At 45.9% G+C, this 138,849-nt stretch overlaps 7 protein-coding genes and 1 non-coding gene across 24 annotated transcripts; 5 read left to right on the top strand and 3 right to left on the bottom strand.

The window, feature by feature from the left end:
* Positions 1-21,621: 21,621 nt before the first annotated feature.
* LOC121438037 (acidic leucine-rich nuclear phosphoprotein 32 family member E) lies at positions 21,622-37,316 on the bottom strand. Of its 3 annotated transcripts, none has more exons than XM_041638226.1 (7): positions 36,960-37,313; positions 33,222-33,371; positions 32,702-32,824; positions 31,301-31,466; positions 30,466-30,632; positions 22,673-22,727; positions 21,622-21,998 (listed from the first exon to the last, which is right to left on the bottom strand). In XM_041638226.1, the coding sequence occupies exons 1-7, from the start codon at positions 37,011-37,013 to the stop codon at positions 21,928-21,930; spliced, it is 786 nt and encodes a 261-aa protein (XP_041494160.1). In that variant the 5' UTR covers positions 37,014-37,313; the 3' UTR covers positions 21,622-21,927. The 3 variants fall into 3 exon arrangements, with proteins under 3 accessions (XP_041494160.1, XP_041494159.1, XP_041494161.1); XM_041638225.1 differs by lacking the exon at positions 21,622-21,998 and adding an exon at positions 22,203-22,309 and having other exon boundaries at positions 36,960-37,315; XM_041638227.1 differs by lacking the exons at positions 21,622-21,998; positions 22,673-22,727; positions 31,301-31,466 and having other exon boundaries at positions 30,483-30,632; positions 36,960-37,316.
* Positions 37,317-58,483: 21,167 nt separating this feature from the next.
* On the top strand, positions 58,484-65,922 carry LOC121437922 (carbonic anhydrase 14-like). Of its 3 annotated transcripts, XM_041638052.1 has the most exons (12): positions 58,484-58,691; positions 58,838-59,005; positions 61,421-61,441; positions 62,379-62,558; positions 63,056-63,198; positions 63,395-63,490; positions 63,609-63,675; positions 64,098-64,255; positions 64,337-64,457; positions 64,680-64,700; positions 64,786-64,870; positions 65,516-65,922. In XM_041638052.1, the coding sequence occupies exons 2-12, from the start codon at positions 58,951-58,953 to the stop codon at positions 65,580-65,582; spliced, it is 1,014 nt and encodes a 337-aa protein (XP_041493986.1). In that variant the 5' UTR covers positions 58,484-58,691; positions 58,838-58,950; the 3' UTR covers positions 65,583-65,922. The 3 variants fall into 3 exon arrangements, with proteins under 3 accessions (XP_041493986.1, XP_041493987.1, XP_041493988.1); XM_041638053.1 differs by lacking the exons at positions 58,484-58,691; positions 61,421-61,441 and having other exon boundaries at positions 58,699-59,005; XM_041638054.1 differs by lacking the exons at positions 58,484-58,691; positions 63,395-63,490 and having other exon boundaries at positions 58,699-59,005; positions 63,537-63,675.
* Positions 65,923-66,315: 393 nt separating this feature from the next.
* On the bottom strand, positions 66,316-69,739 carry LOC121437923 (gamma-secretase subunit APH-1A-like). Its single transcript, XM_041638055.1, has 7 exons — positions 69,382-69,739; positions 68,672-68,842; positions 68,436-68,509; positions 68,095-68,217; positions 67,823-67,950; positions 67,332-67,455; positions 66,316-67,001 (listed from the first exon to the last, which is right to left on the bottom strand). Exons 1-7 carry the CDS (start codon positions 69,492-69,494, stop codon positions 66,937-66,939), a joined length of 798 nt encoding a protein of 265 aa, XP_041493989.1. The 5' UTR covers positions 69,495-69,739; the 3' UTR covers positions 66,316-66,936.
* A 3,769-nt stretch (positions 69,740-73,508) lies between these two features.
* Positions 73,509-82,292, top strand: LOC121438086 (uncharacterized protein C1orf54 homolog). 6 transcript variants are annotated; one of them, XR_005973036.1, is made up of 6 exons: positions 73,509-73,645; positions 75,273-75,359; positions 76,578-76,636; positions 77,191-77,324; positions 80,419-80,517; positions 81,861-82,292. XR_005973036.1 is itself a non-coding variant. In XM_041638315.1 (6 exons), exons 1-5 carry the CDS (start codon positions 73,525-73,527, stop codon positions 80,512-80,514), a joined length of 492 nt encoding a protein of 163 aa, XP_041494249.1. In that variant the 5' UTR covers positions 73,509-73,524; the 3' UTR covers positions 80,515-80,517; positions 81,861-82,292. The 6 variants fall into 6 exon arrangements, 5 of the variants coding, with proteins under 5 accessions (XP_041494249.1, XP_041494247.1, XP_041494246.1 ...); XM_041638315.1 differs by having other exon boundaries at positions 77,196-77,324; XM_041638313.1 differs by having other exon boundaries at positions 77,196-77,324; positions 80,416-80,517.
* A 495-nt stretch (positions 82,293-82,787) lies between these two features.
* LOC121438085 (circadian-associated transcriptional repressor-like) lies at positions 82,788-86,730 on the top strand. 4 transcript variants are annotated; one of them, XM_041638307.1, is made up of 6 exons: positions 82,788-83,144; positions 83,805-84,237; positions 84,372-84,447; positions 84,747-84,825; positions 84,935-85,046; positions 86,080-86,730. In XM_041638307.1, the coding sequence occupies exons 1-6, from the start codon at positions 83,080-83,082 to the stop codon at positions 86,587-86,589; spliced, it is 1,275 nt and encodes a 424-aa protein (XP_041494241.1). In that variant the 5' UTR covers positions 82,788-83,079; the 3' UTR covers positions 86,590-86,730. The 4 variants fall into 4 exon arrangements, with proteins under 4 accessions (XP_041494241.1, XP_041494244.1, XP_041494243.1 ...); XM_041638310.1 differs by lacking the exon at positions 82,788-83,144 and adding an exon at positions 83,203-83,307 and having other exon boundaries at positions 83,827-84,237; XM_041638309.1 differs by lacking the exon at positions 82,788-83,144 and adding an exon at positions 83,203-83,307.
* Positions 86,731-92,245: 5,515 nt separating this feature from the next.
* On the top strand, positions 92,246-100,992 carry LOC121438045 (28S ribosomal protein S21, mitochondrial). 2 transcript variants are annotated; one of them, XM_041638243.1, is made up of 3 exons: positions 92,246-92,396; positions 93,360-93,481; positions 100,637-100,992. In XM_041638243.1, the coding sequence occupies exons 2-3, from the start codon at positions 93,399-93,401 to the stop codon at positions 100,815-100,817; spliced, it is 264 nt and encodes an 87-aa protein (XP_041494177.1). In that variant the 5' UTR covers positions 92,246-92,396; positions 93,360-93,398; the 3' UTR covers positions 100,818-100,992. The 2 variants fall into 2 exon arrangements, with proteins under 2 accessions (XP_041494177.1, XP_041494178.1); XM_041638244.1 differs by lacking the exon at positions 92,246-92,396 and adding an exon at positions 92,411-92,501.
* On the bottom strand, positions 100,061-100,166 carry LOC121438123. Its single transcript, XR_005973065.1, has one exon. It is a non-coding gene; the product is annotated as a U6 spliceosomal RNA (small nuclear RNA).
* Positions 100,993-108,305: 7,313 nt separating the features above from the next.
* On the top strand, positions 108,306-136,896 carry LOC121437914 (U4/U6 small nuclear ribonucleoprotein Prp3). 4 transcript variants are annotated; one of them, XM_041638036.1, is made up of 16 exons: positions 108,306-108,422; positions 110,833-111,006; positions 113,435-113,565; positions 116,014-116,160; positions 117,359-117,442; positions 117,596-117,816; positions 119,408-119,714; positions 120,265-120,431; positions 122,958-123,037; positions 127,254-127,397; positions 129,669-129,768; positions 129,933-130,046; positions 131,630-131,748; positions 132,011-132,094; positions 133,807-133,868; positions 136,587-136,896. In XM_041638036.1, exons 2-16 carry the CDS (start codon positions 110,862-110,864, stop codon positions 136,731-136,733), a joined length of 2,052 nt encoding a protein of 683 aa, XP_041493970.1. In that variant the 5' UTR covers positions 108,306-108,422; positions 110,833-110,861; the 3' UTR covers positions 136,734-136,896. The 4 variants fall into 4 exon arrangements, with proteins under 4 accessions (XP_041493970.1, XP_041493969.1, XP_041493972.1 ...); XM_041638035.1 differs by having other exon boundaries at positions 132,011-132,103; XM_041638037.1 differs by lacking the exons at positions 108,306-108,422; positions 110,833-111,006 and adding an exon at positions 115,290-115,385 and having other exon boundaries at positions 113,465-113,565; positions 132,011-132,103.
* The last annotated feature ends 1,953 nt before the right edge of the window (positions 136,897-138,849 follow it).

Raw genomic sequence — 138,849 nt, 5'->3', positions numbered from 1 at the left:
GGGCACAAGGATCCGATCATCCTCAACTACCCAGGAAGTTCAAGGCCAGCCTAAGCTATATGACACCCTGTCTTTAAAACCAAATCTACTATTTGTGGCCAGCTTGGTCTACACAGTGAGTCCACAGAGAGCCAGGCATACATCGTGAGTCCCTTTGTAAAAGTAAATAAAATCTATTTCACCCCCTTCCCCAATCATGACATTCCTCTTCTTGTCATGAACAGCAGATATTTTCCCCTGTGGTCAAAGGTACCTAATGGGTTTGGTGTGGTGGCTCACACCTTCAATCCCACCATTTGGGAAGCATAGGCAGGTGGCTCTCTGTGAGTTCAAGTCCTTCCTGGTCACCATAGAAAGGTCTACAGAGAGACCCTATCTCAAAACACCCCCCCCACCAAATTAAAAAGGTATCTAAATGCAGGTTGTGTTAAATTTATGAATATGAAATGCCCTGCACACTTTTAAATCCTTGGCTCTCAGCGGTTGGCACCTTTCTGGAAAGAGTATGGGACTTTGGGGACTATGGCTTAGCTAGCTAGCAGGTCTCCAGGGTAGGCCTTGAAGTTGACCCCACTCCTAGTTCCAGCTCAAGCACTTGACTGCCTGATGTGAACAAGCAGAGTCACGTATAAGCCCCTCCCCCCTCTCAGCCACCTGCCTTCCCACCCATGATGGCCTGGAGCCCCTGAAACATGAGGTCACAGGGATGTCAAAGTAACTAATGCAGTATATGTCTGTGCGTAGAGAAGAGAATCAGGGTTGGGGACGTGGCTCAGCAGTTAAGAGATCAGAGGGAACTGTGTCCCCTGGAACTGAGTTATGGTGGCAGGTGGCTGTGAGCCTCCGTGTGCGTGGTGGGGACCAAACTCAGGTCCTCTAGCAGAGCAGAGCGGTGTCTTAATTAAGACAATTAAGACAGACAAGCACAAGAGCCCTTTGCTGCTGGTGCTTGGTTGAAAGAGAATGGCACCCGTAGGGTCTCCAGTTGGTAGACCAGCAGGAAGGATGAGGGGGTGTGGCCTTCTCGGAGCAAGTGTGTCACAGAGGGGGTCAGACTTTGAGGGTTTCTAAAGCCCATACCACTGCCAATTAGCATTCTCTCTCTCTCTCTCTCTCTCTCTCTCTCTCTCTGTGTGTGTGTGTGTGTGTGTGTGTGTGTGTGTGTGCGCACGCGCGCGCGCACACGCTTCATGCTCATAAGGTCTCGGCTACAACTGCAGCCCCACACCCGCCTGCCTGCTGCCATGCTCCCCACCATGATGGTCATGAACCCTCACCCTCTGGAACTGTGAGCGCCCAAATTAAATTCTTTCTATCATACACTGCCTTGGTCATAATGCCTCTTCACCGTTTCTGAAAATTAGTTAAGATGTCGCTCTGCTAGAGGACCTGAGTTTGGTCCCCACCACCCACATGGTGGCTCACAGGCCATCTGCCATCCATAACTCAGTTCCAGGGGACACAGTTCCTCCCTCTGAGCACCAGGGAGATGTATATATTAATCCACATCTCTTCACTTCAGCCTCAGGCAGACTTTTTGGGCAAGGACAAAAAGCAGCCACGTTCTTCACCAAATAGCTCAAGAATGGCCTCTTGGCCACACACTAATATACTTGTCCTCTCGGACCCTGAGCCAGGCTCCCCACAGCTCATCAGCGCACGCTCAGCACCACTGTCTTCTGTGCTCAAGTGTGAGCTCCTACGATGGCCCTTTAAGCAGCACTTAAAGCATCCAATTGCTTTTCTACCCCACAGTCCCAGGGGCTGTGTTCTTTCAAATGAAAGCAAGGTCAGGTCTGTTGGCAATTCCCCGTCCCCAATCCAACTTCTGTCTTAGTTAAAGTTTCTATTGCTATGAAAAGACACCATGATCATAGCAATCCTTTTCTTTTTTTTTTTTTTTTCTTCTTTTGTTTTTCTGAGACAGGATTTCTCTGTGTAACAGCCCTAACTGTCCTGGAACTAGCTCTGCAGACCAGGCTGGCCTCGAACTCACAGAGATCCGCCTGCCTCTGCCTCCCGAGTGCTGGGATTAAAGGGGTGGGCCACCACTGCCAGCTCAAACTACTATTCTAATTTCTGAGTTTTAAATCCTATTTCTAATACCGGTAGTCATTACTAAGCAATGCTGCGTTTTCAGAGTCTGGAATCTTCTGTTCTCTGAGAAAGACCAAACTGTCATCTATGCAAATGAAACTGTAGAAGAATATGGTGGGAACTCCTTTTACATGTCACTCCCCTCGGTTGGCTTCCTCCCAATTCCTAGGAAGTCAGTGGGAGCAGTTATTTGTACTAAAAATGGAATACACTTGGAAGTACAATCTGTCTGGGGGAAAGCGATGGGAAAGAGCGTAGCGTGCATTCCTGGAAGTGCCTGTTAGTAAAACTTAAAGCTAAAGGATTCTTTGTTTTCCTTCCCCTCCCCTCCCTCTCCTTTCTTCTCTGTCCTCTCTCTCTCTCTCTCTCTCTCTCTCTCTGAGTCTCACGATATAGTTCAGGTGGATTGGAATTCACGGTCTTCCAGCCTTAGCTTCCCAAGTACTTGAACCCCAGCCTCACGTTCATTCTCTCTTCTCTTTCTTTCTTCTTCTTCAGACAGGCTCTCACTGTGTAGCCCTGAAATCTCTCCCAGGCTTCAGGCCACACTCCCTGCAGTCCCTCTCAGGACACAGTGGGTAGACAGAGTGTGCTGGGGTCTTGCAGTCTCTCCACCCCTAACCCTGCAGCTGAAAGCCCAGCCTCCTGATACCCAGGCCCAAGACGACCTTGAGTTAAACTTTGCCTTCTCCTGCTTGGTGACTCCTGGCATGCAGGCTGGGGCCACAGGTGGATGTCAGGCAGGGTGGGGCACAGGTGGATGTCAGGCAGGCTGGGGGCACAGGTGGAATCCATGCAGGCTGGGGGCACAGGTGGATGTCAGGCAGGCTGGGGGCACAGGTGGATGTCATGCAGGCTGGGGGCACAGGTGGATGCCATGCAGGCTGGGGGCACAGGTGGATGCCATGCAGGCTGGGGGCACAGGTGGATGCCATGCAGGCTGGGGGCACAGGTGGATGTCAGGCAGGCTGGGGGCACAGGTGGAATCCATGCAGGCTGGGGGCACAGGAGGAATGTCTCACTTCTCTCACTTCAAACCTATAAGGCCAGGGAATGGATTCTCTTTTTGTTACAGAAGGGTCTATCTGTCTCTTTCCCCTCAAGACCCTCAGCACGCCATCTAAAATGTCTCTCTCCTAACAGACCTCTCTTTGAACCTTCTGTTCTTTCCCTTCAGATTCAGATAGTGACTGCCTCTGACTGTGACATCTAACATTTCTGATAAAGTGTAATTGTTCTCAACTTCCTGTCTATGAGGCTGTAACAGCTTTTGATGTTTATACCACAAGTATTGCCATTTTCCAGAAAAAAATAGACACATTAATTACATTACGATGGTTAAAAGTTGAGTACTAAAATTTGTTTGTGGAAACATTTGATATCTCTCTCTCTCTCTCTCTCTCTCTTCCTTTCTTCCAAGACTGATGCTTTTCTGTTGGCTTTGTGGCTGCACATGAATCTATTGGGATTTTAATTGTCTGCCTCCCCATGGTCCCTTAGTCAGCACCCTGCCAGTCACTAGGGCCTTGACTTGGTGGGGCTTCCAGTTCTGCAGCTGCAATATATACGTTTGAATTAAGTCTCTATTATTCTATTTATCAGTAAGACTCAGAAGTCAAAGGCTGGGGTGAAGACCTGCTAGCTCATAGAGGCTGAGTGGTAACTTGCTGAGCTTGCGTTTTGTCTGGAGACACCGCAAGAGACAGTCTCTTCCAGAGAGCTCTAATCCTTCGTGTGCATCTTCTTTATCCAAATCGCTTGCTTCTCTTTAGACAATTTCCATCAGCTAGCCACTGACTCTGCCTCCTAATTCAAGGTATAACTTTATTGGGCATCCCCAGGAGTGTCAGAGTGCAATCAGAATATCCCCACAACATGAGACAGTGATGGAGGAAGGTCATTGGGTAATAAAGAAACTGCCTTGGCCCATTTGATAGGCCAGTGCTTAGGTGGGTGGAGTAAACAGGACAGAATGCTAGGAGGAAGAGGAAGTGAGGTAAGACGCCTCAGACAGATGCCATTTCCTCTCCTCTTTGGGGCAGACGCGATGAAGCTCCGACCCAGGATGGATATAGGCTAGACTCTTCCTGGTAAGCGCACCTCGTGGTGCTACACACATTAATAGAAATGGGCCAACCAGTGTTTATATGAATACAGTTTGTGTGTCATTATTTTGGGGCATAAGCTAGCCAGGCAGCCGGGAGCTGGTGGCAGGAATGCAGACCTCAGCTCCCACTACAAGACAGGGTTTCTTTTTGTAGCACTGGTTGTCCTAGAACTTGTCCTGAAGACCAGCCTGGCCTTCAATTTAGATATTTGCATCCCAAGTGTTGGCAGAGAGAATCTCAAAACAGCCTAGTGTAGACTGTCGTGTGGTTACTAGTGCTCATGTTTATAGAAATTTATAATGAAAAGGAGAAAGCTGAGCAAGTGAAAGTACAAAATACACAACTTGAGGAGAAAAAGGGCACCAGGAAGTGGACTGGAACTAAGTCCTGTGTTTGAGAAGATAAGCAGATTAAAAAATTGAATAAAGGGAGTGGTGACCTCAGGGCAAGATCCCAACCAGCTAAATTTCCAATTTGTAAAAAGGAGTAAAGAAAAGCTTAGAGCCAGGTGTGGTGGCACACGCCTTTAATCTTAGCACTCAGACTGCAGAGGGTGAAGTCTCTTTACAGTCTCTATGGGCCAGCCTGGTTTACAGAGAAACTTCCAGAACAGCCAAGCTTAGGCAGTGAAGAAAACCATGGAAACCAGAAAGCTGGCGAAGATGTAACTGAATGCAAACAGCAGAACTTGACAGCTTCCATCGCTTGGTTCTGGAGTCAAGGCTGGAAGAAAGAAGCTATAGAATTTGCCTCTGTGACTAAGGAAAGCTGCTGAGGCCAGGCATATGTCGGGGTGTCCCTGAATGGAGCCCAGAGAGGCCATTGTGTGAAGCCGTGAAGTTGAAGCCTTGATTGCCTTGGAGACTCCAAGATGTTGGAGATACCAGAGTCCTGGGATATCTGCTGAAGAGAACTGTTAACAGGAAGTGAAACCATTGCAATCAACAAAGATGAACAGGGTTGGGGATCTGAAGAGCCCTTTACCATCAGACATGGAGATGCAATGTTTGGAGTTTGCCCAGCTGGCTTTCAGTCTTGCTTTGTCAAGTATTTCTCATTGTTCTCCCTTCCCTATAGTAGTAGGGACGGCTTGAAAAAGATTCTCAACCCTTTTGGATCAAGGAGAGAGAGAGGGGTCAATTCTCTGCCACTTCTCTGATCATTCAGGTTCTTACCTGATATCTGACTCCCAAGTTTTTATTGCTAAAAAATAATTAGATAAAGACTTCGATAGGGACTTTGGAAGTTAGACTAAATGTATTTTGCATTATGATATTGCTACAAGTTTATGGGGGCCAGGGAGTAGAATGTGATAGTTGAATGTAATTGGCCCCCATAAGCTCATTGGGAGTGGCACTATTTGGAGGTGTGCCTCTGTTGGAGTAGGTATGGCCTTCTTTGAGTGTGTCACTGTGGAGGCAGGCTTTGAGGGCTCATATATGCTCAAGCCACACTCAGTGTCTCAGTTCACTTCCTGTTGCCCCTGGATCAAGACGTCAATGCTCAGCTCCTTGTCCAGCACCATGCCTGCCACCATGTCCCACTATGATTATAACATACTAAACCTCTGAAACTATAAGCCTCACCCTTTGGGGACAGCTTTTCCACTCTCATGGGTTTGAGACATAGGTCCTTGGCATGGCCATGCCCTGCCAACAACATATATTCACATATTCACCCACTCTGCACATTCACATGAGGCTCCCTCTGCTCCCTACGTTACTATTGGTATTGTAAAATAGAATACATAAAAATGTAATATATGCTTTTTTAAAAAATAAAGGAACATCACAAATCATTGGCAACAGGACAGGTTCTCAATAATCCACAGTGTTGGGGTAACTCAAAATTTGTGATTATGCAGAGACAAGAAGATTGATTGAAGTATAAGCCCCTGTCTCTGGCCTCCATCTTTGGAGGCCCCATTTCTGTGCCGGCCAAAATCTTGACCACTCCCTCAGTCTATTTAAACTGCTTCCCTGGAAAGTTTCCTCGTGGTCTCTGTTCCTTCTTCCTGGTGGTCAAGTTAGCGGCCTCCCGGTTCCACCCCGGGGCCTCCTGAGAGGGCAGTAATCCCACTAAACCTGGATATTTTTTGATTTGGCTTGATTGGGATTTTTGTGTAAGCAGAGAGCTCGTGTTAGGAAAAATTCCTAACACAAAGGATAGCCCTGGTTCTGACAGGGAGCAGACAGGCATCCAGGGTGTCTGTAGCCACTGGAGTTCCCTGGAGAGATGCGCGCACGCGCAGGCCATTTGGTACAGCTGCACTGTCAAGGTCTCTCGTACATTTGAGCGCGTGGTACCCAGTGCACTTGGGCACGTGGAGCACTCTCGTGATGGTGGAGAATGGCCCATGCTTCCTGCAGACCTTCCTGTTGTGAATTCCTGCTGTAGCCAGATAACATTTACTGACGTCACTTAAGGAAATGGTTTAAGGCCAGACCACACATTATGCACTCAAACTAATTCCAGATGGTTAATGGGTTAATAAAAGTAAATCAAAACAAGGACACTAGGACAAAGCAGAATTAACTGACCCCACATCTCTGGAAAAGGAGACTCTTTCTGGATAAACCAGAAATAAGACAATTTACTGGAGAAATATTTTACACCTTCATATAACCCAAATAAGATGAAGATTAGACAAAGTACTTCCATCTAAATAACTATAATACATTTAGGGAGCTTAGAGACGGCAGCATTTCCTTTCTTCCCAAACACTGGGCTGGTTCCTAGGATCCACCTGGAAATCCATCTTTTGACCTCTGTGGGCACCTGCTCTCACACACAAAATAAAAATAAATTTTTAAAAAGTATTTGTGAGGCTAGAAAGAGCACTGGCTGGGAACGTCTACAGAGCAGGAAGCATCAGCTGCTGGGCCATCTCTCCAGCCCGGCAGGACCCTCGATTTGATGGTTACATATCATTACCAATCAGAGTGTGCTTGCTTAAGACTTATTTATTAATTATGTATACGGGATTCTTCCTGCACGTATGCCTACAGGCCAGAAGAGGGCACCAGATCTCATTATAGATGGTGTGAGCCACCATGTAGTTGCTGGGAATTGAACTCTGGACCTCTGGAAGAGCCATCTCTCCCGCCCGAGATAAGGGCTTTCTATATTCAAATCAAACCTTCAGTCTTCTCGACTCATTTTCTCAGGTGCTAGCATTACAAATGCGCAAAAACATACAGCTATTTATTTTTTAAAAACACACGCCTGTCCTATAAAGGGGTGTGGTGGCTCATGCCTTTAATCCCAGCACATAGGAGGCAAAAGCAGGAGGATCTCTGTGAGTGTGAAGCCAGCCTGGTCTTACAGAGTGAGCTCCAGGACAACCAGAACTACACAGTTGGACTTTGTCTTAAAACAAAACAAGGGCCGGGCGGTGGTGGTGCCTGCCTTTAATCCCAGCACTTGAGAGGCAGAGACAGGCGGATCTCTGGGAGTTCGAGACCAGCCTGGTCTACAAGAGCTAGTTCCGGGACAGGCACCAAAGCTACAGAGAAACCCTGTCTTGAAAAACCAAAAAAAAAAAAAAAAAAAAAAAGACACAATTATCCCAACATATCAATGCCCTGAAAGGAAGTTTGACAAAGATTTAAGACTATAAAAATTGCAGAATAATTAGTCTACAATCAAATACAATTAGACATAACAAAAAATATTAAGGGCTGGAGAGAGGAGAGGAGCCAGCAGTTAAAGCAGTCAGCGCTCTTACAGAAGACCTGGATTTTGTTCCCGGCACCACACGGCAGTTCAAACTGCTTCAGAGGCCCAACAACCCTGTCGTGACCTCTGTGGGCATCAAGCGCACACGTGGTGTACATGCACATAGCTGAAACACTCATATACACAAGATAAGAATAAATAAATCCAGGCTGAAAAATGTCTCAGGGATAAAGAGCACTGGCTGCTCTTCCAGAGGACCCAGGTTCAATTCCCAACACCCACATGGTGGCTCACAACCATCTGTAACTCCAGTCCCAAGGGATTCTAAGTGCCTCAGTTGTACAACAGGATTCCATAAGGTGACTTTAGCTCAGCCTGTTTGTCAGCTCAGACAGGAATGTCTGTTGGGAGAGCCTATCTCACCTTGGGTAAAAAATTTCAGGGAGGAGGAACTGCTGGGGACACACATAGCCCCCCTGCAACAGTTTCCTATTTCCCAAGCCACTCATGCCTGTCCTATGAAGGGTGACTCCCAGCTTTTCCCTTTGGCGGACCGTCTCAACTTCCCAAGGGGGAGGCTGCCCCTTGCTGTGGGCCGCATCCCTCGGTTTCTGGAGGGAGACTGCTCCTCACTGTGCACACTAATAACATGGTTCCATCTGTTGAAGGCAGACTCTGGTCTCTTTCTGCCTCTGTCCCTTTACACGGCCTCAGAAATCTAAAATTTGGTGCTGAAACCTAGGAAGGGCATTTGAAATTTACTGGTGGCCCAAACCCTGCACGCAGACCTCCCTTGCTCTCGTCCACACGCCCAACCCAGATGGGCCACCCGTCTCTCCCAGTCGGCTGTTTCTTTCACTCTCTGCCTCCACCTTCTCTCCACTCTCTCCTCTCTGTTTCCTCCTGACACAGTTCGACATCCATATGGGAGTTCACAGCCACAAACACCGGGACACAGTAACTGGGACTTAACTGGGAGGACCACCATTCGGTCTCAAGAGCTCTGGGAGACCCCGGCCTCCATCTCACTGAGAGACTCACTCACTCAGTAGGCACTTTCGATGCCCACTAAGCCTGTAAGTCTGGAGATGCCCTACCCACTTTCCAGGACTGTTTGATCAATTCAAAACCCAAGGGACACCGGGACTGGATTTGATCCGGTTTTACCTTGGTTCCATCCCTGCCATGGGTTCCAAATGGTCTGTGGGAAAGGACATATACCCTTAGCCTGTCTGTGGTCTAATCTGAAAAAGCTCCATTTGGGAGACCCCAGACCAGCCACACTTGTTGGGCTCCCAGTCCCAATCTGGCCTCAATACACACTGGACAATGGCCACAAGCAGGCTTGAATTGGGAACTTTCAATTTCAGTATCTAAGCTGATTTAGATAACTTCATAAGAGGGATGGAGACTGGTCCAAGGCCCCTCCCCCACACAACTCCCAGTTCATTTTAACCCTTCCCATCCCTGCCACTCTGCTCTTATAACCATGCCCAAAGCTAGAACCTTCCAAGACAGAATAGTCTTTCTGTTCTTGGGGTTCCTTTGTCTAGATTCCACACCCTCTCCTGGCCTCTTCAGGCACCAGGCACACACAGGGTGTACATGCATACATACATATACATACATACACACACACAAAATGAAAAAAAAAATTTAATATTTATTTATTTATTATCCATACAATATTCTGTCTGTGTATATGTCTGCAGGCCAGAAGAGGGCACCAGACCCCATTACAGATGGTTGTGAGCCACCATGTGGTTGCCGGGAATTGAACTCAGGACCTTTGGAAGAGCAGGCAATGCTCTTAACCACTGAGCCATCTTTCCAGGCCTAAAATGAAAAATTTTAAGGAATAAACTTTTTTAAAAAAGTTTTAAAAACCTGCTGAAAAAAGTATATGATAAAGGAAAACGGATTACTCAAGAATAAAGAAGTATAAACTTGTCAGATTAATTTAGAAAATAGAAAAGAGCAGCTGACACAGCTAGAGAGGCACCAGGCCACTCTTGTTTCCCAGGTACCTCTTCCCAGGCATAGACGATGCTGGATCTCGACCTCGTCACTGAGCCCTTGAAATGTGGCTAATTCAAGCTTGAAATGTGGCTAATAAAGCTTCAACCCTTCCCAGACTATAAGACTTTGTATGAACAATAAATTTCAGTAATAATACTTTGCATTGCTTACATGTTAAAATTATAATACTTGGATTTGTTGAATTAAATAAAATATAAAATTAATTTTAGCAGTTTCTTCCTTTAACACAACTGTTAGAAATGTTAAACATGTCTGTGACGTGAATTCTAGATAGCATTATATATCCATTCAAGAGTGCCCACTTAAGCCAGGTGGTGGTGGCGCGTGCCTTTAATCCCAGCATTTGGGAGGCAGAGGCAGGCAGGTCTCTGTGGGTTCGAGGTCAGCCTGGTCTACAAGAACTAGTTCCGGGACAGGAACCAAAGCTACAGAGAAATGCTGTCTCGAAAAACAAACAAACAAAAAAGAGTGCCGATCTAGAACACAGATGTAGCAAAACTACTATAGTGAGTGCAAACATACAATCTCTCTACACCGGGAACAGACTCTCGATGCTAACACAGCAGTCTCCAGATAGCAGCACAATGGCTGGGCGCGGCAGTAACACACCGAAGTGCAAAACAGGCAACCAGACCTTCCCCGAAATGAGCCAACTGAAGCTTTGGCATCCTGTCAGTCTCCTGGGCACAAGCTGTCAGCTCAACCATTTCCCTGCCCGCTGTTTCTCTCCTGGCTCAAAAGCTCGGTTCAGACTTTGTTCTTCAAAGGCTAGAGTTATGAATTATTCACCTTGCTGTCTACTGCTCGTGTTTGTTAATTTGATGCCGTTAATGATAGCTACCTGTGTGTTTGCCTCCAGAGGGATGTGTGTGAAATTCTGCATTGTTGATCTGTTAATCACAAGGGACTTGTAAAGATTAAACACACAAAGTCTAAAAGGAAAGCAAATTATTCAGTTGTGTAGAATGAAAACGGTGAGCACATCTGATGTGGAGGTGTGGAGCACATCTGATGTGCAGTCATCTGTTAGCATGACTGCACGTATGTGTTCTGACATCAGCAATAAAGTCCTAGAGACAGACCACAGGAGAACAAACAAGACAAAATGAAAGCAGGTTCACAGAAGGACAAGCGTGATGCTTTGGCCTCATGACACAGGCCAAACAAATGGTAGCATCAGCTCAGTATCCTAAGGCTGAGAAAGCAACTTCCATATCAAGTCCACCTGCTAGCAATTATTTTTTAATAGTGCAAAGCCAAAGCTAAACAAACAATTTCTCGATAAAAAAGGGAAAAACAAACACACAAAAAGCTCTTCTTAAATATTTACTATGTCAAGTTAGGCACTGTGGCACACACCTTACAACCAGCACAAAGGAAGCAGAATCGGGTGGATCTCTGCGAGTGAGTTCCAGGCCAGCCTAGAGGTTGGGGAATAGTATTTTCAGGGGTTACTTTTGTTTACGCTGCATTTGTTTAACTGTGTGAAGCTGGGTTACTGTGCCTGTCTAAAACACCTGATGGTCCTAATAGAGAGATGGACAGCCTATAGCGAGACAGGAGCAGGGATGGGCGGGACAATCAGGCAGAGAGGATAACTAGAAGGTGAAGTCTGGGAGGAGAGAGAAGAGCAACAACAGAACAAGGAGTGGAGGACATCAGGGGCAGCCACCCAGCTACACAGCAAGCCACAGGGAAAGAAGAAAGGTGCACAGAAATAAAGATAAAAGCCCAGAGGCAAAAGGTAGATGAGCTAACATAAGAAAAGCTGGCAAGAAACAAGCCAAACTAAGGCCAGGCATAAGCTTCCGTGTGGTTTATTGGGAGCTGGGTGGTGCCCCCCGCAAAAAGTCACAAGAGTAAAAGATCACATAACACCTGGGTTAGAAAGACCCTGTCTCAAAAAAAAAGACTGAAGAGATGGTTCAGAGGTTAAGAGCATTGGCTGCTCTTGAGAGGACCCAGGTTCAATTCCCTGCACCGACATGGTGGCTCATAACCAGCTTGAGTTCCAGGAGAACCAATGCCCTCTTCTGGCCTCCTTGGGCACTAGGCAAGCACCTGGTCTGATATATATATCTAAACAAAAGACAATTTGTAAGCATTAAAAAAATTACCAAGTCAAAAAGAAGGAAATTCTTTCGTGAGAAATGATATGAAAACTTTGGCTTCGCTTCCTAAGCAGCACCAGTTAGAAGCCATGGATCAACTTGGAAAGTATCCAGAGCCCCTGACTACCCCACTCCCCAACTCCAGGCAGACTCCATGGAAACCCAAGAGAAGGATATACTAGATAGTGTTTACTAGCAAACTCAGCAAAAGATGACAGAGTGTAGCGCCTGCATGTGGGACGGTTTGCGAGCCGGGCAAGGGGCTGGAGATTGAAACACATACACACAGACAGAGACTTGGGAACACGGGTCATCCTTGAAACAAGAATGCCAACTTTATTGTGCTCTAGGGAAGCTTATATAGGGATCCAGCTCTTGGGATTTCCAGCTGTAAACCCACCGTAATTCACTCCCCTGCCATCAGGAATTCATAAGGGTCTCATGCTCAGAGCAGCTGCAGGCACAGGAAAACAAGTTGCTTACTCCTCCGTTCACTCCAGCAGGCAAAGGGTCACAGAAAGAGACAGGTCTGAGGGTCTGCAGCCCCAACAACAAAGGTTCCAGCTTTGAATCCTGTTCACCAAGAGCAGAATTTCATCGACTGTGCCCCTAAAATGGCATTCTGAAGTGTGGGTTATAGAAAACAAGAGATAAAGAAGTATAAGCTATAAGTGCAGGCCACACGAGTAGATATGGCAGAATTGTCTCCATACAGTGATAGCCCATTGTGCCCTCTGAACTGGCGGGTACTACAGGTCATCTCTCCAAAAGTGAGGAGTTTGTAGGGAAAACACACTCTAAGAAACTTGCAGCAATGAGAACTTGCTGGGCAGTGGCAACACACGCCTTTAATCCCAGCACTCAGAAGGCAGAGGCAGGTGACCTCCAAATTCGAGTCCAGCCTGGGCTACAGAGCAGACCACTCCTCCCCTACCCTTACTCCCCCCAAAAGGCAAAGCCATCTTGCTTTTAGATTTTTGTTTTAGATTGGTGGATTCACGAAGGGACTAGATCATTTTCTTGCCTTCTTTCCCCCATCTTTTTTTTAAATATTTATTTATTATGCATATAATATTCTGTCTGTGTATATGCCTGCAGGCCAGAAGAGGGCACCAGACCTCATTACAGATGGTTGTGAGCCACCATGTGGTTGCCGGGAATTGAACTCAGGACCTTTAGAAGAGCAGGCAATGCTCTTAACCACTGAGCCATCTCTTCAGCCCCTTTCCCCCATCTTTTAAATAACTAAATTCTTTAAAATATTTCATTGTACTATTTTCTTTTGAAGAGGAAGACATTGAGTGTAATCTGTGGCCTTCAAAGCAACCATCCTAATTGTCTCACACTAGAAAGGGGATTGGAAAGCACATGGCGTTGGTCAGATCAATCCATACGACACCAGTAAAAAGGTATTCTGGCCGGGCGGTGGTGGCGCACGCCTTTAATCCCAGCACTCGGGAGGCAGAGGCAGGCGGATTTCTGTGAGTTCGAGACCAGCCTGGTCTACAGAGCTAGTTCCAGGACAGGAGAGAAACCCTGTCTCGAAAAACCAAAAAAAAAAAAAAAAAAAGGTATTCTGCCCTTGTTTGTTTTCTCGGTTTCTCCTTTTTTGGGGGGGACAGTTTGAATACAATAGCTTTTTTTTGGTTTTTTAGGGTGGATATATTTTTGCCAATTGAAAACTAGAAAGGCAATTTTTTTTTAAATAGTGTAGGGAAGATTCACTATTTTATATATATACATGTATATATAAATATAGCAACTGTTAACTAAGCTATACTTACAGCATGCACCATTGTGAAAAAGGGCAAAATAGTTTGGGGCATTTGTTTGTTTTTAGATTAAATATTTCTGGATAAGGATATAAAATTAAAACAATATCTTGTCTTGTTAGGTCTAAGTATGTCAGCACTTGGGAGGCAACAGAGGGAAGACTTCTGTGAGCTCGAAGCCAGCCAGGTCTACATAGTGAGTTTCAGGCCAGCCTGGGCTACATAGAGATGCCCTGTCTCTAAAGGAGGAAAAAAAATCCAAATGTGTTACCATTTGGTTAGGGCCCAAAGGATAAGCTTTGTGCTGCACTCTCACCCACTGTCCCTCTCCTGGGTTATTTGAAGGTAGGACAATGTAGCCCAGGCTGGCCTCCACCTCAAGACCCTCCTACCTTTTCCACATTTCCCGTAACTCCAAAGAAACTTCTACCATACAAAAGAAACTGATGCAAATATTCTAAAGTAGCTTATTGATCATAATAAAAATAATCTAACGGCAGTTTTTCTTCATTTGGTACTTCTGACAAACTACATTCATCTGTGATGACTAAAAGGAAAAAAATTAAATCCGAATTCCACTGGCCTTTACAGAGTCTCCCCAGTGGAAATCGCTTGTTCCCGTAATGTAAGCCAGCATGGGTAAGACTTGATTTGTGCGGCTTGGGTGTCATTTTTCAGAGCTTTTCCCCCAGTAACTGTACACAACTTGACTGATCTAGTTTTTTGGGTTTTTTTGAGACAGAGTTTCACTGTGTACCCCTGGCTATCCTGGAACTCTCCATGCAGACCAGGCTGACCTCCAACTCAGAGGGTTAAAGACCCCCACCACCACCACCACCCCCAGGCGACAGTTCTAGCTTCCAGGACAGGACAGGGAAAGGGGGATAGATAGGACAGTAGCTCCTGAGGACGAAGTCAAGGCCAGTGAAAGCGTGTACCTAAGGGTCGATTGGAAGAGACCCTTTAAAACAAGATGGAAAAGCAAAAGTGGCCTCAGTTCCAAACAGAATTTAAACAAAACCGAAGGCCAGCTGAGATGGTTCAGTCCATAAAGTCGCTTGCTTTCCAGATTGTGTTAGATCGTCAGAATTCAACAGGGGGAAGAACGGGCTCCCCGAGTTATCCTGATCACTCCTGCGAGACACGTACACAAATAAATACATCCAAAATGACTAATTTTAAAAACTAGTTAGGGGTGGAGAGATGTCTCCGTGATTAAGAGCACAGGCTGCTCTTCCAGATCCGGCCCCTGCACCCCACAGCGGCTCACAGGCATCTGTTTCACAAGATCCGACACCCGATCCTGACCTCCATGGGCACCAGGCACACGCGTGGCGCACATATATATCCACATGCAGGCAAAACACTACTGCACATTAATATAAACTTTTAAAATATTAAAAATAAAACTAGCTCTCGTTTCTTGAAAAGACACATAACGTTGCTGTTTCCCATTACTGGCTAACCAGGATTGGGCGATATATTCCAACGTTAGACTTTGGAATGATTCCGTATTTGAAATTAGGAATCGTAAAGCAAAATACGAACAACAAAGAACTTCTCGGGAATGCGCGGAATCCAGGATGCGGAAGCTAGAGAGCCGTGCTTCCGGCGCGACTCCGCATGCGCAGGCGGTTAGCCACGTGAAGGGGGGGCCTTGTCACATGACCATCGCTGCGGCGTTGGTGGCCCAATCGAACTTAGAAAGGCGCCCGTGTGACGGATTCGGGCGGTCGGGGTTGGGTCTGTGCTCCACTCCCGTTCGTCCCGGGGACGATCCTGTCTGCCAGGAGCTCCGTGACGCCACCCGCCCTCGCCAGCTCGGGACGGGCGTTCGGCCAGCCGGCATTCTCGGCGGAGATCTCAGGTCTACAGGACGCTCTGCAGTAGAAGCAGCACCTAGAAAACGGAAAATACCGTGGGATCGGTCGGAGTGCCCAGGGACTGCGGCAGAGGACTGAGTCGCCAGAGCTTTTAGATCAATGTCACCACCTGTTCTACCAGATCCAGAACCGATCCAGACCCGTTAGGAGCCGCACGCTGGTTCGCCCCGAGGATCGCGGTGGGAAATGCCGCCTTACAGGAGTCTCCTTAAAGGTTGGCGTCCAGCGCATCCCGAGAACCCCGCCACATTCCGATATGCAAGGCTTTGTTTAAAAAAAAAAAATTATGCCTGGCTTTGGAGGCGCACGCCTTTAATCCCAGCACTCCCGAGGCTGAGATAGGCGATCTCTGATTTCAAGGCCAGCCTGGTCTACTTAGCGAGTTCCAGTACAGTTAGGGCTGTACACAGAGAAACCCTGTCTCGAAAAAACAAAAGTTACCAAATTTGAATTTTAAAAAATCCTTATCGTTAATCCTATCCAGTAAAACTACTAATTACAAATAATTCTCAGCACAGCAAAAATGGGTTTAATTCAATATTCTCAGAAAAGGGAGACAGGGTGCAGAAACCAGTTGTTGCCCCTGCTCCACTAGCTCACTAGCTGCTGGCCTGCAAGTGGCCAGTGTCCACTGGAGCTGCTCAAGCCATGTGATCCCAGTACTCTGGGTGAAGCAGAACTATTAGAAACCAGCCTAGGCTAGACTGAGATCCTGCCTCACAAAACTAAAAGCTTTTAAAGCAGCTTCATCTGCAGGTCTTTATTAATTTTTCTAACGGTTCTGATAGTTCTCTACATTGGCCCAGTGCTGTGGCCCTAATATAAAATTCCAAACTTACTTAAAACACTTGGGGTTGCTTTTGCTTATAACAAAAAACTTGCCGGATGGTGGTGGGGCACGCCTTTAATACCAGCACTCGGGAGGCAGAGGCAGGCGGATCTCTGTGAGTTCGAGGCCAGCCTGGTCTACAACAGGTAGTTCCAGAACAGGCTCCAAAGCTACCCAGAAACCCTGTCTCAAAAAAAACAAAAAACAAAAAACAAAACCAACCTCGATTTCATATTTTCAAGGGTGAACTTTGTTGATGAACGTTGATGTCAAAAGGCCATGTGCTTGCCCTTCTCTCTGGGTGGAGAACCCCCCCCCACCCCCCCTCCATGGCCTCCCTGAGCTGTGAATGTGGGCGGAGACTACCCAGGCCAAAGTCACAGGCAATGCAGAGGACTGAGATCATGGCTGCTCTAAGTATTTAATACAGTAATCAGTAAGTATTTAATACAGTAATCAGAAAACAAGCAACACCGAAGGCGGAACAGCAGGTCCTTATGCCAGAGCCTGTTTGGCGGCCTATGTCAGCCAATGTTTCTAGATCTAGCCAAGTCCAAATGATTCCACAAAAAAAAAAAAAAGGAAATATTCATGGAAATTAATTGAAATACATACCTGTCTTTCTTACCTGGGGTTATCTACTTTAGGGTCTTACCAAGGAAGACTTGTACAAAGTAAAAGTACTTAAGCAGTTAAGAGCACATGCTTCTCTTGCAAAGAGACTAGGTCAGTTACCAGCTCACATAGCCTGTAAGACTAGTTCCAAGGGATCTGACAGCTCACACACATACTCATAAATTAAAAATCAATCACTAAATCTTTTTAAAGTATTTTACCAGTGCTGGGCGTGGAAGTACACACCTTACTGAAGTGTGGGAGACAGAAACAAGTGGATCTGTGAGTTCTAGGCCAGCCAGAGCAATAGTGAGAACCTAAGTCTACGTAAGTATTTTACCAGCACCTTGGTGGTTTTAAAGATTCTTCCAAGATAAAAGCTCACCTTGCAATTACCACTTTGTGATGTGATCTGTGTTAAGTTAGGCTAGTCGACAGAACAGAAACTCAAGTGGCTGTCCAGCCACAGGGCACAGGCTCTCAGGTCTCAGGCTGATGGACTGTGGAAAGACCTGCAGTTAGAATGCTGTTGAGGGAGAGCTGCAGAGCATCGCTGAATCCACCGCTAGAAACAGAAGTCTCCGGCAAGTAGATAAAAATGTAATTCAAGGGCTGGAGAAATGGCTCAGTGGTTAAGAGCACTGGCTGCTCTTTCGGAGGTCCTGAGTTCAATTCCCAGCAACCACATGGTGGCTCACAACCATCTGTAATGAGATCTGGCGCCCTCTTCATGCAGGCAGAATGTTGTATACATAATAAATAAATAAAATCTTTAAAAAAAATGTAATTCAAAGCCTCTCATTAACAAAGCAGGGAATAAACAGTACTTAAGAATGTTTTTAGCAAGACAGCGTCCCCAACCCCCCCACACACACACACACACATGGTTTCACTGTGTAGCCCTGGCTGTCCTGGAGGTCACAGACATCCACCTCTGCCTCCTGAGCACTGCGATTAAAGGCTTGTGCCACCACCAAGCTTTTTTTTTTTTTTTTTTTTTTTTTGGTGAGACTTTGTTGTTGTTTTCCAACACTAGGGATGCAGAGCAAGGCAGATCTCTGAGTTTGAGGCCAACTTGATCTAAAGAAAAACTGTCTTGGTGGTGGATCTCTGTGAGTTCGAGGCCAGCCTGTTCTACAGAGCTAGTTCCAGGACAGGCTCCAAAGCTACAGAGAAACCCTGTCTCAAAAACAAAAAGAAAAAAGAAAAACAGTGTTTTCAGGTAGATATGATGGTATAAGCCTTTAATCCCAACAGTAGGAAGACAGAGGCAGGAGGATCTCTGAGTTCAAAACCAGCCTGGACTACTAAGAGTTCCAGGACAGAGGGCTCTGTTACACAGAAAAACCCTGTCTCAAAATAGAAAGTTTTGAATCACAACAAATTGATTTATTACTTAATTTTACCAAAAACTTCTATGGTTCTATTATTTTCCTTAAAGGAAGCAATGTTTGTTTTCAGACAGTCTCACTCTGGAACCCAGGCTGGCCTTGAACTGTGGCAATTCTTCAGCTCCCTTGACCTCCTAAATGCTGGGACTACAGGCAGGAGGCACACACCAAGTTGTTGGTGTCTCAATAGCATAAGACAAAGCCAGGGTCCATACTGGTGTTGCATTTATCTGAGAATTTGGGAGGCAGAGGCAGACAAATCTGAGTTCAAGGTTAGTCTGCTCTACTTAAAGTGACACTCACTATCCCCTCCCCTCAAAAAAAAAAAAGACAAAACCACAAATTTCAGTTACTTGTAGTTAAAAACACTCCAGTATTTTCCATCTCTCCAGAAGCAGAATTAAATCATTAAAATTTTCTCAATATATAACCATAAGCATGGAATCATTACTTAGCACTACATCTAACTGGACAAAAATACATTTCAGAATCATCCACAAACCAAATTAAAAGATTACTTAGGGCATGGAATCATTACTTAGCACTACATCTAACTGGACAAAAATACATTTCAGAATCATCCACAAACAAAACAAATTAAAAGATTACTTAGGGGAGGGCTGGCAAGATGGCTCAGAGGTTAAGAGCATTGCCTGCTCTCCCAAAGTTCCTGAGTTCAATTCCCAGCAACCACTTGGTGGCTCACAACCATCTGTAATGGGGTCTGGTGCCCTCTTCTAGCCTGCAGACATACACACAGACAGAATATTGTATACATAATAAATAAATAAATTAAAAAAGATTACTTAGGGGAAACCCAAAACTAGGGATTTAAAAAAAAAAAAACCTACGTAAGAATTAAGATATTATGGGAAAATGCTTGGGCTCTCATTCTAGAAAAACCCATGTCCATGCCATAGTTCAACTCTGAACTCAACCTGCAACTCAAAAGGTAAATTAGAGCCAATTCAGATCTTTTTTTTTTTTGATTCTGAAAAGATTAATGAGGAAGATGAGCTTTTGTTTTAGTTAATGCGACAAGAGTGTCTCTGTGTATTCTTGGCTATCTTTGAACTCTGGACAACAGGCTGGTCTCAAACTGGCTACCTCTGCCTCCCAAGGGCTGGGATTAAAGGTGTGACTCACCACTACCCTCCTTGGGAAGATGAGTTTCCTAGTACCTGTTGTCACAACTAAGTCTGAGTAACCTTCCTGCCACTTCTGTTTTTAAAGACTTTGAAAGAGCCGGGCGGTGGTGGCGCACGCCTTTAATTCCAGCACTCAGAAGGCAGAGGCAGGTGGATCTCTGTTAGTTCGAGGCCAGCCTGGTCTACAAGAGCTAGTTCCAGGACAGGAACCAAAGCCACAGAGAAACCCTGTCTCGAAAAACCAAAAAAAAAAAAAAAAAGACTTTGAAAGAGTTTATGGTATTACTGGAGCGTGAACATCAAACACTGAAGCTAATCATTATTAACAACTCTTCGCTTTATTCAAAGCAATTCAGTTTCAAATTACAGCAGTCAGAAAAAAAGAACACACAATCAGTTTGCCTGTCCTTGTGTTTAACACTGAGGTGGCTTTATTCAAAATACAGTTGCACAAAAGCAGTAATTCCAGTCTCTAAGGACTAACATACCGTGTACACAGGCGGTACAGAGCCTTAAAACCGAACTCAGAACTACACAACAGAGCCCACCCTTGCTCATTTGCATGAAAACACCACCCACAAAGCTAAGTAAGTCTTAATGGTTATTTGGAGGCCCTAGTCATTGTTTTAAACCCAAGAACTCTAATTTTGATTGCACAATAGATGATTGATTTCAAAAAAGTCAATATATAGATTTCCTTTTTAAAAATAAGCATTTATTTTGAACCTGGCACCGTGTGCCGAGAGAGTCCTTAGGGACTAGAAGCAGGCGTTCCTGTGACTGAAATGAGGAAAATGTTAGTCCTTGGAGAGCCCAGTACCGGCACGGAATCTAGAACATGTTTATTTCAGATATGCAACTTTGTTAGCTTCTCTGCAAATATTTTTATACTTGTTATTTTAAAGTATCGTGTCAAACATCTTAAATTTAAAAAGCAACAGTCCACTATTATGAACAATTTCTGTGTCCCAGTAGAGGCAAAGAATTTCAATTAATTTGCTGATAGTAACTTTAAAAAAAAAGATATACAAAAGGAAAAGAAAAATCAGTGGCCAAGAGTTAAGAACAAATTGCCTTGAACGTGGGGCCTCTGGGACAAGAAAAGGGAGCTGTCGACTCCGTTTACGTAGTGGCCATGGAGGGGCACATACGCTTACTCCAATGTTCTATTATTAATAGGCAACCACTTGAAATAAAGCCCAACTTCAATACTGATTTTCATACAGTCCTCCAACTGCCATTATATTCCAATCAAATGCTGTATTTGATCACACTTTGAAACTATAGGAAGAATAATTAAAGGTTCTACTCAGAAATATAATAAATACTTCACAGCGTTGGTATCCGAATCAGCCAGGAAAACAACTTAGTAATTAGACTTGAAGGCATTATTAGTTATCAGCGGGTGATGGGTCTAGCCTCTGAGAAAGGAGAACGCTTTAGCCTGGCAGGGCTCGCGTGTTTGACAGTAAGCAAAGCCTGTCTCCCTCACACGCCTAGCGCTCAACACTGCTCAACTGATACAGAATCTCTTCCACGCCACGTGTCTGAAACCCAGACACTTTCCCGGGTGTCCACAACTCTGCCAGCTCTCTTTTGGCTATGGAGAGGAATGAAGCACTGGAGGGTGAGGGTAGACAGCAGCTGGAGACAGCGCACAGCAGGGCTCCCCTGCGAGTCTCCCTAGCAGCCTTAACTGTATCCGCGGCCTTGGTGCTGAAGAGAACCCTCTCACTCTGCGTCTACTTCCCAAACCATGACAGGAAAGCTCTCACATACCACCCAGCCCCCAAAACTGCCTTCAAGCTATTGATTTCTGGATCATCTCTTAAAAAAAAAAAAAAATCAGCTTTATCACTCAAGAGACTTGCCATTTCATATTACAGCTGAGTGTATTGTTAATTTATAAATAACTTTAAAACACTATGAATAAAATGCACCAGACTAGGCCTGTGTAAAAGCAACCATGTTTTAATTATGAGCTAAAATGTCTAATACATTAAGCATGAATTATAAAAATCCAGAATCTAAATACAGTGCTAAAGAATTTCACAACGGGAAGATGAATGAAAATTTTTTTCTACATACATTATGATTAACAGACAAGCAGATCTCAGTCGGAATGGTAAGGCCAAATAGTAAAACCACACTTTCCTATAAAAGCTGCACATCACCTCTAGGGACAGCTATCATACATGAAGAAACAAGACATGGCTGCTCTACTGCACACCAGGAGCAACCTCATCCTGGAGGGGCTAGTCATCGTCTTCCTCTCCATCATCCTCAGCATCTCGCTTCCTTTTCTCTCCCCGCACACCCTCTTCTTCTAAAACGGAAGAATATAGGATCATTTCAGCAAAGGAATTTTTGTTAAGTTAGAAAGCTTTCAATCTCAGAAAAAAAAAATAAATGGCAAGAGAAAATTATCAATTGTTTCACTCTAAAATGTCGTCCAATTTCAGAGTATAAGCGAACTTGAGAGAACCTGACAAACCTCATGGGCAAAGGCAGGTGAAGACTCTAACTGCTTGACATCAGTGTGACTCTATGCAAACACCAGTGTGAAGGGCGAGGTAAAGACGAAATTAAAGGGACATCCGGGATCAGCCATTCCTCTCTGGACTGAGGTACCAGGCTCTACAAAATGAGATTCCAGAGTGCAATAAAGTGAACAAAGCTTTTGTTTTTGTTTCTCTGTGTATCCTTGGCTGTCCTGGTTGTCCTCACACTGAGATCCACCTGCCTCTGCTTCCCAAGTGCTGGGACACACTGTGTCTGGCTTTCATTTCCGTTTATTAAGTACAAGTAACAAGCTGGCTTTTTTGTTTTGTTTTACTGGAATTAAAGTTCTTTCCAAACACTTCTCTACTTCTCAAGGCACCTTATGATAAACAACAAAACCAAAGGGACCAGGAGAGATCCCCATAAGACTCAGTCCTCAATAATCCATCCCATGTGTTATCTTTAGATTCAGAATTGCTTAAGACTGATGCAACTTACCCTCTTCTTCCTCTTCTTCCCCTTCATCAACATAATCATCATCATCTTCTTCATCCTTCAAATTCAAATATTCAGTGTGAGAAGAAATGAACCATGACTTGGGCATTTACTGTTTAACAAATCCCAACTGGAGCAAAGAAATTATAGTCCAGGGGCTGGAGCACGTATGAATAAATCTTGTTCCATGTATGGGGCTGGAGAGATGGCTCAGAGATTACGAGCATTGACTGCTCTTCCAGAGGTCCTGAGTTCAATTCCCAGCAACCACATGCTGGCTCACAACCATCTGTAATGAATTCTGGTGACTTCTTCTTCTGTCCTGCAGGCATACATGCAGACAGAGTATTGTATACATAATAAATAAAAAAAATATTTTGGCCGGGCGATAGTGGCGCACGCCTTTAATCCCAGCACTCGGGAGGCAGAGGTAGGCGGATCTCTGTGAGTTCGAGACCAGCCTGGTCTACAGAGCTAGTTCCAGGACAGGCTCCAAAGCCACAGAGAAACCCTGTCTCGAAAAACCAAAAAAAATAAAATAAAAAAATATTTAAAAAAAATTATAGGCCGGGCGATGGTGGCGCACGCCTTTAATCCCAGCACTCGGGAGGCAGAGGCAGGCGGATCTCTGTGAGTTCGAGACCAGCCTGGTCTACAGAGCTAGTTCCAGGACAGGCTCCAAAGCCACAGAGAAACCCTGTCTCGAAAAACCAAAAAAAAAAAAAAATTATAGTCCACTGTGTTCTAGAAAGGACAATTTCTGTCAGTTTTGCTTTTGAACCTAACTAAGCGTCTACATTTTTTTTTAATATTTATTTATTATGTATACAATTCTGTCTGTGTGTATGCCTGCAAGCCATGAGAGGGCACCGGACCTCATTACAGATGGTTGGAGGAGCAGGCAATGCTCTTAAACCTCTGAGCCATCTCTCCAGACCCAAGCAACTACATTTTTAAAAACACAGGCTGTGCTTTAGACGAACACTGTTTAAGGAAACTTTCTCCAACAACACAAATGTCCTCTGTGTTGTGCTGTGCACCACCACACACGCGCTGGTGAGCGCTCAAACTGTGACAGCACAATGTGGGAGATGCACCTGAGTTTTGTGTGATTTAAACTGCCTGTTTGCTTGAGACAGGGTCTCAGGATGAAGCCCAGGCTAACCTCTATCTTGACGTGTGGTTACGTTCCAGTACTGGCTCTGCCTCTCGAGTATGGGGATTATAAGCACTCATCACTGTCCAGCTTACTTTTAACTTTCTTTTTTTAAGATTTATTTATTTATTAAGTATATAGTGGTCTGCCTGCAAATGTCCCTGCAGGCCAGAAGAGGGCAGCATATTTCATTACAGATGGTTGTGAGCCACCATGTGGTTGCTGGGAATTGAACTCAGGACCTTTGGAAGTGAAGCCAGTGGTCTTAACCTCTGAGCCATCTCTCCAGCCCCCCAGCTTACTTTCAAACAGCCACATCTGCCCACCATAACAGAAGCAGGTCTTGACTATTTTAAAAACAAGGTACTCTACTTTACAGATTGAGCCACAGATGATATGAACCCCGACACCAAATACCATCATACGTTAAGTAAATAAATGTATTTCGCTAGATCTGTTTTCCAATTAATAAAAGCAAAATGAACCAAAAATCTGAAATCCAAAATGTTTCAAAACTCTGAAATTTTGAGCATCAACGAAATATAGAAAATGCCAGGTGATCTCGCCTGGACCTTCAGTCAAACTACAAGTATAATAAAGACACAGCATAACACCAGACACAATGGTGCATGCCTTGAGGCAGAGACAGGCAGAGAAAGTTCCAGGTCAGCCTGACATGGTTAAAAACATGACCATCACAATCATCCTGTGTTATGCATTCATGCTTGCATGTACATGATCACATATATGTGGGTTCATATGTATGCACTTAGGCATTATGAGGCCAGAGGATGGCCCTGGTATTGTTCCTTACACTTATAATCTACTGTTTTTTGATATGGGGCCCCTCATCGGCCTAAACCTGCCACGTGGCCTGTACTGGCCCAGAGATTCACCTGTCTCCACTTCTCCTAGGCTGCCACCATGCAGTTTTGTTTTGGCTTTAGAAACACTGTTTCAGCCAGGCAGTGGTAGCGCATTAATCCCAGCACTCAGGAGGCGGAGGCAGGCGGATCTCTGTGAGTTCGAGGCCAGCCTGGTCCAAAAGAGCAAGTTCCAGAGAAACCCTGTCAAAAAAAAAAAAAAAAAGAAGGAAAGACTGTTTACTGTTTCTCTGTGTACCATCACTATCTAGCTGTTTTTTGTTTGTTTTCTTAAAGGGATTCTTGAAATTGAACTTAGGTCCTTATATTTTAAGTTACCCACTTTACCAACTGAGTCATCTGCCCATCCCCTTGATCTTTTTAAAATTTTATTTAACTTTATTTTATGTGCATTGGTGTGAAGGTGTCAGATCCCCTGGAACTGGAGTTATAGACAGTTATGAGCCACCATGTGGTTCCTGGGAACTGAACTCAGGTCCTCTGGAAGAACAGCCAGTGCTTTTAACCACGGAGCTATCTCTCCAGCCCAATTTTCTTTAATAAAAGACTGTTTGACCATGAACATTCTAATTATTAGTATATGCTAATTTCCTCAGACTTCTTAATATATGTAAGATGGTTTTCTCCTTTCTAAAACACATATTATTGTTGTGTGTACATACTACTGTTGTACATGCCGTGTGGGGACGTGCCACAGAATACGTGTGGAAATGAGCAGACAATTCGGAGTCAGTCCTCTCCTTCCACCTCTCCGTAGGTTCCAGGGATTGAACTCGGGCCCCCAGGCCTGCACAGCAAGTGCCTTTACCAGTGAAGTCATCACTGGCACGTTCTCTACTTTTTAAAATAATTCCAGCCTCCAACTGGGTCTCTTCTTCTAGTTTTACACCCTCTCTTCTACCGTCAGTTACTCTTGTAATTTTATGCTGCCACAGACTCAGAACAGAGCATCAGACGTGAACACGCAGGACACAACGTCTAATTCCAACACGAAATGAATACTCTCCGACACAAACAGGCTCGGAAGACTTTCATTACTTATATTTTGACTGCTCAGAGCCTTTTGCACTTACTGTTGTGATCTTAGCTATGCTACAAATATCTAAGCATCAGACAGATTTGGTACTAAGTATCTAAAAAACAACCAGCCAAGCCTCTCTCCATCTTACGACTACACAAGCTTACTGCTCTTCAGGTATATATATTATATACAATATATTTTATTATCTACAACAGAGCCATGTGTGGTGGTGCATACATGCAGCTCTATAGGTGGGATGGGATGACTGTAAGTTCAAGGCCAGCCTGGGCTACAGAGCTAGACTATCTCAAACCCATTTGAGGGACGGGCTGGGGAGATGCCCGTACACTATGAAGACCTGAGTGAGCTCAGATTGCCAAGTGCCACATAAAAGGTGACATAGTGGTGAATGCCTACACTCGTGACGCAGGGGAAACATAAGCAGTCAGATCTCGGGCCTGCTAGCCAGCCAGTCTTACTAAGTTCCAAGTTCAGCACAAAATGTAAGCAGTGAATGTTTAGTAGTTAACAGTGCTTGAAGGCTGGGCACAGTGGCAGGTCTTTAATCCCAGCGGGTCAGGGGAGGCAGAGGTAGGCCTTGAACTCACCTTAGAGTTCAAGGACACCTCAGAGGTGAGTTCAAGGACAGTCCAGTCTACCTAAAGAATTCTAGGACACCCAGGGTTACAGAGAGAAACCCTACCTCAAAAAACAAACAAACCCGACCTGGAGCAGAGATTAGATTCCCAGACCCACATAAAGCTGGTTGCAGTAGTGTCCATCTGCAGTCCTGGTTTTCCTACTGGAGAGATAAAAGATGGCAGAGAGAACCCCCCAAGTGTGTGGGTCAGCAAGCATGGCAAACACAGTAAGCAGAGACTATCTCAGACGGAAGCTAAGGATGGATAACAAAAGTTGTCCTTTGACCTCTGCATGCATGTCATTGCCCACACACCTGTGAACATTCACAAAAACAGAAACGTGCATACAAAACACACACACACACTTTAAAAAAAAGGGGGGGGGGCTGAAGAGATGGCTTAAAGTTAAGAGCACTGGCTGCTTTTCCAGAGGTCCTGAGTTCAATTCCCAGCAACCACATGGTGGCTCACAGCCATCTGTAATGAGCTCTGGCGTCCTCTTCTGGCCTGCAGGCAGACAAGCAGGCAGAACACTGTACATAATACATAAAAGAAAAAAAAATCTTTAAAAAACAAATCAATAGTCAAGGCACACACATTTAACTCCAGCAGAAGCAGAAGGAACTCTGAGTTTGAGGCCAGCTTGGTCTACAGGGAGAGTTCCAGGACAGTCAGGGCTGTTACACAGAGAAACCCTGTCTTAAAAAGTCAAACAAACAAAAATGAAGACAGAAAGGCAGTGAGACAGGGTCCTGCACCCTAGACTGATTTACGCCTTGCAACACAACAGAGAATGAGCCTGCACATCTTCTCCTCGGTTCATTACCCGAGTAACAGTGCACAGCATCACCTCCAGGGACCCAGTCCCCTACAGGACCAAAGGGACAGTGGGGCAGGAAACTCCACGAAGTGGACCTTAAGAAAAACCAGGGACTCTGTTCTCTTAAACTAAAGGAAATGAAAAGGGGAAGGAAGTATGGAGGAGAGGGACAGAAAGGGAAAGGAGAGGGACAGAAAGAGAAAGGAGAGGGACAGAAAGGGAAAGGAAGAGCAGGAGAAAAAGAGAAAAAAAAGCAAGTGGGAGGGGGTAGAGGGGACAAGAAAAGGGAGGGGAGGGAGAGGAAAGGTAAGGAAAAATAGGGACAGAAAAGGGAAAGAGGAAAGGAAGTAGAGGCATTTTAAACATCTTAAAGATGCAAAAATAATAGCCATTTGTAATTAAAAAAAAAAAACACTTGACAGACTAGCCACATTGATGCTTCAGGAAGCACAGACATAAAGCACTATCTGAATTCTGTTTAAACAAAATTTACTTGGTCTGATGTTTTGTTGTTGTTGCTGTTTTGTTTTTTGCTTTTGTTTTTTCGGACTGAAGTTTTAAGGCATTTTAAAAGTCATCCTTTGATGTCTCAATAAAGCTTCAGCATTCAGCAGAAAGTCACTCACTGCTGTGATGACCTTTGCCTTGTTAGTGGGAACTGCTTCCTGACTCACATATGAACAGTATGACGTACATCCCAATATTCCTAAAGGACAAAAAGTCCTTGATACATATTAATCCCTTTCCTCTGAAGAACAGCCAAAATGGGAAGAAATACAAGGCTCAAATAAAAAACAGCTAACCAGGGGTCTCGGGATTGTAACTCGATCGGGAGGATGTTTGCCTAGCATGCAAGAAGCCTTTGGTTAGATCCCCGGGACCACATAAACCCAGTCATGGTCAGGCCAGGACTCGGGAGGCAGAGACAGGAGCATCCCTGAGTTCCAGGACAATGCAGAGAAACCCTGTCTCAAAAACAAATTAACATAAATAAATAAAGGTGTAATGGAATGTGCCAGGTGTTGGCCTATAATCCCAGCCCTTGCGAAGCTTAGCAGGATGACCAGTAGTTCAAAGACAGTCTAAGTTACATAGTAAGACCCCATCTTAAAAGGCAAAAATAACCACCTGGAAAGAGGACCTGGGTGCTGCTCCTAGCACTTACATCGTGGCTCACAAATATCTGTATCCAGCTCCAAGGGATCCTAGGCCCTCTTTGGCCTCTATGGTTACCATTCACACAGACATACATGCACACAAAATACTCATACATAAATAATAATACGTTTTAAAGGAAAAAACACAATGCATAATCAAACACACCATTCCCTTCTCATTTATTTTGAGCACCAATGGCCTCTGGTGCTCTCCCACACTGAGCTCCTAAAAACAAGAACTCTGGTTTGTGGGCTCGTTTGTTCTGAGACAAGGTTCCTCTGTAGCCTAGGCTATCCTGGGGCACACTAGGTAAGCCTACGATATCATTAAACTCCTGCAGCCCTGCTGCCTCACCCTCCCAGAGTGATGCTCATGAGCTACCCCACACCTAGCTAAGCCAAAACTTCATTTTTGAGCCCCTAAACAATCCCATCCAGAATGAAAATGTTCCTGGCCTTGCACTAACTTAATGCTATGTATATTTCCAAAATTTCTAATCTATGTTTGGCTATATCATTTTGAGTTAACATTCCCCAACATTCAGTGTAGTCATCCCACGGCTGGCTGAAAGTAACTTTTAAGGCAGGAGTGAATGTCTGTGTGACCCCGGAGGCAGAGGTAAGGGGACTGCATGGCAGCCTGGGGTGCAGAATAAAAACAATACACACCCCCCCCACACACACACACACTACAAAATGTACTTTTGGGGGGGGGGTCTTTCGAAACATCGTTGTGTATCTTTGGCTGTCTTGGAACTAGCTCTGTAGACCAGGCTGGACTCGAACTCAGAGATTTGCCTGCCTCTGCCTCCTGAGTGCTGGGATTAAAGCCATGAGCCACCACCATCCAGCTCAAAATGTAACTTTTAAAGTATTTCCTACTTATACTTAAGAGTATATCTATTACTGACAGAGAACATACAAGGCCAAATGCAAATAAAACGAAACCAGGAGACTCTTATTTTACCAAACAGACATGAGAAACAGCCAAGCTATCTGTCCGCTGGAAGAAACTACAAAGGCTCCCCTATAAATTAAGATGCTTAAACAAGTTTTGTTCTTCATGTCTGTGTAGTTTCTGACTTACAAAGCGCCAAACAAGTTTAAGGCCTCGTTTTTGTACATTCATTTCAAATTTAAAAATAGTATCAGGAAAAAAAATAACAACCATTCACCAGATATTGTCTACATAACCATCATTACATTAAAAAAAAAAAAAAAACCTACAGCTAATGAAGCATGCTTTGGTGGCAACAGGGACATTATAGCACTCAAGAGGGCAAGTAATGGCCATATACGCATAATATAAAGGGGCACTGAGATGTCACTGAGGCCAGCCTGGTCTACACAGCAAGTTCCAGGACAGCCAGGGACACACACAGAAACCCGGTCTTTAAAATAAAAAAGGATGAGGAGGAGAAAAGCAGCTGCAAGATGCAGGGGTACCAAGCTATGCAAGAAGACATCTCGGGTCTCTGAAGTGTCTGTCACGTGTCAATCAGGGTACAGACTCAGACACTCACAAATGTTCCCACCACCCCACACCACAGAGGGCAGAATCAATTTGAGGGACACCTGGGATATAAACAGCAACAAGCAATGGAGTCCTTGTAGAACCACTATGAGATTCAGCTAAGTCTACACCTTTCTGAGGCCCAAGTCAAAAAGGCAACTTTGCCTTTTCCTTTTCTCTCTTTGGATGCTGGTCAGAACAAATAAAGCTTTTTCTGATAATTTGGGTTTCCATACTCCTTCTCTTAAGACCCCTTTCCTGCCACGTGACTGCTTGTCCAACATGTGTCTGACCTCTGCACCAGTTTTTACACCATGGTGGTTTAGTTTGGTTTTCTTCTCCCGTCCACTATCCTCTGGCAGCTGCTGAGACTTACTGCTTTCCTACTCTAGGAATTTTTAATAAAACTGTCCTTGAGCTAAAAAGCAAAATCAAAACTAACAAGTGTCCATGGTTGTCATACAGTATAGGAGCACCCAGCAGGAAGCTGAGAGAGAAGATGGACAGACCTTACCCACAGGTTAGAAACCAACTCACGACTCACCCTTCAACCCTCTGCCTGTCCCCAAACCATCATCAGTGCAAACACCAAGTTTCCAATCACCTGAATTTCTTCTTTCATTAAGTATGAGAGGCCCACCTCCTCTTCTCCCTCTCCCGCTTCTGAACCTGCTTCATCCTCATCTTCATCCTCCTCTTCCTCCTCCTCTTCATATCCTTCAGGTGGACCAGCTTCATCTTCCTCCTCATCTTCCTCATCTTCATCTCCATCTTTAAGAGACATTTGGAAAGATAAACAGATGGCTGGTCAAATGCTTCTGCCTGGCATGCAGGCCCTCCTCACCCTGCCCAATTATCTCAACACCACCAGCCAATGGGGAGAGGATTTCAAGGTGTTCCCACTCCTTTTTTAAAGAAACACATTCTGGCCAGGCAATGGTGGCGCACGCCTTTAGTCCCAGTACTCAGGAGGCAGAGGTAAGTGGATCTCTGAGTTCAAGGCCAGCCTGGTCTATACAGTGAGTTCCAGGACAACACAGAGAAACCCTGTCTGAAAACAAAACAAACAAACAAACCTCCCCAAACCTTCTGTTTCATAGCACTGTTACTAATCACCTTAAGAAGTACCTTTTCTAGGACTGGGGACACGGTCTAGCGTGTACCTGTCATGTGATTCCACCCCCAGCATCACAAAAGATAAGCATCTTCCTTAACCCAGGTAATTACTGAGATAGATTTTCATACACTATATGGCACTGAAGTTGGTTTTACTTTGTAGCCACTTCAAAGCTTGCTTGTTGCCAAGCAAGGTGGCGCACACCTTTAATCCCAGCACTAAGAGGCAGATGCAGGTGGATCTCTGAGTTTAAGGCCAATCTGATCAACACAGTGAGTTCCAGAACAGCAGGAGTCAGGTCTCAAAAAGAAGAAACCATTACCCTCCTCGTCCTCCTCTTCCGAGTCGGGGGCCTCGTTGTCCTCCTGGTCAAATCCATCTAAGTAGGTGATCTGCTGCAGCAGCTCGAAAATGCTTTCTCGGTAGTCCTCCAGGTTCGTGATCTCACAGTTAAACAAGTCGAGACTTTTCAAATTCTTAAGATTTTGCTGAAAAAGTAAAGTTAAAGGTTACAATCAAGATTTTAAACACTATGTTCTTCAATTTTAATGAAAGATCTGAAAAACACACACGAAGTTAAAGAATGTTTTTTGCATTTTTAATGCTCTGTAAGGGTCATTCTACCAGAACAGCCAGCTCTTGTGGTCTGTCACCACTACACCTCCAGCGCCTTTTCTTACAGCTTGGTTTCTTCAGCGTCTATAAGGCATTTTTGCTGACAGAATCTGTGCACAGGGCTGGAGAGATGGCTCAGTGGTTAAGAGCACTTACTGCTCTTCCAAAGGTCCTGAGTTCAATTCCCAGCAACCACATGGTGGCTCACAACCATCTGTAATGAGGTCTGGTGCCCTCTTCTGGCCTGCAGGCATACACACAGACAGAATATTGTATACATAATAAAGTAAATAAATGAAAAAAAAAAAAAAAAGAATCTGTGCACAAAGAGGCAGCAGCATGCCTCATCCCAGCCCGGTAGGAGATCAGATAGGAGCAGAAGGCCAACTGGGTCTACGTAGACCACGCCTCTCCAAAGAGCAACAGGTGGCACGATCACATGGTCACCTTAACCAGCACCCACGCTCCTTTCCAATAGTTTAACCTCACACCATCTTATTTTGTTAAAGACAGGTCTCACTCCGCAGCCTAAGCTGACCCTCCGCTCTCAATCCCTTTAGCCTCCCAAGACTGGGATCCAGGCAGACACCACCACATCAAGCCCAACACTCTGAAAAACCTAAGGACAGCCAGGCGGATCTCGTGACAGGGTTTCTCTGTGTAGCTTTAGAACCTGTCCTGGAACTCGCCCTGTAGACCAGGCTGGCCTTGAACTCAAGAGAGGTCAGTCTGCCTCTGCCTCCCAAGTACTAGTGCGCCACCACTGCCTAGCTTGAGGCCTTTGTTTTTAAGAATGAGTTTAACTCTGCACCTGCAGCCCAGGCTCCAACTCGGGGTCACCCTTCCTGTGCCTCAGTGCTGAGAGCCATCTTAATTCAGAAGGCAGGTGGATCACTGTGAATTCGAGGTCAGCCTGGGCTAGGGCTGTTACACAGGGAAACCCTCTCGAAAAGCAAAGAAAAAGAAAAAGAATAACTATCTGTTAAGACGTATCTCAGAAAACTCCAGACCTAAACAGAGATCAATAAAATAGAGTATGAACAAACCTCAGATAAATCAATCTAAAATTAATCCCAAAATCAAGTCCAGAGACAATTATTTCACTTACCAGAGCTTCTACTGTACTGAGATCTTTGATTTTGTTTCCGCTCAGATTGAGGTAGGTAAGATTTGGACATTTCTCTGCCAGGACTTCCAAGCCTCCAGATATTATATTGTCGCTGAGTTCCAACTACATATTCCACACGGAGAGAAAACAAAGAAGGACGCAGCCTGAGGACCTTTAAGCGCACATCAGTTTGAAGAGGCCCTATCACTCTCTCTGCCCTCATCAGTTCCCGTCTACCCGCAGAGATCAGAACCCTGTGCAGCAGCTCCACTGTGGTTTTTGCCTGCATGTGTGTGATGGTGCTGGAAGCCTTGGAACTGGAGTCACAGCTCTCTGTGACTGGGAATTGTGTGCTGGGAACTGAACCCAGGTCATGTCTCCAGGCTCCTTCCCTTTTCTTATCCCTAGAAACTTAAAGATTTCTTATTGCAGGTAAAATAGTCATTTTGCTTGAGCGAGACCTTGATATACGCCCCAGCATAAAAACCATGGTGTCCTCGAACTACTACTCCCAACTCACCTTTCGAAGTTTATTCAAGCTGGGAAGCCGGGCCAAGGAACTCAATTCCACGTTGGCCATACTAAGAAACTCCAGTTCTTTAAAGGTGTCATTGAGGCCTTCGATCTCCCCATTGACACACAAGCAATTATCAAGGACTAACTCTGTCACCTGTTAGAGGAAACAGATTGATAATTAGTTTGCACAGCAACAGACCTGTGTCTGAGCACTCTAAACACATGAATATTAAAATCTTAGTCCCAGCACTCCGGAGCCGAGTCAGGCGGATCTAGCCAACCCGGTCTACATAGTGAGTTCCATAACAACCAAAGCTACAGAACAGAGAAAGACCCTGTTTAAAACAAACACCACCAAACCGACACACCAGCCCCTACACTGGGTGCACTGCCTGAGGCTGGAGTCTCAGCTACTTAGGAGAGAAGGAGGAAGGGCCACTTGAGCCATGGAGTCCATAACCAGCCTGGGAACACAGCAATCAATCCTTACATATCATCTTCTCCTCACCCATGTTCCTGTAAGCAACCCGAACGCAACTCACTGAGTCACTTAAAAAAAAAAAAAGGTAAGGAATGACCGTGATTACAGCACACTATATGCATACATGAAAAGTACCAAGTAGGAAACACTATGTAATTAGCATGTTCAATTTATGGGACTGGAGAGATGGCTCAGAGGTTAAGAGCACTGACTGCTTTTCCATAGGTCCTGAGTTCAATTCCCAGCAACCACATGGTGGCTCTCAACCATCTGTAAGGAGATCCGATGCCCCCTTCTGGTGTGTGGGCACACACGCTGTATATATAACAAATGTATGATTTAGTTATCACTGTAGGCAGTCCTTCACAGCTGAACAAGTGCAGTGCCTGCTTCGAATCACTGGGACGGAAAACCAACTGAAGAAGGGCCTGATGAAATGTGTGTTAGCAAGAGCCTCACCACCCTGACCTGCACCTCCACAAAGAGGGGACTCCTGAGCTACGGCAGGAAGTGTCTAACACTTTCAGGTTAAGCCTCTGTATATTTAGCTACAGATGTCAGTGGAATTCCAACTTTGTTACCCTTTAGGAAGTAATGTCAGACAGACACCTGTAACAGCCCACCTTTGGGGTGTCAACTGAAGACAAATGATATCACACAGAACAATTTTCTCGACAAAATGTCCTTTCTCCCTTTGATGCTCAAGCAGTTCTATGGACGCTCCCATTCCTGGGAGGGAGGGGCTGGGTTTCCTTTTTTAGTTTGTTTTGTTCTATGTACACGTTGCTTTTGCCTGCATGGATATCTATCTGTACACCCTAGGCATGCAGTACCCACAGAAGCCAGAAAACAGCCCCTGGATCCCTGGGACAGCCGCCGTGTGGGTTCTGGGAATTCAAACCTGGTCCCCCAAATACCAGCCAGTTCTCTTAATCCCTGAGAGGCATCTCTCCAGGCAAGAACTGGATTTCTCATTAGATCTGAGTTGTAGGAAGAGCGGCCAGCTCATTTATTTGTTCCCATCTGATGTACACAGGTGTTTTTCATGGGCATGTGTACCACATGTGTATCCGGTGCCTTCCGAAGGCAGAGGAGGAATCTGACCCCACGACAGTTGTGAGCCACCATATGAGCGCGGGCAAGAACAAGTGCCCGCCACTCCAGCCCCCGATCTGAGATACAGTACCCAAACCAATGATGCGCCTGACTAGATCTAATCCCAGACCCCATTCTCTGTCACCAGTAAGTCTTTACTTAAATCAGAACAGCAAATGCCAATGTGAGTGGAACTTTGACATCTCTATCTATTATCTATCTATCTATCTATCTATCGATCATCTTTCTATCTATCAATCTTATTTTGGTTTCAAGGCCAGGAAGCAAAGGTACATAAAAAACGATTTGCATTAATTAGGTCACACCATTAATGTATGGTGAGGTGTCCTGACTCTTAAGTCTTTGTGTGTGTGTGTGTGTGTGTGTGTGTATAGCCCTGGCTGCCCGAGGAACTCATAGACCAGGCTGGCCTTGAACTCAAAGATCTGCCTGCCTGTGCCTCTGAGCTCTGGGATTAATGGTGAGTGCTGGAACCAAAGAGCCGCACAACCACCACCCAGTTCGTTTGTTTTTGAGATAGTGTCTCACTATTTAGTCCTGGCTGGCTAGGAACTTGCTTTGTAGATCCAGTAAGCCTCAAACTCAAGAGACCCATCTGCCTCTGCCTCCCAAATGCCAGGATTACATGCCGGGATTAAGAGCTCAGCAAGGCAGTTTGTAGATCTGGCTCAGAACCCAGTTCTTTCACCAGAATAAGCTGTTCACTGCCTTGAGGCTCCTATTTGCTAGTCTGGATTCAAAAACAATGCAACCCAGTTTACAAGTTTTCCCAAGGAGAAAGTAAACAAACAGGACACTTTATATAAACTGTCTACGCAGTGGGTGGTGGTTAATCCCAGCACTTAAGAGGCAGAGGCAGGTGTATTTCTAAATTAGAGGCCAGCCTGGTCTACAGAACAAGTTTCAGGACAGCCAGAGCTACATGGAGAAGCCCTGTCTTAAAAAGCCAAAAACGTAAATGAAAATAAAGTTATCTATATAAACCCATTACTACACCACAGCATTGTGCAGCAATCCTCCCAATTGGGAGGTGAAAGCGTGGGGGAAAGGCCCATTTTTGTACCCTAAAGCTTCTGAGAAAATACTTGTTTTGCCTTGTCTGACAGAGTCCCACTTGCAGCCATCCTCGTACCTCGGCCTCCAAGGGCTGGGAATTACAGATGATATACAGAATTACAGATATTAATCACTACGTCCCGCTGATGACAGCATTTCAACTTTGAGTTATTCTAGAATCTTCTAATAAGCTGTAAAAAACTTCTATTCCCCCAGAGATAAGCCTTACAGCAACAATGTTTCCTCCACCTCGCTCTCGGCTAAAGTCGGAGCAACCCGCAAACCGGCCACCGAAAAGAACGGGGCTCCGGCACGGGTGGCTCGGCCAGATAACCGCGAAGGCCGGGCAGACCGGCGCCTTTGCTCGGGCGTCATGGGACCACCGTAGCGCGGATCCCTTGTCCCTCGACTTCACGCGGCCGGGAACCAGCGAGCCCCGGGCGCCGTCCCCGCCCGTCGCGGCCCAAGCTCCAGGCCCGTGAACCTGGCGGGAAGGAAGCGCAAGAGAATCCGACGGCCGGGGGCTCGGCGGCGACGCCACCCGGGGCCCCCACTCGGGGCTCCCTCCCGATGGCCGCACGTAGCACTGCGCGGCTCGCACGAGCCACGGGCTTGCGTAGAGGTCCGCGCGCCACGAGGATCGCGGCCGGCGCCGTCGGGTCCCGGAATCCTGCCGCCCGCGAGTGGTCACCGCTGGAGGGAGAACGGGGTGCAGATCGGCCCGAGACCCACTCCCGTGGCCGCGGCCGGCCGAGTGGCGGCACCGCGGGAAAGTTCCACCAACTTCGCAGGTGGCGAAGGCCCGAGGGTCGCGCCCACGCCGCCCGCCCCCGCGAGGCCGGGGCCGCCAGACTGCGGGGACGCCAAGGGGCTGAGCCCCCGCGCGCTCACGAAAATGCCCCTAGAAACTTAAGCCCTTCGCCATTTTAAGCACAAGAGCCTGGTGATTTAAAACTTAAAATAAACACCCCGCCCCCACCCCGAGTGGGGGCGCGTTTCCCAGCCCGCCCCGCGCAGCCACCCGGACCCCCGAAGCCCACCCCTCACGACACAGGGCGGGAGGGGGAGGTGGGGGCTGAGTCATCTCACCTCCTCCGGGGCTCTGTTCTTCAACTCCAGGTTAATCTTCTTCTTCATCTCCATGTCCTCCTCCTTTCCCCTCGCGCGCCCGCCCCACTGCCCCCAACCCTAAAAAACCTCTAAAGGTCTGGAGATGAATGAAAAGAGACGCAAAGACGGACACCCACTACCACCCGGGTGTGGGGGAGAAAGAAAAGAATAGCAAATGGAGTCCGACGACTTGGGACGAACTCGGCTGCCCCCACCTTCTAGTCCACACACCCGCGCGCGCACACACGGGCACGCACACACATTCACACACAGAGACACGCGCGCACCCGCAGTTCCTTCCCCTTCAATGGCTGCTCCGAGACTGAGCCTCCATGACACGGCACCGCCAACCCCCTGGCCTACACTCCGCCCACCTCCCGACGGCATTGGCCGAGGCTTCAGCGTCGCGCGGCCCCATTGGGCTAGAGGACTGCCCGTCTGTCTTTGGGGGGGCCCTGGACCAGAAACTCGGCGTCTATTGGCTCTGAGCAAGCGCGCAGTTAATTCCGATAGGCCCGGGAGGATGTACGTCCCGGAGAAATGATTTTGAATCCCAGTCGCCCCCCTCCTTTTCTTTGTGTGATTGGCGCGCTTTCCCTCGGTGGTGGAACGGTTTGGGTGTCTGTTGGGTTTGTTTTTGTTTGTTTGGGGGTTTTCTGGCTTCAGGGTTAAGGGAAGGGAAAAGGCGTCGCCGGCGCCCCCAGGTTGTAAGGGGGTCGCTCAACACACCGCACTCCAGAGCTTGTGGTGGTCCCAAATCACAAGCTTGGCTGTGTCGCTGCGGTGTGAGCTAGGGACACCTCCCCGTCTCCAACCGCCCCTGCGTGCTGTACAACCAGAGCGTGATAAAGGAGGTATTTTAACTTCCACTCTAAAAGGCGGAGCGACTCTGAAATCAGTTGAGTTTAGCACGTTGACTCAGAAACCTTTAAATAAAACTGCCCTGGAGGAGTTGATACCGAGGTCATTTGTCGCTGGCAAAAAGTTGAGGAAAAGCAACACGGGCCGAAAGAAAACACGATTCCCAGAAAACCCACAGCAAGACCTCTCTTTCCAACTTCCCTTTGTAAGCTGCCTACAGAAATCTTGTACTTAAAACGTTCTTATAAAGAGAGGGGCTGGAGAGACGATGTCCTCTTGCAGAGAACCCTGGTTCCGTACCTTCATGATAGCGCACAATCGTCCATAACGACAGTTCCAGGGAATTCAAAAGCCTCTTGACCTCCACAGGCTCCAGGCACAGATGTGTGTGTACAAACATTCAGGCAAAACACTCAAATACATTTTTAAATAATTCTAGTTAATGTCTCTGTAAGATCCAGCATAATAGTCCATGTCTTTAACCACAGACCTCTGAAGGGAGAGGAAGGTCTGTCTGGTATACATGAGTTCCAGGCCAGCCTCTGGCTCAAAGCAAAAACTAAAGACTTAAGTAAAATATGAGTGGGTGCCTGGCCGTCGCGATGCCTTTAATTCTAGCGGGAGAGGGGGAAGGGATTTGGGCTGGCAGATCTCAGTGAGTTGGTGGTCAGCCTGATCTACACAGTCAAGCCTACAAAAGAAACCCTGTCTCAGGGGAGGGAGGACGGGAATGAGTGGGTTAAGGGTTATTTTTTTAAGATTACTTTTTCTCTGCTTCCTGCCTGGGATGATGTGATCAGCTCCTTCCAGTTCCTGCCATTATGTCCTGTGCCTAGTGAGCCTAGAACTGTGACCCAAAATACATCCTTTCTCCCTTGAAAAGATTATTTTTCTCTTCTTGGGGACGGGGATTCCAGATAGGGTTTTTCTGTGTAGCCCTGGCTGTCTTGGAACTCACTCACAGAGATCCGCCTGCCTCTGCCTCCAGAGTGCTGGGTTTAAAGGCTTGAGCCACCACTACCTGGCTATTTTTTTTCTTAAAGTTCTCAACTGTTCTTAGTTCTGGTTATATTCTGCCATATTTCTTTAAAACCCGGATGACGTGGGCAAGTGAGTGAATTAGCGTGCATCTCCCAGTTTCAGTTTCCCGGCCGAGAGACCTTTGGGTCTCCAGCAGACTCTTCACCACTCCGCCCTTACCCCCACGCAGGCACAGGAACAGACAAATAGGCTGACTTTTAATAACAAATAGCATAAGTGGTAAAATGTCACCTCGCCTCTAAGGACATCCAAAGTTAGTTAGATTTCAATGCCAACAATGCTAAAGGAAGCCGACTAAGAAAACAACCAAAATACACAGCAAGGGAAGAGTGGCGGCCTGGTGGCGCACACCTTTAATCCCAGCACTCCGGAGGCAGGGGAAGGCAGGGCTTTATGAGTTTAAGGCTAGTCTGGTTACATAGGGACTTCCAAGTCAGCCAAAGCTGCCAAAGCTAGAGGGAGCCCGTATCTCACAAAAGAGAGAGAGAGAGAGAGAGAGAGAGAGAGAGAGAGAGAGAAAGGAGAGAGAGAGAGAGAGAGAGAGAGAGAGAACACATTTTGGCACCAACCTGGGACTATATCCTGAATTTTGAATTCTGATCCCACCGAGAGCTGAGCATGGGGGAGGGTAGCAGCCCAAGAGGACATGCCTTAAAGGAGAGAAAAACATGATTGAGGGAGGAGAGGGACAGGGAGGAAGGAGTTGTCTACTAAAGGAACAGGAAGGGAAACAAAAGGAGTGGTATGTGGGAGTTGAACAAGAGACAGAAGAGAAAGCAGAGGCAGCTCTGTGACCTTGAGGTCGGCCTGGCCTGCACAGTTCCAGGCCAGCCAGGGTTGCATAGACCCTGCCTCAAGAAGAAGAGGTGGAGGAGAAGAAAGGGTGGACGGGTGCAGACAATGCCTTCAACCTGCCGGCAAGAAGGAGCCCTGGGAGATTATTTTTTATTAAAAAAAAAAAAAGAATGAGCCACGAAAGCTCTCATACACAGCGGGTGGGGATGGCAGACCTGATAGTCAGTCATTCAGTGATAAAGTAGAGCAAATTCCCGGTGCCCAGCAACATGAATGAACACTAAGTATAAGAAGCCACATCCAAAGGATGTATAATTTGATCCATAAGATGTGCTGAGAAAGCCAAAATTACCGGGTCAGAAAGCAGTCGTTACCAAGGGATGCGTGTGGGAAGAGGAGTTAGCCACAAAGGGCACAGGGGACTTATTGCGGGGGCGGTGGTGACAAGCCTGTTCTCTATCTTGATTATGGGGTAGTTGCCCAATGGATTTGTCAAAACTCACGGACATGTACTCAAAAAAAGAGTGATTTTTACGGCATATAAATTATACCTCCTTAAGCCTGAGGTAACTTTTTTTCACTGTGCAATGTTAAAGGGAAAACTGCAGTACCCACTGAGAGTCCACTTCCAGGCAACAACTGGACACGTATATAACTATATATGCGTGAGAGTATCTAACTGTTGCTGGTCCGGGGTACAAACTGAAAATGCCTTAGTCCTAACACAAAGGAGGGGTGAGATAGCAGCCTGGGGCTGGTGGTGCAGTTAGGTGGGAGAGCATGTACTTAGCGTGCCCTGGAATTCAATCCATAGCGCCAAACCTCAATAGGCCCATGTTGTTACCTTTTTTTCTTCCTTAAGCAACACTCTAGCACTGAACTCTGTCCTCAAACCCACACTTTACAGGGTCTCTCAAAGTTGCTGTCTTAGTCAGGGTTTCTTCAGCTGCAACCGACCTCACAGGAGGCAAGAGCCTCAGGCGGGAGCTGAGGCAGAGGCCCCAGAGGAGTGCTGTTAATGGCTTGGTCTTCCCAGCTTGCCCAACCTGCTTTCTTACAGAACTCCTGCTCAGAGAAAGACCACCCACAATGGGCTGGGCTCTCCCAGTCAACCACTAATTAAGAAAATGCCCTACAGGCTTGCCTGTAGCCCCCCCCCTTTTTTTGCTTTGTTTTGTTTTTGGTTTGTTTTTATTTATTTATTTATTTATTTATTTTGATTTTCGAGACAGTGTTTCTCCATAGCTTTTGGTTCCTGTCCTAGAACTAGCCCTTCTAGACCAGGCTGGCCTCGAACTCACAGAGATTCGCCTGCCTGTACCTCCCGAGTGCTGGGATTAAAGGCGTGCGCCACCACCGCCCAGCTTGTTTTGGTTTAACTGGATGGACGTGGGCAGTCCTTGGACTTCCCACAAGTCAGGGAACCCTGATTGCTCTTCGAGCTGATGAGGGAGGGGGACTTGATGGGGGGAGGGGGAGGGAAATGGGAGGCGGTGGCGGGGAGGAGGCAGAAATCCTTAATAAATAAATAAATTTAAAAAAAAAAAGTTTTAAGACAGGGTTTCTCTGTAGCTTTGGAGCCTGTCCTGGAACTAGCTCTTATAGACCAGGCTGGCCTCAGACTCATAGAGATCCACCTGCCTCTGCCTCCCGAGTGCTGGGATTAGAGGTGTGCATCACCACCGCCCAGAGCCTATAGCCCAATCTTATGGAAGCATTTTCTTAATTGAGGTTCCCTCTAAAATGACTTTAGCTTGTGTCAGTCAAGCTGACATAAAAGTAAGGAGCACAGTTGCCCAGGCAGGTCTTAAACTTTCGATCCTCCTGCATCACCCACCCAGAACACAGCTAAGTCCAAACCTGCCAGAGCATGCCTGCCTGGCAAAATAATGCTATTTCCATACTATGACATCCTTGTGGCAAGGACTTATATTTATTGATACAGAATAACTTTCACAAATTATGCATATGATATGGTCCCTTTTTATTTTATTTTTTTTTATTTATTTATTTATTTTTTTTTTTTGGTTTTTTGATACAGGGTTTCCCTGTAGCTTTGGAGGTCCTGTTTTTATAAAGTCTAAAATGTATATGTACCCAAAACATATGCATTTATATGTGGCATCACAGAAAACAGTTCCAGAGACATCAGAATGTGTCTGTGAACATGTATCTGTAATCTGGGAAAAGCCCTGGATTTGATCTCCGAGAGCACATAAATTCCAAAGCAGAGGCAGGAAGATCGTAAATTAGAGGTTAGCAGGCTTGGTGGCATAGTCATCCACCCCAGTACCTGGGGCGAGAAGGATCCAGGGTTACATGCTAACCTGGGCTGCACAGTGAGGCTTTGTCTCAAATTAACAAATAACAGAATGTGAACAGTGGTTGTTTCTACCAGGAGAATTTTGAATTTTGGGAGATGTTATCTTTATTTCTGTTAATGCTTCTTTTTAAGTTTGATTTATTCGTTTACTTACTTCCTTATCTATTTGGTAGTCTTGCTAAGGTAGTCCAGGGTGGTCCTGAACTCATGATCCTCTTGCTGCAAACTCCCAAGTGCTGGGAATCCAAACCTGGACCCCAATGCCTGAGTTTTCATTCTTAAAGTCTTCAACTTTTCCTAATTGGGTGTTACTTGAAATTTTTATTTTATTTTATTTATTTATTTTTTGGTTTTTCAATACAGGGTTTCTCTGTGGCTTTGGAGCTTATTTTATTTTTAAAGAATTTACTTATTCATGCCAGGCAGTGGTGGTGTACACTTCTAATCCCAGCACCCGGGAGACAGAGTCAGATCTCCGTGAGTTCAACGCCAGCCTAGTCAACAGAGCAAGTTCCAGGATAGCCAGGACTGTTACACAGGGAAGCCCAGTCTCAAAAAACAAAAACAAAATCGGGCAATGGTGACGAACACCTTTAATCCCAGCACTCGGGAGGCAGAGGCAGAGGCGGGCGGATCTCTGTGAGTTTGAGGCCAGCCTGATCTACAAGAGCTAGTTCCAGGACAGGCTCCAAAGCTACAGAGAAACTCTGGCTCGAAGCAGCCGCACAGGTGGTGCAGAGGCTAAGAGTGCCAACCCCTTGTTCCCCAGGGCCTGAGTTCGAGAACAGCTCGCTCTATGTTAAAAATTGAAAAAAAGAGCTGCGCGAGCACGCCTTTAATCCCAGCACTCGGGGAGGCAGAGGCAGGTGGATCTCTGTGAGTTTGAGGCCAGCCTGGTCTACAAGAGCTAGTTCCAGGACAGGCTCCAAAGCTACAGAGAAACCCTGTCTCAAAAAACCAAAAAAAAACAAAAAAACAAAACAAAAACAAAACTTGGCTCAGAAATGAGATAGGATTTTATCATGGAGCTCCAGCTGACCTGAAAGCCGCAGATATCCACCTGCCTCTGCTGAGAGTGCCAGGATTAAAAGTCATATTCTACCACCCGTGTTGAGTTTTGGTCTCTGGAGGGAATTGGGCCCAGAAAAATTGGGTCAGAAGAGATGGACTGAAAAAGAAAGCATACTGGTCCAGATGCAGTGGTATATTACTTTAACCCCAGCACGCAGGAGGTGGGGTTCTGTGAGTTCAAGGCCAGCCTGGGCTACAGAGTAGTGAGTTCCAGGACAGCCAGAGCTACATAGTGAGACCCTGTCTCAAAAATAAATAAATAAAAGAACCAAATTCTTTAAAAAAGAAAGAAGGACAGAAAGAAAAGCAGAGAGAAAGGAAAGAAGGAAGAAGACATACCCAATGTCAAAGTACTCAAGACTCAAGAGAGTCTGGATTCCAGCTGCCAGGCCAACAGTTAGACATTAGGGGTAAACTGTTGGGTTTTTTTTTTTAACTTTTCTTTTTTAGATTTATTTATTTATATTTTATGTGCATTGGTATTTTGCCTACTTGTATGTCTGTGTGAGTGTGTCAGATCCTCTGGAACTGGAGTTACAGACTGTGAGCTGCCATGAGGGTGCTGGGACTTGAGTAGCCTATGCTCTTAACCACTGAGTCATCTCTCCAAACATGGGTAAATGTTCTTAAACTTTACCAATCATGAGCTTAAGTCTTGAATCTGGATTCTTTTTGGGAGGGGGTTGCATTTTTCAGACAAGGTGTCTTTGTGTAACAGTCCTGGCTTTCTGGGAACTCACTTTTTAAACCAGGCTGTCCTCGAATTCAGAGATCCATCTGCCTCTGCCTCCTGAGTGGTGGGATTAAAGGCGTGTGCCATTACGCCAGACTGAACCTGGAAATTTTTGAGCAATGCCTGGTGGTGAGTTACGAATCTGTGTCTGTACACCTGTGTCAGTAAGGAGAGCTGTCCAGCTCCCCCCTTAGATAACCGTGTTCACTTTCCTCTCCTTGTGGGCCAGCTCAGCTCTGACCACGGGAAAGGAAAGTGTCCACGAAGGCACACTCAACAAGAAAGCATGTCACTCCCTTCATGAGTGACAAGGTCTCATGAGTGAGCAGCCTTCCCCATTACCCAGCTAGTGTCTTCACCACCAACAACAATCAAGATGCCACCAGACTATATAGACGGAAGCTAACTCTCTTACCTGTTTTCTAGTGTCAGGATTCCTATTTGCCCAAAAGGTCACTGTATGCTACCCACTGCACATAACCAGCCTTTATCTGGCATCCTATCACAACCCAGTTGTGAGTCACATGACACTGAATCTGGGAGAAGATTGCGGCTTCACTTTTTCTTAGCAATTGAGGGGATATTGATTGCAAAAATAAGTCATATTAGGCAAGGTAGGAGTTGTACGATCTCCAATGTGATTCATGCCTTTTCAGCCCTGTGAGCACTTGCTTGGCTCGTACTCCTTTTTCGGGCACAACCTGGAGGGAAAAGGGCATGGGTGCTCATGGCCCTCCCTTTGCAAGGGCATGGACACTCACTGCCCTCCCTTCTCATCCCTCCCTTTGCAGGGCATGGACACTCACTGCCCTCCCTTCTCATCCCTCCCTTTACACGGGCTTGGGTGCTCACAGCCCTCCCTTTGCAGGGCATGGGCCCTCACTGCCCTCTCTTCTCATACCTCCCTTTACAGGGCATGGACACTCACTGTCCTCCCTTCTCATCCCTCCCTTTGCACGTGAGGAGTCTGGTTTACATCCACTCACTTTACTGCCTGGCTTATTTAACATGATTAATTTCCCTCCTGTCAATGAGCTATTAGGGGCTTCAGTGGCTGCCCTTGGGCAGACCCTTTCTTGGGTCTCCAGGACATGGAAAAAGCAACTGTAACAGCACTTCCTCCCATGGCCTCACGGTGGCCATGACCATGAGATGGGTCCCTAGGAACACAGCAGCGCGGAATCCTGTTGTAATAGGAGCAGCGGGGCTGCATCCCCAGCACCCCAGTCGCCTGGCTAGCTTATGCCCCAAAATAACAACACACAAATTGTATTCATTTAAACACTGCTTGGCCCATTATATCTAGCCCTTACAGGCTAATTCTCATATCCCGATCAACCCATCTCTAATAATCTGTGTAGCATCATTCCTACTGGGAAAGATTCTAGCCTACGTCCATCCTGGGTTGGAGCTTCATCACGTGCGTCTGCCAGGGAGAGAGGAGCATGGCGTCTCTGAGCTCACTTCCTCTTCCTCCCACCATTCTGTTTTGTTTACTCCACCCACCTATGTTTTAACCTATGAGGGCCAAGCAGTTTCTTTGTTGCTTAACCAATGAAATCAACAGATTGATATATGACACGCCCACATCACTTCCCCTTTTTCTGTTTAAACAAAAAAAGGAAGGCTTTAACTTTAACAGAGCAAAATTACATATAACAAAACAGTTATCAAGCAAGAAATACAGTTACAATATTTATATCTATTTTATCTGTTATCATAACAATGGAAAACTATAACTATCTATCTATTCTCCAACTCTGTCAAAGACTCCAGAAGAATACAATATTACCTAAGCAAACAAAAAGTAAGCAACTTTTAAAACTCTAGAAATGACAGAGACATCTCGCTGCCTGTACAGTCACCCAAAGTTCCTCTGTACCATTGGGGCATCCATCTTTGGCCTACAGGCCCATAGTTTCCAGCAGACATTTCCACAAAGCAGGAAATTTCAAAGGCAGTCACTATCTGCTTGTCCTGAAGAATGTCTTGCAGACTCTTTCATGAATCAGGAACCCCGAAAGACCATCTCACCTTTAGGCAAGTTTAGCAGTCCTCTCTCTGCGGGTTCTCTGTGTCCAGTTTAATGCAATAGTTCAGGCAAGAACAGTTTCTTGGGGGCTGGAGAGATGGCTCAGAGGTTAAGAGCATTGCCTGCTCTTCCAAAGGTCCTGAGTTCAATTCCCAGCAACCACATGGTGGCTCACAACCATCTGTAATGAGGTCTGGTGCCCTCTTCTGACCTGCAGGCATATACACGGACAGAATATTGTATACATAATAAATAAATAAATATTTAAAAAAAAAAGAACAGTTTCTTGCCCAAATGGCTATCAAACTCCATAAGGATCCTCTTCGATGCCCATCTTCTCCTTGAAGTAGATTGGGTGCTGCCAGGAGCAGAGTGTCTCATTGTCATGAAAAGTCCTAAGTTATTAAAACATTAAATGCCATATTCTGCAGTCTTTAAAAGATATGAAGAATGTCTATCTAACTGAAATGTATCTCTATATATCTAGAAAATCTAACTAGCATGACTACAAGCTTGACTATTACTGATGATTATCCATTAACCTATATTTCTTAATTATACATTACATTTTTTTTTTGGTTTTTCGAGACAGGGTTTCTCTGTGGTTTTGGAGCCTGTCCTGGAACTAGCTCTTGTAGACCAGGCTGGCCTCGAACTCACAGAGATCCGCCTGCCTCTGCCTCCCGAGTGCTGGGATTAAAGGCGTGCGCCACCACCGCCCGGCTTATACATTACATTTTTTAATGAACTACACAATCACAATATCTTAATCAATAGCAGAAATATGCATATACATATAACAAAATTAACCTTAAATCTCTATCAATAAAGCAAAATCTATACTAATACAAATTATTCATATCTATATCATATCCCCCTTTAAATGTTAAAGAACGTTTATAAACCATATTTGGGAATATGGACGCAGTTTTTTCTCTCCAAACTGCTTCCTGCTGAATGGGGGCATCGTTAATTAGGTCTATCATGGTATAACCTGTGTGCCAGTTTCATCTCAGTTGGCAGTTGAGCGAAGCAATTTTCTGAAGATGTTCACAGCAACCCTTCAGGAGGGCATGGTCCATCATACCATATCAGAATAGAAGAAATGAACAGGGTCTCATCCTCTGTGAAAACAAAACAAGAAACTCCTTTCCAAAGCATCATGTCCTTAGATCCAAATTTCAAAGTCAAGGCATTTTCAAAATATCTATGTTGGATTAATTCAGCAGCATTTATAAACAAATATCTTTTAGCAGCTATTGCTCCTTCTTCAGCATTCAAACAATTCAAACAGAGCATAATAGCATACAGTATCAAAATTATCTGTGTATTTTCCATCTTTGTGTGCTTTATTTTAACTTCGATTTTGTTTATTTTTACTTTTATCTTTTTGCTTTTTGAGACACCTTCTCTGTATACCTTTGACCTAGAATAACTCTGTGGACCAGGCTGTCCTTGAACTCTCAGAGATCTGCCAGTCTCTGCCTCTCAGGCATTGGGATTAAAGGTGTACCCTACTACACCTTGAACTCACAGAGATCTGTTTGTCTCTGCCTTCTAGGCACTGGGATTAAAGGCATGTGCTAACACACCTTGAAGTCACAAAGGTCAATCTCCCTCTGCCTCCCAAGTGTTGGGATTAAAGGTGTGTCCTACCACACCCAACTACTCTTTCTTCCCTTTTTTACTTTTAAGAACTTTAACTTTGGCTGGGCGGTGGTGGCGCACGCCTTTAATCCCAGCACTCGGGGAGGCAGAGGCAGGCGGATCTCTGTGAGTTCGAGGCCAGCCTGGTCTACAGAGCTAGTTCCAGGACAGGCTCCAAAGCCACAGAGAAACCCTGTCTCGAAAAAAACCAAAAAAAAAAAAAAAGAACTTTAACTTTTAGCTTGCATATATTTTTAACACACTGTAAATCATTTAGAAATTTTCTTTGTCCTTGAATTTCTCTTTACTGTATATCTCTCTTTTTCTGACCACATGAGTCTTTAATGTACCAAGCAATATCAGTAGGACTAAAGCCGTGGCTTTGCCGGCTAGATGTAGCCCATTCCTTAGCTTTCTGCCATTCCAGCCTTGTGGCTGAGGTACCGGCCAGAGCCGCATTCAGTGCCACAAGTCTACAGTGTTTCAAGGTCCTTGCCATCAAACAAGCTGCAACAGACAACACTCAAGTCCTCTCTCTGTAGTTGGCCCTCCTGCCTCAAACAGTCAGAGTTTGCCCTGGCAGGACGGCCCAGAAAGCCGGCATTTTAAAAAGCTAAAGCCTTCCCTTTTTTTTTTTTTGTTTAAACAGAAAAAGGGGAAGTGATGTGGGAGTGTCATATATCAATCTGTTGATTTCATTGGTTAAGCAATAAAGAAACTGCTTGACCTTGATAGGTTAAAACATAGGTGGGAGGAGTAAACAACAGAATGCTGGGAGGAAGAGGAAGTGAGCTCAGAGAGACATCATGCTCCCCTCTCCTGGGCTGACGCGAGAGCTCTGCTCTCTGAGGCACAGGCAATGAAGCTCCGACCCAGGATGGACGTTGGCTAGAATCTTTCCCGGTAAGACTGATGCTACACAGATTATTAGAGATGGGTTGATTGGGATATCAGAATTAGCCAGTAAGGGCTAGAGTTAATGGGCCAAGCAGTGTTTAAAAGAATACAGTGTCCATGTAATTATTTTGAGGCATAAACTAGCAGGCGGCCGGGGTCCTGGGGATGCAGCCCCACCACCCCTATTACTACAGAATCCCCCATCCTTCTCTTTGCTCTCCAGCTGTACCCTAATAAAACTGTAAATGGGAGAACTGCCCCCCAAAGCATCTGGAATATGTCCAGTTTATTCTGCACAGAACCAACCTTTGGCTGCAGCTTAGGGTTTATGAGGTTTTGTTTTTTGTTTTGTTTTGTTTTTTATTGTTGTTTTTTATTTTTTCTTTTGATTTTTCTTTCTTTTTTTAATATTTATTTATTTATTTATACAATGTTCTGTCTGTATGCCTGCAGGCCAGAAGAGGGCGCCAGACCTCATTACAGATGGTTGTGAGCCACCATGTGGTTGCCGGAAATTGAACTCAGGACCTTTGGAAGAGCAGGCAATGCTCTTAACCACTGAGCCATCTCTCTAGCCCCCTGATTTTTTTTTCTTTTCTTTTCTTTTTTTTTTCTGGTTTTTTAAGACAGGGTTTCTCTGTAGCTTTGGAACTAGCTCTTGTAAGACCAGGCTGGCTTTGAACTCACAGAGATTCACCTGCCTCTGCCTCCCAAGTGCTGGGATTAAAGGCCTGCGCCATCACCACCCGTCTCTTTTGATTTTTCTTTTTTTTTTAAATATTTATTTATTTATTATACAATATATCCCTTCAGGCCAGAAGAGGGCACCCGACCTCATTACAGCTGGTTGTGAGCCACCATGTGGTTGCTGGGAATTGAACTCAGGACCTTTGGAATAGCAGACAATGCTCTTAACCTCTGAGCCATCTCTCCAGGCCCCTCTTTTGATTTTTCAAGACAGGGTTTCTCTGCAGATTTGGAGCCTACAAAGGTTTAGTTTTTAAGATTTATTTGATTGTGTCTGTGTGAGGGGATGTGTGTGAGTGTAGGTGCGCCAGTCAGCAGTCATGGGAGTTGAGAATCGAAAGTTAGCCCTCTCCAAGAGCAGGAAATGCTCTTAACAGGGAACCACCTCCCTACGACTCTGTCTCTCTCTCTCTCTCTCTCTCTCTCTCTCCCCCTTCCTCTCTCTTTCTTTTCAGACAGAGTTTTTCTATTGCATAGCCCTGGCTATCCTAGAACTCCCTATGTAGACCAGGCTGGCCTCAAACCCAGGGAAACTCCTGCCTCCTGGGTCCTAGGATGAAAGGGCTATATCACCACTCTTAGCCATTGATTTTTTTTCCTTTTGAATTGCTTTATTTTAGGGACATTCTAGTATTTGCTTCTTCTGTTGTTTGAATATTGTACATAATGCAAAAAATCTTAAAAAACAAAGATTGTTACTAATTAGTCCATTTCTTCCTCTGCACATTTCTGCATCTGAGAAACACATTTTAAACAATATATTCGTGGCCAGGTGGTGGTGCTGCATGCCTTTAATCCCAGGATTTGGGAGCAGAGGCAGAGGGATCACCATGTTTGAGGTCAGCCTGGTCTATAGAGCAGGTTCCAGGATAGCCAGAGATACACAGAGAAACCCTGTCTCAAGAAACTAAAGCCAAAAACAAAAAATAAAACAAAAAGAAAAGAGAACTGTATTATGTGTCTGTGTGTGGATGCATATCTGTGTAGGGCCAGTGGAGGCAGAAGAAGGGGTCAGAGTCCCTGAAGCAGGAGTTAGGTTAGAGGTGGCTGTGAGCAGCCCAGCATAGGTGCTGAGAAGTGAATTCGACTCTGAAAGAGCAGCAAGTGCTCTTAAGGCCTGAGCCATCTAGTCAGCCCCTGATTTGACGTGCATTTTCAAAATGCCATAATCAGCCGGGCATGGGGCTGCATGCCTTTAATCACGGCACTTGGATCTTAGTGAATTCCAGGTCAGCCTGATCTACATAGTGAGGTCCAGGCCAGGGCTATGTGGTAAGACCTCACCTTAAAAACAACAACAACAAAACTATTAAATATCTTATTCACATAAAGATAAAATAAATTGGGGGCTAGAGAGATGGCTCAGAGGTTAAGAGCATTGCCTGCTCTTCCAAAGGTCCTGAGTTCAATTCCCAGCAACCACATGGTGGCTCACAACCATCTGTAATGAGGTCTGCTGCCCTCTTCTGGCCTGCAGGCATACACGTAGAAATTGTATACATAATATATATATATTTTCGAGACAGGGTTTCTCCGTAGCTTTTTTGGTTCCTGTCCTGGAACTAGCTCTTGTAGACCAGGCTGGCCTCGAACTCACAGAGATCTGCCTGCCTCTGCCTCCTGAGTGCTGGGATTAAAGGCATGCACCACCACCGCCCGGTATAAATAAATATTTTTTTAAAAAAGATAAAATAAATTTTATTTCAACCAAATTTTTTGTTTGTTTTTATTTTTTTCGAGACAGGGTTTCTCTGTGAAATAGTCCTGGCTGTCCTGGAACTCACTCTGTAGACCAGGCTGGCCTTGAACTCACAGAGATCCACTTGCCTCTGCTTCCCAAGTGCTGGGATTAAAGGCATGCACCACCACCGCCTGGTCCCAACCAGGTTTTAAATATATTTTATAATATTGTTAATAATTATTAAACAATATTTTATAGTGAGAATATTTTTCCTTTTAAAATTTGAATAACAAAGGATGGGGAAAACTAATTATCCTTTGCTGAAATCTGTTGTTCCCCACTATCCTGAGGCCAACTACGAGTACTATGTTTTCTTTTTTCTATGGGGGGGGTGTGGTGTGTATGTTTGCGTGTGTGTGTGTGTGTGTGTGTGCGCGCGCGCGTGTGTGTGTGTGTCCATAGGTTTACGAGGTCTTCCTTGGCCTCTCCCAGCCACCAAACCTGTCCATATTTACATAGGCTGCAGAGATCTGAGCCCTTCTCCTCATGCTCACAAAGGAAGCTCTTTCTCCGCTGAGCTATCCTCCAAACTCTCTTTTTGGTCTTTGAAAAAGCCCTTATTCCCGCCACTGGAGAGACTGAGAGGAAGAGCATAAATTCAAGGCTAACCCGGGCAATCTGGTGAGACTCTGTCTCAAAACAAGAAGGAACAAGAGAGCTGAGGCTGAAACTCGGTATTTAAGCCCTTGGTTATCGCACACAAGGCCCTGGGTTCAATGAAAAAGGAATCATTTGGGCCAGGCATGCTGAAACACAGCCGTACCCTCAGCGCTCAGGAAGCGAGGACAGAAGAATCTGGAGTGCAAGGCCAATCTGAGCTATGCTGCGAGACCCTCATCTGAGAAAGGGGGATAATATACACAAACAGCAGCCACAACAACAAACCGTGAGAGGAGGACTTGGGATCGATGCGAGGCATGTGCTCAGTGCCAGGGTCGCTGCATAGCGTGTGCTCAGTGCTAGGGTCGCTGCGTGGCGTGTGCTCAGTGCTAGGGTCGATGCGTGTCGTGTGCTCAGAGCTAGGGTCGATGTGTGCGTGTGCTCAGTGCTAGGGTCGACGCGTGCGTGTGCTCAGTGCTAGGGTCGCTGCGTGGCGTGTGCTCAGTGCTAGGGTCGATGCCTGGCGTGCGCTCAGTGCCAGGGTCGCTGCATAGCATGTGCTCAGTGCTAGGGTCACTGCGTGGCGTGTGCTCAGAGCTAGGGTCGACGCGTGCGTGTGCTCAGTGCTAGGGTCGATGCGTGGCCTGTGCTCAGTGCCAGAGTGTTTGCCCAGCATGTACAAGGTCCTGACTTCTGTTCCTGGCACTGAGGTTGCAGGTGCAGCAGAGGGGGAGAGAAATAAGGAGTGAAACGTTACTCTTTCTAATGCGCTTCCTTTCAGCATTCAATACAAGATGCAGATAGGTGGACAAATGAAATAATAAGCCGGGCAGTGGTGCGCATGCCTTTAATCCCAGCACCCGGGAGGCAGAGGCAGGCGGATCTCTGTGAGTTCTTGGCCAGACTGGTCTACAAGAACTAGTTCCAGGACAGCCAGGGCTAGATCCAGAGAGACACTGTCTTAGAAAAAGAAGGAAAGGAAAGGAAAAGTCTCTCAGCAAATATGGCAGTGCACATTGGTGACCCCAGCACTTGAGAGGTAGAAGCAGAAGGACCAGAACTAAAGGCCAGCATTAATCCAGCCCAAATTCTAGTGGAGGTCGTGGGTCTCTCATGCATGAGTTTGAGCTGCCTGGGGCAACCAATGACAGACAGGTGTCATTTGATGGAGAGGCGACACACACCACAAAGGAGAAAGCCGGGCTTTGGCTCATCTCTGAGGGGTCTCTGTAGGGGAGCAGAAGTCTGAAGGGAGCTGTTGATACTTTCTGCAAACACTGTCAACATCTGAACTCTTGCCCAAAAGAAACCTTGCCACCCCTCTGAAGCAGGGGGAGGCATTGCCATTCCCAGGGGCCTGAGGCATCCAGCCGAGTTTGTGTCAACAATATGCATTCACTCCAGAGACTTTGTCAGCTCCCCCTTCTTATGCTTGTGATCACAACACTCAAGGGCTGAGACCAGAAGATTACTTCAAGTTCCAGGCCTACTTGGGTTACTTAGTGAGATCCAGTCTTTAAAAAAAAAAAAAATAGCTGGGCAGTGGTGGTGCACCCCTTTCATCCTCAGGAGGCAGCAGGTAGATCTCTGTGAGTTTGCGGCCTACCTGGTCTACAAAGGGAATTCCAGGGCAGGTAGGACAGCACAGAGAAACCCTGTCTCAAAGATAGATAGATAGATAGATAGATAGATAGATAGATAGATAGATGGACACTAAGCTGGAGAGATGCTTGGTGGTTAAGAGGACGAGTTCTGGCTGCTCCTGCAGAGGACGAGGGTTCAGTTCCTGCCACCTCTAACTTCAGTTCCAGAGGATCCATACCGTCTTCTGGCCTCCACAGACACCCTAAACCATCGTCCACTTAGGTGCCTACAGGGGAAATACTCAGAAGCATAACATAAATTAATGTTTAAAATAATAAAAACAGGGGCTGGAGAGATGGCTCAGAGGTTAAGAGCATTGCCTGCTCTTCCAAAGGTCCTGAATTCAATTCCCAGCAACCATATGGTGGCTCACAACCATCTGTAATGGGGGCTGGTGCCCTCTTCTGGCCTGCAGGCATACATGGAAGGAATGCTCTATATACATAATAAATAAATAAATATTAAAAAAATAATAATAATAACAAACTTAAAAAGCTTTCAACAGGCACAGATTACACACCGATGGTATTTAGGAACTCAAGCAGAAGGAACAAGACTCCAAGGTTAGCATCAACTACACAGGGAGTTGGTGTCTAGCCTAGGACACATGAAGGGAGGGGGTTGGATTTCTCCTTGTCAGAAGAACTTTGTTAGGGTTGGTGCACAAGCTTGACTTAGACGGAAGGCAAAGAGTAAGAAGGAAGTAGAAAAGACAGGCAGCATGAGGCAGCCACCAGAACAGCTGGGAGAAATCATTACACTCCAGGGTCCCTTGAGAGCCTTTTCCCACAGGAAGCAGTTCGCTACATCTATCAGGGAAGGTCCTCCTTTGACAGCCCATGCTTTGGTGTCCTTCTCCTAGAGGATGGAGTGGCCGCTGCTGTGTTATTATGGATGATCAGACCTGGGTAATCACAATGTTTACATCGCCGTCCACAGAAAGACTGGTAAGGGTAGAAGTCGGGATGCTAATCATTCCTCCAGGGTCACAGCTCCCTCTCACTTCCACCCGCTGCTGTAGGGACACTCACACTGTCTAGTCCAGACACTGGATAAAATCCGCTTCCTTGTGAGGTTTGGGAGCATTTCAGGGCAAAGATCATGTCTTACTCATTTGTTCATTTCTAAGTCATGACTGGTACCCGGGACCTAGAAGTACTTAATTCTGTTGCTAAGCTCAGAGAACATGGTGACCACAGAGTGAACTGGTGGTTTTAATCTCTACAAAACACACAAACATAGCAAACTCACACATCTGCTCCTGAAGTAGGTGTGGAGCAGGTGCTCTCAGGGGAGTCCTGCAGATGACCAGCAGCAACCTGATCGCACATGCAACCTGCTACAGATGCAAACCTCTGGGGACCAGCAAACCACTCAGCGGCAAAGGCTGTTAAGCCTAAAGACCTATGCGCGAACCCCGCAATGCACATGTTGGAAGGAGAGAACCAATTCCCACGACCTCTACCTGTGTGCCCACAGGCATATGTACACAAAAATAAATAAATAAATATAAATAAATAGCAGTATATCTCCAGACATATACTATGGCATGAGCCTGCACACCCACACACTCACACAAACAAATAAAATGAAAAGAAATGCAAACCTCCGAATTTACAGAACTGATATGGTAGGCCAGGTGTGGTGGCACACACCTTAATCCCAGCACTCGGGAGGCAGAAGCAGGTGGATCTCTGTGGGTTCAAGTCTACACAGTCAGCGAGTTTCAGGACAGCCAGAGCTATGTAGAGATATTCTGTCTCGGGGGGGGGGGGTAAAAAGGTAAAAGGAACAGAAAAGAGAAGGCAAAGCTTTAGCTGTGAGGTCGCAGGCTGGAAATCTGTGTTAACAAGCTTTCTCAGGGCCTCCAATGCTCAGCAGCGCTTGAGAGCCAGTGTTGTAGAGAAATGCTCACGAGGCCTGGGTTCTCTTTCTGCTGGAGCCCAGCAGCTTTCTCACCAACCACAGCAGAATCCCTAAATCCCTCAAAATTCATTCTCCACTGAGTATAACAAGGCATTTGGACGGATGCCTAAGGGCCCTGCTGGTCTAAAGTCTATGAAATACCAGAGGCAGAACGATAGCGAGTAATTTGTTCCACTGACTAGATCCATTCACTTAATCCACAAGTGTTCATATACAGTGTTCTGTGCATGCAATCAGTTCATGACAGAAAATTACTTTTTAACAATAATAATAACAACAACAAAACCCTGCAGGTTTGGAGAGGTGGCTCCGTGGTTAAGAGCACTTGGCTGTTCTTCCAGAGGACCTGAGGTTCAATTTCCAGCAACCACATGGCAGCTCACAACTGTCTGTAACTCCTGTTCCAGAAAATTCTACACCCTCCCACAGACATATATGCAGGCAAAACACCAATGTACATAAAATACAAATAAATTATTTATACATATATGTACACACACACACACATATATATGGTTTTTTGAGACAGGGTTTCTCTATAGCTTTTGGAGCCTGTCCTGGAACTAGCTCTTGTAGACCAGGCTGGCCTCGAACTCACAGAGATCTGCCTGCCTCTGCCTCCCAAGTGCTGGGACTAAAGGTGTGCGCCACCACCGCCTGGCTGATATATATATATACATATAATACACACACATATAAACCTGCAATATTTCTGATGACAAACTGACCAGCTCTCTGTCCACAAGACTCTCTCATCGGACATCTATTGGATTGGAAAACTGTGAGAATGGCCCAGAGGACTCCGATCACCTGTTCCTCAGTGACTTTTATTTATGAACACTTTTGTGCTTGCTGAAGGGGCTTCAGGCCTGAGCAGTCAGAAGACAAGTGTGTAATACTAAAGTGACGACTATCAAATTAGAATGCTTGTACCTCCATTACATCATCTCACCAACGTTATTAGCGTTTCTTTTTGTTTGTTTCTGTTCTGAGCTTTTCTAGAAAATCTAATTCCATTTAATCCATCTCCTTGACTATTATTGTCTTTTTGTTTTTTAAATATTTATTTATTTATTATATATACACAATATTATGGCCATAAGAGGGCACCAGATCTCATCTGAGATGGCACCAGATCTCATTACAGATGGTTGTGAGCCACCATGTGGTTGCTGGGAATTGAACTCAGGACCTTTGGAAGAGCAGGCAATGCTCTTAACCTCTGAGCCATCTCTCCAGCCCGACTATTATTGTCTTAACGCCTTCCTTTATTGAACTTCCTTGTCCCCCTACCAGGCAAACTTAGGGCCTAGAGTGGGTTTGCTATAGGAGCTTTCTAAAGCAGTGAGTTTAGATATTTAAGAAAGGACAAACAAAAAGTCCCCACGTTGGAACACTTTTGATCTGACATTCACATTTCGCTGCTTTGCAAGGACGGGAGATGGCGCCGTAGGGCAGTGGAATGTCTCGGGCTTGGAGGGCTTTGGGCCAGGTGCAGGGCGAGAACAGGGCTTGGGAGCCAGAAGGGCAAAACCTAAACAAAGACTCGGGAGTTTGAGAAGAAACCACCCGGAGGAGGTCGTACAACTCAGCCACCTTTTCTTCTTTCTTCTCTTTTCCTGTCCCTTCTCACATATCAGTCCCTTTGCACCTTACTTCGAATCAACACAGGTAGAAAGCAACGTGTTCAGAACAACGGCGGAGACCCAAACAAAAAGTCAAGCCGGCGGAGGGCAGTTCTTTCTCCCTCTCCTAGAAACCAGCCTTTGTTCATCTGGGGGAATCGGAACTCCAGGAGAGGCTGCTTGTTCGGGGAGTCGAAGTGTTGACTAGGGGCTGAGATTTCTTTCGTGAAGCAATGTTCAGTCGTGTAGGCAAAGTCCCCAAATGCCCAGCACCTACTGCTGTCCAGAAGGAACCCCACGTTTTAAAAATTAAAATTTCATAGAGAAGCCAGGAGGTGGCGCCAGGCGAGACTCACTTCCTGCCGGCGACGCTAAATCTCAGTCGCAGATGCTCCAGGGGAGTTTTGGCCGGACCGGGTCATTCTATCCCAAGCTCTTCTTTCCTACCTTGTGAAACATGCATCCGTTCTCCCTCCCCCACCTCACCTCCCGTGCCTCCTATTAATTTCCCTGATTCCAAAGAAGTCTTAACTTACATTTTACATCTCTTATTCTTCCTAGATGGGATGGATGAAGCTTTGGAGGTACTTCAAGACGGAAACTTTTCTGCAGGGGGTGAAGAATTTGTAAAGCGGTAGAAGTATTAAAAAAAAAAAAAGAATTACATCCAAAACAAAAGAAAACATAACCTTGCTCTGAAGCTCAGTCACGGGACAGAAAAGCGCTCGAAGCTCCTGTCTCCGCAAGAGTGATGACCCAGCACATGCATTATTCTGTTCGCTTGGCTTTTATCCTGTGCCCTTGTTTGGCTTCTGCTCCCTTTGTTTTGGCTATTTATTGCTACTTGTTGGGAGCAAGGAGGGCAGAAAGACCTCAGTAGGTGCATGCCCTAGGCTAGTGAGTGAAAGGTACGGAGGAGAGATTTCACCACCCAGCTTCAAACTATCTGTGTTTTTTACACTCTCTAATGAGGGACTTAGGATGTACATTCCGATCGGGATTTCTAGTCCCGTGGGGGAGCGCGCAACAGCGCACATTCCTGAGACGCCACGCAGCCTCTGTGCTCCACTGGCTAACTCCACGGTGGCAGGTTTCACTTGTCCCATTGGGCCTACGGCGACCCTTTGTTGGGTGGGCGGGAAGCCCCTGGACTCTCACCCCGCTGGTCACATGGCCTCTCTGGCCCCTCCCCTCTCTTTCTCTGGAGTCCGCCTTTTTCTCATGGTGACAGTAATTGTTTCCCCAGTCACCCGTCGCCCCTCCTGCCCAGGCCTCTCTGTTAGGGGTCAGTGTCCTCTTCAGTGACAAAAGGCGCCCTAGATCTGGGCTCCCCGGGGAGAGAGGTGGCTGGGTCTGGTACTTAGAATGCTGTCTCTCCCTGGTGCTGTGACAACCCCTCCCCCGCTGTGCACACAAATGGGCTTTATACGGCAAACAAAACTGCACCCCCACCCCAGGCTACACAGGCACGTGGACCTAAGCCTCACCAAGGGGGGGGGGGGAGAGGTGGCGACAGGCACCGGAGAAAGACAGCACGGAAGACTAAGGTTCTTCTCGCTCGCCCCACTTCTTCATCTCCGCAATCCAGATTTTTTAAACTTTGACTTCCCAGTTCCCACCTGCGTCCTGAGCCCCCAACTTCTGTTCTTCTAGCTCCCAAGTATGAATCCTTTCTGGTTGGAAACAGGTTCCCCACCAGCTGGTCCACACCACCCAGGGGTGTGCGCCTCAGGCAGGCGAATGAGAGAGAACACAGTGTCCCGGGGGAGAGAGAGGTACGAAACCCCCCTTCTCTGCCCGAGAGTTCCTGGGGACACCCATCTCGGCAGAGCAAATGGCCAAGGAAGAGCTCACTTCAGCTGGGTTCCTGAGCCAAGGCCAGGACGCCGGGCTCCGCAGGACCATCCTGCTCGCCTAATCCGCTATTTAAGGAGCTGCTCGCCTGCAGCCCGGGAGCCACCCCCCTCCTCACGTACACCGGTTTAGAGCCACCTTAAAAGCGGGAGGCTACTGTGAAGTTGCTGGCCAGTAAGTGGTGTAGAGACTACGGAGGACGAACAGAGACAGCAGAGAGAGAAACAGAGAGGGAGAGGGAGAGGGAGAGAGAGAGAGAGAGAGAGAGGAAATTGATCCACAAGTTCGTTCTAACCTGAGGAAAGTCAAATCCCTGGAAGCCCGCAGAGACAAGAGGAAAAGATACAGACGCCAGAAACTCCTCTCTCTCTCCCTCACCACCTAAATCTTGCTCCAAAATTCCTGGTCCCCTGTGTGGCCTTGTGGAGATAATATGTTGTTCTTCGCTCTCCTGTTAAAGGTGACTTGGATCCTGGCTACAGACGGGGGTAGGTACGACTGTGCTAATGTCCATGCCATGTGTACTTAAGTGGGGGAGGAGAGGTGTAAAGGGACACTTGGGGGCTGGGGACAAAAGGCAGGATGGTTGGGGAGCGTAGTGTAAGAGTGTGGAGGAGATCCCTCCCATTCTTTGCCTTTTCCTCTCAAGCCCAGCTATGACTGCTATTGCTGTGGCAGGAGAGAACTAGCCGGGGCCAGTGTGTGAATGCTCACACGTGTGGGCACCTCTCTCTCCGTGCCAGGCCGCTACAGCTAGCTCTCTGAAGTTCTTTCCCTACTGCCCTAGTCTCAGGCAGCCCTCCTGCCCTCTTTGTTCCTGCACTCTGCTGGTTAGGGAGAGCGGGGCTGGGAACACACACGCGCGCGCGCACACACACACACTCACACGCACACGCGCGCGCACACACACACACACACACACACACACGCAAGGGTGTCTGATTCCCCGCTGATCAGATGATAATCCCACCACCTGCCAAGGTGTACAGAGAAACTAACCAATTGGTCCATTCAAACACAATGATCGAGTTAGTCACTAGCCCTCTACAGTGTACTTTCAGGAGTGGGAGAGAGAGGGAAAGACTGGAAATGGTGTTCCTAGAGTCAAGGGATGCCTCGGGGATTCCCACACCTTTTTGTGTTGATGTTGTTGTTTGTTTGTTTTGTTTTTGAGACAAGGTCTCATGCAGCCAGACGTGTCTCCAACTCACTATGCAGCTGAGTTAGTCTCGCTTCTACCTCCAGTCTGCAGCATTGTGCGTGGCCGCTACCAGCTTCTCCGCTTCCCATGCCTCATTGAGTATCCAGCACATAGTAGGAGAGGGATTAAGGTTTGCTGGAAGAACTAAGCGGGAAGAGTATCTAGAAAGCAAGAGGAGGCAGGAAGCAGATGAGACCAAGGGAACCAAATGAAAAAGGAGAGCTAAAGATCCCTTCTGAGAAGAAACAGGGGAAGAGGAGAAACAGATATTAGAATCAGCCCAGAGCCTTTAACAGGGAGAGCAGGACATCTTCACTAAACCAAGAACTCTAGCTTTGTAGTATCCCACAGAGATGGAAAATGAGAGAAAGCCTCCAACCCCACTTGGGCTTATGGGGGGCGGTATTTTTGTTTTTGTGTTGTTTTTAAGACAGGGTTTCTCTGTGTAGACCTGACTGTCCTGGAACTAACTTGGTAGACCAGGCTGGCCTGGAATTCCCAGAGATCCACCTGTCTCTGCTTCCAAGTGCTGGGATTAAAGGCGTGCATGCACCTTGAGCTATTTTGCAGAGGCCCTTGAGCTGAGGAATGGGCCAGATGGAAAGACCAAGGGTGAGAGCCAAAGCCTCTTCCGAGTCTGAGCAGTTGAAAGAATAATAGAAACGTTGGGCATTGGACCACATGCTTGTGATCCTAGCGCTCAGGAGGCTGCGGCAGGGTTGCCACAAATTTGGGGTCAGCCTGAACCACAGAAAGAATACTGGGCCAGTATGGACCACATAGCAAAACCCTGCCCCAAACAAACAAGATAAATAAAGAACTAATAAGGATAAAAAGGAATTTAGGATTTTTCCCCCCAGTTTCTAGATTTAAGTAGTACAAGCCAATCTACAATTAGACTCCCTTTCCTCCTCAAAGCAGGTTAGCCATGGGGGTAGTTAGATCCAGACTCCCCCAGCTTCTTGGCTAGAGGCTGAACGGCATGAGAGCCCGACATGTGACCAGCCTGGCAGCTCTCCTCTCTACACACAATGCTTCACTTTCTTCCTGTCCTTGCCAGCCTGACTGCCTTTGCCCACCCACCACCCTCAACCTAGAATAGAGCCTTCCCTGACTCCTGCCTCTCTGTGCCATCTGAGAGTGCAGGAGCTGAGGGGCAAGGCCGTGGGCAACTCTCCTGCAGAGCCAGTCAGACCAGAAAGGAAGAATTAAAATTTTCATAGAAAGTTATATGCTTTTGCTCATGCAGTGGCGCACCCAGGCAAAGGACTGATAGCCCTCCTGTCGTCAGCAGCGCTGCTGGACGTTGTTCCGTCTGTCCTCTTTTGTTCTCTATCCTTCCAGCCCTCTGCCCACACCCTTACCCTACTCCACCCCGATCTTCTAAGAGTTACACTAACTTGGCTCCAGCTGGAGAAAAGCTAAGGGTTGGGCCGCCTGCACGTTTGGATCCAGGTTAATTTTAGTCTCCTGGCTTTATCTCTTTCCATGGCTCCTCCCTCTCTACTCATTAACCACGGGCACAGCCTGGCCAGTTATTTTAAACAGGACCCCCGACCTTTCCACCAACATGCACAGTTTCATGACTTCCCTTGGGAACTGCTAGAGTGGGGGTGTGGGGAAGCAGAAGGGGGGGGGGCGCGGGAGGGAGAGGACACTGCTCCAGGCTGCTCTGGCCGCAGCCCAAATCACTGTCTTACAGGTCACCACTGGACGTATGAAGGTGAGAGCAGAACTCCCGGCCGCCTGGCACTCCTTTCGCCCTGGGACACCCCCCCCCCCCCCATCACCTGACATGAAGACTTCCTGGGGAGGAAGAGCTTTCCTTGAGCTTCAGACGCTAGCCCCTCTTCTTCTGCATTGCACACACAGACACACGCCCTGGGTTTATACATGTGGCTGCTAGACCCTGCACTAGGCATTAAAAAAAAAAAAAAAATCCCACGTCTGCTGATTCAGCAGAAAAGCCCACGAGTCCTCCGCAAATCTGTGTGGAAATGAAGAAGAGTGGGTGGGGAGAGGCACGATGCGCTCAGCGGCCATTCTTCTGGCTCTTCCTCCCCAGCAGTCCTACCCCCAACCGTCTCTGAAACCCGAGGTCAGGAGGAAGAGCTGGCAGGATCCTGTGACACTGCTGACAGGGGAACTCAATCCCTTTGAACTTCTCTAGCTGGAGTCAAGGCAAGGTCCATGTGAGAGTAAGGAGTGAAGGACAGAAAGGATATCTGAACCCCAAGACTACTTGATAGGGATCCCCAGAGATACTTCATCTGTTTAGGGTCAGTGGTCCCCTCCGATTCTGCTTCACCGGGTGTTCAGGCTTTCTGTCTATTTCCCCTCACTGTGCTTCACTGTTCTCAAACTACAGGTAAGTGAAAGCTACCCCTGCACACGCGCGCGAGCACACACACACACACACACACACACACACACACACACTGATTAGGGTAGCTGGAGAATCACCCCCTGCCTCTGGGGCGGAGAGGGGCGCTGCAGCCTAGAGGGCTGTGGGCACTCCCACCTCACCCTGCCCCAGCCAACTGGGTGGCGAGAAGTGGATTTCTGCTTCCACTGTAATGTGTATGGGGTCAGGGGTTACTAAAGGGAGGTTGGGGCTGTGGGGCTGGACATGGACCCATGGTAACTTACCCCTCCCCCAGGCCCACATGGTCAGGACCACTGGCCAACCTCTTACCCTGAGTGTGGAGGCGATGCCCAGTCCCCCATCAACATTCAAACAGACAGTGTGATATTTGATCCTGATCTGCCTGCTGTACAGCCCCATGGATATGACCAGCCTGGTACTGAGCCTTTGGATCTACACAATAATGGCCATACAGGTAAAAGACTCTACTCCAAGTAACTGCAGCTTCCAGTTCAGACCTTAAAAGAGCCAGAGGAAACAAACAACTAACACACAAGATCTCAGAGTACTCCATTAATAAATGTGGACAAATGAGGTTCAGAGCCGGGCGATGGTGGTGCAGGCCTTTAATCCCAGCACTTGGGAGGTAAAGACAGAGGCAGATGGATCTCTCTGAGTTCAAGGCCAGCCTGATCTACCTAGCGAGTTCCAGGACAGCCAAGGCTACACAGAGAAACCCTGTCTCAAACAGAGATTCGGGCTCTTGCAGCTAAGGTGGGATTGAATGTCTATGGTCAAGTTCAATGTGTAGGTTAGTGTCACAGCACTGAGAGGCCACTGTGGTAGAAAAGCCACAACCTAGGAGAGATTCTGGAAGGGAGAAGGAAGAGGAGAGCCAAGTGTCCCAGGTGGTGGCCAGTCGGGGTGGGAACTGCCCCCTTTCCCCCACAATCCCTACCTCTTTCCTCACAGTGCAGCTCTCCCTGCCCTCTACCCTGCACCTGGGCGGACTGCCCCGGAAATACACAGCAGCCCAGCTCCACCTGCACTGGGGTCAGAAAGGATCCCAAGAGGGCTCTGAGCACCAGATCAACAGCGAAGCCACGGTGGCAGAGGTACCGACTAGAATACAGGATGCAGTTCATCTTGGAGAACGGATGGATGTGAACCCTTGAAAAGTTGTATTGAAGGGACAAGGCAAAGCTTTGGGGGCAGAGACTCAGACTGGGGGACTGAGGTAGTGACCAAGGTCAAAGCCCTGGACAGAATGAAGACATGTGAAGGAACTCATGCCCGTCTCCCTCCCCACAGCTCCACGTGGTCCATTATGACTCGGAGTCCTATGGCAGTCTGAGAGAGGCTGCTCAGAAGCCTCAGGGCCTGGCTGTCCTAGGCATCTTAATTGAGGTCAGTAACCCCTAACTCCTCTCAGCTCTCTGCTCACATTCCTCAGGCCTGTTCTGTTGGTGCACTCTTACTCCAAACACATGATTCTGCTGCATCTCTAGCGTACACTCCTCCACAGGTGGGCGAGGCTGAGAACCCAGCTTACCGTCACATTCTGAGTCATCTGCACGAAATAAGGCATAAAGGTGAGCCCGAAAACTCTTAGTAAGAATTTAACTGCAGCCGGGCGCTGGTGGTGCACACCTTCAATCCCAGCACTCCAGAGGCAGAGGTGGGCATATCTCTGTGAGTTAGAGGCCACCCTGGTCTACAGGACAGCCAGGACTGTTTCACAGAGAAGCCTTGTCAGACAGAGAGTGGTAGCACATGCTTTAAATCCCAGCACTCAGGAGGCAGAGGCAGGCAGCTCTCTGTGAGTTCGAGAACAACCTGGTCTATGAGAGCTAGTTCTAGGACAGATAGGACTGTTACACAGAGAAACCCTGTCTCAAAAAAACATAAACAAAACAATTCAACCGCAGAGAAGCTTGGGGAGGAGCAGGGAGTTGTGCACTCTGCCCAGAGGAACCCTGTGCAGAGCGGCTAACACTTGCTCTGCTCTCCGTAGACCAGATAACCTCAGTGCCCCCCTTCAATGTGAGAGAGCTGCTCCCCCAACAGCTGGAGCAGTTCTTCCGGTACAACGGCTCACTCACGACCCCACCCTGCTACCAGAGTGTCCTCTGGACAGTCTTCCACAGAAGGGCCCAGATTTCAGTGGAACAGGTGAGTGCTGGAGAAGCTAAGAGCGGCTTTAACTCAGACCCTTGCCCAGGCCCCAGAGTGACTTCTACTCCTGCTCCTCAGTTAGATAAGCTTCAGGGGACGCTGTTCTCTACGGAAGAGGAGCCACTTGCGCCCCTCATACAGAACTACAGAATCCCCCAGCCTCTCAACCAGCGGACCATCTTTGCTTCCTTCGTCCAAGGTGACTGGCAGGGCTCGGAAGAGAGGGGAAACTGAGGAACTCAAGAGGCATGGAATAGTCAAGCCCTAGGCAGGAAAAGGCCAAGGGTGGATTCCCACTTCCTTAGACTGGGAACCACTCCTAGCCATGGATGCCCAGAGGTCATTTTCCAGGTGTGGGAGCAGGGCTCCCAAACAGGAAGATGTTCTGAAACTCCCCTAACCAAGTTTTCTTCCTCTACAGCGGGACCATTGTATACCACAGGTAAGATGGCCCTGTAGGGAACCGTGAAGGGGGTGTGGATTCCAGCACCTGTTAGACTAGACTAACAACTTTGTGTCCCCCCCAGGTGAGATGCTGGGCCTAGGTGTGGGAATCTTGGCTGGATGTCTCTGCCTTCTGCTGGCTGTTTATTTCATTGCTCAAAAAATTAGGTAAGATCCTACTTTCTATCCCTGAAGTAGTTTATTTTCTATTAAAAGAGTATTCTCAGAGACTGGGCAGTGGTGGTGCACACCTTTAATCCCAGCATTTTGGGAGGCAGAGGCAGGCCGATCTCTGAGTTTGAAGCCAGCATGGTCTACAGAATGAGTTCCAGGAAAGCCTGAAATACACAGAGAAACCCCGTCTCGAAAAAACAAACCAAAAAAAAAAAAAAAAAAACGAAAACAAACAAAAAATGCATTCTCAGCCAGGCACGGTGGTATACACCTTTAATCCCAACACTTGGGAGGCAGAAGCAGGAAGATCTCTGAGTTCAAGGCCAACCTGGTCTACACAGAGTGAGATTCAAGACAGCCAGAGCCTCATAGAGATACCCCCCCTCAAAAAAATTCTCTGGGGAGGCAGCTCAGCTGGTGGAGTGCTTGCCTGGCATGCACAGTCCTGGGTTTGATCCCTAGCACCACATAAACCTGGCATGCTGGCACACACTTGTAATCCCAATACTCAGGAGGTGGAGAAAGTTTAAGGTCATATTCAGATACTTATTGAGTTGTTTTTAAAAAGTGTTTCCTGTCCTACTCTAACCTTCACTTACAACACTAGTCACTTCCATGAACCACTGCTTCCCCTTCCAGGAAGAAGAGGCTAGGAAACAGGAAGAGTGTGGCCTTCACTTCGGCACGGGCTACCACAGAGGCATAAACCCCCTCATACCCATCAAGGGTCTCTCTAAGGGCATGCAGGGGCTGGACTAGAAGTAGCAGGCAGACACGTGTCCTTCTCCATACCAACTCTGCACACATACGCCAGAGAAGCAAGGACCCAGGGCTTCAAGGAAGAGCGGAGTCTCTGGCCTTCCAAAGCACGTAGGTCAGGAGATCCCTGCTTTAACAGGCAGCTATGAAGAAGCTGAAATGTGCCCTGATGTCCCTCACCTCACACCTTCATGGCCCCTCCCCTAGACACACCTAGATACATGTCTAGGAAAAAGCTGCTGCTGTGAGTTTAGTTATTTTTTTTTTTGCTCAATATATGTTTGAAAACCTTACTTCTGGTTGTCTTTTGTGCCTTTCAAGGGTGGGAGAGTTCCTCTGTCCTCTGGGTGGCCGAGACAGACATAGAGAAAAAGAAAACTGGGGGATTAACTCCTTGTACCCTCTTCCTGGACAGGGGCACTCTACTTCTGGGAAAGCCAACTCAGTTCCACCGGTGCCTCTGATATCACACCTAAGCTGCCATCAGTGAACACTGTTGTCAGGCTAGACAGGAGGATGGACAGAAGCCACCAAGGGCTGGAAATCTCAATCCATTATCCCCTCTCTTAAAAGCCAAGTTCCCCCACAATTATAAAGTCCTTTTTATTAGTCAAAATCACAATCACCTTGATTAAAAGGATGGGACATCCCACCCTCGGCATAAAAATGGTACAGTGGTAGAAACCCTCCCAGCCCTCCCACAGCCCAGTTAAAAACTAGAAAAATGTCTGCCCGCTTGGCCTGCGATGCCATGGTAGCCTGACTCCTCCAGGGGCACTGCCATGGAGTGGGCCAACCCCACAATACCCTCCACTTCACCTTGGGGAGAGGAGGGGTGCTGATGGTCACGGACGTTAAAACATGAGTTCCAGTGGTACCAGTTCCCAAACATGCACTTCCTTCCTTTTCCCCAGGGCCTGGGACCAAGGGGGAAATGGGATAGAAATGAGCCATGATCAGCAGTTTCAGGAGCAAAAATACAGCCCAAGGAGGTTAGGAGGCTCCCAATAGACCTCCTCACTCCCCCGACTTTAAAAAAAAAAGGCATTTCTGGGGTCTTTATCATACCAAAAATGGTTCTTTTCAGACCTGAGAAAAAGACCAAGATGTCCAGTCTGGGCAGTAGATACTGGAGACCTAAACTCATCTCCCTTGAGCCTCTAGTAACTTCATCACCCGGGCCACAGCTAACCTAGGTCCCTTTTCTTGGCAACCTGCACTGTCCAGAACTGGAGATGGAGAAATACAGGACGAGGAGATCGGGAGGGTACCCCAGGCCCAGGGGTCCCCCCCATGTTCCCTCAGTCCTCGGGTGGGATGCGCAGGGCAGAATACACCATCACCCGACTGTCCTCCTGCCGTCGGCCTGCAGAGGGGAAGCGGGGTGAGTCATGGGCAGGGTGAGAGCAGAGCACTGACACATGGGGAGACCTGGACAAGGGGCTCCCCAGGTGGTGGGGAGTAATGCAGATTCAAACCCACCAGTCCCTGACGGGCTGCACCCAGGCTGCTCCTGAGAAAGCTTAGAGACTACAGGTCACGAATGGACAACACCAAACCCGGAAGGTAGCGGGACACATCAGCGAGGAGACGGAGGATGTGGGCAATGGACCCGGGCTGGGGCTGGGTTCAGTCATGGGCAGTGGACAGGCAGATGGGAGCTGTCAGGCGATCAGTCCAGGTAGTCAGTCCTTACACGAAAGGCTGCGCTGGATACTTCGGAGGGAGCCTCCAGCTGTGATGAACGCCCAGAGCCCCATGGAAACAGTGACTGCGTAGATGGGCAGCAGGCTGGCCTCATACCAGGGGTTCAGGAATGTCTGGGAACGAGGATAGAAAAGAGATTAGATTCTCCCCGCACCTAACCCCAACATTCATTTTGTGCCTCTGACCGAACCTCCCCCAGACATTCTGGAGCTAAGGGAGCTTTTGATTTTAGATTCCTCAAAGGTTTCAGCTCCTCCTAGCCACCTCAGGTCATCTGCATTGGTCTGACTCAGCATGCAGGCTCCTCCCCAGAACAGGTGGCCTAATTGATGCTGAGGTGACAGGACCTTTAAGGCTCACCTTTCTGCCTCCACCCAACGTAAGTTAACTGTAAGTTAACGACGTGAAGTGAGAACACATAACCCAGCCCATTCACTCTGAAATGCTTCTCCCTGACTCAGGCCCCTAGCTCCAACTCACCAGTCCTGATGTCAGCAGGTGACTCCCGACTACCAGGCCCACAGCCCAGTACCGTCTCCTCTCACAGGCATCAAAGAATACAACTCCCCAAAAGGTATGGAGCAGGATAATGGCTGCTGTCAGAAAGGCTGCAAGGAGGGAGATGGGGAGGAGATGCATCCCTGACCTTCTCCCAGTCTCCTGAGATGCTGAGCCAGAGGAGCTTCCCAGGGAAGGTCAGATGGGGCTGGGGATGGACAGGGCATAAAGGCGAGGTTAGAGGGGAGCCTTACCTGAAGTCAGGAAGTAATAGGGTGAGTCGCCATGGATCCCAACCACACCTGGCCCAAGGGCATCGGCCAAAATATTGATAACAGAGAAGACACCACTGATGATACCGAAGGACAGACCAGAAACTGGGGGGAGGGAGGCGCTCATCAACGTCCAAGGCTACCACAGCACTTCTACCAGCACCTCTCCCGTGCCCAGTGAGAACCACCATACCTACTCTCCCTCCAGACTCCACACTGCCTCTCCTTGGATGTCAAGGATGAAGAGAAACACTTAGCACATTACCCTGAAGGGGAGGAGGGGGTGATCAACTCCCTCCTCTGGTCCCTCTCCCTTGGCTCACCATAAGCCATCTGACGGATGGAGATGGGCGATCTTCCGTCCTCACTCAGTGATGCTAAGCCCTCACCTGCCTTCCTGGGATAAGAGAGAGGAAATATAAGAGAGGGCAGGGATGTTCTTTTCCCTCCAAGATCCTCCCTTGAACGCCCCTTATTCCAACTACCACCCAAGGGCTGGCCCACTTCCCACAATGCACACCACTGTCCCCTCTCCCTTCCAGACCACCCCGGTCCTTACTTAAGGAGCTTGTAGTAGGCAAAGCGGAACACTTCCTGTAGAAGGACAGAAACAGCAGCACCAAAAATCAGGAGGCCATACTGGAGCCGGGCATCTGACCGGTCTGTCACATGGACCAAGATGAACCAGACCACAGAGGCCAAGAGCAGGGAGACCAGCCAGAAAAAGGCTCTGAGGAAACACAAGGACAATGAGAGGCAAGTATAGGGGCAGCCAGAAAAATCAAGGAGGGAACCAGCCAAGGCTGCAGCATGAAAAGTGGAAGGTAGACTTCCGGATGGTCAGGGAGACAGGGACCAGGTAGGATAAGTGTCTCCACCAACAGAATCATCTGTAGGAATCTGCAAGCAGCAGAGGGGAAAAAATCTGGTCAGAGTCTTCAGTGAGATGAGAGAAAGTGTACGCCGGCACGGGCGGACGGGCAGGGTATCCATTCCTGGGTCCTGGCTAGCCGAGGTCAGCACAGCCCCCTCACTACTCTCAGCCTTGGGCCTTCTCTGGCGCTGCCGAGAAGACTACAGGAGGAATCTATGAAATCCCTGGAAGGCGGAAGTCGACTGCGGAAAATCGCCTAGACCACGATTTGACCCTGTCCAACCTTTTCCTACTTCTGTCCCCCAACTCAGGCTCCCATGCTCGCCCCAGTTCCTCCAGCTCTTTCCGCATCATTTTCTCTACGGTTGGCCCCGTCTCCACCACTCGCTACTCACCCCGCGACCAGGATGATAACCCGAAGCGGGTCTCCAGCCACAGTGATCAGGAAAAGAGCGAACGCTGGGCCGAACGCGACGAAGGTGCACCCGAAAAACACAGCAGCCCCCATGACTGGGCAGCTGGGGGCGGGAGGGAGCCCCGGCCAAGGGAGGCGAAAGGGAGCAGCGCGCTGGGGGGGAGTCCGTGTGGGGCGGCGACGCAACCCCACGAGGGGCGCGGTGCAATGTCACCCCCAGACCCCGGGGAAGGGGAAGGGGGGGCACCGAAACCCCGGACGAAGGTCCGCCCGACCTCGTCTACGGAAGCCGAAGAGGGAACAACCCCCGGTCGCTGCCCCATGGCCACCTCCCATCTAATCCCCACCCCCGGAAGGCCAATGAATACTTGATGGGGAGGAACTGCAGAGGCGGGGTCGTGGCAGCACGGCCTTCTGGGAGTTGTAGTCTGTCAATCCTCTGAGCCCTCCACTTGGTACTGGGAGTGGCTCCAGAAGAGTGGGTCGGGACTGGGCCCAATCAGGGCAAGGATTCCTGGGTTCGTTTGTGCCTGGTTTCTTTTCATTACTCTGTGGAGAAGAGTAATAACAACCATACCTATTTCTAGAAGAGCTTTGGCGGGGAAAGATCCTGTTTGAATCTAGAGACAAATATAAAAAAACAGCCCAGGATAGGGATTGTAAGAAGATAGGGATGGGCATTGTTCTTACTTGAATTAGAGGAAATGACCCAGAGAAGCACACTAAGGGATCAAAGTTGGTCTTAGAAATTGGAGCTCTTTGGGCAGCCTCGTAAGGGAATTATATGGTATAATCTGTTTCAAATGAAGTATTCTGTGACGACAGAGTCAGAGAAGCAAGAGGAGCCAGGAGAGAAATATTAGAAATATTAGAAAAATGTTTAGAAAGAATCCAGGAGTCAAAAAGCACCGAGAGCACAGAGACGGAGGGGAAAAACACAGCAGCCCCCATGACTGGGCAGCTGGGGGCGGGAGCCCCCACCCCCACCCTGGGCCGCTTTGTTCGCTTGATGTCACACTTCCTCTATTTATATTCTGAAATATAAACTTGAGTGGTGTCTTTTCCTCAAGCTGGGGAGTGTTTGTGGAGGGCGGGGGTCGTGCGAGAATGAATCATCATTTGTGTAAGGACAGATTTGTCCTTAGGAGGATGCGTGAGCAAAAGAATCCTACGACAAGATCAGATCTGGAGAGTTGTTTTTGAGAGTGTAATCAAAGCAGCAGCAAACTACAGAGGTTGTTTGAAGAAAACCAGGCTTCCTGGAAGTGATTTTTTATTTAATACATGTATGCCACTCATACGGAGGATGTTTTACACTTTTTTTTTCATAAATTCCAGGAAGAAACTGAGAAACAGGTTTTTGTTAAAAGACACCAGGCACATCTTGTCACATAGTTGAGAGGATGGGAACATCCTGGTCAGTGTGCCCTGCTTCTGAGTTCAGCAGGCTGAGTTAGGGGAAATACAGACAAGATAGTCCTTCTTTCTCTCTGTGAGCTGTCAATGGAACATGGCCTGGCTGTAGAGAGCAGCCTGGAAAACCTGTCTTGTGAGTGGTGATTCCACAGACACTTGTATAGTGCTCCAGGGACTCAGAGAGCTCCAGGGACTCAGAGTGCTCCAGGAACTCACAGAGCTCCAGGGACTCAGAGTGCTCCAGGGACTCAGAGTGCTCCAGGGACTCAGCATGCTCCAGGGACTCACAGAGCTCCAGGGACTCAGAGTGCTCCAGGGACTCAGAGTGCTCCAGGGGCTCACAGAGCTCCACGGACTCAGAGTGCTCCAAGAACTCACAGAGTGCTCCAGGGACTCAGAGTGCTCCAGGGACTCACAGAGCTCCAGGGACTCAGAGTGCTCCAGGGACTCAGAGTGCTCCAGGGACTCACAGGGCTCCAGGGACTCAGAGTGCGCCAGGGACTCACAGAGCTCCAGGGACTCACAGAGCTCCAGGGACTCAGAGTGCTCCAAGGACTCACTTTCGAGGCTGAGCAAGTATTTCTTATGTATGTGGAGTTTTGTTTAAGTAGTTTGATTTTTCTTTGGTTTGGTTTTTCCAGACAGGGTTTCTCTGTGCAGCCTTGACTGTCCTGAAACTCACTTGTAGACCAGGCTAGCCTTATCTACCAGCCCCCGCCTCCCGAGTGTGGGATTAAAGATGTGTATCACCACACCCACTGTTTGTGAGATTTTAAAATATACTTTATTTTCTTTATGTATTTGGTTTGTATCTTGTTTTACAAAGTTTACAGATTTATGCCAAAATGTAAGGAAAATAGTCATTTATCTGGAACGTTTTTGTAGTCATATGTCATCTTACTTCTCCTACTCTCTCTATATATTTTATTGTTGTTTGATGTGTGTGGTCTTTTGTTTGTTTGGTTTGGTTTGGGTTTCTTGAAACAGGATCTCTCTATGCAGCCCTGACTGTCCAGGAACTCACTCTGTATTCCAGGCTGGCCTCGAACTCACAGAGCTCTGCCTCCCAAATGCTGGTATCATAGGGCCACGACACCACGCCCGGCAGTGTCTTGTCCGTGAAGTCTCAATTGCCTAACAGACTAATAGTTCATTGTGCCAAATAAATACGCTACTGCTTCTGAATTGAACGGAATGAAAATAGGAAATACAGGAGCAGACAGAATGATGAGGAAGGTGCCGTGTGTCTGAAAGTGGGAGCAGAGGAGAAGATGGTGTTTGCTTCCTCTCTTCTTCCATCCTGTGTCCAAAAAGTTGGGGGAAAGGGGTGAAGTCAACACAAAATGGCAAGAAATAACTGGCCTTGGCTATTGTATGCATAGAGTATGCATGCATACAGTACAGAAACTGCCAGCGGTTAAGGTTTTTATTGGAAAGAGGAACAGCCGGAGGCATCTGGAAGAGTTCAGAGAAGAGAGAGAAAGTAGACTGGACATGGACAGGGCTCTCTGCAAGATGAGGGAGACTCATGGGAGGTAGAGAATGGAGCAAGAATAATGAGAATAGCAAAAGCCAAGCATAGTGAGAAGGGTTGGGTTATAAAAAAAACGAGCAGCTGTGGGAGTGGGGAGCCCATGAACTGGAGGGGTATAGGGGAGAGAAGGAGGTGAGAAAGGCTAGGATGTTAGTATGGACTCTGAAATGTGTAACAGGTACTTCTGATACTGAGGTACCATGGGGGCCAGCATAGGATTTGGTTAACTGGTAGGTGTCACCGGTATCCATACATCCCTTCTGCCAGAGGAAAGGGAAATGACTCCGTTTGTCAGATGGGAACCAGTTTCACGAGTTCCTGTGGAATGCTGGCTTTTATCTAACTTCCAGAAATACTCCAATAGTCCAGGATGAGCTAGCTCACTTCTGGATATATGAACAGCCTTTTGGAGGCTGGGAAATTGGAGTTTCCTTTGGCCCTGACAGCTATGAGATGTTTATCAGCAGCAGTGCTAAGGAGATTTGGGAGTCAAACAATGGTTCATAAACATCACTTCCGGGGGCTGGAGAGATGGCTCAGAGGGTAAGAGCACTGGCTGCTCTTCCAGAGGTCCTGAGTTCAATTCCCAGCAACCACATGGTGGCTCACAACCATCTGTAATGAGATCTGGTGCCCTCCTCTGGCCTGTGGGCATACAAGGAGGTAGAATGTTGTATACATAATAAGTAAATAAAATTTAAAAACAAAACAAAAAAACATCACTTCCATCCCCATAGCCAAGGCAGTCAGAGAAGAGGCACTATTTACTTACTGTCTAGAAAACGTCCTGTGAGGAGATATTACAGGTAAAGAGCAACTCTGCACGCCAAAGGTAAGTTAAGGGTTGCCAGGCAGGCGAACACCTGTGAGCCTCGGGAAGGAGGGCAGAGTATAAACTTTGGTCCCAGCAGAGGGAGTCCCCGAGTGGACCTAATCTAGAGCTAGGGACTCTGCAGGAGTAACAAGTTTCCATCCATCTAAGAGGCTTGCCCCTCAGTCCAGCAGCAGTGTAACAGATCTGCTGAGAAAGTAGGCGGGGATTTCTGTCCCCTGGGAGAAGAATCACTGCTCCCTCCCAGCTTCACAGCAGGGGGGGGGTGGGAGGCGGGGTAAGTGTGGTGGGAAACAGAGCAATTTCCTCTTTACTTTCACAGTGGTAGTGCAGAATCCAGAATGGATGTCCTCTTCTTAGCCGCCCTTGCTGTGCCACTTATCCTGGGTAAGTCCACTCCTGAGCCCGAGCCTGCCAGTCCTTTTCTTATAAACGGGATGAGAGAAGAGCTAGAAGGACAAGGTAAGTGGGCATGTCAGCAGGAGGTGATGGTGCTTTCTCCAGGGTTGGGGGCTGAGTAGAGACCTGGAAAGTGGAGCCAGAAAAATCAACAGAAAAGCCAAGTTAAGTCCTGTCAAAGAAGAGAAGGCTGGTAGCGGATGGAGCCCCAAAGAGAGTTCCTTCAGCTAGACTGAGCTCAGATTTCTGTTAAACTGAACAAAAGAGTGAGGAGCCGGACAGGAAGGAGGTGGGTGCTCGGAAGCCAGGGGTGAAGCTAGTGAGGCCAGAGTAACTCCTTCCTACAAAGTAGAAGGAAAACAAAAAACAAAACCCCCCACTTCTATTAGCAAAGACATAGGAATGGGAGCCAAGTTTCATGACACATGCCCCAGCTCTGGGAAAAGGGGCAGAAATTTAAGGGCAACTTTGACTACACAGTGAGTTCCAGACTAGCCCCATGCATAACCCCACCTCCCACCCAGCAAGTCCTGGTGGTGCATGCCTTTAGTCCCAGCACTCGGGCGGCGGAGGCAGGCAAATCTCTGAGTTTGGGGCCAGCCTTCTCTACAAAACAAGTTCCAGAACAGCCAGGGCTACACGGAGAAACCCTGTCTCAAATAAATAAATAACCCCTATTTCAAAAAACAAAACCAAGTTGGGTGTGGTAGCTCACTTCTTTAATTTCAGCCCTCTAGAGGCGGAGACAGGAGGATCTCTGAGTTCTAGGTTGGTTGGGGATACATAGTGAACTCTGTCTTAAAAAAAAAAAGACATAAATATGGATTGGCCTATAGGACAGTAGAAAACTGGCTGTCTTTAGGGACAGGTCCCAGGAGGAGCTTGGCTCCTTCCCTTCTTTGTTCTCCAGTCTGCCAGGTGTGTCTCATTGTTTTCCTTTCCCGTGTCATGTCCTTAGTTTGGGGTTGAAGGGATGTATTTAGCAGAAGGCCTAGAATTCGGGATTCAATTATCAACACCACCATTTTTAGTTTTGGAAGGGAAGAGGAGCTATGATGGGTCATTTGGTCCAGCTGACTCGTTTTAAGGAAAGGGTTGTGAGGCCTGCTGTGGTGGTGCACGCTTTTAGTCCTAGCATTTAGGAAGCAGAGGCAGAAGTAGGCAGATCTCTGTGATTTCAAAGCTGAACTGGTCTATACGGTGAGTTTTAGGACAGCCAAGGCTATGTAGGGAACCCTGTATGTAGGCTCAAAAAAAAAAAAGTGTGGGGGAGGGGAATGAACGGACTGTTCACACAGCTGCTTAGTTAGCAGTGAAGTTGGAAGTAAACCCAAATCTAAAAGCCTGAGATGTTAGTGGTTTTGTGAGAGATGTATAAGAAATTTGGGAGCATATGGAATCTATATGATTTTCTGAATTTCTGGTCTCTGTCTTCCACTCACAAAGGGTTTACAGCTCCTATGGGACTTAGTGCATGTGAAGGGATCTGCTTTCTGTCCTGGGAGTTCTGAACGGAAAACAGACTGCTGGCCTCCCCCACCTGGGCGGGTTTGGAGGTACAGAGGCAGGGAGAAGAGACCTCTGGAGAGGAGGCAGAAGGAAGGAGAACCGGGAGAGATGGAATCAACTCCATGTGTGCTGTTGCTAAGGAGCTCCAGAAGCTTTTGACCTGTAGCTCTTGTCCCTGCAGGACAGGAATACGAGGACGAAGAAGAGCTGGACGAGAGTGAATACTATCAAGTGGCATATTATTATTACACAATTACCCCTAATTATGGTGCGTATATGAGAGGCTCTGGCTCAGGATGGGGTCGGAAGAGATTTGGGGAATACTTAATTCAAAGATTGCCCTTCACGTTGCAACAGAACAAGAGGATCAGACAAAATTTTGGCTGTAAGAAAAACTTATCAAGATTCTTGATATTTCTCAAGTTTATGATTTTTTTAAAATTAAGAATTATTATAGCTGGGCAGTGGTAGGGCACGACTTTAATCCCAGCACTTGAGAAGTAGAAACAGGTGGATCTCTGTGAGTTTGAGGCCAGCCTGGTCTACAGAGTGAGTTCCAGGATAGGCTCCAAAGCTACAGAGAAACCTTGTCTCAAAAAGCAAAGACAAAAAACAAACAAACAGCCGGGCGGTGGTGGCGCACGCCTTTAATCCCAGCACTCAGGAGGCAGAGGCAGGCGGATCTTTGTGAGTTCGAGACCAGCCTGGTCTACAAGAGCTAGTTCCAGGACAGGCTCCAAAACCACAGAGAAACCCTGTCTCGAAAAACCAAAAAAAAAAAAACAAAAAAAAAACAAAAAACAGACAAACAAAAGAAACAAAAAAAGATTTAGCCAGGCATGGTGATGCACCTTTAATCCCAGCACTCGGGAAGCAGGGGCAGGCGGATCTCTTTGAGTTCTAGGCCAGCCTGGTCTACAGAGTGACTTTCAGGACAGCTAAGGCTGTTAAACAGAGAAACCCTGCCTCAAAAAAAAAAAAAACCAGAAAATTGGTATATTGGAGGGGTGTGTGCTTATACATGAGTGAAGTTGCCATGGAGATCAGTGATGTGAAATCCCACTGATGCTGGAGTTAGGAGAGATTGACAGCTGTTCAAGGTGGATTCTGGAAACTAGACTCAGGCCCTCTGAAAGAGAAATACGTGTTCTTAACTGCTAAGCCATCTTGCCAGCTCCAATTCATAAACTTTTTTTTTTTTTGGTTTTTCAAGACAGGGTTTCTCTGAAGCTTTGTATCCTATCCTGGAACTAGCTCTTGTAGACAAGCTGGCCTCGAACTCACAGAGATCTGCCTGCCTCTGCCTCCCGAGTGCTGGGATTAAAGGCGTGCGCCACCACCGCCCGGCTCATAAACATTTTTAACACTAAAAATAACTAGAAGTAGGCAGTACCTACACATCTTATAACTTAGGAAAGGTGGAGTATTCTGAGCAGTTTCTTCCCCTTTTATTTCTGTTTTTTTTTTCTTTTTTTCTCTTCTCCAGATGACTTTAGTCCAAACTTCACTGTCGATTACTCCGTGTTTGAGTTGGAGGATAGGTTGGTGAGTGACTTCTCTGTCTAAGAGGGTCAGGACAAATAACAGTCAAACAGAAACTGGGAAGAGCTGAAATGTGGCTAGGTGACAAGAATGAACATCAAGGCTGAGTATGGTTGTCCACTCCTATAATCCCAGCACTTGGGTGGCAGAGACAGGAGGATTGCCATGGGTGGAAGGTCAGCCTGGTCTACGTAGCAAGTTCCAGGCCAGCCAGGACTGTTTAGTAAGACTGTCTCAGCAAGAACAGAAAACAAGTAAGAAAAGAAAACCTGGTAGATAGAAACTAGGAAGTGGGTCCCACACAACCACTTAACTGTGGCTGGAAGGGAGCCAGAACCCAGTGGCTTAAGGACACGTGAAAGAGGGGCAGTCGAGGGACTTGTGGAATGGAATACATAGATAATCCATGCTGGCACTGGACCCAGACAATCCCTGACCTTAAGTTTTGGTCATGTGGGGTTGGGGGTGAGGTAGGAGGCTTACTGGAAGGAAGAGAACGTCTGTGGGGGATGTTAGATGGAAGGAAGAGATGATGACTATTTCCCAACCCTACCGAGGTCAGAACGGGTTGGAGAAGGAGGCGACCACAGAGGCAGTGGAGACCACCATTAGTCTCCACACAGAACTCGCGGACCCTCAGAATCCTGTGACAACGAGACCAGTGACGACGAAGCCAGTGACTACAGAGCCAGTGAGTCAAATGGGGATTAAGGAGGAGGGCAGTGTGGCTGACTCTCACCCTGACAGATCCCAGGCCTGAGACCTTGAATAAACAGAGGGTGGGTTCTGGTAGAGGAGAGAACCAATGGTTAATACTTCCACGTAGGTATTCCAATTTGGTTTCCCTGCGCTGTGCTGAAACACTGACTTGGGGAGGAAAAGGTTATTACAACGCCCAGGTCACACACCCAGGGCAGGAACTCAAGCCAGGAGCTGCAGCACAGACTTGGGAGGCACACTGCTTACTGGCTTGCTTCCATGACTCTCTCAGCTTGCTCTTTTATATCATTGGCCCACAGTGGGCTGGCCCTTTCCGTATCAATCATTAATCAGGAAAAGTCCCCCAAAGACATCCCCACAATCCAATCTGATGGGGTCAACTCCTCAGATGCGGTTCCATCTTCCCAGGCGACTCTGTTGTGTCAACTAACCAGCAGAACCGGTATCACACTTGGGCCACACCACACGTGCGTGCGCGGAGGCCGGAGGACTTTGGGGAGTCAGTGTGTCAGGATTGAGTGGCACATGCTTTTACCTGCTGAGCCGGCCCAGATTTTGTTTTAGATACAACTTAAGACTAAGATAGCTTTTGCTTGTTAGGTGTTCTGAAAGGAAGAAAAAAAAAAAGGAAGACTAGTTATTAGGAGAGAGAAAGCTGTAGAGGGAAGAGAAGCAGAGTGAATAGCTGGGTTTGGTGACGAGGGTATGATAGAAGGAAAGTTTACAGAGCAGGACAGTATGAATCAAAACATACGCACAAGGGTTGGGCTGCAAAGGAAATTCAAGAATTAAGTTTTTGCCATGTGGGGTTGGGGACAGGAGTCTTCCTTGCAGGACAGGGTGATGCAGAGAAAAACTCTAAACAGGCCATTTGTGGGGGGGTACTGGATGGAAGCAAGACCAGCCTGAGTGACATAGCAAGACTCTATTGGGGGAAAATGGTCAGGCGTGGTGACACATGCTTTTAATTCCAGCATTCAGAGCCAGAGGCAGGGGTATCTCTGTGAGTTCCAGGTCAGTTTGGTCTGCAGAGCAAGTTCCAGGGCAGAGAGAGATAAATAATAGACTTTGTCTTGTCTTAGAAAACTTTTTTTTTTTTTTTGAGACAGGGTTTCCCTGTGTGACAGTCCTAGCTGTCCTGGAACTAGCTCTTATAGACCAGGCTGGCCTCAAACTCACAGGGATTCACCTGCCTCTGCTCCGGAGTGCTGGGATTAAAGGCGTGCGCCTCCACTGCCCGAGTCAGAAGACTGTTTTTGGCAGTGCAATGGCTCATTAAATAAAGGCACTTGCTAAGAAGCATGAGGACCTGGGTCAAGTTTGCTCCCTTGAGACCTGCTTGGTAGGATAGGAGAGATTCCAAGAGTTGTCCTTTGACCTCCACACATGTAACATCCCATGCCCTCCTACCTAAATAAATAAATGTAAATATGCTTAAAGTTAGGGACAAATAGATGGTCTGAAGTGTCAGGCTGGACTTTGGGTTGATACACAATGGGGTAAACCCTCCAAGTGGGGTGAAGACAATGGAATCAAAAGTTAGGAAAACTCTTCATCTGACTAAATGCAAGATGCATAGTGGAAAAGTTGATGCTGTCCAAGAAATACCCGATAAAGGGCTGGACTAGGGGAATGGCATGTAAATTGAGAGCAGAAGAATAAAGTTAGAAGAAAATGCTTCTCTTTAGTAGTAATCTTATAAAAGAAAAAAGGGAGGGGAGTTAAAATAACTTGCAGACTTTAACTATGTTTGGGAGGACCAGAGAGATGGCTCAGACGGTACAGATGTCTGCCACAGGATGATCTGAATTCGATCCCCAGGACCCGTGTGATGGAAGGAAAGAACGAACCTTCACGTTGTCCTCTGACCTCTCCACATATACACACATACATACACCAAAACACACATGTACATATGAAATAGAAATAGGATCTAATAAACATGTTTGGGAAATGGTTGACCAAGATGGGAACTCTTGGAGGCCAGTGTGGCTTAGGTTGGAAGTGATAATTTTGACAGCCTGTGTGGGTGTTCTGAAGGCAGCAAACTAGATCAGGAGTAGAGACCTAAGGGCAAAGTTACAGTTGTGAAAGTAGGAAGGCCAGTGACTCAGTCAGTGGAGGAAGAGAAATCAATCAAAGAAAAGGAAGAGGCAGGCAGACAGCCAACTTTAGAGAAAACTTGATATAATCAGTCAAAAGCTACCAAGAGCCCAAAACCTACCTCAAACTAAGGAAGGCTCATGTACATGCTTTTAATCTCAGCATTCAGGAGGCAGAGGCAGGAAGATCTGAGTTCGAGTCTAGCCTGTCCTACACAGTGAGTACTAGTAAAACTAGAGCGATGTAGAGAGGCCCTGTCTGAAAAAACAAAACAATAAAAGAAAGAGGAGAGCAGGGAGAGAAGAGATTGGGGGTAGCTCAGCGGTAGCGCTCTGGTACAGCATTTGTAAAACTCTGGTTTTCATCCCTATGGGGGTATTGTGATGATGAACATTATGAGGAAATGTAGAAAATATAGACCCATCTGAAAAATATGAAATTAAAAACATAAAACAAATTAAAAAAATAAACGTAAAAAAAACAAAAAAAAATAAAAACATAAAACAAAACACCAATGACTATTAAGGGCAACGCAACAGGACTGAAAACAAGCAGTTGAATACAAATGAGAGGAACCTGCAGGACTGACAGCAAAGCCTGACACTAAATCTCCCAAAGGTTTTAAATGCACAGTAGGTTCTCTGTAGGTGGTAAGCCCCTCGTACATGCACGAACGTAATAATGTCTCATTTATAACCCCCAAAGCGCCTACCACAGTGTCTAGCACAAAGTCATGCACACAAAAGATAAAACATCGAATGTCATTGAGAGTCATGGCCTCCTAAGTAGGAAGAATTCTTTACAGCGATGGGGAGGAGGGCTGAATCTCCTTTGAGATCAGAGGTAAGGGAAAAGGGGGTTAGTGTAAGGAGGTGGCTATCTTCCTGGAGGGGGAATGGGAATTGTTAGGAAGGGTGACAATGACCTCTTGTGTGTGTGTGTGGGGGGGGATGTTTTAGCAGATTCCAGATCAGAATGATGCCATGTCCAGTCTGCAGAGTTCTGTGTCCTGTCTTCTCTTATGGACCCTCCTTCAAGGGGCGCTGCACTTTATGTAGAAGGTAAGAGGGCAGCCACAGGCTTTGGTGGGGTGCTATGAAACAATTCTTACCAACCTGCTCAGTTCTCCTATGCTTAAGGAAAGAAGCAGGATCCCATTTAGAAAATATCTAATTATCTAATCTTAAAATTTGGAATGAGTTGAAACAAAGACTTGTAATGCCATTCGTTTATTCTGGTCTGGGAGGACTTTCAAGACCTCCTAGAAGATAGGCAGGCTGAATGGAGAAGCCTTTTTCCAAGCTTTCAACAAGCCTGGGAAAATCAGGGCTGAGTCTGCCCAGGTTTGAAGTTATGGCAGGTGCCAGAGGTCAAAATGGGTGTGTCCTACAACCCTGTAGAGCCAAGAGGCAAAGTTCAGCAGGAGGAAGGAGGCATGAAAGGGACACATCTTTCTCAACAACGAATGGAGAATCCATCTTAGAACATGAAATCTGTGGGGTCTGCATAAGCAATGGGAGCAAGGGGAGACTCCCTTGGCCTCCTGTTCTGGTTTCTTGGATCTACTGCTTTCCTGTGTATGTATAGAGAGTGTGGAGCTTAGGAGGCCGGAGCCCCCAGAGTTCTAGGAATGGGAGTTTGCTGGGGCTTGGGAACCGCCGGGCATTTGTGTTGGGAACTGAACTTAGTCAGCCAGTTGTCAATAATGGGCGGTGGTGGCACAGGCTTTAAACCCAGCACTCGAGAGGCAGAGGTGGGCAGATCTCTGAGAATCCAAAGCCAGCCTGGTTTACAGAGCGAGTTCCAGGACAGCCAAGACTACACAGAAAAATCCTGTCTTGAAAAACAAAACAAAACCAAGTGTGTCCTCTTAAACATCAAGTCAGCCACCTGATTCTGTTTTTATTCCCCTCCCTCCAGGTGAGAGAAGGCTGCTATGACTCTTTGGACTAGAGTTTGGCAAGAAGCTGGTTGAAAAATAAAATAGTTTTGTCTACTTCTTAATGACGGTTCTAAAGTCAACAATTACAGCAAAACTTGGGGGAGCATGAAGGGCAGAATAGAAAGAGAATTAGAAACGAGTGTAGTGGTGCATGCCTAGAATTCAGGAGGCAGAGGCAGGCACATCTCTTGAGTTCGAAGCCAGCCTGGTCTGCAAAGAGAGTTCCTCCAGGGTAGCCAGGACTACACAGAGAAACCCTGTGTGTGTGTGTGGGGGGGGGGGGGACACAAACCAAAACAACAAACAAAAAACCCTTGAATTAGATGTCAATTAATTAGGAGGAATCATACCCCATAAATAAACCTAGTTTGGGGTAGAAAAGAGAATACTCACAGATAACAGGTTTATTCTGAGCCTGTAATTCTAATTTTTTCTTCTTCTAATCTTTCTTTTTTCTAACAGTCTCCCGTGGCTCAGGCTGGTCTTGAACCCATCTCCTACATCCAACCTCTAGGATTACAGCAGGAATAAGACATCACACCCAGCTTAATTATATTTTATATGACATTGTCTTGAAACTTTGGGGAAACAGTGCTGAGGTTTAATTTAGAAACTCTTTTCCTTTTTCTAAAATAACCACATTGCTAAATATAAGTAAAGAGTATTCAAATATATTTAAAATAATAATGCACTCTCCAAACCCCGACTTTATTCCTGTTCAATTTTTTCTTTTGGTAAGAATATGCATTTTAAAAAAATTAGAGTCTCTGTCCTCCCGACCCTAGTCAGAACTAGAGTGCCCCCTTGCGATCTCTCTGTTGTCTTCAAATTACAGGGTCTTGTTCTTCATTGTTTGCTTTAACTCTGACTTGATAAAACGGCTGTTAGCGTCTATGGGTGACTCTGGACTTGCTCTTTTCCTTCCTCAATGTCTTTCCAGTCTTCTCAAAGGAACAAATAAGCTGGCGCCAAATAAAGCCATAACCTTGAGGATCAAGGACCTACTACTCTACTCTGTTCCCTGTGCTGAGAATCAGAGAATTGAGTTGAAGGGTCCCAAGGGCCCGGGGCAGAAAAGTCAGGGACGAGTTCGGCTTTGACCCCAGAGTCTTGGCGGGCTGGCATCTGAGATGGTAACGTGCGTGGCGGGTTATGTAAGAACCGGCTGGAGAAGCCGCTCGGCGGGAGCCCCGGGAGAGAACGCGCTGTTCCGGCTGCAGTCCCCACCCTCCTCGCCCAGCAGGGCAGGAGGCACCCAACTATCAGCCGAGGAGGGGAGGATGAAAGAGTGGGGAGTCACGAGGGCGAGCCGCCGACACGGGAACGGATGCCCGGCGTCACACGTCCGTTGTCACACACGTTGCGGACACGAGTTGCTGAGAGCTCCCACGTGCTGCGCCCGTGCGCGGAGGCGCTCGGAGGGGCCCACGTCCCGAGGCACCGCCTCCGTAGCATGGTCTCGCTCTGCACACTCCAGCCGCGCAGTCTCCCGCGCAGCACCGTCCTATTTAAGGCTATGAGCTCCACCCTTTTCCGCCCCTTGCTTCATTTTCACTTTTTTCCATCCTCCTTTTTATCACCGGAGGAGCCGCATGTACGGGTGGAGCATCGACTGCTTCCCTTCCAGCCAATCACCACTTGGCTGCTTCTCTATTGGCCGAGCCCCCGCGTGCGGTAGCAAATGGGCTGTGAGTGTCTGTATCTAGAGTCACATGTTGCCGGCAAGCTGTCCAATGGGAGCACGAGGTCTGTGTACGCAGGGGGAGGCACGTGCAGAGCCGCACGTGTCTGGGAGGGGGAAGGGGCGGGACCCACAGAGTGAGGCGGAGGTGGGTCGGCTAGACCGGCGCAGATGGTGGAAGAAGGAGCGGGGTACTGAGCCCGAGCGGGGCTGAGCCGGCTGACCCAGGTGAGCGGACCAGAGCGGAGCGCTCCGGAAGACTGACCCGGACGGAGGGAATGGGCTTGTGAGACCACAGATCTGGGTTTTGGGAGGAATTGCATTACCTGAAAGGTGCGACCATAGGCTGACCGGCCGCAGGGCACCTGACGGTGAGGGATGCGAAAGCTACAGAGACGGGTGTCCATGGGGACGGCCCCCATAGGGACCTTAGGTGGGTTTTGGTGCGCAGACGAGCCACTAGCGGGTGGCTTTTTAGGTCGATAAGCTCACTATGAGGTCCGGAAGGGAACAGCCCAGAACAGCAGACGGAGGGCAAGGTGTAAAGTCAGGTATTCACTCTGAACCCAAAGGAAGAAAGGCTGTGTGGGGTCAAGAGCCGTGGGCCGGCGGTCTGGATTTTGAATGGGGGTGAAAAAGCAAGTTTTTTTTTTTTTTTTAAGGTTTCTGTTGAGAACGCCCCAGTCTCCCAGGCCCTTTCCTAATCCTTTTGACTCTGATTTCAGAGTCTCTCGCTTTGCTTTTCAGTTGCGGGCTCTGAGCTCTGGTACTACAGGAGCCGCTCGCTCTTCAGCCTCTGCTCCTGGACCTATGGAATCTCCATCTAGCGTTTCTTCTTGTTCCTCCTCCTCACTCTCCTCGTCATTTTCCACATCCCCTGTGAACAGTGACTTTAGCTTCTCCTCTGATAATGAGAGGGAAGGCAAGAGCGCCCATGGGCTCAGGCCAGAAGCTGTTGGGCAAAGGGGAGGTGCCCAGCCCAGTCCAGGTCCTATCCGCTGCAGACATCGACCCAGGGTTTCTGGTAACCAGCATACAGCATCTCATCTGGAACAGCGAGGATCTAGGGTCAAAAGATCAAGAGACGGGGAACTGGAGACCAGTCTACACACCCAGGGATGTATCATCACAGAGGGAGACCTGCTGTTTGCTCAAAAGGTAAGAGAAAGCAGGAGACAGTAGTGCAGCGTCAAGCACCTAATTGGTAAGGACCCTGAGGGGATGGATGGTACTGGCTGCCAGATATGTGACAGCAGAAAAATCCCTGCTGTCTTTTTGCTGTTTTCCTACAGTGTAAAGAACTCCAAGGGTTCATACGGCCCCTCACAGATCTACTGAACGGACTGAAAATGGGCCGCTTCGACAGAGGTAATAAGCTGATTGATTATGTTTCTGGGCTCGGGGGATAGTATGCCCTTCTCTGTGTGAAATGTACGATTATTAAATCTTCTTTGGGATCTGGGCTATTCCCTGTTTTCATCTGCAACTTGATTTCTTTGGGTGAATCGATTTTAACCCCCATCTTTCTCTGTCTTTACACCTACCTCAATCCTCACCTCTGCTTTCTCTCCTGCTGGGGCATGAACCTAGTGCCCTGTGTGCACTAGACAAGCCCTCTGCCACCGAGCTACATTCCACCCCTCTGACCACCTTCTCCTTCACCTTAGGATTGAGTAGCTTCCAGCAGAGTGTGGCCATGGACCGGATCCAGCGGATAGTGGGTATTTTACGGAAGCCTCAGATGGGGTAAGTCTCCCTGTGTCTCTCTTCCTCTCCTCAGTATCTCATTGGGGGAGGCCTGTACAATTCTCCATGTCTCTTTTTTCATACTTAGTGACTTTTACCTTTTCCACAGAGAACGTTACCTAGGAACGTTGCTGCAAGTGGAAGGGATGTTAAAGACTTGGTTTCCTCATATAGCTGTCCAGAAGTCATCGTTAGGAGGGAGCAGGCATCAGATAAACAAGGTAAGAACCTCAAAACTAAGGAAGAGATGGGAGAAAAATCAAGAACTGGACTGTGTATGGAGAAATGTGTTCCTCTTCCCATTTCCCTTAAGGTTTTTGTTGGTGGTGGTATTTTTTTGTTTTTTTCAGGGAAAGGAATGCCCAACTTTGTGCATTCCTGTACTTTTTATATTTAGCTTAGATGTTGTTTCTATTTTGTTGGGATCTCCTGTTGCAGCTTATCTGCTTTCTGAAGATACAGATGACTCTCACAGGAAGACGTCTCAGTTTTCCTCTACAAATCCTTCCTGCGGCTCTCCAAACCCTTACCCTCTCCACCTTTTGACTCCTGTCAAAATATTCTAGGTCAAACCTTAGGCGTCTATAATTGTGGGTTTTTTTTTTTAATTTGCTTTTGTTTTTTTCAAGACAAGGTTTCTCTGTGTAGCTCTGGCTGTCCTGGATCTCACAGAAATCCACTTGCCTTTACCTCCCTCGTGCTTGGATTAAAAGCAATTGCCAACATGTTCAACTAAGTCAACTATAATTTTTAATGATGTGAAAATAATTGACTGAAAAGTAACAGGATATGCCTCATGGAGAACTAAAACATGGAAAATGAGGATCTTCAACTCAGAAATCAGGATGTTAATTCACTTACTCTTCTCTGGCTGGGGTGTGATTTATTAGAGTGTTCTCCAGCCATAACAGGCCTGGGTTTGATTCTCTTAACACCACAGGGGGAAAAAAAGACTTTAAAGAAACTAAACAGGAATCACTGTGTAGATAGTGAGAACTGTAGGATTGTTTTAGCTTGTCTGTTTCTCGTGTTACACAGTCGCCTATCAGCTGTTGGTTGGAGAAATGGAAGCATTACGTGATTGCTAAAATTTTTACTTAATCATCACCTGGCAAGAACACATCTGTTGCACAAAACAATGTGTGTTTGCACTGCACAATGCGTTCTCACGGACAGCAAAGGTCCAGGCTAAGTGGAGCTAATCTGTAAGCTTTCTTAACCATTGGTTGTTTCTCTTCTGTCCCTACTCTCCAGGACTTTCCAAGCCCCCACAGTGACTCAGCTGCCTCCTCTCCTGCACCTCTCATGGAGAAGCTGGGCCAAGCACAGCTAGGACATGTAGTGTTGAAACCAAAGCAGCCTTGGCATCTGGCAGAGTGGCCAGCTATGAACCTCACCTGGAGTCACAGCCCTCCCATTTGTAGCCCTCCCCTCAGTCCCCAAGGCTCCACCTCCAGCCACAGTTCCCAAGGCACTGCAGCCAGCATTGGTGTCATCCTTGTGCTCCAGAAGACAGGAACACCCTTCACCCACTCTGCCCCCGGCACTCCGATCCCACCAGCTGCACTGTCTCCTGTCAGCCCTGGTGATCTGAAGAAACCATCTGGAGAGGGGCCTTGTTGCCACAGTTTGCCAGTAACGCTGCCTTCAGACCGGAGCTGCACCCTCTCTGCCCCTGCTCTCCCTGCCACAGTCAGAGAGACGGCTGCAGGACACCTGGAGCCACAGCTGACCAGCCATCCTGCCGGTGGCCCTGGTCCTTAGCCCCTGGCTCAGGCTTTACAACGTCTTCTGAGTTCCCGTTTGTGTAAATATTATGTTTATGTGTATTTCTTTTTTTTTTTTTTTTTACTTTTAATGTATTTGTGGTGAGGAAAAAAATAAATCCTTTCTGATTAAAGACATTTTTTTACCTAAACACTTTGCTGACTGTGGTAAATTGAAAACTTTCAACCTTGAATACCTTAAATCTCACCCACTGGGCTTCTGAAAAGCAGATAGAAGTGTTTGTGAATACAAGCTCCAAAGGTAGAGTCTGGGTGGGATAATACCAAACCTGTGAGGGACACTGTGGCTGCTGCTTCCCTCGGGAACACCCTTGGCACACTTAGAGGTTCAGAGCTGAGGTGGGTTTGTTGTTATTTTTTTCTGTTCACACTCAGGAGCTAGTACCTTTCTCTTTGTCTCTCCCTGTGGAACCTTCCAGCTGGCTAGACAAGCAGGTTCTTCTGCTTTGGGGCAGCTCTGCTTTGATGGGAGCTGTTGATGCTTGGGGGTAAATGCATGTATATAACCTGCTGCCTGCAAAACAGCCACTAGGATTTTTTTTTTAAAAAAAAAACTTTATTTAACTTCATTTCATGCACATTGACAGCTGTGAGCTGCCATGTGGGTGCTGGGAATTGAACCCGGGTCCTCTGGAGGAGCAGTCAGTGCTCTTAACCACTGAGCCATCTCTTCAGCCCCCCAGCCACTGCGATTTTGAAGAGGGCATAGTGCCCTAGAATTGTTGAGGTCAGGATAGGGGAACTCAGACTGGGTCAGACATAGCAGACTCAAACAGTTGTATCTGCCAAAGGCATGCTAGGCCGAGGAAAGCTACTCAGTGTTGCTGAGTGAAGCCCATGTATGGATGGTGCGGTAGCCTTCTCGTGTCTTTCTTTCGTTCTGATTTGTCCCAGTTTCTACCAAAACCATTTCCTCGCTCATCCTCGGCCTTTCCAGTGCATCGGATAATTCTGTCATCTTAGTCACTGCTTCTCAGCTGTTCAGCATGCTTCTCACTAGTCACACAGCTTTTCCCATTGCTGGTAAATAAATCGCCTCCCTTTATTTCAGAAAATATGACCTCCTTCTAAGCAAAACCTTATTTGTGTAGCTCAGGTTGGCCTAGAAATCAAAGTTACCCTGGTGTCCCAGGAATTAGAGATGTGAAATACCACTCTTAGCTCCATTTGTGACTTTGATGGAGCCATTATATATATATGTTTATATTATATATTAAAAATATATATTATATATATGAGAAATATATATGTTTTTCGAGACAGGGTTTCTCTGTGGCTTTGGAGCCTGTCCTAGAATTAGCTCTTGTAGAGCAGGCTGGCCTCGAACTCACAGAGATCCGCCTGCCTCTGCCTCCTGAGTGCTGGGATTAAAGGTATGTGCCACCACTGCCTAGCTTTATATATATATATATTTTGAGACAGGGTCTTACTATGTAGCCCTGATTGGCCTAAAACTTGCTACATAGACCAGGCCTGCCTCTCCCTCTGCCTCCTGAGTGCTGGGGTAAAAGGAGGCATGAGCCACCATGCCTGACTCATTTTATTTATTTTAAATTTACTTATTTTTATTTTATGTGCATTGGTGTTTTTCCTGCATGTATATTTATGTGAGGGTGTTGGATCCCCAGAACTAGAGCCACAGACAGTTTTGAGCTGTCAAGAGGGTGTTGGAATTGAACTCGGGTCCTCTGGAAGAGCAGTCAGTGTTCTCAATGTTGAGCCAGCATTCCGGCTCCTTGCTTGATTTTTTTAAGATTTATTTTTATTTAATGTGTATGATTATTTGCCTGCATGTATGATGTATACATGTGCATGCCTGGTGCCCAAGAAGGTCAGAAGAAGGCATTGGATCCCCTAGAACTGGAATTAGATGTTTGTGGGTCACCATGCAGTTGCTAAGGACTGATCGCAGGTTCTCTGCAAGTGTTCTTACTGTGGAGCCATCTCTCTTTCCAGCCCCTTGGATTTTCTCTTGTTTGTGAAACTTTTGTAATTTATATTTGCTATTCATAATAATTACTTCCTGGTGTCATGGGTCCTTAGCCTTACTGAAAAGATTGCTTGAGCCTACCCATCCTCTTCCTCTTCTTTGCTCTCCAGTCCTTCCCCAGTCCCACTTCCAGTCAGCATTTGGGACTGAACTTTGGACCCTGTGCACGCTAGGCAAGTGCTCTACCACAGAACCACCCCCCCCCCCAGTACACTCCATAATTCCTCCTCGCCACAGCAGTTAGCTGCCAGCAGTCCAGCTTATGCTACTTTCATTTTGCTGCACTTCCAAAGTAACTAAGGAGCCCGCAAAATGAGCTCTCCGGGGTTTTACGTTCACCTTCCCCTGATCAGCAGTGAAACCCAGGCGCCTTGGCAAAGGCTGCACACTGCACACTCAGCCACCTGACACAGAGCTGCTCTGAGCCCTTCCTCCTTCCATCTTAGACACAGTCCCACTCTCCTCTTACCCACCTGGCACTCTTTCCAGGTTTCTTAACGGCACCAGTGCCACCTACCCCAGAGTGTGGGTGTTCTCTGTGGTGACAGTCTTGGCTTTTCTCTACGTACAGCTAGACATGTGAACTTTGTGGTTTTTATTGCTTTTATTGTTTCCTCAAATCACACAAATGCTAAATCTTCATTTCCTGCTCTAATGTTTGTCCTAAGAAGGCACACTGAAGGTATGTGTTTTTGCTGGGGAGTTTTATTCATATACTGTTTATACAAAAATTACTGAAGGGACCGGTAACATGGCTCATGGCCTTTATCTAAAGACCCTTGTAGGCAGGGGCTGGAGAGATGGCTCAGAGGTTAAGGGCATTGACTGTTCTTCTAGAGGTCCTGAGTTTAATTTCCAGCAACTACATGGTGGTTCACAACTGTCTATAGTGGGATCTGGTGCCCTCTTCTGGATGCAGACAGAACACTGTATACATAATAAACAAACAAACTAAAAAGAAGACCCTTCCTGACCAGGCCTTCTATTTTAAAGACTGGTGTGCATGTGCTTGCATGCTCGTGTGTGAATGAACGTGCAGATGTATGTACAGGCGCATGTTCCTGTGCGTGTGATTCCAGAGGAGGCCCTTAGATTTCTCAGAGCTGTAGAGGTATTTGTGAGATGGCTGTGTCTGGCTTATCATCTGGTTTCTGGGATACCAATGGTTAGGTACCACTGCTCTTGGCAGCCTAGCCATCTCTCCAGGGTTCCACACTTGTTTTTAAAACAGTCTAAGCTGGTCTGGGAGAAGTTGTGGACCTAAGGATGACCTTCAACTTTTGATCTTCCCGAGAGCTGAGCTCACATTGCCACCATACCCAGTTTTATGGGGTGCTAGGGAGTGTACCCATGGCTTTGTGCATACTTAGCAAGCACTTTATAGAGCTACCTCCCCAGCCATAAAGTGCTAAAATTTTAATCAAGTCTTTTGTTTGTTTTTTTCAAGACAGGGTTTCTCTATGTAGCCCTGGCTGTCCTAAAACTCATAATGTAGACCAGGCTGGCCTCAGATTCAGAGATCTGCTGCCTGTGCCTCTAGCTCCTGAGTGCTGGGATTAAAGGCCTGTGCCACTGCTGCTACCACCACACAGCTACAAATTTTCAGTTAATTAAAAAATTTTAGATTTACTTTGTGTTTTGCCTGCACGTATGTTCTTCGTAGGTATGCCTTGTGCCAAAGGAGATCAGAAGAGAGCATCAGATGCCCTGCGACTGGAATTACAAAGGGTTGTGAGCCACCACGTGGGTGCTGGAAACTAAACACTGGTCTTCTGCAAGAGTGCTCTTAATTGCTGAGCCATTGCTCTGGCCCTCAATAGTTCAAAAAGAACAACAAAATATTCCTGTAATGTGTACATATGTGCCTACGTGGGTGGGTATGTGCTTATTCAGAGACCAGTGAACAACTTGTGGGAGTTGGTTCTCTCCTACTGTGTGGAATCCAAGTTCAATTCCCTGCACATACATGGTAACTCACACCCAAGGATGCAATGCCCTGCTCTGACCTCCATGAGCACCAGACACATACGCAGTACACAGACATACATGTAGGCAAAACACTTGTACACATGTAATAATAAAATAAACCTTAAAACAAAAAATCACAAAGTACCTTTGTATCTTATCCCATTTGATTCAGATGACAAGTTTTGTGAGTTTTACAAATAAGGAACCAGGTTGAGAGTTCGTGTCTCACAGATCCAGATTGTAAATATTTGTAGGTCACATATCCCCATTTCGTCTATCCAGCTCTACCACGGTAGCCCAAACTAGTCAGACACAATCAGCAAATAAACAGGATAATATTCCAATATTTTTATTAATACAAAAAAGTTCAGGGCTGGAGAGATGGCTCAGAGGTTAAGAGCATTGCCTGCTCTTCCAAAGGTCCTGAGTTCAATTTCCAGCAACCACATGGTGGCTCACAACCATCTGTAATGGGGTCTGATGCCCTTCTCTGGCCTGCAGGCATACACACAGACAGAATATTGTATACATAATAAATAAATAAATATTTTTTAAAAAAGTGCAGACGCCTAGTTGAGTAACTTGTTCTGATGGCTCTCAGAAACTAAAACTCTGTCCACAGTATTATGTGGCTGTCCATATAATTAATTTTGCCCTTATTATATGCTACCCAGTCTAAATTTGTGTCTACTTACTGTCTTTCAGTAGTGCAAGAGACACTGGAATAGCAGCAACAGTGCCTGGCAGAGGCTAGATATTTCAGTAGAAGTTTGTGGACCAGCTCAAGAGTATCCCAGTCTAGCTTCGCTTTGGTACCCTGGACTGGGCTGAAGATTGGTGCGAGTATCTGCTAACTGATGACGCTCTGAATAGACGGCCCAGGGGTTAAGAGAATTTATTTCTCCTGCAGCGGACCTGAATTCAGTTCCCAACATCCGCATGGCAGCTCACAACTCCAGCTCCAGAGATCCAACACCGCTCCTATCTTTCAGGTTCCTAAGGCACATGGTGCATGTACATACACTCAGGTACACATATATACACATAAAATAAAAACAAATCTTTTAAACAAATCACTGGTGAGAATGCATCTGTGTGTGTTGCAGGGAAGTTTTTCTGCACTCATTACTTCTGAACTCATGTAAATAAGCGTACCTGAATATGTGGGGAGAGCATACACACAAGGTTGTCAAGACAGTGTGAAAGAAATGAGATATTTTTACCAGGTCTTATTAGGCAACAAATGACAACATTGGCATTTAAAAACAAACAAGCAAACAAAAAACAAACAAACAAAACAGTTTGATTTTAAATCCTCCAGGCGTTTCACATTTCTTTCTTTCGTGATTTCACTTGATTTAGTGAAGTGGCTTACGTAGGTGATGAAATTGGAAGCTCACGGTACGTAATTTCTCTGTCTTAACTTTTAGGCATATGAAGGGTGTGAATCTGTTCTTCACCGGGAGAGCAGATCTGTCCTTTTAAAATAGAAAGCATTCTGAGGACGCATCCCCTTTCCCATCCAGGAAAACGAAACCTCTCAGATCTAGTAAAGGTTTAGCGGGATTAGAGCTACGGATCGGGCTGACCTTCTCGCAGACCCGAGGACCGCAGCTCCGCAGGAGAGCGAGGACGCAGTTTTTGACTTTGCCAGATGTCGAGTCCTGCGCGTGCGCTCAGAAGCCGCGAACCTTTGCAAGGACAGGTCGTAAGCACGGTTTCCGCAACCGACTGCGTTCTTCGGCGCCGCTTCCTCCCGCCGCGAGGATGCCGTAGCTTCCGCTTCCGCTTCGGAGCGTCCTGGAGTCCAAGTGCTACAGCCACAGGTAAGGAGCTCGCGGCGGGGACTGTGAGCAAAGCGGGTGTGGCGGGAGGGCAGGATTTCGCGTGGCGGCCTGGTCACTAGACACGGACCAAGACTCCTTTCCAAGGTGCAGCGAAAACCTCGTTTTTCAAGTTTTGAGAAAGTCATTATGTAGTCCTGGCATATACTATGTAGACAAGACTGTCCTCTAACTCACGGAGATCCGCCTGCCTCTGCCTCCCGAAGGCTGGGATTAAAGGTGTGCACCTCCACCCTCACCCCCTCCCCGCTTTTAAAATTACCTTTATTTGTTTACTTATTTGTTTGTGCTGCGGGGCGGGGGGGGGTGGTGAGAAAGTCAGAACAACTTGCAGGAGCTGGTCTTTTCCTTCCACCATATAGGTCCAGGGCTCGAACTCAGATCGTCAATCTTGGCTGCAAATGCCTTTACTTGCTGAGCCGTATCGCTGCTCAGTGAGAAGACGGACATTGATAACAATTCGCTTGTACTTTTTCTTTTTTAAAAAGCTTTTTTTTAAAAAAAAAATACTTTTTGCGTATGCATGTTTTGCTCGAATGTATGTGTGTGCACCACAGAAGCCAGAAGAGGACATTTGATCCTCTGGCCTGGAGTTACAGATGGTTGTGAGCTACCATGTGGGTGCTAGGAATCAAACCTGGGTCTTATTAACCACTGAGCCATCTCTCCAGACCTACTTATACTTAGTTGTTGGGTTTTTTTTTTAAGATTTATTTATTTATTATGTATACAGTATTCTGTCTGCATGTATGCCTATGCGTCAAAATAGGACACCAGATTTCTAAGATGAGAAAAATTCCTCCTACCTGTTTCCCCAATGGGTACCTGCGAAGGTTCTATCTCTAGAGCTAATAAAACTGCCTATGGCATGGCAGTATGTGACTCTGTTGGGCTTCATTTTCTTACTGATTTTCCTGTTTTCCTGTTTCCGTGCTCCTTGTCCAGCCTGTAGGTCCTGAAGAATGAAGATTTGAAAGCGAGGCCATGGCTAAACACCTGAAGTTCATTGCCAGGACTGTGATGGTTCAGGAGGGGAATGTGGAAGGTGCATACAGGACCCTGAACAGGTAAAAAAGAATCAGAGTTTTGCTTGTGGAAATGTAGGATTATCCTTTTCCCAGCTTACCCTCTCATAAACTGTTCCCAGGCTGGTCCCAGCCCAGTGTTGAGGCTTTGGACGCTTGTTAGCTCTGCAATTTCTTATTGTAAAAATGAAAATCTTCCCCAAATCAAACTTGGTGGAGCTTTTCCAGCAAGCAGTCATCATCCCTTGATGAACCTGAATTCTCTCCGAGGTTTTGGAAAGAGCCCCTAAGTCTATGCCTGCTTGTGCACATCTGTAATCTTAGCCCCTGGGAGATGAAGGCAGGAAGAATTTTGGCTACATCGACTAGACTCTGTCTTAGCTGACCTCTCCCCATCTCAAAAAAAGAAGCCTAGAAGGAACATGAAGAACAAGAAGAGGCAGAGTGCATGAAAACTAGCTGAGACAGTTTCTGTGGAATATGGCTATTGGGAAAGATAAATTCCTTTGTGATTTTGTTCATCTCATGTAGCTCAGGCTGGCCTAGAATAGGCAGTATAGCTAAGGAAAACCTTGACTCCTGATCCTCCTGCCTTTATCTTCCAAGTCCTGAGACTTGTCCATACCACTTATGTACCCGGCTAGAAAAGGTGAATTCTGGTTTTGTTCTTGGAGAAACCAGTCAAGATGAGAAGGCATCACAGGTTCAAGGGAGAGTTACAGCATAAGCGAAAATCCATAGGTAGGGGCTGGGGAGATGGCCCCATGGCAGGGAGTGCTTGCTAGGGGTTGGGGAGATGGTTCCATGGCGGAGAGTGCTTGCTAGGGGCTGGGAGATGGCCTCATGGCAGAGAGTGTTTGTTGTTCTTTGAGAGGGCCCAAGTTCAGTTCCTAGCACCCACAACTGATGTCAGAGATCTGATACTCTCTTCTGCCTTCTGCAGGTACCCACACAGATTACATAAACAAAAATATATACATACCTTTACTAAAAAAATGTCATTCCTGGGACTGGAGAGATGACTCAGAGGTTAAGAGCATTGACTACTCTTCCAGAAGTCCTGAGTTCAACTTCCAGCAACCACATGGTGGCACATAACCATCTATAACAAGATCTGGTGCCCTCTTCTGGCCCGCGGGCGTACATGCAGACAACACTATATATAATAAATAAATCAATCTTTTTTAAAAAAAAAAAAAAAGTCATACCTGGAGAGGAAGGGCTCCCTGGAAATGTATTTGAACACTAGACTGTTGGATAGATAGTTTCGTTGTTTTGGTTTTTTGAGACAGGGTTTCTCTATGTATCTCTGACTGTCCTGGAACTTACTCTGTAGACCAGGCTAGCCTCAAACAGAGATCTACCTGCCTCTGCCTCCCTGATGCTGGGATTAAGTCATGTGCCACCTAATGGTGCCATACTGCTCTATTCTTTTAGGCTTCCCTCATCTGCATGCCTTATTTACAGTTTTTATTTATTTTTAATTATGTGTATGTGTGTGGGTATGTGCACTTGAGTGCAGCACTGTTGGAGGCCAGAAGCATTAGTGCCCCCTGAAGCTAGAGATCAGGAAGTTGTGAGCACTGACAAAAGTGCCAGTGAGCCATCTTTCCAGCTGTTTCTTTGTTGTGTTATAGTTTGATTTTGGGGGGGTGAATGGAATGTTGGGGTTTTTTTTGTGTCTCTGCCTGGTCTGGAACTGCCAAGTAGATCAGGCTGGCCTTGAGCTCCCCGAGACCCACCCACTCTGCCTCCAGTGCTGGGTGGGTGCCGCGTGCTTGTCTTCGTTTTAACATGAAGATGGCTTTGAAGAGAGTTTGGTGTAGCTGGCAGTACCCTGCGACCAAGTCCTGCTCCGTTTCACCTGCTGCTCATTTCCAGCAGCATTTGCTGCCTCTGTCCATTCTGTGTAATGGAGTGTGTTCCTCGTTTCTACTTTCAAATTATAAAGCAAACATGAGAAATAAAATTCTTATCATCCCCTGCCTGAAGGTGATGATCTCTTCATTGGCGTCAGGTCACAGTCTTATTTAATCATTACTAGGGGGTTGCTTGTTTAAGATTTTTCTTTAATCCCAGCACTTGATCTCTGAGTTCAAGACCAGCGTGGTGAGTTCCAGGACAACCAGGGCTGTGTCTCAAAAAATAAAACAAAAACCAATTTTATTTTATTTTTATTCAGGTGTATGTATACCTATGCCATGTGTGTTCGGGTGCCCCCAGAGGAGGTGTGGACTCCCCGGGAGCTGGATTATAATCTTGGGACTACTGAGTTGGCACGACGCTTGCCTGGCACGCTGGCGGCTCCAGGTTTCCTCCTCGGTACTCTCTAAACTGGGTGTGTTGACACACCCTTAGAATTCCAGCAGTTAGAAAGGCTCAGAAGTTCAAGGTTGGCCTTACTGTATTGCAAATTTGAGGCCTTCCTGGGATGACCTGAACCTGAATTTGATCCCCACTATGTGGATAATGGAACGGGAGAACTGAATCTTGGAAATTACCTTCTGATCTCCACTAATCCTCTAGCATGTGCATAACACACACTAAATAAATATGATAAAATGCCATCCTTCCTGGTTCTGGGTACTCTCCTAGAGAACCCAGGTTCAATTCTCAGCACCCATCTACTGGTTCACAACTGTGACTCTGGCTCCTAGGGATCTGACACCATCTTGCAACCTCTGTCAGTGCCGGGCACACACCACTTGCATACACATAAATGAAGGCAAACCCTTACACACATAAAATAATAAAATAAAAATCTTAAAGTAGATGCTGTGGGGGCTGGAGAGATGGCTCAGTGGTTAAGAGCACTGGCCTGCAGGTGTACATGCAAAGCCCTCATACATAAAATATATGTGTAGATACCTTCTACCATCTGGCCTGGTGTTATTTCAGATCTTGTTCTGAGAACTCTGTTTTCTTTCTTTTTGGGGGGCACTCTTATGTAGCCCAGGTTGGCTTCCAAATTTATCATTTAACCAAGAATAACCTTAAGTTCCTGATCCTCTTGCCACCGTCTCCTAAGTCTGGGATTACAGCTGTGTGCTCTCCCCCTTCTGCACAACTCCCTTCTCTACAGCTCTGGGAATGGAACCCGGGGCTCCATCCATACATGCCAGGAAAGCATGCTGCCAGTTTTAAGCCACTTTCCCAGCCTAAAAACCTGTTTCCTTTAGAAAATAAGTAAGTACAGAGCAGTTGGGAGTGGGACTTATACTCTCAGTTCCAGCTCTGAAGAGCGGGAGGCAGGAGGATCTTAAGCGAGAGCTGCACAAACCCTGTCTCATAAAATAAAAAGGACATGAAATACTGTTTTTTTGCTTCAATTATTAAAAACCAAAGGAAGTTATAAGTTGGTGGGGGACAATTTATATTACCTAAGAAGAGAAATAAAGTATCTAGGGATATAGCTTACTTAGTACGAAGGCATTTGGCTAGCAATAACGTAGAAAATGCCGCATGGTGGCCTGTGTCTGTGACCCTGGCATTCAGAGTGGAAACAGGAGGATCAGGTTATCCTTGGTGACACAGCAAGCCTGAGGCCAAGCTGGGCTCCAAGGAAGGAGGGAGAGAAGGAGAGAGTTGAGGGAAGGAGGAAGACTTGAGTTAGAGGTGTTCAGAAGAATAGATACAGGCCCTGGACTCAGAACCTGCGGTTTGAGCTCTTTAGGCTTCCTTACAAACTTGAAACTGTGACTTGGGAAACAGTGCAGGGACGGATTGGCAGTTCACCGTCACTTCAGAAAGCTGCACTGGTGCCCGGCAAAGTGACACAGGACTTTAATCCCAGCACTCGGGAGGCAGAGTTTCAGGCCAGCCTGGTCTACAGAGTGAGCTCTCGGCCAGCCGGGACTGTTTGAAGACTGGTTAGGGTGGTGCTTGTTTGTAATCCCAGCCAGCACTAGAGAGCCAGGCAGGACGGTAAGGAGTTCAAGGTTGTCCTTGGCTGTGTGTTACCTCAGAGGCCAGCCTGAGGTATTTAAGACGCTGTCTCAAAAACAACAAAAAAGCTGCACTTTCAGTATAAAAATATATTTTCAAAGTGGAAGAAAGCTGCGTTTCTATCTTTTTTTTTTAAAGTCTTGGAATGTTACAGAAATGTCTTATAAGTTGTATTTTAGTCTGGGGGGCAAAGTGGGCAAATACTTTGGTCTTAGTGAACTTTTCTAGGCAAGAACTTGTGAGCTCACACGTGCGAGTGGAGTCCTGGAGGGCCCGGTCCTCCCTGCCAGCCCAGTGCAGTTTCCTGACTCAGCTACCTTCACGCTTCTTTACCTCTCCTCGGCTCTTCTCTGCTGTCTTCCCTTTGGGTCACCGTTCTGTACACCTGTCTCACTCCAGTCTTCTCCTCAGCTTTCTGACGGTTGTGGTTTAAAAATAAGTCACTCATTTTGTGATCTGATTACAGTAGTCGCCAGTGAGGAGAGAGGCTGTGTTGGGAGCACAGGGAGCCAGCCTTACAAAGGAAAAGCGTGGCTGGCCTGGGAGACTGCTGCAAAATGCCTGTTATATAATGGGCTCATCAGAGCCCTGAGATGAGGCTATGGAGAGTGGGGGTTGCTAGGAAGCCTTGTGTGATTGGCTGGCCCCCAATCCAGGAAAGACAAGCACACTGGAAGCGTGCCCGGTTGACCCCTTTTCCTCCTGATGGGCCCGCTTCTGGGCTCCTGTCTACACGCCAGTTGACGTAGGCTGGCTACACTGACATGTGAATCCGCCACCCCCAGCTTCCCCTTGTGAGCAGCACAGCTCCTTTACATAATCAGTTGAATTTTACTAAAACTGGCAGCTGGTTTCCCTTTCATGTAAGGTTGCCAGGCACCAGAACTCCAAGCTGATCTGTTTACACTAAGCTCTTGGTGTGGTAGCCCTTGAACTACCTTTGCAAAAAGAAACGGCACTAGTAACACCTTCCCCAGAGTGCTACCATGGAGCTACATCCTCGCCCTCTGAACTGGGAACTAGAGCCAGGGGCCCTCTACCACTAAACTACACCAACAGCCCTATTGCTATTACTTGAATTCTTTGGGTTTTTGTTTTATGTGGTTGGTTTTAGGGTTTTTTGAGACAAGGTCTCATGTATCCTAGGCTGGCTGTGTGTATCTTTGAACACCTGCCCTTCAGGTGTGCAACACCACTCTGGGCTACATGGTACTGGGGATCAAACCCAGGGCTCCTTTCACACTAGGCAGGCATTCTACCCACCTAGCTACATCGCAAGCCCCATACTTCTTGAGTTCTACTACAAAGCTTGGCCTACGTCCTTGCCTATTAGAAAAGTTGAATAAGTGCTTCTATAGCGTGCGTGCATGTGTATGTGTGTATTCCCGTGAGTCTCATGCAGGTGTGTTTGGAGGCTAGAAGACAGATCGGAGACCTTCCTCCAGCCCCATTCACCTCTTGTTGCTCGTTTGAAATTGGGTCTGTCTCAGTAGGCTGAGCTGTCTGCCTCCTTCAGTGCGGGGATTACAAGTGGGTACCTATAAGTGGTTACCACCGTGCCCATTCTTTTTACATGGATTCTGGGAATGGAACTCAGGTCCTGTGTCAACTCAGCTATCTTCCCTGCCTAATCTGTGCTTTTAAATTTTTTTCTTTTTTGTTTGGTTGTTTAAGACAAGGTCTCACTGTGTAGTCCTGGCTACTTTTCAGCTCACTACATAAGTCAGCCTGGCCTTGAACTCAGAGCGATCCACTTGCTTTGCCTCCCGAGTGCTGTGCAGGATTAAGGTGTGCGCCACCATTCTACCATACTCTTGGTTTCGACTCCAGCACTAAGGCAAAGAGAAATGCCTGGATACTGAGATGATTCCTTTCTTCTGTGCACCTCATCTTCTTGGCTTCCATTTTCTCTTTCCCCTGGTTAAGAAGCCTCACCCAGATCCATTCCCCTCCCCCAATTGTCTAAGTAAATCTGGCCCAATCATTAGGCCCCCGCCAGGCCAATGAGAGATCCTGTCTCCAAAGCACATTTAGGACTCGGACACACACACTCCACAGAAGTAAGGTGGATGGACCTGAGAAAGAACTGGGTTGATCCCTAGCTTCCGCAAGCACTTTCACACTCGTGTCCACACAAAGTCATGTGACTGGAGCACCTGCTACACGGGGAAATGGCAAGTGGGGCTCCCCTTTGTATCACTAATACGGTGAGGGCCTATATTTAGGTCGACCCTCAGACTTCAGTTGTGTCAAAAAATTTTTGCCTGAGCCGGGCGACAGTGGCGCACGCCTTTAATCCCAGCACTCGGGAGGCAGAGGCAGGCGGATCTCTGTGAGTTCGAGGCCAGCCTGGTCTACAGAGCTAGTTCCAGGACAGGCTCCAAAGCCACAGAGAAACCCTGTCTCGAAAAACCAAAAAAAAAATTTTTTTTGCCTGGGTTTATTTCATACTTGTTTAGCAAGTGCTCTAAACTACTGAGCTATGTGCCTTTTATTTATTTACTGATTTTTACTTTAAAGCAGGATCTAAGTAGACCAGGCTGATGAAACTTGAGGTCCTCTTGCATGAGCTTCCCAAGTCCTGGGCTGACAGATGCACCACCACCACATTCTTAATACAGAGAAGAAGGAGCCGCATTTCTCACATAATGGATAGGAGTTACTTTGTTGTTTTGTTTTAATCTAGAACGCCTCACGACTTTGTGGGTCATCCTTGCGCCGGGCCATGCTGATCTTCTCTGTATCATTCCAGTTATAGTATATGTCCTGCCAAAGCAAATACTTTTTTAATTACGAATGACTTACCTATTTGTGGTATGTTTTGGTTTTGGTTTTTGAGACAGGCCTTCCTGTGTAGCCCTAGTTGGCCTCCAGCTCACAGAGATCTGCCTGCTTCTGCTTCCATATACACGGCTTTGTGTGTAGTTTCTGAAAGGCCCTGTGGTTAAAAAGCAGTGCATAGGGGGCCACTGTTCCCGTGGGAAGCTGCCAGGTAGCTCAGGTGTGTTGTGCTAGTCAAAAGTTCGAGAGCATGACGGACTATAAGCTCCCAAGAGGAAGAACTTTTTAAATTGATCTCGCATGTGCTTACTGTAGCCTCTGGCAAGACGTCGGGACTATGTTGTTACCACTTCCCACTGTAATTTTTCACACACGAGTTTTTCTTGTCTGTTGACTTCTGTTGGGCTGTGTACTGGCAAAGGACAGTGATGAGCCTCAGATGTAACTAACTTCATTGCTGTCTTTGTACAGAATCCTCACTACCGATGGGCTTACTGAGGTCATAAAGCAGCGGCGTTTCTATGAGAAGCCCTGCCGCCGCCGCCAGCGGGAGAGCTATGAAACATGCCGGAGGATCTACAACATGGAAATGGCTCGAAAGATTAACTTCTTGATGCGGAAGAACCGGGCAGACCCATGGCTGGGCTGCTAAGCCCACGTTAGTTCTGTGTCTGACTGTTCTTACACAACCACAATCTCTGTTACCTTTCTCTACAATAAACTCAATCACAGGTGAACAAGAAGGCGAACATATAGAAGCTATCTCACTAGTCCACAATGGACCCTTTTATTGAAAGGAAAAAAAGCTAATAAAAAAATGGAATAGGTGCAGTAATGTTGGTTGCTAGTCTAGGAGAGGGGCCGATCAGGAGTTAAAGGTAATGGGTACAGTTTCTGTTTATAAAGATTTGTTTTAAAAAATGTATATTAGGGCCGGGCGGTGGTGGCGCACGCCTTTAATCCCAGCACTTGGGAGGCAGAGTCAGGTGGATCTCTGTGAGTTCGAGACCAGCCTGGTCTACAAGAGCTAGTTCCAGGACAGGCTCCAAAACCACAGGGAAACCCTGTCTCGAAAAACCAAAAAAAGAAAAAAAAAAAAAATGTATATTAGGGTTGGAAAGATGACTCAGCAGTTTAGAGTTTGCTGCGTTTTTCAAAGAGGACCTTGTTTTGGTTCCAACACCTGGGTGCTTCTCACTGCACCTTCAGTTCCAGGGGCTCTCTCGCCACGTTCTGGCCATGTGGATGTAGTACACATACTTGGAACCTTTTTTTTTTTTTTTTGGTCTTTCAAGGCAGGGGTTTCTCTGTGTGTAAAAGACTTTATACACAGGGAATATAAATAAAATTTTAGTGACTGTGGGGCTGGAGAGCTGGCTTGGCTCTTTAAGAGTACTGGCTGCTCTTTCAGAGGCCCTGGCTTCAGTGCCTGACACCTGCCTAATGGCTCACAACTGTAACGCCAGTTCCAAGGGAGTTTCTTTTTCTTTTAAATTTCATTTTACATTCCAACCACAGTTATCCCTCCCATCTCTCCTCCCACCCACCATAGGGCTCCCATGGGGAGTCAACAAAGTCTGGGGAGTTTCTTTTCTGACCCCCACAGTACATAGATAGATACATAAGCCAAATACTCTTCAGATTAAGTAAGTGAATGTACTTAATATTACTGAGTGGTACACTTGGTTAAATTGTGGTTTTGGTTTGGTTGTTTTTTGACTTTTTGACACAGAATTTTACTGTGTAGACCAGAGTGACCTCAGACTCACAGATCCATCTGCCTCTGCCTCCTCAGTGCTGGGATTGATGATGTGCATCACCACACCCAGCTACATTTGTATGCTTTTAGAATTTTAAAGCCCCTTTTCAGCATCTAGAGGAGGCAAGGAAAAGTTCCAGCTATAAAAAATATACTGCAGGCCGGGCGGTGGTGGCGCACGCCTTTAATCCCAGCACTTGGGAGGCAGAGGCAGGCGGATCTCTGTGAGTTCGAGACCAGCCTGGTCTACAAGAGCTAGTTCCAGGACAGGCTCCAAAACCACAGAGAAACCCTGTCTCAAAAAACCAAAAAAAAAAAAAAAAAAAAAAAAAAAAAAAAATATATATATATATACTGCATTTCCTACCCAATTTTTAAGAGCCCAAAGCAAGTCTCACTGGGAATGCAGAAGAGACTACCTAGTAAGCTACCCTTCACCTTTGAGTAGAGAAGTATGTAGATATTCTCACTAAATTCTAGAATACAGAACTACTAAACTAGTGCGAAGGAATCCCAAGAACAAACCTAAGAAGGCTAACTCCTGATTCTGTCCTTGAGCTTTCCTGAAGTGTGAGTGTGTGTGCGCGTGTGCGTGCGCGCGCGCAGGCGCGTGTGTGCGCGCACACTAGTGGGTGACAGTAAAGTAATGCACAGTAAGGAAAGAGTAGACGTGCTCAGTGAGAGGTGCAGCGGCAGGACCGGAGTGTGCGGTGCATGTAGGGCCGAACTGGAAGGTCAAGTCCAGCAAACTGTTACTGGGCTTGTGGATAATTCTAATTCCTGCTTGAGCTAAACCTTTGTCCTGTGTGCACTGGGCCTCTGGTTGGAGGGTCCCACTGTCAGCACCTTCCCACAGCAAGCCTTCTGTTCCTTCTCTGCTGCTGTCTCCTGACTGGAGCACCTTCAGTGGTCTGGGAGTTGACCCCAGCCTCTGGAAGAAGGCAAAGAAGAGGCGGGAAGTCTAGCTGCCTCTCCCCCGGGACACTGCCTTCTCGGCATGGACTTAAGGGATAGAATTCAGGACTAGTGTGTAGACATTGCTCCCTTGTGGTGAAAGTCATTGTTTCAGACTTCTAGCCTTCACTTTATTTTTGAGTTAGGGTTTTAGGGTAACCCAAGCTGGCCCCAGACTTGCAGTCTACCTGCCTTTTCCTCTCCAGCTGATGCTACAGGTTTGTCCCTTCTCTAGTGGCTGATGCTGCTGAGCCCTTTCATGAGTTTATTCCTCCCTTGAAGCGTTCAAATCCTTAGCCACCTCTAAAAGTAATTTTTGGCCTCCGAGTTGGAGTTTCTTTCATTCTCTTGACAAGGTCTCTCATCAGATGCCTGGCATGCGGATGTTGCCACCCACTCTGTGGGCTGCCTTTTTATTCTGTTGATCATTTCCTTTGATGTTTGTATATTTGTTGTGACATGGCCTCCACTGGCTTGGAACTTGCCATCCTCCTGTCCCAGCCTCCCAAGGACAGGGATTACTGGCATCTGCTACCATGCCCAGGCAAATGCACAGTTTTCCATATCCATGAAGTACAGTTTGCTTCGTTGCCTTTGATGTCATAGCCAAGAATTCATTGCCAAGTCCAGTGTAATGAAGATTAACTCTGCTGTCTTCTAAGAGTTTTATAAATTTCTGCTCTTAATTTTAGTGTAGTTTTTAAAATGTAGGTCCTTGAGCCATTCAAATGAATGAGAATTTAACTACGTTAGTGGGGTGTTGGGTTTCAATATCCCTTGTAGCCCAGACTGACCTCAATCCCAATATGTAATTGAGATTGGTTTTACATACCTAATCTTCCTGCATCTAATTCCATGTTTGCAAACAAAAACTTAAAAAAAAAAATTGAGACAGGGCCTCACTGTACAGCCTTGGCTGTCCCTGGAACATACTTTGTAGAACATACTGGCCTGGAACCTGGAAATCTGCCTGCTTCTGTAAGTGCTGAGACTGAAGGCATATATCACCACCGCCTGCCCCAAAATTAACTTAAAAATGACATTTATTTATTTACTCTGTGTGATCATGGTACAGCATACAGTCGGAAGGACAGAGTTCAGGACTTGGTTCTCTCCTTCCACCTTATGGGTCCTGAGGATCAAATGCAGGTTGCCAGAATTGGTGGTGATCCTACCAACCCCAACATGAACTAAAATTACAAGTTATCTTCTTGGTGGTAAACTCATCAGAAAATGCAGTGATTTCCTAGAAAGATGGGAATTAGAATTTTCTAGTAGCATGAGGTGTTTTTGGAGTTCCTACCCCCTCCGCGATATAAAAGTTTATTAGGGGCCGGAGAGTTGGTTCAGCAATTAGAGCATGAGCTGCTCTTCCAGAGAACCCAGGTTCAATTCCCAGAACCCATATAACAGCCCACACCTATCTGTAAGTCCAGTTCCAGGGGACCCTATACACTCATGCAGTCAAAACACCAATGCATATAAATAAAATTTAAAGGAAAGTTTGTTGACTTACTTTAAAGAGGGAGGTTCTTGCTGTATTGTTCAGGCTGGCCTAGACTCCTGGGCTCAAGTAATATGCCGACCTCAGTCTCCTGTGTAGTAGATCCCAGCCCTTAGTACAGGCACGGGGCACCGTGCCCAGCTAAAAGCTAGGTGCAATCATTTGAAAAATACAAACTTAAACACACTTTCCCTGCCAGGGTAACATGACAGAACAGAAGGAAACCTGTCGTTTGAGTGACATGGTGGGGGGAGCAGGATCACACCGCACAGCTCACACAGCCTGCCATCTACAGCTCCTAGTTCCAGCACATCACAAAACACAGGCTGTTGATAGAGCAACTTCATTCGGGAACGCTGATCGGCACGGGTTAGCTGTATAGACTACTCCCTACCCGGCCCAACCCAAAGTAGCCGCTTACTATGTGGGTGAGGTCCTTCTCACTTCGGCCTCAGCTCAGCATCTGTGCCCGTTGTTCACTGCACGTGAGTAAAGTTGGAGACCACCGAGCGCAAGTTCTCAAGTGTGAGGCTGCTGCCTGCAGTGTGCAGTTTTCAGACAATACACCTGTTCTTGGCTAGCTTCCAATCTTAGTTTTCACAAGAATCAGACAAAAAAAAAGTCCTTGGGAGGTTCCGGTGACCTAGCTAAACGCATCCAGAAGGTCGGGATTGTCGGGAAATATGGGACCCACTATGGTGCCTCCCTCCAGAAAATGGTGAAGAAAATTGAAATCAGCCAGCACTCCAACTACACGTGCTCCTTCTGTGGCAAGACCAAAATGAAGAGACAACTGTCGGCATCTGGCGCTGTGGTTCCTGCATGAAAACAGTGGCTGGCGGGGCCTGGACCTCAACACTCTGCCGTCACAGTGAAGCCTGCCATCAGAAGACTGAAGGAACTGAAAGCCCAGCAGAAGTGCTACCATTTGAGACCCAAGCCTATTCAACAGCCAACTAAATAAATGGGTTAATTTAAGTTAAAAAAAAAAAGTACTTGGGGCTGGGCAATGGTGGCGCACGCCTTTAATCCCAGCACTCGGGAGGCAGAGGCAGGCGGATCTCTGTGAGTTCGAGACCAGCCTGCTCTACAGAGCTAGTTCCAGGATAGGCTCCAAAGCAACAGAGAAACCCTGTCTCGAAAAACCAAAAAAAGAAAAAAAAAAGTGCTTGGTAACAGTGCTGGAAATTTCTCAAGAATAAAGTGGATTTTCCGGCCAAAATGTGTTCTGATTAATGTATTCCAATTTTTCAGTTATTTGTAAATTTCTTGCAGTGTTTTGAAACAAGGTCTCACTGTGTGGTCTTCACCTCACAGAGATCTGACTGCCTCTGCCACTCAGGGCCTGGGATTAAAAGCCTGAGCCAACACGCCCTGCCTTCTTTCAATGCTTTTTAACAAACTGGGTTCAATTTTCTATGGGGAATGTTTTTAGTAGAACTGATTTTATCTTCTGTATTTAATCAGGTGAGTTTAAAATAAATATTTGTCTCTCAGTTACGGGCTGTGATGCCTCCATATAATTTTTATGAATCGTTTCCTCCGTTAGGAAACGACAAAAGGAGTCAGGCGCCGTGACACACACAGATAGTCCCAACTACTCAAACTGAAGAACGAGGACCACTTACACCCAGGAACTCACCAGTCTGGAGAAAACAGCCCTTAAATGGAGAAGGGGGAAACAGGAATCCCTTCTTCAATAGGGTACCAGGCGGGTTAAATAATGTATTAACACACATTAGCCTGGGGCCTGGTATAAGGAACAGGTGTGGATGAGTCGAACGGAGTACAGAATAAGCTCATACACGGTCAGATTGTTGATATCATTGTAGTGTGGGCATCACACCCAGGGTCTGAGCCAAGCTAGACAAGTGTAATGACCACTGAGCTGCACCCCAAGTTCTGGTTTGCTGACTTAAATGTTTCCTTTAAAATCTGTGTATGGGGGCCTGGAGAGATGGCTCAGCGGTTAAGAGCATTGCCTGCTCTTCCAAAGGTCCTGAGTTCAATTCCCAGCAACCACATGGTGGCTCACAACCATCTGTAAAGAGGTCTGGTGCCCTCTTCTGGCCTGCAGGCATACACACAGACAGAACATTGTATAATAATAAATAAATATTAAAAAAGAAAGAAAAATAAAATCTGTGTATGTGTGCATGTGGCGGTGTGAAGACAACTCCTAGGAGTCTGTTTTCTCCTGCCTCCTGGGATCCTGGAATGAAAGTCAGGCCATTATCAGATACCGCTGCTCACAGAGCTGGCCCTCAGCTGATATTTTTAAAATTTTATTTTTATTTATGTGCGTGCTTGAACATATGTGCATGTGTGTATGCAAAAAAAAAACCCACCTCTTTCTGTCCCTCTCTGCCCTCATCTGATTTTTGACAAGGCTACCAAAGCTATTCCAAGGGGGAAAGGACAGCCTGAGAGCTGGGTTTGGTGGTTCAGGCCTGTAATCTCAGTTTTTAAGAAATGAAGATGGCCCAGGTGGTGGTGGTATACACTTTTAGTTCCAGCACTTAGGAGGCAAAGGCAAATAGATCTGAGTTTGAGGCCAGCCTGATCTACATAGTGTGTTCCAGGACAGTCAGGGCGACACAGAGAAACCCTGTTTCAAAGAAAGAAACAAACAAACAACGAGAAAAGAAATGGAGGTAAGAACATAAGGAGTTCAAGGTCATCCTCCACTGGAGGTGGAGTTTGGAGTCAGCCTGGGTGACAGGAGACCATCTCAAAACAAGACAAATAATAGTATTTGGAAAACTGGGTATTCATAGGAATAAAACTGAACTTGAAGCTGGGCATGGTGGCACGTGCTGTAGACCAGAAGTAATTCACCTGACTGCATTTTTTATCTGATATCCACTCCTCCCATCTTTCCCAGAGGAACTTCCATTCTTTAAAAAAATTGTTTTCATATTGCATTTTTGGGGGTGTAGTGGGGGACATGCCATGGTAGACAAGTTTTTATTAAGTACTTAATTGTGCGAGTGTTATGTATTTAAGATATATCAGTGAACTACGGAGTCAGAGGGTAGGTACTAAGCTGAAGTAAACTTGTATGAATATGATAGATGATGCTACACGTACAGTAAGAAAAGGGAACTAGCAATCAAGAGTGTCAGAAAGGTTTCCCTGGGGCCAATATGAACAGAAACGCCCAGGAGAGTAGTGTGCAAATCTTGTAGAATTCTGAGTAAAGAGTAACGCCAGGGCTGGAGAGATGGCTCAGAGGTTAAGAGCATTGCCTGCTCTTCCAAAGGTCCTGAGTTCAATTCCCAGCAACCATGTGGTGGTTCACAACCATCTGTAATGCGGTCTGGTGCCCTCTTCTGGCCTTCAGGCATAATGCAGAAAGAATATTGTATACATAATAAATAAATAAGTAAATATTAAAAAAAAAAAAAAGAGTAACGCCAGGCGGAAAGCGCCATGCCAGGAAATGGTGCAGATTCTGAGTAAGCAATGGGAACACTAAGTGTGATCCCACAGGTTGGAAAGTGAGACAGGTCTTGTCAGTGTTTCACTGGAGAATGGAAAGCCAGGGGATAGCTCTGCTCTGAGTGTGTATTCTTTTCTGTTGCGTGGTCTCTGGCACCGCTGTTAGATTAGGAAGAAAAAGTTAAGGAGGGATGGCTAATGTTAGTGATTATAACATTTTTTTTAATAAGAAAGGCCATTTTGAGCACGAACTCCCCGCCTTTAGTTCTAGCAGTAATCTTAGCGCACTAACCCTTGACGCGAGGGACACCGCTGCCAACCCGTTTCTGCTCCAGGCAAGAATGACTGGGCTAATGTGGGACTCGCTCCGCGGGCAGTCAGCCGCTTAACCTCTAGGACCCCGCTGCGCGTGCGCCTCGCCGCCAGCCCCAGGCTACCGCGGCTGCGCGGCCGCGGCCCCGCCTTCTCTGGTCACGTGCTGTGGGGACCGCAGCGTGGCGGCGGCTGTGGCGGTAGCGACGGCGGGCCGTAGGGCGACCGGGAGGTTTCCGGTTCCGGTGTAACGTTCGGGCTCCGTCTCAGGGGCTGAAGTTTGTGAGGTGAGTAGTGGCCCCGCGCCCCGAGAGGGTAGCCTTCGGTCCGAGCGGCCGGGCAGGGCTGAGTCCGGCGGGAGGACCGGGCGGGAGTCCTCGGCGGGAAGCGGGGAAGAGGAGCGCCCGGTTCTTTGGGGGAACGAGTCAGAATGGGCTTGCTGGAGGAACAGGGCGGGGGCGGGAAGGAGCAGGGTGGGCAGACCTGCTCCGAGGTGAGGAGTTAGGTGGGACTCGTGGGGCGGGCGCCGGCTGGAAAGACTGAAGATGGGGGTACCGGGGACCAGGGTCTTGCAGCGAAGAAGAGCTAGGGATTCCTTGGAAGCTGGCATTTTCTGCTCCTGCTCATTCATAAGAGAAATTCCGCCTTCATCTGCTCCCTCCGGTCCCCACACCGATGCTGCCGCCTCCTCGCTGTTAGGGGTGAACATTTGGTTAGTGGCAACTCTGGTAGCTGAAAGTTTGTTACCCGTTGACTGTCTCGTTTGCACATTTAGGAAGAATCGGGTCGAATTTGAAGACATCCGTTTGTTGGTATCGTGCTTGGGCTCACATCCAATCTGCTAATGTGCTTTTCCTAGTACTTTGGATTTTGAAATTGCTTGCACGTTCTAGCCTATTACAGGATTGTAGTGGGTTGTGAGCCCCAGTAACATGAGGGTCCTTGACTATCTTGGTCACTGCTCTGTGTGTCTGAACATGCAGTAAGTGTTCTGCTTGATAGTTATTGAATGGAGTGCGGTGTCAAATGTTCCCATTTTCTAAGATGAGTAAACTGAGGCTCTGGCGAATGAACTTATTTGCCCAACGGCTTAGTGTATTTACAGTCTGTTCAGTGAGCTCTTGGCTTCACTCTTGTTAGTGCTTGTGTTTGCTTTCTTTTTGATAGACTGTAAGTATACTGCTATCTCATGATGGCACAAAACCGCTCCCCAGGGTTAGTTCATACAACTTGTCACTGAGGCACAGCCTTCCAGCTTCATTCAGACATGTCAGAGTTACTACTGCTTGGTGGCAGATCCTATGAGAAGGGAATCTGTCAAGACTGTAGGAGCTAATTAGATTGCATCTTTCTGCTTTTTTGGTTTTTCGAGACAAGGTTTCTCTGTAGCTTTGAAGCCTGTCCTGGAACTCTCTCTTGTAGATCAGACTAGCCCTGAACTCACAGAGATCCACCTGCCTCTGCCTCCCCAGTGCTGGGATTAAAGGCGTGTGCCACCACTGCCCAGGGTGCATCTTTGTGTTTTAAGACAAGGTCCATGTAGCCAAGGGTGACTTTGAGCTCTGTAGTCAAGGCTAGACCTGAACTCCTGATTTTCCTGCCTTTACAGGCTTGTATGATCTAGATGTCTTAAAACATTTTGAGCCGTTTGTTGTGGCACACACCAGTAGGATTTGCTGAAGGAGGTGGAGGCAGGAGGATTACGAGTTCGAGGCCAGCCTGGGGTCCACATTAAAAAACATTTTTTTTGGAAGAGTAATTCCCAAATTATACCATGATACATGGCAGTGCTTGGGGAGGTCATCTGGGAAGTTGGGATCAGAGCAGTTCATTGATTGCTATCCAGCTATTTGGGACAAAGTCAGAAGTGAGGTTTTCACTATGCTTGTGAGGATGCTTGAGATTTAAGATGTACATATGTAAGCATGAGTACTGTTGAAGTTTTATAAAACTTGCTTTACATAATAGAAGTTTGTTGTGGAGAGTTTGGAGCTAATAACAGAAGTGAGAAGGAGAGAATTGAAAACATGAATAGCCTTTTTCTAAGCTTAGGTTTATTTGCGTAAGTCAGCTGACAAGTCCTATAGAGTGTGTGTTGGATTACTGGTGTATAGCATGTTCACCGCTGTGAATAGTTAACTACAGAGAAATGTAACTGTGCTCTTAAGGATTGCATTATGAGACTTTACCACAGGAGGACTGACTGCCATAAATCCTCATTTTAGGTCAGAGCTGGGTTAGAGAGCGCCTTCAGAAGTAGAAGGGATAGTAAAGTTGTCTTCTTGATTGACTCTTTAATGTTCTGTCTGTCCATCCTTTGCATGACAGGGTCAGAAGTTAGCACTCATTCCTCAGACAGGTTATTCCCAGTTTGTTTATTTTTCAGATAGCATTGATGACTGATACTGAATTAGAATTAAAACATCTAGTGATTGGGGCATGGTGGTGTACTCCCAGAACCCCTGACTGGGCAAGAGGAGGTAGGAGGATTGCCAATGTTAAGTTCTGCTTGAGCTACACAGTGAGCTCCTGTCTCAAAAACCAAACCAGCTAGTGGGACACTTCCTTCCTTTGAGGCGAGTATTCCCGCTCATATGAAGTGGAGGTACATGCCTAGGAGTGGGGAGGAGGAAGGGGAGCACTCTTCCTAGTCTACTGTTATCCTGACTTCTCTGACTCTTGCTTGGTTTGTTTTAGGTATAGTATCTCATCTCCTTTCCCCCAAAATGGCGCTGTCTAAGCGGGAGCTAGATGAGCTGAAACCATGGATAGAGAAGACGGTGAAGAGAGTGCTGGGCTTCTCGGAGCCCACGGTGGTCACCGCTGCACTGAACTGTGTGGGGAAGGGCATGGACAAGAAGAAGGCAGCAGGTATGTACCATTCTGATTCTTCTGACTCCAGGCGTAACTTCGTCCCAAACATTGATTTGAACTTCCCCAGACTGTCTCTATTAGCAACAAATCAAAGAAAAGGTCAGAATAGTGAGCCTTTCTCCATCCTACCCCCTTTATTTTAGTTTGTTTTGGGAAACAAGGTCTTTTGTGAAACTTGTCTGGTCTGGAACTTGCTATATAGACCAGGCTGGCCTTGAACTCAGAGAGATCCACCTGCCTTGCCTCTTGAGTGCTGGGATTAAAAAGGTGTATACTATTCTCTTCCCCCCACCCACTTTTTTTTTTTTTTAAAAAGACAAGGTCTCATGGAGCCCAGCCTGGCTTCTAACTCATTATGTTGTAGCTGAGGATGTCCTGAGACTTATGGTACTCAGTCCTCTACATCAGCAGTTCTCAACCTGCGGGTTTTGACCCTGCAAGAGTCACATATCAAATATCACAAATTACAGTTGTGAAGTAGCAATGAAATAATTTTATGGTGCGGCCACTACAACATGAGGGACGTGTATTAAAGGGTTGCAGCATTAGGAGGGTTGAGAAGCACTGCTCTATATCCTGAGTTCTGGGATTATGCATGCACTGTACCTGACTTATGCAGCACTGGAGATGGAAGAAACCAGATCTAGGCAAGCACTCCACCACCTCAGCCACCCCTCTCTCCTTATTTTCCCTTCTTTTACAATGGGAAGAGCTTAAACAACCAATCTTTCTCTCTCTCTTTATTATTTATGGAACATTATGAATCACAGTCTTTGGCCACCATACCAAGTCACCTAGGTCAAGTCTGCTTAGGAAATACTCTGCAGTCAAAGAGCCTGATCTGATTGACACCTCAGAGTGTGGAAGTCTAGTAAGAGACAGGAAAAGGTACAGGGTGGTGGGTTCGGTGGTAGTCTTCCATGATTTGTTGTGTAGGAAGTTTAAGATGATAATTGTCTTAAACCGTTTATTGGGTGCTGAGAGTTGGACCCAAGCCCTGTGTCTGCCAAGCAAAGTACTCCTTCACAGAGCTACATTCCCAACCCTCATCTGAAACTTTGATGCTCAATTTAAGCAGATTTCTCTGGCTATACTTTCTGCTTCAAAAAAATTAGAACCTTTATCTCATATAAAAGGGTCATTAAGTATAGCAGAAATTGGGAATTCTGAAAAGAAAGTTGTTTGCTTAAGTTACTATGAAGACAAGATTTCACTATTTAGCCCTTAGTCTTCTGAGTACTGGGATTACAATGTTCTCATGCCTGAAGCTATTCTTATTTCTTATTTTATTTTTTATGTGTTTACATTTGTTTACATTTTTGTATATACCCCAGAAGTATGAAGGTAGCTAGAAAGAGTCAGATCTCCTAAAACTGGAGTTTAAACAGACAGTTGTGAGCCTTTATTTGGGTGCTGGGAATCAAACCTAGGTCCTCTGGAAAAGCAGCCAGTGCTCTTAACTGATAAGCCACCTGTTGAGCCCCTGTTGTTTATGGTTTTAAGTGTGTGTGTGTGTGTGTGTGTGCGCGCACGCGTGCACATGTGCATAAATTGTGTGTGTGGGTATGGGTATGTGAGGGAAGATGCCCTCAGAGGGGTTAGGTCATAGGCAGTTATCAGCAGCTCATTGTGAATTCTGGGTACCAAACTTGGGTCCTCTACAAGAGCAGTATGTGCTCTTAGCCATTTTTCTAGTTTCCTACAAAGAAGTTTTTTTTGTTGTTGTTTGTTTGTTTGTTTTCTGATTTTTCGAGACAGGGTTTCTCCGTAGCTTTTGGTTCCTGTCCTGGAACTAGCTCTTGTAGACCAGGCTGGCATCGAACTCACAGAGATCCGCCTGTCTCTGCCTCCTGAGTGCTGGGATTAAAGGCGTGCGCTACCACCGCCCAGCTCAAAGAAGTTTTTTTTTTTTTAAATATTTATTTATTTATTATGTATACATATTCTGTCTGTATGCCTGAAGGCCAGAAGAGGGCGCCAGACCTCTTTACAGATGGTTGTGAGCCACCATGTGGTTGCCTGGAATTGAACTCAGGACCTTTGGAAGAGCAGGCAATGCCCTTAACCACTGAGCCATCTCTCCAGCCCTCAAAGAAGTTTTTAAAATGTTTTTTTTTCCTGAGCTGGAGAGATGGCTTGGCAGTTAAAAGCGCTGGCTGCTCTTGTGTCAGACCCAGGTTCAGTTCCCAGCACCCACATGTCAGCTAACACTGTCTAACTCCAGTTCCTAGGGAGTCGGTGCCGTCTTCTGGCCTCCTTGGGGATGCAGCATGTAGTGACACGTGCAGTCAAAATATAAAATTACCTTAAAGAAATAAAAACTGAAAGCATTCTTTCTCCTCTACTTGTCTGCTGTTTATTACATGTTTGGTATTGGGCTGTATACTTTTACCTTTTCAAACTATGGCCTCGTTTTTCCTGTCAGATCACCTGAAACCTTTTCTTGATGATTCTACTCTCCGATTTGTGGATAAGCTGTTTGAGGCTGTGGAGGAAGGCCGAAGCTCCAGACATTCCAAGTCTAGCAGCGACAGAAGCAGAAAACGAGAGTTAAAGGTAGGTTGCAGTCACTATCTAATAAGCCCAGGAGTGTTTGGAATAAGAAACGTGCTCAGCTTACCTGTTTACACTTTAACATCTACTATTAGAATGCCTATTGTTGGGGCTAGGGTTATAGCTCAGGAATAGAGTGCTTGCCTGGCATGCATGAGGCCCTGGGCTCAGTCCTGTATTGCAACAAAAAAAGAGTAAACACAACAACAACAAAATAAAGCCCCCAGAGTTCAAGAGGGATCATCAGACAGTAAAGTAGAGGGGTAGGGTTTGTATTATCACCATCTTTCGATTATGAGCAAAGTTCATTTAAAATAGTCCCAAGAAGTAATTGATAGCTTTGTCCTTTTTTATACATCGTTTTATTTTCACCGTTACCTCTTTACTACGTCCTATAAATTGATTGCTCCAAGAATCTTGGACTCCTTAAAATGTAGAGAGTTGCTTCATCATGTCTCCATTGCTCCCTGACTGTAAACCTCATTCTTGCTCAATAAAGAGATTTCTGTTTAATGTGCTTGTAGATAAAAGGCCTGAAACCAACTACCATATAGCCCACATTTGTGTGTACCCTATTGAGGGTCACTGGCTCCATGAGTAGGATGTGTAAGAGTTAGAAATACTCCTCCCTTTTCTACGTAGTGCTTATACTGTGGTTGCTTTGTAGTTATGGCCCTTTTACATATGAGCACTGTCAAGTAGCTGATCTCTTATCTCAGTTCCCTAATGAAGCCAATTTCTGTCTGATTTCCCTTTGCCTCTCTTGGGTTTTTGTCTTACTGTATAGCTAGATTAGCCTGTCCCTGGAGCTGTGATGCTCCGAGTGCTAGGGTTACAGGGGTGTATCACCATGATCCACTTGTCTTTATATTTAATGTTTTCTTTTGTTTATGGATTTTTTTAAAGATTCATTTAAAAATTTTTATGTATGTGTATGCACACAGGTGCCCATAAATGTCAGAAGAGGGTGTCAAATCCCTTGGGGCTTGAGTTACAGGTGGTTGTGAGCCACTATGTAGGTGCTAGGAACCAAACTAGTCCCTGGAAGAACAAACTCACTTTTAACCTCTGAATCATCTCTCCAGCCCTTGTTTTGGATTTTTGAGACAAGATCTTGCCCCCAAGGCTAGACCGACCTCAAACTCAGAGATTCTGGCCCAGCCTCCCAAGTGCCAAGATTCTAAGCACATGCCATGATAGTCACGTGAAGGTGCATTTGGTGCCTTGGATATCAGTTCTTGCTCTGAGACACAAAAAGATGAGCAGTGTCTGCCTGCGGTCTGGGCCATGTTACAGGACCAAGAAATATAGAAATTCCTTTCCTTTTTGTTTTTATAGCATTATAGGATAATCAGAGAAATCAAACATAGTCTCTCCTTAAATCAGTCTGCAATGTAGAAGTGAGGAGTTGCAATAAATCAGCTACAGATTATGAAATCTGAGTAGCAGTTTTGTATAAATGATTATAGAATTTCAGACTCTGGTTAAACTTAAGAGGGATGTACACATGCTGTACAGATCACAGTGGAGATTATGTTATGATAGTACATGCTACTGTAAGTGCCAAGCTCACACTCTGAATGAATTGACTACATTGGGTGGGAGAGTAGAAATGGTTTCTTGAGGGAGATATCTAGATAGCATGGAATATGGGTCCCATTTTTGGTCCATTCAAGTCCCCACTCCACACAATATATTATGGGAGAGTCCTTTTTCTTGAACTGTAGGAGTTCCAGGAAGCGCTCGCCCCTGGCTGAGGATATGTCCTTGCAAAACACGAGCCCTCCTAGTGAAGAGGGGATGTCACCCAAAGCCTACCACCGGTGTGTACATTTGCTTTTTCCCATTGTCCCTGCCAGTTGGCCACTCTTGGTCCTATTAAATTCATTTTGCAAATTAGTCGACATATTTGAGTTCCCATTGTATGATAAGAAGAAAATGTTATTGGGGAATACTAAAAAGAACAAGCCTCTTTTCTGGAAGAACTTAGATTTTAATTGGGAGAAAGTACTACCTAACACGGCAAACAGTGTCAGCAATCTAATGTTATCTAATATGAACCAAGCTGTAAGTGCTCAAGAGAATGAGAGAACAGTTGACAGAGTGGGATGAGATGGTGAGGAAAGCTTCCTGAGGAGGTGAGTTTGAGACAGGACTTGCGGGAAAGAGTGTGGAGGAGGAGAACAATGTAGGCAGTAGCATTGGTGAAGATCTTGAGATGGGAACATTTATGAGAATGTGGGGATGAAATTTGCTTGAATGGGGTAGAAGAATAATGAAGCTGGGTGAAATGGTCCACTTGGTGGAGAGTCTAGAAGACCCTTCCAAAGTAGTTTGAAAGATTGTGTCATTCCCCTGGGAAAAGCACAGGATGCTGGTAGGGTCGGGATGGTTCTTCCATTTTTCCCCTGGGGAGGGATACAATTCTTCTTTCATCTTTGGTTCCTTTAGGAGGTGTTTGGCGATGACTCTGAGATCTCAAAAGAATCATCAGGGGTAAAGAAGCGGCGAATACCCCGTTTTGAGGAAGTAGAAGAGGAGCCAGAGGTGATCCCTGGGCCTCCATCAGAAAGCCCTGGCATGCTGACAAAGCTCCAGGTTAGTTAAAAGAAGCAAAGCAATTTTGTGAGCTGAAACAAAAGGCACTCAGGTCCCTATTTACTGCGGTCTTGATTTGACTTGGTATTAACCATTGGGGAAAGTTTCATTTTTTGCTTTATGTTTTAGCAGTCCTTAGTTTAATCAGAAATAGTCCAGCTAAGGATTATTGAAATTGTATTTATTAAGTACCTAGTATGTTATGTCATTGTTTGACCAATTGTCTATTTGATCATCATTGGGAAAATTAAATGAAATGATAGCAGTAGGCTTGACTATATCCTTAGAGCTTCTTTCTGAGCTTCATTAGGACATGCTAGAGGGCTTATAGAAACACCTCTAAAGAGGCCGGCATTATTGCCCAGGGTTACCTACAGTAGAAATTCAGGGGTTGATAGCATGATTATATTTTGGGACAAGGTCTTACTATTTATCCCTGACTGGCCTGTGATTCACTATGTATAGAACAGACTGGCCTCAGACTCAGAGATAGATATACCTACCTCTGCCTCCCAGATGCTAAGATAAAGGTCTGTGCCATCATGCCTGGTTGGCAAAGCATAATTTTAAAAAAATAACACATAGTTATTTTATTTTATGTCTCTGTGCTTAAGTATGTATATGTGCACCATGTGGATGCAGGAACCTGTGGAAATTAGAAGTGTCACACCCCTAGAACTAGTGAGAGATGGTTGTGAACCACTGTGTGGGTACTGGGAACTGAACACAGGTCTTCTGTAAAGAGCAGCTGGTGCTTTAGCTCTTAACCATCTTGCCAACCCTGCCCCTCTTTAGTGTAATAATTTGGTAAGAAGTGTGCATGCACTACTTTCCTCCTTTTAGATTCTTGGGAGGTTAAGATGTTCATGCCTTATCCACGTGGTACAAGCAGGAAGTGGCACAGCTCTAAACTCATTGTCGGAGTCGCAGTCACCATAATGTATACTATCTAATACACCAGTCCTACCGTGGGGGAAAGAAGATTGAAAAATTCTAGTGCTTGATCGCAAAGGCTTACTAAAGTTTCTAGTCTATGATGCAGGTTTTGTGTGTGTGTGTGTGTGTGTGTGTGTGTCTGTGTGCACATACACATTTGTGTAGAGACATGAACTTTTAGGTTTCTAGAACTGAATGCTTTTCATTTGGGAGCATTTATGGAAGAAACCAATCTTTTCCAATTTTTCCCTCTGGAGAACAGATCAAACAGATGATGGAGGCAGCAACACGGCAAATTGAGGAACGGAAAAAACAACTGAGCTTCATTAGCCCCCCTACACCTCAGGTATTGTGTCCACATTACTCTGGAATTTGTTGTCATTCATTCACATGAAGTCCAGACAGTCCACAGTCACCTACTATAACTACTATGGTATGTATGTATCTGTATGCCTATCTATCTCAAACCCTTGGCTTTCTTTTAATCTCTATCTTATAGCCAAAGACACCTTCTTCTTCCCAACCAGAGCGACTTCCGATTGGCAACACTATTCAGCCCTCCCAGGCCGCTACGTTTATGAATGATGCCATCGAGAAGGCAAGGAAAGCAGCTGAGCTGCAAGCACGAATCCAAGCACAGCTGGCTTTGAAACCAGGGCTGATTGGCAATGCCAACATGGTGGGCCTGGCTAATCTCCATGCCATGGGCATAGCTCCACCGTGAGTATCTTTCACAGACTCGCTTATCACTTGTGAAGTTTTAGGAGTAGGAAATTAAAGGTAATTTACTTGAACCTTACTGATTTTTTTTCTCCCCCAAAGAGCATTTAATAATTTCTTACCATTTCATACTTTTAATGTGTTCTAAATACCAATTACATTTGTTTTGTTTTTGGCTTTATTGTAGAGTTTGTTGTGTGTTTATAATTGGTAGAACAAAAATAATATTTTTAGCTATTATTGGAGGTAAGAATAGAGTCAGGTTTCTGGACCTATTACTCAAGAGCTTTAGCCATTGAACAGTAGTGAATGAGATCAGATGTTAGACTTGGTGAGATGTGGTGGCACATACCTGCAATTCTGTTCCTCAGGGGGTAGAGGCCAGAAGAGTGAGGTAAATAGGAATCTAGCCTAGTCTAACATAAAAAGCTCTAGGCCAGCCAGTACTGCATAGCAAGACCCTGTCTCGTTTGTTACTGGTTTGGCATCCTAAGACTGCTTCAAGAATTTAGGAGCAGATAGATGTAAAGAGGTGTATCCCTGTAGTAGAACATTTGGCTAGTATGCAGGAGGCCCTGGGTTCTCAATCCACAGTACCACCACCACTACTACCACACAAAAAAGTAGGGGGCTGGGGCTGGAGAGATGACTCAGTGATCAAAAGCACTGGCTGCTCTTCCAGAGGACCCAGGTACAATTCCCAGCATCTACCTGGCAGCTCACTATTGTCTGTAATTCCAACCCCAGTGGATTTGATCCCCTCACACAGACATACATGCAGGCAAAACACCAATGTGTATTAAATAAATATCAGGAGTGGAGCGGGCAGATGGTGACTTAGTAGTTAAGAGTTCTTGCTGCTATTCAAGGGGACCAGGGTTTGGTTCCCAGCACCCACAGGTTGGCTAACGGCCATCTGTAAGTCCAGTTCCAGAGGATCTAAAAATAATTTTAAAAAGAATTTAGGAATAAAATAAGATTAGATAACAAATTCTTCTCAGCATGGTTTTTAGAATTGATTTCATTTGATTATGCCCTGTATTTAGATACTCAGATAAATTTTTTGTGGCCTTTTTCCTTCAGTGCCTGGGTTGGAGCCCAGGGACTTGTGCTGGGCAAGTGCTCTAATAGTGAAATCAGCTCTAGCCTGGTTTGTGTTTTAACTAAAAAACTGAACTAATTTACTTTGTTTTTGTTGTATTGTTTTGTTTTGAGATCTACTTATTTTACGTGTGTGTTTTGCCTGCATGTGTATCTGTGTAGTACATGGGTACCTGGTACATTGAGGGGTCAGAAGAGAGCATTAGATTCCCTAGAACTCAAGTTACAGATGGTTGTGAGCCCCAAGAGGATGCTGGAAAAAAACCTCAGGCCCACTGCTAGAGCAGCAAGTGCTCTGAACCGTTGAGCCATCTCTTCAGTCCCCTCCTTTGGTGTTTTTAAATCAGATTTTATTGAGCACTAATGGGACTGCCTTCCCTAAAAGTACTTTACACGGTTGACTTTGTTAGGCTGTTTCCTTTGTTTCCGGTGGATTTTGCTTGCTTTAATGTTATAACCCATAGGATTTATTTCTTTGTGAACTTTTCAGGAAAGTAGAGTTAAAAGATCAGACTAAACCCACACCGCTGATCCTAGACGAGCAAGGTCGCACTGTAGATGCCACAGGCAAGGAGATCGAGCTGACACATCGGATGCCCACCCTAAAGGCAAATATTCGAGCTGTGAAAAGGGAACAATTCAAGCAGCAGCTGAAAGAAAAGCCATCAGAGGACATGGAATCTAATACCTTTTTTGACCCCCGAGTTTCAATTGCCCCTTCCCAGCGCCAAAGACGCACTTTTAAATTCCATGACAAGGGCAAATTTGAAAAGATTGCTCAACGATTACGGACAAAGGTAATTCAGAAGTTAAGATGCTGTTAGCTTCCATATTTTTGGGAATTAGGTACATAGTTTAAAGCAATAAGTGTATGGTTTAAGTCTGTATTCCTAGAACATTTGATGTTTAGCATATTTCTCTTCCTGACTACTTTCTGCCTGTGTAGAAATTTTCCCCATAGACTGTCAGTTAAGGAAGACAATTCAGAACCATTGTCTTGACCTCTTTTGATGAATGATAGCTTGGCATTAAAATTTACTACAGAAAATCCATGTAATTAGGAAAGTTGAATTGACCGTATAGACAGCGAAATAGACCTTTTTGTCTTCTCAGAGTGAGATTTCCATAGAATTCCACTAATGCATATGGAGTGAAGGGAGACAGGGAGAGTGAACATGTAAATAAATGAGTAAAGAAATAAAACAGAATTCCTTTCTTACCTTTCAGAAGTTGTGAATTCCTTGCATTAGGTATAAAGATTTTAACTAGGGGTGTTTTAAAATTTGTGACTCTATCACCTTCTATTGTTTCAACTCACTTTCCTGTTTTGTTTTTTCTTGCTTTTAGGCTCAGTTGGAGAAGCTGCAAGCAGAGATTTCACAGGCTGCTAGAAAAACAGGCATTCACACTTCTACTAGGCTTGCCCTTATTGCTCCTAAGAAGGAGCTAAAGGAAGGCGATATCCCTGAAATTGAGTGGTGGGACTCCTACATCATACCCAATGGCTTTGACCTGTGAGTTTGTTAGTTCATACTGGAAAGATGGTGCATATGCATCAGATAACACTTTAAGTCCAAAGGAAATAGATAACTGCACAGACATGTATTCACAAACTTTCTTGTTATTTTTAGCATTTATGGTTAGTGTACCAGAATCAGACAAATAATAGAAGAGTGAGTCTGTAGATCATCTGTCTACTTATTTATTTTTCCAGGGCTGGGAGATGAACCCTGGACCTGTTTTCTTTTGACTTCTTTTAAGAGTTTTACATTTTTTTCTTACTGTGTATTCTATATATTTTACATGTTTGTAAGATTCATAGTGGTTGAACATATGGCTAGTATGTAGAAGGCACTTGGGTTTGTTCCCCAGAACTTCAAAAAAGGAAAAAGAAGGGGGAGAAAAAGATCATGGACTTTTTTCTTTTAAATTTGTGTGCAGGTGTGCACATTCCACTGCACATGTGTAGAGGTCAGAAGACAATTTTTGGAGTTAGTTTTTCCTTCCACATTGTTGAGGAGATTCTCTCTTGTTACTTCCATTGTATCACACATAAGATTTTGCCAGCCCATTTTCTTCTACTTGCCTTCTCATAGGAGTGTTGGGATTTCAGGTGTGTACCACCGCAATCAACCAGTTTTTGTTGTTGTTTAAGATTTATCTTTATTCTATGTATATGAGTGTTTTGCCTGAATAGCTTGCAGGTGTATGTATATGCACCACATGTTTGCCTAGTAGAGGCCAGAAAAGTTTAAGGTGTCCTGGACCTGGAGTTACTGCTGTTTACAACTCATTGTGTGAGTGCTAGGAACTGAAGCCAGGTCCTCTGGAAACAGAAATGCTCTTAGCCTCTGAGCCTTCTCTTGTTAGTCCTCTCGTTTTATTTTATAGCTGATTTCTTTTCGTTCCTTTTTTTTTGTTTGTTTGGTTTTGTTTTTGTTTGTTTGTTTGGTTTGATTTTGGTTTTTCAGTGAGAATGTATAACAGCTCTGGATATCCTGGAACTCACTTTATAGACCATGCTGACCTTGAACTCACAGAGCTTCAGCTGCCTCTGCCTCTCAAGTGTGGGAATTAAAGAAGTGCACCACCATGCCTGGCTTTATTCCTTTTCTTTTTGCAGGTTCCCCATCCTCCACTTCGTGAAGGGATTTGGGATAGGGTCTCACTATGTAGCCACGGCTAGCCTTGAACCTGCCTCTGTCTCCTGGGTGCTAGGATTAAAGGTGTGTGCCACCACTGTTGACTTCTTTTTGAAGTATTAGTAATTGAAGCCAGAAACTTACGTAGTTTAAGTAAGTGCTCGATCACAGCTATATCCCTACCTCTAAGGCAAGAGTCCTAATTGAAGTAACGATAATAAAGCCTTATTAGCATAGACTGGGGAGCTTACTCCATTGGTAAAATACTACTTACTGTTCAGGCATCAGGACCAGAAATCGATAGTTAAAAAATCAGGTATGGAGACTCAGAAATTAAGAGCACTTGTTGCTCTCCCAGAGAATCTAGGTTCAGTTCCCAGCATCCACGATGGTTTACAACCTCCTGTAATTTCAGCTCTAGAATATTCAACTTTCTCTTCTGACTTTTGTAGGTACCAGCACATATAGTGGTACACATACATAAATGCATGAAGAACACAAAACACATTAAGTAAAAACTAAAAGCCAGGCAGTGTGGTGGCACACCCCTTTGATCCCAGCTCTTGGGAGGCAGAGGCAGGCGGATCTCTGTGAGTTCAAGGCCAGCCTGATCTACAGAGCGAGTTCCAGGCCAGCTAGCATGAGAGTGCACACTCGTGTGCTAGGCGTGGTATAATAGTGCTTGCATGTAATCCCAGCACTTGGGAGGATAGGGATAGGAGGATCCTTGTCTAATCAGATAAGGAATGTCTAGGTTCAGTGAGAATGGAATTGCCTCAAAAAAAAAAAAAAAGTCTTAGAACAACTGAAGAAGGTCCTCAGTGTCAGCCACTCGTGTACACACACACACAACATAAACATGAACATGTACATATACAAACATTTTTTTGTCAGCCTGCTTTTTAGTGACTCATTGTTACTAATAAGAAAATATACTTGGGACTGGAGAGATGGCTCTTTAGTTTAATAGCAGTGTCTGCTCTTCCAGAGAACCCAGATTCAGTTCCCAGCACCTGCATGGTAGCTCACACTTGTTTATAACTCTAGTTCTAGGGATCTGTGTGAGGAGTCTGGCGCACATACACAGACATACATGCAGGCAAAATACCAATGCACATGAAATAAAAATAAATCAGAAAAGGCAAATATTCTGCCTATCAGGGATATTAGGGTTGATACTGAGATTAGGAACGGCTAGTATGGAGAACATGTCCAACTTTTTTGAGACCCCTTTTTCTCGGTTTGAAAATAATGTGTAACCTAAGAACCTGGTATAGGTAGTGTGTAATAAATACAGTAGAACACAGAGAACAGATATTTTTTTCATTGTGTCTCTAGGCTACTCTTGATATCATCTCTACCCACATATCTTGTTTTCTCTTCTTCCTCCAATTTTAGTACAGAACAAAATCCCAAGAGAGAAGATTATTTTGGAATCACAAATCTTGTTGAACATCCAGCCCAGCTTAACCCTCCAGGTAATGTATATATTATCCAATAGATTGTGATTACCCAATATTTTGGACTATGATTTAGTACAACATCAGCCAGAGTACACAGAGTCAATGAGTTCTCTGCTGTGCTTTCCAACCTAAACATGTGATTATTGTGCACTTGAAGACTGAATTGCATTGGTGACGCTCAGAGCATCGCAGTTAAATTTAATTAAGCTGAATAGTACAGTCAGCTAGTGACTCCTGGGCAACAGTGAGATCGTCAGTTACCAAGTCAGTGCCATCTGCAGTTGGCCTCGCTGATGGATATCACAAGTTGGACTTCTGTCGTTATGCAATTCCATAGCCACTCAAAACTGTCCATCTGTTGTCATTTTGTTTTTATTATTTTTTATTATTTTGGTGTTTTGTTAGTTTATTTGTTTTAAAGAAACGCCTCTAAAAAATAAAAATAAATAAAGAAAGAAAGAAAGAAAGAAAGAAAGGCAGGCCTTGCTGGCCTGGAGCTCACTATGTAGACCATGCTGGCCTGGTAATTGTAGAGATTCTCTTGCCTCTGCCTCCGGAGTGCTGGGATTAAAGGTGTGCACCACCAGGCCGACACTCTTCCCTTGCTGTGTATTTTGGTTGTTTTCATAGGCAGCTTCCTTTAGCATGGTTAGCAAACTGCCATTCCATTACTTACATTTTTGTTAATAAACGTAAGCCTCGGGAGGCAAAGGCAGATCTATGAGTTTGAGGCCAGCCTGGTCTACAGAGCTAGTTCCATGATAGTTAGGGCTGTTTGTTATACAAAGAAACTCTGTCTCGAAAAGCCAAAAAAAAAAATAAAAAGGAAAGAAAAGAAAAAGAAAACAAGAAAAGTAGTAAGCCTATTTGTCTGTTCCTGTGCCTGGGCGGAGTGGTGAAGAGTCTGCTGGAGACCCAAAGGTCTCTTGGCTGGGAAACTGAAACTGGAAGATGCACGCTAATTCACTCACTTGCCCACGTCATCTGGGATTTCTTTGGACAGTTTTCCTAGCAATGACCACCACGTGTGTGTACACATAGACACACAAGTGCCACAGCTCTCATGTGGAAGTCAGTGCACAACTTGTGAGTTACATGTTCCTGGTTCCCGTTTGTGATCTTTGGCTTTATTCAGTCTTTTTGTCTGTTTTTTGCATTTTTGTTTTGTTTTGGTAGTAAATGTTCATTAGTTGAGTCAAAAGGGATAGGCGGTTTATCTGGGTGTGTTAGTATATGCCTGTAAACCTACCACTGTGGAGACTTAATGACTCCATGCAAGCAAGGGATACATATGAAGATCCTATCTCAAAAGGGCGAAATTTTTTTTTTTCATTTACTTGAGTAACGTGTAGTTTGAGACAGAGACAAAAGAGGTTGTAGTTGTGGCTGTTTTCCATAGTTGAATGTGTTCATTAAGTCACTTAGAGCATTGAGAATTTTCTCATAGAACAACTAGTAAACCTCCTTTAAAAGTTATGTGCCTGACAGCTCTTTGGACTGGAGAGGGAGGGGGAGAGGAGTTTGGGGGGAGGGAAATGGGAGGTTGGGAGGAGGCGGATACTTTTTTTTTTCCTTTTCTCAATTAAAAAAAAAAAAAGTTATGTGCCATGCCAGGCAATGGTGGCGCACGCCTTTAATCCCAGCACTGGGGTGACAGAGGCAGACAGATCTCTGAGTTCAAGACCAGCCTGGTCTACAAGAGCTAGTTCCAGGACAGGCTCTAAAACTACAGTGAACCCTGTCATAAAAAAACAAAAACAAAAAAAAGTTCTGTGCCTATCAAGGCCTGGCACTGGTGGTGTTTTACTAGCTGGGGCTAATGGCACATACTCTTCTAATCCTAACTCAGGAGGCTGATGTGATTCATTTGAATCACTTCAAAGTTTGAGGCCAGCCTGGGGTGCATAGAAAATCCCTGTCTCAAACAAGTGAAAAAAATCAAAAGAGAGTTCTGTAGATCCTAAAGGATTTTAATACTTTCTGTCAGGATGAATTTAGATAACACCATAGTAGCAAATTCACTTGGCAATAGTTCCAATAAGTTTACAAAAATACATTGAAACAATAAGATAAAGGTAAGACATCCCTTGTCTAAAATGCTTGGAACAGAAGTTTCAGATGCTAATTTTTCATACTTTGGGATTTGCATAACTTTTGAGCTTTTCTAATGTGGAAACTTGAAATATATCAGTAATAGTCAAAAGTTCTTAATTTCAAGGGCCAGGAGGTGGCTCATCAGATAAAGCATTTGCTGCACAAGTGTGAAGATGGAGTTTGCATCATTAGTGCCTGCATAATACCCAGCGGGGGTGGTGGCCTATGGTCCCCCAGGGGGTAAAGAGTCTCAGTATTTAAAGTAGAGAACAATCAAAGAAGATACCAATGTACATACACACAGGCCTGCACACCACATGTACACAGAAATTAAATTTGTAAAGCTTCCTGGATTTCTGAAACTGGAATATAACTCAGTTGATGGGGTTTTTGCTTTGCGTGCAGATTGGACCTGTAGATTGGGTCCCCAGCTGTGCATAAAGTGTGTTGCCATAATACACTTTAATTCCAGCACTCAGAGTAGAGAGATAAGGTCGGCTGGGTGATGGTGGCACACGCCTATAATACCAACACTTGGAGACAGAGACAGGAGAAGAGAACATCAGTGAGTTCAAGCACATCCTGGTCTACAGAGCAAGTTCCAGGACAGGACTGTTATACAGAGAAACCTCTAAAACAAACAAACAAAACAACAACAACAAAAAAGTTCAAGGTCATCCTCAGAAACGTGCTGAATTTCAAGCCAGCCTAGGATACACAAAACCCTGTCCAAAAAAATCATTTTCGATTTTGGAGTATTGAAAATTTTAAGTGTTTAGGTTAGGGACATTCAGCCTCTAATACAAGTTAAAATCAGGGCTCAGCTCCTTCAGGTTTTATTTAACTGTCATGAGTGTGTGTCAGAGGAATGTGGGATTTTAGTTTAAATTCATTTTACCATTGAGCCCATTGGTTCAGTTGGTTAGACTGTGGTGTTAAAGATTTATCTTTCATTAAGAGTGAATGGTCTGGAGGTGGGTCAGCCACCCAGTGTAGGTCTGTAAACCAAACTTGGGTCCTCTGTAAGAGCATTATACACTTTGTTTGTTTGTTTTTGGAGACAGGGTTTCCCTGTGTAGCCCTGGCTGTCCTGGAACTCACTCTGTAGACCAGGCTGGCATCAAATTCACATATCCACCTGCGTCAGCCTCCTGAGTGCTAGGATTAAAGATGTGCTTTGTTTTTCAAGACAGGGTTGCTATGTTAAACAGCCCTGGCTATCCTGGTACTCACATTGTAGACCAGACTGGCCTCTAACTCAGATCTACCCTGCCTACAGAGTGGTGGGATTAAAGGTGTGCACCACCATACCCAGTATGGCACACTTTTTTTTTTTAAAGGAAATTTTTTTTTATTTAGGCATGGTGGAGCCTATGGGGGTGGCATGTTGGTGTGTGTGTGTGTGTGTGTATGCTCTTAACCACTCTCTAGGCATCCTCTCCCCCATTTCCTAGTGCTAAAATTAAGGTGTTGTTTGTATAGTGCTTAGCATCGCTTCATTCCCAAAACAAACTTATTGTGTAGGGTAATGGTTTTTAAATCGTATTCCATGGAAACAGCAGAGTTCAGAAAGTAGGACTTGAGTGGAATTCTACATACTCCTCCAAAGTCTTACCCAGCTCTGTTTATACATTACATTTGGTAAAAGTGTTCATCCTCTTGAAGAAAAACAACTTAAAACATTATTTTTGAGAGATTAATACTTTTTTTTCATTTCTTTTTTGTTTTTGTTTTTTTTGAGACAGGGTTTCTCTGTAGCTTTGGAACCTGTCCTGGAACTAGCTCTTGTAGAGCAGGCTGGCTTCGAACTCATAAAGATCTGCCTGCCTCTGCCTCCCAAGTGTTGGGATTAAAGACTTGCGCTACCACCGTCCAGTTTGAGATTAATACTTTTACTTAGTAAAACATAACCATATTATCCCTCTCACCACTTAGAAATAGCTAGTGGATGCCTGTCATTCCAGCAATTTGAATGGAAACAGTAAGACTCTTGAGTTCAAGGCCAGCCTGGGCTACACAGCAAGACTGTGTTGACCCCCTCCCTCCACTGTTTCCAGTTTAATGGTTCTTCTAAGTCTTGGGTGCTCACCTAAATCTGTACTCTCAGGCTTTGGTAACTCGTTTCTCTTTCTCACAGTCGACAATGATACACCAGTTACCCTTGGCGTATATCTTACAAAAAAGGAACAGAAGAAACTTCGGAGGCAAACAAGGAGAGAAGCACAGAAGGAGCTACAGGAGAAAGTCAGGTTAGGTCTGATGCCTCCTCCAGAACCCAAAGGTATGTGTCTAGCTGGCCCTGCTGCCACAAAGTCAATCAGTCTGTCTGTCTTTTTTTCACCTAGAAGCATTTTAACTGTTTTGGGAGTTTTTGTTTGTTTGTTTCTCTGAATCATTTACAGGTTTTTCTTATTTATTTTATTTTAATCTATGCTGCGTTTCCTTCTAACAGATCAGCACATTCTATTATAGAAGTCATTTAGGGCTTGCCTTTTTTTTATATGTATAATTTATTTAACTTTATTTTATGTGCATTGGTATGAAGGTATTAGACCCCCTGGAACTGGAGTTACAGACAGTTGTGAACTACCATGTAGGTGCTGGAATTTGAACCTGGGTCTTCTGGAAGACCAGCCAGTGCTCTTAGCTGCTGAGCCATCTCTCCAGCCCCTTGCCTTTTTTTTTTTAAAGCATTATTTGCTGTATTGACTCCCAGAATTTACTAAAAGGATGCTAGTCTTAAAATTCATGAAGACACTCAGGTGGTGGTGACATATGCCTTTAATCCTAGCATAGGCAGAGGCAGGCAGATCTCTGAGGTTGGGACCAGCCTGATCTATAGAGTGAGTTCTAGAACAGCCAGGGCTCCACAGAAAAACTCTTGTCTAGAAAAAAATAAAGAGAAAAAAATCATGAAGACAATGGTTGTAGTATTTGTGGAATTTTATACATAATTTTTAGTATATAGACAGGTATGATGGCACTAGCTGTTAATCCTAGGTCTTGGGATCCTAGTCAGGAGGATCTCATGATCCAGACTAACCTGGATTACACAGGAAGTTCCAGGCCTGTCTGAGCTGCATAGTGAGACCCTATCTCAAAAAGAAAAAAAAAAAGTGGGCATGGTTGTAAACACTTTTAATCCCAGACAGAGATTGGCCTGGCCTATATAGAGAGTTCTGGGACAGTCATAGAAAAGATCCTGTCATTTCTCCCCACCCTACCCCACCCCACCACCCCCCAAAGAAAAGATGGACTCTCAAAAACAAAAGTACAGAGCTGAGCATGATGACACCTATATTTCCAGTACTTGAGAGTCCTTGATGCCAGCCAAGGTGTACAGGGAGACCCTGTCTCAAGAACACAAAAAGAGGCCAGAGAGATAGCTCAGTGGTTAAGAGCACTGACTGCTCGTAGAGAGAACCTAGGTTCAGTTCCCAGCATCCAGATGGCAACTTGGAACCATCTCTAACTCCAGTTCCAGAGGAACCGAAGCCGTCTAAACTCCATAAGCACTGTTCACACATGGTGCACTTATGTGCACACAAGCAAACATCCATGTACATGAAATAAAACTTAAGTCTTTGCGGAAGAGGGTTGAAGACGGTTTCTTTGTATCCCTAAATGTCCTGAACTTGCTCTGTAGAGAGATAGCTCACCTGCCTCTGCCTCCTCAAGTGCTGGGATTAAAGGCATATGCCACCACTACCTGGATTATAAAAAATTTTTTTTTGTGTGCTGACAAATGTGAAATAAATGGTTTTTTTTTTTTTTTTTTTTTTGGGTTTTTCGAGACAGGGTTTCTCTGTAGCTTTGGAGCCTGTCCTGGAACTCCCTTGGTAGACCAGGCTGGCCTTGAACTCACAGAGATCCACCTGTCTCTGCCTCCCAAGTGCTGGGATTACAGGTGTGCACCACCACCGCCTGGCTCTTGTTTTTTTTTTTTTTTTAAAGATTATTTATTATGAGCCGGGCGATGGTGGCGCACGCCTTTAATCCCAGCACTCGGGAGGCAGAGATAGGCGGATCTCTGTGAGTTCGAGACCAGCCTGGTCTACAGAGCTAGTTCCAGGACAGGCTCCAAAGCCACAGAGAAACCCTATCTCGAAAAAACAAAAAAAAACAAAAAAAAAAAAAAAAGATTATTTATTATGTATACAGTGTTCTGTCTGTCTGTATATTTGCTGGCCCAAAGAGGATACCAGATCTTATTATAGATGATTGTGAGTCACCATGTGGTTGCTGGGAAATGAACTCAGGACCTCCGGAAGAGCAGTCAGTGCCCTTAACCTCTGAGCTATCTATCTCTCCAGCCCCCAATAAATTTTTTTTATGATTAAAAAAAACTGAATTTTTTAAGATAGTTTGATCTTCTACAAAATCTGAGTTAACTGAGTGGGATTTTCAAGATATTGTAGAAAGTGAATTTTGAGTAGAGATTTGAAATAAGCCATGTTTATGAGCAGAACAAACAACAACAAATCAGATTGTCCTCGCTAGAGAAATAATTTAGGAGATTAGGAGATTGATTGCTGTTCTCTTTCCATTGTAGTGAGAATCTCAAATTTAATGCGAGTATTAGGAACAGAAGCAGTCCAAGACCCTACAAAGGTAGAAGCCCACGTCAGAGCTCAGATGGCAAAGAGACAAAAGTAAGTGTGGTGGGTTGGGAGGGGCCCAGGACACTGCCTTTCCAGACCCTCCTGGGGTCCACATTGGAGGGAGGGGAGAGTCCTCTGTTGCTCTCTCTTTCCTTAGCCCTGCCTCTGACCTGCAATGCCTTTCTCACTTGTGGATGTCCTTCCTGTCACGACAGAGCGCACGAAGAGGCCAACGCTGCCAGAAAACTTACAGCAGAACAGAGAAAGGTCAAGAAAATTAAAAAGCTTAAAGAAGACATTTCACAGGGGGTGCACATATCTGTGTATAGGTAGGTGTCCACATAGGCAACTGTCCATACATTTTTTGTTTCTTTTTTGAGACAGGGTCTCTGCACATAGTCCCAGGTGTCCTGGAACCTACTATGTAGACAAGGCTGGCCTAAAACTCGGAGATCTACCTGCCCCTGCCTCCCCTGTCCTGATATTAAAGGTGTACTCCATCACACCATCTTTGCCCCTGAATTCTCAATATCTTTCCAATGCTTAGGGCAGAATCACTGTGACCTTAAAGCATATCTACAGGTTATTCATCCTTTGTGAAATCTAAAATACCTCATTTCTCTAGAAAACATTAACTTTTGTTTGGTTTGTTGTTTTTTGTTCTTCAAGACAGGGTTTGTCTGTATAACAACTCTGGCTGTCCTGAGCTTTAACTTTTTTTTTATTAAGTATATTGGTTTTTTCCTTATGTACCGTAGTAAGCCTTTCATCCTCACTCCAGAATATATTTGTAGCCTGGAAATGTATTTTGACTTTTTGTTGTTTTTTGTTTTGTTTCATTTTGTTTTTGTTTTTTTGGTTTTTTTTTTTTTTTGAGACAGGGTTTCTCTGTAGTTTTAGAGTCTGTCCTGGAACAAACTTGTAGACCAGGCTGGTCTCGAACTCACAGAGATCCGCCTGCCTCTGCCTCCCAAGTGTAGATGGGCTTATTTCTATTAACTAGTTCTTTATCAGAAGTGGTACGTTATTACAAAACTAATGTTTATTCAGATTAAAATTTTTCTACCAGATGGGATGAAGCATATCTATAAATTCTAGCACTTAGGAGAAGCAGGACAGTTTTAAGCTTAAGGCTAACCTGTGCTAGCAAGTTTTTGGCTAACCCAGGCTGGAGAACAACAAAACAAATTGTAATAATAGAGAGGAGCACTTATGAAAGAGTCCTTCCGTCCCCCCTTCCCTTCTCTCTTTGGACCACTGTCTATAGGTAATTACTGCTTACAGTTCTTGATGTCTCTGTTTAGAAAAATCTCATGAATATATGTTATTTACATTATAGCATCTAGAAGAGACAGGATTTAAAGCTTTTTATACCTTCTGGAACAATGAACTTATAAAAACTTTTGGATGATAGTAAGTACCTCTTCATTCATAACTACATACTATGAGGAAATATAGGACTAGTACTTGGGAAACAGATGCAGGCAAATCTCTTGAGTTCAAGACTAGCTTGGTGCCTGGCGGTGGTGGCGCACGCCTTTAATCCCAGCACTCGGGAGGCAGAGGCAGGCGGATCTCTGTGAGTTCGAGACCAGCCTGGTCTACAGAGCTAGTTCCAGGACAGGCTCCAAAGCCACAGAGAAACCCTGTCTCGAAAAACCAAAAAAAAAAAAAAGACTAGCTTGGTCTACATTGTGAGTTCCAGGCCAGCCAGACCTACATAATGAGACCCTGTCTTTAAAAAAAAAAAAGAAAAAGAAGGAAATGTACTTAGAAGAGAGTAGAAATACAATTCTGTGTTCAAGGTGTTGATTTTAGAAAGGTGAACATTTCAGATCCTACTTTATTTGCCGTTCCATTCAGGCAGCTTTGATGATAAACTTGAGACGTAACTAAAATTTCCCTCCTCTAGAGTTCGAAATTTGAGCAACCCAGCCAAGAAGTTCAAGATTGAGGCCAATGCTGGGCAGCTGTACCTGACAGGGGTGGTGGTACTGCACAAGGATGTCAACGTGGTGGTAGTGGAAGGGGGTGAGTGTGCAAAGAATTGAGAGAAACTGACCCTATACAGCCCTGACCCTCAGGTGATTGGCATTGTGGGAAGAAGGGAGAGAAATGTGGTATTTTGAGATGTCAGTGAATCTGATGTATGTCTGTCTCTGTGTGTGCTGGAGTAGAAGGCTGCACTTTGGTTTCTGGGGTTTGTTTTCCTACCAGTACTGTCTGAGCATTAAGCAAGCTCAGAGGACCTTTCTATCTAGTCTTTGCAACTCTCTCAAAATTCTCGTTCCAGGCCCCAAGGCCCAGAAGAAATTTAAGCGTCTCATGCTACATCGGATAAAGTGGGATGAGCAGACATCCAACACGAAGGGAGATGGTGAATTGGGTTAGAAGGGATTAGATGGGAGAGCAGGGGGAGGTGGGAATAATAGTTCTTTCTATTCCTTTTCACCCTTCCTGAAATGCTTATTGTTCAAGAAGTTCAGACAGACTTACTCAATTTTATTTATTTATTTTTATTACTATTTTTTTGTGTGTGAGAGACAGGGTCTCAGTGTATAGCTCTGACTGGCCCTGAACTCATAAGATCTACCTGCCTCTTCTTTCTAAGCACTGGGATTAAAGGTGTGTGCCACCCTGCCCAGCTAGGCTGACTTACTTAGACAGTACTGCTAGATGGTTATGTAATATTTATTGCATTATCATACAAACTGCTTTTAAAATTACTCTTTTTAAAATTTGTTTCTGTCTTATGTACATTGGTATTTTGCCATGGTTGTCAGATCCCCTGAAACTGGAGTTATAAACAGTTGTGAGCTGCCATGTGGGTGCTGGGAATTGAATCCAGGTCCTCTGGAAGAGCAGCCGGTGCTCTTAACCACTGAGCCCCTTAAAATTATTCTTTTGCATATCCTTTAAGGGTTTTCTCCCAACTGGCTTCCCTCTCTGTTTTGGTTGTAAGTTCTGGTTGTGAGAGTCTATTTAAAGTCAGCAAACTATGTGTTCGTATATACAGTGTCTATCCTGTATTATTTAGTCAAAAATTTCTTGTTAGCTATAGCATGGTGGTTCACAACCTGAAATCTCACTATTTAAGAGGATCTCCTAGAAGCTTAAGGCCATCCTGAGCTATGTAGCAATTTTAAAGCAGCCTAGGCTACATGAGTTCCCATTTAGGGGAAAAAAAAAAAAAAGTTGGTTAATCCCAGCACTCGGGAGGCAGAGGCAGGCGGATCTCTGTGAGTTCGAGACCAGCCTGGTCTACAGAGCTAGTTCCAGGACAGGCTCCAAAGCCACAGAGAAACCCTGTCTCGAAAAACCAAAAAAAAAAAAGTTGGTGTTTGTTTTTAATTGCTCTAGACCTAGTGGTATACCCATAACCCAGCACTTAGAATATGGAGGTAGGAAGAGCTTGGGTTTGAAACCACTGAGGACACGTCCCAGTTTAAGGCATATAAGGACTACATGCGGAGACCCTGTCTTCCCCACCCCTAAAAAATATTTAAAGTATTGGGTGTATAAAAACAGATTTTCAGAAAGTTGTTGAACAGCTTTCTACTTTAGTCAGGAAAAGATACCCTGTGTTTTGTTCTTTTGAGACAGGATCTCAATGGTGTAGCCCTCGCTGGTCTGAAACTTTGTATATTGACCTAGCTGGCCTCATACTCAACAGAGATCCATCTTCCTCTGCCTCCCAGGTGCTAGGATTAAATGCATAGGCCGTCATTCGCTGCCACAGAACAGATACTCTGGAGTTCAGGGGTGAAGCATTTGTCTACCTGTTCAAAGCCCTGGACATTGAGCTGTGTGGGGTGGTAGGGATGAAGAAAGAAAGATACTTAGTGAGGCCTGATTGCTGAATCTTGTAATCCCAGCACTCAAAAGACTGCGTCAGGAGGATGGCCTCAAATTGAAGGCCAGTTCAAGCTACAAAGAAAAAGGCAAAGGCCAGGTGGTGATGGCACTGTCCCTTAATCTCAGCACTTGGGAGGTAGACGATCTCTGTCCTTTGGAGGCCAGCCTGGTCTAGATAGTGAGACCCTTGTCTCAACAAACAGAACAAAGATTGAACCCTTTTGTCTTTTCCAGATGATGAGGAGTCTGATGAAGAAGCTGTGAAGAAAACCAACAAATGTGTGCTGGTGTGGGAGGTTGGTGCCTTTGTCAATGCTGACGTAGAGAGTTACCTGGACTGGTAGAACAACTTTAGTATATGCCAACTGAAAAGTGTACGGGAAATGCTGGCATTAGGAATACAAATTGGAAATTAGATAATTCTAAGCTTGAATGTGAAGGGAGTAAATTATGTTTTCCTCCTCTGGGTGTAGCAGAACATGCACTAGCCGGGCGGTGGTGGCGCTCACCTTTAATCCCAGCACTTAGGAGGGAGGCAGAGGCAGGCGGGTCTCTGTGAGTTCGAGACCAGCCTGGTCTACAAGAGCTAGTTCCAGGACAGGCTCCAAAACCACAGACAAACCCTGTCTTGAAACACTGCCCCCCCCCCCAAAAAAAAGACATGCCCTAGATCTAAGAATCTAATGATGGATGGGTGAGACCTGGGAGTATAGCCCAGTGACAGAGTGCTTATCTAACATTTTATTAGAATCCTGAGTTTGATCCTCAGCTCTGCAGCAAAACAAATAGGATGCTGGCAGAGTCAGCATCTGATTCAGCTGTCTCAGTGTCCAATTTCATTGCCTTATCTATGAAATACGGGTGTGATTTGATCTCCCTGACTTGTTGGTGTAGTTGAGAATAAATGGAAAGCAGGCCCAAATTCAACTCCCTTCACTCACATTGGGTGTGCTTACAGCCTCCTGTAACTCCAGCCCTAGGGGGATCTGACTCCTTGTTCTTGACAAGGTATCTACACTCACATGAACACAAAAACACATTTTTCTTTTTTAAAAAACAAATTTTGATTTTTTGTGTGTGTATGCGTGCTTTGCCTACATGTATATTTGAATGTATTTACATCACATGCTTGCCTTAATACACATCAAAGCCAGAAGAGGGTGTCAGAGCCCCTGAAACTGGAGTTACAGATGGCTGTGACCACAATATGGGTGCTTGGAACAGAACCTGGATCCTCTGCGAGAGTAGCAATTGCTCTTAACTCCTGACTGAGCCATCTCTCCAGCTCATAATTTAATTTAATTTTATTTTTGCCAGATCATGGTACATATGCCTTGAATCCCAGTACTGGGGAGGCTGAGGCAGGCCAGTCTTTGTGAGTTCAAGGCCAGCCTGGTCTACAAAACTAGTTCCAGGGGTTGGAGAGATGGCTCAGCCGTTAAGAGCACACTTGCTGCTCTTCCAAAGGTCTGGAGTTCAATTCCCAGCAACCATATCGTGGCTCACAACCATCTGTAATGAGATCTGGCGCCCTCTTCTGGCGTGCGGGCATACATGGAGGCAGAATGTTGTATACATAATAAATAAATCAAAAAAAAACTTTTAAAAAAAAACCTGTATCAAAAAACAAAAAATTTAAAATAATAATTAACATAAAATGTTTTTAATTTCTTTCTATTTTATATATGAATGTTCTGCATGAATACTGCATCCAGAAGAAGGCATCAGATATCAGATCCTATTCTATTCTAGATGGTTGTGAATCGCTATGTGGTTGCTGGGAATTGAGCTCTGGAAGAACAGCCAGTGCTCTTAACTGCTGAACCATCTCTCTAGCCCCTAATTTTTTTTTTTTTAAATAAATCTTTAAAAAAAAGAATTTTTTTGTTTTTGTTTTTCAAGACAGGGTTTCTCTGTAGCTTTAGAGGCTATCCTGGAACTAGCTCTTGTGGACCAGGCTGGCCTCGAGCTCACAGAGATCCACCTGCCTCTGCCTCCTGAGTGCTGGGATTAAAGGCCTGCGCCACCACTGCCCAGCTAAAAAGAAAGAATTCTTTTTTTTTAATACTTATTTATTTATTATGTATACAATATTCCATCTGTGTGTATGTCTGCAGGCCAGAAGAGCACATCAGACTTCATTATAGATGGTTGTGAGCCACCATGTGGTTGCCGGGAATTGAACTCAGGACCTTTGGAAGAGCAGGCAATGCTCTTAACCACTGAGCCATCTCGCCAGCCCCAAAAGAAAGAATTCTTAAGGCTAGTAATGTTACTCAGTATAGACTGCTTGCCTTACATGCTTGACACTGTAGGTTCAATTCCCAATGCTGCAAAAAATAAAATAATCCCTGATTCTAAAAACAGTAGTGACAACAATAAAAATTTATATATATATATATATATATATATATATATATATATACACATACATATAAAATCATACAAATATCTAAGACATGACATTATAATTATTTTATCATAGTCTCATATTTCAGTGAGGCATGTTGCTACACAAATGTTACTAGGTCTTTTAAAAGAATATTATATCAGCTGGTCAGTTCCAGGACAGCCAAGACTACAAAGAAACCCTGTCTCAAACAAAACAAAAGTCCTAGTTTAGTAAGTTGAAGTGGTAGAGTGCTCGCCTGACATGAGTAAGGCTCTGAGCTCAATTCCCACGCTGGGAAGGGGGTAAATTAGAAAGCTTATTTAAGGGCTGGAGAGATGACTCAGAGGTTAAGAGTACTGGTTCATTTTCCAGATGTCCTGAGTTCAATTCCCAGCAACCACATGTTTGCTCACACCCATCTGTAAGGAGATCTGATGCCCTCTTCTGGCATGTATATGTATAATAAATTTTTTTAAAAAGCTTATTAAAATTCCTGTCTCTCTTGGGCATGATGGTATATTAGGATGCTGAGGTAGGATTTCTAATTCAAGCGTAGTGTAGACTAATAGCAAGTTATTCTCTTCAAATGAGTAAACAGATAAAATTTTTGCTGCTCACCTAGGGTACAGCCAAAGACCGGAGCTTTGGAGAGATGAAGTTTAAACAGTGCCCGACAGAGAACATGGCTCGTGAGCATTTCAAAAAGCATGGGGCCGAACACTACTGGGACCTTGCACTGAGTGAATCTGTGTTGGAGTCCACTGACTGAGACTACTGCTAGCCCTGTGTCTCCTTTGCCTTCGTCTCTTCCGTCTTCTCACTCTGCTTCCCCACCTTCCCCACCGTGTGTGATCTCAGAACTGTGCTAGGTAGCCTGATGCTACCCTTCATCCTGTATGTGCATATGATTAAAGAGTTATTTTTAAACTTACTGTCATGTTTTTCATGTAGCCATAGGTATTAGGGTTTGCTTCTGTGTGTGATTTACCTTTTACCTAGGATCCCAGCAGTTGAAGTCTGTAAATACCTGACCTCATCAGGAAGCACAAGTGATAAGTAATTTTCCGGAGCAAGTAAATCAGAAGGTGATGGTAAGCGGTTATGAGATGACTGATGATTCAGGAAATTAGATCAGTTCTCACAGGTGGATCTGTGAATGCATGTGACTCCTTTCTTGGCGGTATGCTCAATATAACCTTAACTTTTTTTGCTGAGCCAGGCAGTGGTGGTGCATGCCTTTAATCCTAGCAGATCCTAGTCCTCAGGAGACAGAGGCAGGCAGATCTCTGTGAGTTCAAGGCTAGCCTGGTCCACAGAGTGAGTTCCAGGACAGCCAGGGCTACACAGTAAAACCCTCTCAAAAAGACAAAGTTAGGGATCTCATATAACCTAGATGAGCTTCAAACTTGCTATGTTCAATGATACTGTGAACTTCTTACCCTACTTCACTTCCCACATACTGGGATTACAGCCTTTATTACCAAGCCCAGGATTATATGTTGTTGTGCATATCGATTTCAAGGGTTTGTGCATACTAGGCAAGCACTGTACCTGCTGAGTTCCATTCACAGCCCCTAACTTAACATTTTGTCTTTTAAAAGAAAACAAAAAGCCAGGCACAGTGGCTTGCTTAGGTCTATAATCTGCACTAAGGAGGCTACGTCAAGCGGACCCCTGCAGATTCAAGGCCAAGCTGAGATGTGTGATTCCAGAACAGCCTGGGCTACAGGCTGAGATCCTATCTCAAACACCCCCTACTAGCTCCTTTTTGTTGCTGTGATGGAACACCATGACCAATGGTTATTTTGGTTTATGCTTTCAAAGGAGTATTGAGGAAAGCCTGGGAACAGGAAACTGGCTGATCACTTTTCACCTGTACACAGGAAGCAGGGAAATTGGCAAAACCCTCAAGGCTGTGGACCCCAGTCATATTCTTCCTCCAAGCCCTGAAGCTTCCCAAATAGTACTCTACCACCAAGGGCCAAGTGTTCAAATACATAAACCCATGAAGACATTGCTCATTTGAGTCAAAACAACAGAAGAAACCCTTAGCCCATTTTTGCCATGCATTGTGATGCACACAAGCCTCTGTATGTCCAGCCCTTGGGTAGCAAGAGTGGCAGAATTTGAGGGTAATTGAAGTCCATGATAAGGCCCTGTGTAGGGCAAAAAAGCCCAATTTTGCCCGTCTTATTACTACAAAATCTTTCCTCCATAGTGAATGTGGCCATATTCTTAAATCCAACCAAATCCTTTTCTAAAAGATAATATGTGGACTTGGAATGTAGGTCAGCAAATACTCATGTTGAATGTACAGTCTTGGCTTATGTCTAGAACCCCATAAAAGTGTGGTGAACACCTATAATCTCAACACTGGAGGTGGAGACAGGTGCATCAGAAGTTCAGAATGATCCTTGAGCTATGTAATTCAAGTCTAACCTATGATGTGTGAGAACTCTGTCTCTAGAAGGGGAAAAGCCTGGTGTGGCACACAACTTTAAACCCAGGATTTGAGAAGCAGAATAAGGTCGATCTCTTGAGTTCAAGACCAGCCTGGTCTTCTGTCTCCTGAGAGCAAGGACTACAGCTGTACACCATCATGGACAGCATGGAATGCATCTAAATGAAACCCACTGCTTTGTACAATGAATGTACTCTAAAATAGGAGTTGGCTCAGTGACTAAGCACTTGTTGCCCTTGCAGAGGACCTGGATTCAATTCCCAATACCCATATCATGGATCACAACCATATTTAATTCCATTTCCAGGGGATCCAGTGCCCTCTTCTGACCTCCATGGGCACTGAATGTGGATAGTGCACAAATATGCAGGCAAACACTGTTGCACGTGGAATGATAAACTAAAATACAAATTACAAATTACAA

This window comes from Microtus oregoni, unplaced genomic scaffold (genome assembly GCF_018167655.1).
Source record: "Microtus oregoni isolate MIOR12 unplaced genomic scaffold, Mior012 000054F_ref0000373, whole genome shotgun sequence".
In the NCBI taxonomy this organism is placed as follows: domain Eukaryota; kingdom Metazoa; phylum Chordata; class Mammalia; order Rodentia; family Cricetidae; genus Microtus; species Microtus oregoni.
The sequence above is the reverse complement of the archived record's forward strand: the minus strand, read 5'-3'. Positions and strand labels throughout refer to the sequence as shown.

What these genes read in the sequence shown, in the direction of transcription:
- LOC121438037 (XM_041638225.1), bottom strand. Translation starts at nt 37,013, where the DNA reads ATGGAGATGAAGAAGAAGATTAACCTGGAGTTGAAGAACAGAGCCCCG. An exon ending in GCTTGAATAAACTTCGAAAG is followed by an intron (nt 32,825 to 33,221) that starts GTGAGTTGGGAG and finishes TGGAATATGTAG; the next exon opens with TTGGAACTCAGCGACAATAT. An exon ending in GGAAGAGGAGGACGAGGAGG is followed by an intron (nt 30,633 to 31,300) that starts GTAATGGTTTCT and finishes TGTCTCTTAAAG; the next exon opens with ATGGAGATGAAGATGAGGAA.
- LOC121437922 (XM_041638052.1), top strand. Translation starts at nt 58,951, where the DNA reads ATGTTGTTCTTCGCTCTCCTGTTAAAGGTGACTTGGATCCTGGCTACA. An exon ending in GCGAAGCCACGGTGGCAGAG is followed by an intron (nt 63,199 to 63,394) that starts GTACCGACTAGA and finishes CCCTCCCCACAG; the next exon opens with CTCCACGTGGTCCATTATGA. An exon ending in TTCATTGCTCAAAAAATTAG is followed by an intron (nt 64,871 to 65,515) that starts GTAAGATCCTAC and finishes TTCCCCTTCCAG; the next exon opens with GAAGAAGAGGCTAGGAAACA.
- LOC121437923 (XM_041638055.1), bottom strand. Translation starts at nt 69,494, where the DNA reads ATGGGGGCTGCTGTGTTTTTCGGGTGCACCTTCGTCGCGTTCGGCCCA. An exon ending in GTTATCATCCTGGTCGCGGG is followed by an intron (nt 68,843 to 69,381) that starts GTGAGTAGCGAG and finishes GTGTTTCCTCAG; the next exon opens with AGCCTTTTTCTGGCTGGTCT. An exon ending in CTATTACTTCCTGACTTCAG is followed by an intron (nt 67,951 to 68,094) that starts GTAAGGCTCCCC and finishes CCCTCCTTGCAG; the next exon opens with CCTTTCTGACAGCAGCCATT.
- LOC121438086 (XM_041638313.1), top strand. Translation starts at nt 73,525, where the DNA reads ATGGATGTCCTCTTCTTAGCCGCCCTTGCTGTGCCACTTATCCTGGGT. An exon ending in AGAAGAGCTAGAAGGACAAG is followed by an intron (nt 73,646 to 75,272) that starts GTAAGTGGGCAT and finishes TTGTCCCTGCAG; the next exon opens with GACAGGAATACGAGGACGAA. An exon ending in CACAATTACCCCTAATTATG is followed by an intron (nt 75,360 to 76,577) that starts GTGCGTATATGA and finishes TCTCTTCTCCAG; the next exon opens with ATGACTTTAGTCCAAACTTC.
- LOC121438085 (XM_041638307.1), top strand. Translation starts at nt 83,080, where the DNA reads ATGGGCTGTGAGTGTCTGTATCTAGAGTCACATGTTGCCGGCAAGCTG. An exon ending in AATGGGCCGCTTCGACAGAG is followed by an intron (nt 84,448 to 84,746) that starts GTAATAAGCTGA and finishes CCTTCACCTTAG; the next exon opens with GATTGAGTAGCTTCCAGCAG. An exon ending in GCAGGCATCAGATAAACAAG is followed by an intron (nt 85,047 to 86,079) that starts GTAAGAACCTCA and finishes CCTACTCTCCAG; the next exon opens with GACTTTCCAAGCCCCCACAG.
- LOC121438045 (XM_041638243.1), top strand. Translation starts at nt 93,399, where the DNA reads ATGGCTAAACACCTGAAGTTCATTGCCAGGACTGTGATGGTTCAGGAG. An exon ending in GCATACAGGACCCTGAACAG is followed by an intron (nt 93,482 to 100,636) that starts GTAAAAAAGAAT and finishes GTCTTTGTACAG; the next exon opens with AATCCTCACTACCGATGGGC.
- LOC121437914 (XM_041638035.1), top strand. Translation starts at nt 110,862, where the DNA reads ATGGCGCTGTCTAAGCGGGAGCTAGATGAGCTGAAACCATGGATAGAG. An exon ending in GCATGCTGACAAAGCTCCAG is followed by an intron (nt 116,161 to 117,358) that starts GTTAGTTAAAAG and finishes TCTGGAGAACAG; the next exon opens with ATCAAACAGATGATGGAGGC. An exon ending in GTGCACATATCTGTGTATAG is followed by an intron (nt 130,047 to 131,629) that starts GTAGGTGTCCAC and finishes TCCCTCCTCTAG; the next exon opens with AGTTCGAAATTTGAGCAACC.